The sequence below is a fragment of the Hypomesus nipponensis genome, chromosome 9, assembly GCF_054491055.1.
Source record: "Hypomesus nipponensis isolate SF chromosome 9, ASM5449105v1, whole genome shotgun sequence".
Lineage (NCBI taxonomy): Eukaryota > Metazoa > Chordata > Actinopteri > Osmeriformes > Osmeridae > Hypomesus > Hypomesus nipponensis.
This window is the reverse complement of record NC_140369.1, coordinates 6,529,753-6,665,168: the sequence shown is the minus strand read 5'-3', so window position 1 is coordinate 6,665,168 and position 135,416 is coordinate 6,529,753. Positions and strand designations below refer to the sequence as shown.

Genomic DNA, 135,416 nt, shown 5'->3' with positions numbered 1-135,416 from the left:
GGATTTATAGATTATTTTAACCAAGAGCTACTGAATCTTACTCGAACTTAGTCTCAGGTGTTGTGTGTCACACAGCATCTTACTAAACTACGAAAGAGAATTGATAATATATAGCTTATTCTTTAACTGGAGGGAACAATGAATATGAATTTGCTGAGCATAGCAAGTCACTCCACTGTATGCAAATCTAGTAATCTACGTTTCATCCTGTTTCTAAATCTTCGGTTTGATGCTGTGGAGGGAACTGGCAGATGCTTTTAGTTAGAACTGTCAAGTGGCTGTCAACAGTTCCAAGGGGATTCTTTGAATGCCAGGGTGTTATTTACAGAATCATAAAATGTAAGCATGAGAGAGGGAGTGGGAGAGAGAGAACTTTCAACAACACGCAAGGGTTTCCTAAACTCGAAGAGTCTTCAGTACTGCTTCATAAAAGTGAGATCAGTTGAGAGGAATGGATGGAAGCGCTTTATCTAGCCGATGGATGCAACCTATACCACCAGACGTGTTCCTAGAAATGAAACACTGACAGGGAAATGGGTTTATTTTCTCTGAAAAAATTGTTTGCTTTCCTCTCCAGAAAATAAACGATAAACTGTGAGCTGAGCAATAAAGGACTATTTAATATCTAGGTGAGGATTTTTGTATGTTTAAAACCGCAGGTGTGTGGCAGACTACAGTTCGTAGCTCATCTGTCAGATAAGATCAAAACAGCTTTCAGTCACCATATGTATGGAAATCCCTTGACCACAGATTAGATTACACATCCCACTGATCTTGTGTTCCAGTGTAGGAGATGGCAGATATGGGCTCCGGAATAAGTCATGGCTATTGATTCAGAACAGATAGGATTATAGAGGAGGGGTATTTTTTTCTGGTGTTGTAAAATAGTGTTTATTGCTTCTTGAATGTGGTCTTCTGTGTTTGTGTAAGGTGTGCTTGCGTGTGCACGCTCATGTGTGCGCATTACTATTGTTTACTATCTCCATGGATCCCCTTACAGGGGCGTGCTCTGGTTGAAGGAGATCTAAAGCAAACATCTAGCCCTAGTCCCAGTCAAGCCCTCCAGGTGCTCTCAAGAGAAGAAACAAACAACTTACATTTCATGTAAAAGGTAGGCTGAGTTCAGTATGTTCTTTCAGTGGTCATCTACGCTTTACTGTCTTCTCTGTTTGGACTTGTGTTTAGGACATGTATGTTTTGGAGTGGGCGCAGTAGAACCTTATGAACTATTCATAGTGTCACAGCTCTTCCCGCACATACAGTCTCCTCTGGCACTATTCAATCTGGGACAGACTGCTGAGTGAGTGGCGTCATGTACTGCTGTAGCTTGTTATGGAACCTGTCCAGGTAAAGTGATTAGCCCAAGGTTGGTGCAGTTGAGAGGATCCTAGTATCCACCATGGACTCCAGTCCTCTGGTTGCCCTCTGCACTCACTGCCTACACAGTTTATAACCCATCTGAGGCCAATACCAGGCATTTAAACAGTACCAGTTACAACCTGAGAGAAATCCCCTTCCTCGGTTGGCTTTAAAAGCACCTCAGTATGCAGTGTACAGGCTACAAAGCTTTGACGTTGCCCCCCTGCCCCTCCTTGGCAGGGCTAAGAGAGAAACCGCTGAATAATACATTACAGAAAAGTGTGTTTCCTTCAGTTAACCTAGCGAGCTGTGGAGACTGCCTCTTCACAGTAATCAGGGCATGGTTAATGCCAGGAGTGGTTGGTGTCTTCTCACACTGTGAGGGTGAGGCGGACGTAACAGTGTGACATATGAGTAATGTGCACTAAGCACTGTAGGAGGGTCTGCATGAGATCTCTGGCTGTACAGGACATAAAAGGTGTAGTCATGTTTTGCCTCATATTTGTCACAGCTGTAGTTTTAGAGCCTGACTAGACTAAAGTTCCAGTCTCTCTGTTTCACAAGTATTATCCCAACATCCCCGAAAATGTCAGGGCATTGCGGTGAACACAGTAGTTGGTTCTCACACACAGTTCCAGACCTTCCCACACAGATTAGAGCAGTGACCTCAGTCCTTCTAGCACCTGGGGCTGGACCACGTCCATTCCCATCACCTCCAACCTTCAAATCTATCTGTACAATTAAAAAACACTGTGGTCAAAAGAGTACCATTGGCAATGCGAGCACAATGAGCTGTATTTACACAACTGAAAGTACATCCTATTTTATTAAATGAGTGCATGTCTAATGTGAAGATGTTTTCCTTTTGATGCTACTTCTACCCATGTGGATGTCCACTCATTAATATGACATACTGTAAGTTTTGGACTTGACTTCTGATCAGATCCCAAAGCTGTAATATTCCCAGGGGTCTTTCATGATAGCTTTGAACGTAGAGTTGAGGATTAGCTTCTGGCTGACTGTAGTTGTAGTATACCCACACAAACAATATAAACCTTTAGATGTGTCTGTGTGTGTGTGCATGCTTGTGTGTTTGTGTGTGTACGTGTGCGTGTGCAAGCTTCAGTGTATGTGTGTCTGTGAGAGAGGTTCTGTCAAATGTCCCATCTTTATATAAATGCACTGTAATTTCAGTCTTTTTCATTATTTATCTTTACATTTCTTTCTTCAATCTTTCATGATTTCTCTTTCTCACTTCCACCGTTTTCTACCTCCAGCAGTCCAACCAGTCTGTCTTCTTCTCTCTATGTGAGTATCATACCATCCATCCAGTCTGTCTTCTTCTCTCTATGTATCATACCATCCATCCAGTCTGTCTTCTTCTCTCTATGTGAGTATCATACCATCCAACCAGTCTGTCTTCTTCTCTCTATGTGAGTATCATACCATCCAACCAGTCTGTCTTCTTCTCTCTATGTGAGTATCATACCATCCAACCAGTCTGTCTTCTTCTCTCTATGTGAGTATCATACCATCCAACCAGTCTGTCTTCTTCTCTCTATGTGAGTATCATACCATCCAACCAGTCTGTCTTCTTCTCTCTATGTGAGTATCATACCATCCAACCAGTCTGTCTTCTTCTCTCTATGTGAGTATCATACCATCCAACCAGTCTGTCTTCTTCTCTCTATGTGAGTATCATACCATCCAACCAGTCTGTCTTCTTCTCTCTATGTGAGTATCATACCATCCAACCAGTCTGTCTTCTTCTCTCTATGTGAGTATCATACCATCCAACCAGTCTGTCTTCTTCTCTCTATGTGAGTATCATACCATCCAACCAGTCTGTCTTCTTCTCTCTATGTGAGTATCATACCATCCAACCAGTCTGTCTTCTTCTCTCTATGTGAGTATCATACCATCCAACCAGTCTGTCTTCTTCTCTCTATGTGAGTATCATACCATCCAACCAGTCTGTCTTCTTCTCTCTATGTGAGTATCATACCATCCAACCAGTCTGTCTTCTTCTCTCTATGTGAGTATCATACCATCCAACCAGTCTGTCTTCTTCTCTCTATGTGAGTATCATACCATCCAACCAGTCTGTCTTCTTCTCTCTATGTGAGTATCATACCATCCAACCAGTCTGTCTTCTTCTCTCTATGTGAGTATCATACCATCCAACCAGTCTGTCTTCTTCTCTCTATGTGAGTATCATACCATGCCAGGGATGTTTTGCACACTCCTATTAGGAAGTGTATGAAGGTCACAGTTCCACCCAGGACAAAACAAAGATAACCAGACAGTTAGGCAGGTCTTGCTGTTCTTGTTCTCCTGCTCATAAAGCAACAATTCACTCTGTAACTGAAACAGTGACACATTTGTAAAAGTGGGATTCTCTAAACAAATGATAAAAATGACATTGAAGGTAGACTCCGAATGTGACTGAATGTATCCAAGATTAAAGAAAACCAAAAGTGGGTTCAGTGAATAGCCTTTGAAAAAGAGTAGCCAAGAGTACACAATACCATGTAGAGTGAAAATAAGTCATTCTTAACATGGCTCAGTGAAGAGTAGTTCTCCTTAGAGAGGAAAGGCCTTGGGACTCAAAGCACTCTTCAGAGCATTGAGTCTGGCCTGGTACCGGTGTAAAGCCTTTTCTCTGATGATAAATGGTGAGCACTTGTGGAGAGCCAACTGTGCAATAGCTCGCAGGATATTGAAATCCCTCAGCGGGAGACAGAAGTTAGACTCTTTAATGTATAAAAGGGGGTAGAATTAATCATCTGTCTCCGAATCTGATTTAACATTTAGAGTTGCCTGCATGAGAGGAACATTAAAGTGAAGTCAGTGTACACAGTTTGTGTTTGAGAATGGGGGTGTTAAGGTCTGGTAAGCCTATAGGTTACTATAGTTACTGCCTGGTGCTGAATTGGTGTGAGAACATGTACACAGCAGAATCTATTAGGAAATTGACTTTTTCCTTATTTTTTAGAATTAAATGTTCTAATGTAAAGCGTAGTATTCTTAGCTAAACTAGATTTTGTGTGACTGAAAATTACCTATTGTACATTTAAGTGCTATGGTCTCTTGTCAAACCACTTGTTTCATACTTAAATGGGCCTATGATAATATTGTGTAATATGATATTATAGTTAAAAGTGGTATTGATATATTGGATCAACATGATAAGTGTGATACTGCAAATATGATGTGCAGCTGTAATACCGTCTGAATTGCGATAGGGTGCAGCTGGCTTGTGAAGCACGATCCTTCATTCATTAGTGAGACGTTGTAATGGGATAGGACCACGAGCGCTCTCTTTGCTTGAGGAAAGTCGTGCGCTACTGTTAGGATCTCTTTACCAATGTACGCGGACAGAACCCTCTTCAAGTGACCTTCGTGCGTTTGTTCTCTGTTGTTGCATTACTGTACTGGAACTCGTCTGACATGTTCACTCGTAGTACCAAGAGAAGGGAATCCAGCAGATCGGTGAGTGGTGCAAGTTTGGGTTTTTTTTATACTAAGTTGGTCTTTAAAAACGTAAAGTTTTTTTCTCTCAAATTAATTTGCACGATCGGTCTTCTTTTAGACTGTTTTTAGTCGGTGTCTGCATTGCACCGCTGCTTCGGGCACTAAGCTAGAGTCTGTTACATCTTCTCGGTTAATACAGGGCATACCGATATAATTTAAAAGCTCGGTGAACAACATAGCGTCCTCTCTACATGTAATGTAGAGAAGACTTTCATTTGCCACTTAATTTTTATGTCCAATGTTTTGCTGAAGGCAACGCTTATGCTCAATGTAATATTTAACAACTCATTGAAATAGAAACTACTGTCACTATTGACCGTTGATATTAGCCTACTGTTATATTATGCCTATGATCATGCTTAATATGCTTAATCTAATGCTTTTTATTCTAAAACCCAGACTACCTCTGATGTATTCATTTGTTAGTAGTAAAGTGCCACTACATTTTATGACAATTTCTTGTCAAACAGTGTGCAAAACTATCATAACATGTCTCCTTCACCAGCTGATCCACCTGGATGAGCCAGAGAGAGGCCAGGCCTGCAACACCTGTGGAGACCAGTGTCCTGGCTTCACGCTGCACAAATGGAGGTACCTTGTTGTCTTCCTCACTTCCTGTCCCTATCACACTCACCTTGGGCATCAAGACTTCCTGGTTCCGCTGGTCCAAAATGTTTGATATCCACATCAAGGTCTAGATGTTGGCCTGATGGTTTGTTGCTTTGTAGCATTTCTCGAAGTCCTCTGGAACACCTGGGGGCATAGCCAAGGCCCACTGTGTGTGTAAGGTACCTAGACCCTCTAACGGCAGGGAGGAGTGCACCTGTGAGCCTGCCTGAGGCCATCGTATGGCTCTGTCAGAAAGCAGTTGAATAGGCTCAGCCATGCGGCCTGAAGTTTGGGAAAGCCCTGTCCAGGTTCTGCGCGTCCTAAGATAACAGTTTACTTTGTGAGAGCCATTTATGCATCAGGAATGATTTAAACAGTCACTCCACACTCTCTCACTTTCAGTTTGTCTTGAATAAATAGACAAATTATAGAGTTGTCTGTACTGTGATATATAGTGCACAGGAGTGCTGTTGTACTGCTGTGTGCTTGTCTTTCTCTCAGGTTATATATTAAATTGAGCATATGGTTTCTATTTATGTTACAAAAGGTTAGGCTCTAGTGTGTGCGAACACGCTCCTGCAAGATATACAGTACTTCATCCTCCGTAACATATCAGAAATCTACCATTGGTTATGAGTCCGGATCCTCAAGCATTATGTCTTTGCACTCATTTTATGATTGTGGTCTGTTTCAATAAAGATAGCTCTGAATTTTTTTTTTTTTTTAAGTTCTCTAAATTATTATTATTTAAAAATGTTATGTTTTCTGAATCACTAACTTTTTGTGAGAAAAACACTGTGGAGCTCTCTGCTGAATGTCAACAATTTGAGCAGACCCAATAAAGACCAAGCGAGTTTGTCTGTAGAGACATCTATGATAAAAGGGGGAGGGCCTGAAAGCCAGGGATCTTCTACCACTGTTAACCATTACGGGGCAACAGCCAACTTAGGAATGTGCCTTTAATTGCTCGTCTTTGCAGTGCAACAATAAAAAGTCAACCTTTTGCCAACCAACTAACCGAAGGGCTTTTTTACAGACTTGGATACCACTGCTCTGTGTGGAGAGCCAGGGGCACTTTATGGCTGCAAATATCTCTAAACGTCATTGTTCATGGAGAGAGCACTTTTAAACTCCCCAAACTCCCTCTTTTTACGAATGTCTCTCAGCCAGAAAAGCATGTTTTCATGCCGATTGATGCAGATAGGGTTGTTAGGTTGTTTTATTTGGAATGTAAACTTTAGCTGACCCTTCTGTTGGAGATTAGAGAGACATCGAGGGCATTATTGGATATCAACTGCACCATTTATCGTTAGAAAATGGCAGTTACTAAAAGTCAACACTGTGTGTTGGTCTGAGTGTGTGTGGGCTAGTTGTTTGAAATATCTATGTTCATGTTTAGCTTGTTTGTTGTCACAAGGAAACCAATTCTGGTCTAAATTATTTTCTCTGTATCAGGTGAAAATCTATTAAATTAGTGCCAGTTTTAAGCTGAAGTCAGCTAAAGTCAGACATGTAGTTCATTCAAGCTGCACAGCCCTTTACCGACATGCACTGTTTCAGCCTGGAGTGATGCCAACAAGAGCAGGCCTGGCCTGTTAAGTACTGGGGTGAACTCTCACAAAATAAATAAATTACAGCCAAAGGCACTGGGCTAAGCACAGAGACCCATATCCCCTACCATTCCCTACACTTTTAACATCTGTATGTCTTGGAATTCACTGAAATATTCATGTTTGTTTCGAAATATTCACGATGCAGGAGATACAGTACGAGGAATTGGCGAGGGGGGGGGGGCTGCTTTTTCTTCTTGTCCTCTTCTGCCACGCTTCTATAGAAAGAGGCTTCCGCCACGCCGGTGTCCTGGGGCTTCATGGCTGTTGTTACACAGGGGCTTCACTGTGTGTGCTGGCTGCTCTCCTCCAGGTCCAACAGAGGCCTCAGTCAAGTACCACTCAGCTGTATCCATCAGGCCATAAGCTTATTTACATTTAGTCATTTAACAGACGCTCCTTACCAGAGTGACTTACAGCTTATATTCCACATACTGTACAGCACTGTGGCAGAATGTGCTCCTTTACATTAGAATGAGACGTGTGTGTATATATATATATATATTCTGCATATATATTTGGATGAGTTTGACTCTTATATGGAGCAGATATTAAAATAGTCGGACCATGTTAGTTTATAATGAACTGACTGGGGAAAGTCCTTAAGCGTCCAGTCCTTGGAAGGCGTGGCTAATGTGTGTCTCCAGACAGTTGTGTGTGTCAGAGAGCCTGAGTAACTGTAAGCTGAGTTGGCTGCTTTTGGGCAGGTTAGGGATAGAAGAAGACAACAGGAGTGGATTTAGCTTTCACAACGCACTGACTTGAATTATTAATGCTTGCCGTTGGCTTGATTGATTTTCTTTGTGCTAATGAGACTCATTACCAAGCTTATTAACATGAGCTGTGTGTAATAGCACGATATCTGATCAGCCTGATCGTGTGACCCACTTACTATATCCAGCTACCTTTACCAACTCACCTTTCAACACACGCTGCCAAGAGATGGTGTGTATGCCGCTGTCAATGCTAATGATGGTTAAATGGTCCTACTTGTTAATGTGGGGGGCAAGTTGCAGATTAATTTGACTATGTTGATGTTTTATTCTTGAAGATTTTCTAATTTGCACTTGCTTAATTTCTTCCTGGATGAGGAAGGTTATGGGTGCTATTCGTGGTGCAGCCTGGGTCTGTACAAAGCATGCTGTTGTATTCACCAGGACCTAAACTGAAACCCAAGTTGGGTAAAAGCCATAGAGAGAAGGAAGAGGAGGGGGTTGCAGAGGGAGGGGGTGTGTTGGTTCGAGTTGAGTTCTAACCTGCTCTTATGAAGCAACCCTCTGACGTCTGTCCTCACAGTAACCTGATCTGATCTGCATAACACAGACGGGCCCTGCTATTCAGCATGTTAACAAGCCGCCCAGTCAAATAAAACTGTCAGGGTGGCTAGGCATATGAATGGCCCTCCAGAAAGCCTCCTTCTGAGCTGAGCTCTGAAGAGGCCTCTGCGCTCTGTGATTGAGGGGCTGGGGGAGAGGGAGACATCGAGCCTGGTAGCCATGACACACAATAGGCCCAGTAGATTTACTACTGTGCCTCTGTCTGTGTTGGTGTGGAGATCTGTATTGGCATGGAGATGCCAACCTTGTGTGCAAGCTGTGGAGGGGTTTACTGGTAATGGGACTACATCACTATCTCCTCCACTCTCCTCCCAGTGCCCCCTTTGAAGTGAAAAGCAGCAACATCTGTGCCACATGGCAACACTTATTTGGGTCAGGAGGCAAATTACATGTTGTTGGGCATTTTTATCGCATAAATGGAATGTTGTCTCTGTCATGTGAGGGGGATGCAATCTTTAGAAGCAGTGTTTTGGCAGGATCTAGGAATGTTTTGATAAATGCCCGATGAGCAGTTTTAACACAAACCCAGTGAACTATCCCACCTTGATATAAATCATGGTTTGACCTTTGAGATCCTCTGACATGTTTTGGGAGCATGCCCTCTTTCATTCTCATTTTCCCCTCTCTCTCTGCCTCCCCCCCCCCCCCCCCCCCATCTTCCCCCTCTCTTTTTCTCCAGAGGCTTCTTTGAAACAGAATGGTGAATTTCTCATTGGCAGAGTAGATATATTTGTAATCATAGATTAGGGATGGTGATCAGGGAAGCATTTACGGGGGGCTTGTGTATGCAGCCTGCGGGGACACTGGGGTTCCAGGGGACTCCTGGTAAATTCCAATGTGGTGAAACATTAAAAGTCATAGGGCATGACAGCTGACTCTCTCTGACCTCCATGATGCACAGAGGTCATGATGGAATGACAATGGTTGAATGGAAACAGCCCCTTTGCTTGCTCCTTTGTTGTTCAGCTGCTTGCAATTCATACGGCATTGTGGTAAGAAAACAGTCTATTGAGAAACCCACTCTGTCTTGATTCATATTGTGTCCCTTAAAACATGTCGACTATTCATTGAAAAATAACCATGTAAACAGACAATATAGCAGCCTTTCTTAGATAACTTTAGTTGGTTGTTATTTATTTTACGCTTCTGAGATGCCCTGCTCCAGTCTGATCCTGATAACAGTGTATCATGCTGAGTTGTTTTATGAGCTGTGTGTGTTTGTACACTGTATCAGGAGAGGAAATGAGCTCTAACACCTGGATCCCACCCAGCTTGTCATTACCCTGGTATGAAACCTCTGTAGCAGATGCTTAACAGTGCTTGAAGAGATGAAATATCTGTGTGTGTGTGGGGGATTGTTTTGCATGCGTGCATGTACACCTTTACATGTGTGGTCTTTCAAGCTAATGATTAAATGAGTAGCGGATGTGAGCAGGGAAGATGTCTACAAGGTGCTAACGGCTTACCGTCATTGCCAAGTTACATGAAGGTGGTCTAGTTCTGCGTTCATGTTAAAAGGAGTGAAACAGTTAAGGCCACTATATCATAGTCCTGAGACAGTGTAACAGTACAGGTCCTCACTATTCTCATTAGGATAAGACTCTGTATATCTGACTGTCTGCTTCACTCAGTGGGTGTTCTGTGTTTAAGGCGTTGGCTGCCAAAAAGCCACATGATAAGGTGACGAGGGAAATATGGTAGATGCAGAGAGACTCCCCCGTGATCACCTGCTTAGTCACATGTTCTCTTCACTGTCCAGAAGGCGATGATGATGATGACTGCACCCTCAGTATGACCATGACTTGAGATGTGAGAAAATGTTGTCCATGCTGGTTTCAGATGGTGCTCTGCAGGTGGAAAATGTACTCTTTGTATTTGTCCTTAAGAGAGTCTTTTTTCTCAGCTTCCTGTAGGAATGGTGAAACACACCAGATTGACCACAAGGAGGCAAACACACCTCACACAGTGGACTAGAGAGCACTCATACACAAACACCTCAGTTAGAACACTTACTACAGTTCTGGCTTTTAAGAAGCTCCAATTGAAAACGATTAATTAACGAGAGAGGGTACTATTTCTGGGGAAATTGTGAGGTGTGCTTGTGTCCGTTGCAGCTGGGCATTTATATTTTTTTACTCTATCACCTCCATCCCTATTAAAACTAATATCAAACATCCAAACATTTGTACAAAGACAAATTGTCATGGGTGGTGGTACGCTACATTTAAAGGAACTGTTACGAACAAATCCAATGATTCAAAATGCAATCAATCATTAGAAAGGGTGGGGGATGGGATATTTTACCTTTCAAACTGCTTGAAAATGCTTTCACGGTTTCAGCTCCCAGAAAAATAAAGCTTCCACAATACAATACCCGTGATTAGCCGATTAATATTTTTTTGTCCGTAGATGTACAGTGAACAAAACGTATTCTAAATACTGTCAGGCTAGTTGTAGTAGATAGCCGCCTACTTGATTTATCAAACGCTGATGAAGTATTAGCAAACTATTTAGTAGCTAGTTTAAGGCCTATGTGTGGCTACTACTAGCTGGTAGCTACATCCGGTGCTTTGAAGAACTTAATCTAAAGAGCTACTGAATAGCACATCAGAGAATGCTTAATGTACCATTTTGCTCACCTGGAGAAGCCGGCTGTGCTGTAAATTGCTCTTAGCTTCAGACCTGACCCACGGACCGGTAAGTAATGTGAGCTAACTTGACTAGCTCTACTCCTGTGTGGGATTGCTAGAGCTAACCAGTAACAAGGGCAAACATATAGGGTATTGATATCACAGCCTTGAAACATAGCTAAAAAGCAACATTTAAATGAAGCCTAAACCGATACAAGCAACGCAATCGTTATCAGGACAAACGTTTTAACACCAAGAATGTATATGTACTGCAAAACATAGTTAGGGTTAGGGTGGAACAATAAATAATAAATACATGTACATATGAAAGAGGAAATCGTACCTTGCCAGGGTCAAACACAGCTCTGATATGAAGCCTCTACGTTGGACAGCTGATTCTGGAACTGCATGGTCATCCTGAGCCAGTCAGACTGCTGTTATGTGGCTCCGGGGTTTGAGCCAGGCTTGAGACTGGCTTAACGCTGATTCACATCTATACTCCTAGAGACTGTTATCAAGGTCATCATGAACAGGTGCATAAGCAGTGCAGCCATCGGACAGGAGCAGATAGGCATCAGAAAAGACCTCTGTGTCTCCAAGGCTGACTGAGATGCAGCCTGGCCGGACCATGAGAGGGATTGTCTCTAGAATGAAATACATGGCCAATCACTTTACTGGTTTACCATCAATATCCTGTTATATCTCCACGTAATTAGAGACATTAATTACGTTGTGGGAGGTTTAAACTGCAGGGAATTAATTTATGATTAAATGTCTGTTTCCCTGTGTGCCACTTTTCACGGTTGGGTGCTGGCGTGGTCTAGCTGGTCAAACCGTGGCTTCTGGTGGGAGTGTGAGAGAAGCTTTTACCGTAGGAATGAAGTTCAACCAGAGTTGACGGAAAGGAGGGAGAGAGGGAGGTGGAGAAACAGGGATGGATGTAGGGCAAGTTAATCCCATGGCTAAAGACGTACATGTTCATGTATTTTCCTTCCGAATGAGGGGAGACAAATGTCTTGTGATGATTTTGGTTTTAACGGTTATTTGTAAAGCACGTTTATTTATTTAAAAAGACAGAAATCCACAGAGCTCTCACCTCCTTGGTACCACATCTAAACTGTAATTGAAATCCAGAAAAAGTCTGTCCAACTGGTAAATGAACCATACATGACAGGCCAACTTTTGTGGTTCGATTAACTGCCCACAAACGTTTAGATTTTCATCATGTTCTCTGCAATGCTCTTCCATTGATGTAAATGGAGATCTGTACTCCTGTCTCCCACTAGGTTAGTTCTAGCAGGGCTAATTCATCCTGAGTCTCCCCCAGTGCTGACTCCTGGCCTAATGGTGGCTTAGCAGCAGCGTCTGCCTTTGAACTGTCAACAGGAACAAAAGGGGGGAGTCTCGTAGCCCTGAGCTTCACAGTGACTTAACATTCACCGCCTCCTACATCCTACCATTCCCACCCACCCACACGCGTTAATTCGGCACGCACATTTAATTCACGTCACTTTGCATGTTCCCTCTTTTATACTCCCAACATGCAGGTTGACGCTTGGAATGTTGAGTTATGACAGTAGCTAGGCTGATATTATAGCCTAGGCTTTATTCAACACAGCCCCACACTTAATTTCCATCCTTCCTTTCCCTATACACAAAGGCACACACGATTCAAACATCTAACCACCCCTTCATCCATCCTCTCCTCCCTCTCTCCCTCATCCACAGCTAGCTTTCTTTACTCATCAATCAATCCACCCCTCCTTTGCCCACTCAGCCTCTTACCTCCACTTTCATTTATCCAACCCAGCCTCCCCTCAACCCGTCCTCCCTTCATCCCTCTCACCAATCCCTCCGTCTCTATATCCTTCTTTCCTGCCCTCCCCTCTGGTTCAGGGTGCTCAGACAGGCAGGGTATTGCAGTGGGAGGTGAGCTGGAGCTGTACAGCGTTTCAAAGACCCCTTTGATACTGTCCTCCTCCTTCTCCTTCTCTCTTTCCCCTCCCTGGCCACCTGTCCCAATCTGCGAAAAGGTAACAAGCTATGTTAACAGTGAACGCATCAGAGCACTGAATAAATGCAGTCTGGTGGATTGGAAGATGCTTTGAGTAGTGGAAGTGTTTTGGAATGTGTTGAAGAATGTATCCCTATGGGTAGGTAAACGAAATAGTACTTTTTTATTTCAAGATTAAATCACACCTCACGTGACAAAACTGTAGGTCGCTGGTTTTGTACGTTTTTTGGGAAAGGTTTAGCTATGTGCTCCATAGTTACCAGCAGAGGTCAGTATTATGACAGACTGGTTGTTAGAACTTACCACTATATTCATTGCCACCCTTACAGTCAACAACATGTTATTTTCCAGTGGTAGTATATGTATATTCATTGCCATTTTGACTCTTTTAGTAGTTTCTTGATCCATTCATAAAACCAAACTACAGTAAATCGGTGATTTAGGCAGTGAGATGAAAGAGAGACAAGCCTTGTCAGGTATGTTTTCCCTTTTAACTGTGACATCACCATTACCTGGCACGGCAATTATATCGATGTCTGTTTTACGTCAAAAGACCTTTAGAAACTCCCTCTGGAACCAGGGACCATTAGTTAAACCACTAAAGACCATCTCAATGATACTGCAGTGTTAATGTACCCGATTAGTTATTGATTTAACTTTCTGATTACCGGTTTCCCTAAATAGCATGTTAAGCTGAGGGAATTGACTTGCCTCTCAAAAGATGATTGAACAGACACAACTTTTATTGAATCAAGCCTGTACTACAGCGAGACTTGTTCTTCTAGAATCTACAATTTGAAAGTTGCTCTTGATTAAATTGTAACTATTGGGTTTGTAAGCCACCATACCTTGTGGTGTGATTGTGTCTGTCTATGTGCGGTGGTTGATTACTGATGTAGCAAGGCTGCACTCTCTCTTCTCGGCTCTGTGTTCAGCCGTCATCTGAGGAGTGGGCGACATGTTATTTTAGTCTAGCTCACATCCACTCCTTAGATGAGTCAAAGCACACAGCTGAATCCATCAGGCTGTGTTGGCCGTGATGCTGTTACACGTCTACGCTTTCAGTTGCACGAAGACAACCTATTTTTGCCTTGTCATCCTTCAACTTTTCAAGTTCATCTTGCTTTGTGTTTCTCATGATGACCTAGTTGTGTGGGTGTGTGTGTGTGCGTGCGTGCAGCCAGAAGCTGCTGAAGACTTCTGTACTGTATTTCATGGATGAAGAATGTGTTGGCTGCCCTTTAGGGCTCGGCTGCCTATCAATCCATCTGAATGCAGAGGGCAGGAAGTGGGCTCCAATAGGAGCACTGAGGCACCGCCCACTTCCTGCGATCAAAGATGGAGCACAGCATGGCACCTAGAGACCATAATATCTCCACAATCAGGCCAGCGCACAATATTATTTTACAGTACCTGCAATGTTTAGTGCAATTATTGAGGGTTTCATGGGATGTGTGTGTGTGTGAACTGTGTGTGAGCATGTGTGTGTTTGTGTTAGCAAGTCATAGAAGGAAAGAGAAAAAGGAAGTTTCAGGAGTCTTTTCAAAGTAGACCACAACTGTGGTTCTTTTTAAAGGCTCCCCAATATCAGGCTTAATCCATCATATCTCATATTAAACATTCCAATCTTTGGGGAAACTTGTTGCACAAGATAAATTCTGCTCTAAGTTTTGCTCTAAATTGCACATCTTATTTGAATGCTCAACAATGTGCTCAGCACCCACCCCCCCACCTCTTTCTCTCTCTCCCCCTTTCTCTCTCTTTTATTGCGTGTTCTGTGTCTATCCTACATTCTCTCTCTCACACACACAACACACACACATACACACAAACTCTTGTCTTTTCAAGTCTATTTGTGTAATTTGACTGGTTGCCAAGACGATGGATCTGACTAGTCTGCTGGTGCCTTGACAACAGGGCCAGGCTAACAGAACTATTATCAGGGTGACAATGGTCAGAGAGCAAACAGGAAGGATGGATTGAACTCTACCAGATTGAGGTGATCTAAGGCCCACAGGCTGAGATGGAAGGAAAGAATAGCAGTAATGTTGTTCATTGACTTGGCTCCAGGCTACAGAGGCTTGTTTTGTCCCCAAAGTTAGTAAGAAAATGTTGTTGTGCCAATTCTTGTACAAGTTGTGAGCAGTGCTGGATGATTACTAGATCATAGTTTTGCAGGTCCCATCAGTGGCAGAACCAGTACACGCTTCAATACTCACATGGTTATCTGTACGGTTATGTGTACACGGTAGTTGGTTGGCATATTACAAGTCTTGGCCTTTTCTGGATTTGTTTGAAAACACATGGATATTCGTGTTTGAGGTCATGAGTGCATTGCAATTTACAAATAGGTTTTCCTTTCAATTGGTTGACGTCAGTGCCCCCTTGTAAACATGAAAGATATGTTGAGCTCTTAGAATCAAAGCCAGACCCTGTGTTATCAGTGTATGATACCCTGGTATTTATGGAAATGCACATCCTGCATTTGGTCTGTGGTTTCCATTGCCCTAGACTGCATGAACTTCAATTTTCAAAAGGTTTGGGAGCTGGTGTCTCGTGAAATAAGAGAACTTTGTAACTCATGAGTAGGCCTGCTTTCATTTTAAGGCCATCAAAATATTTATTTTTCAACTGATACCCTTGTAATTTGAGTATTGAAAGTACTGATATCACTTATTTTCAAAGATGAAAGTATTTAAATTTGCTTTGACTATTTTAGACAACCAACACTGAGTCTCCATCTGCCTATTGCATCATAAGTTTGCACTGTTAGGTTAGTAGTGACAGGAGAAATGTGGTTAGAGTGAATGTTTTCAAAAACACAACTGGTCACTGGGATCTCACTTTGTAATGACACATTAGACACTTGGGAGAAAAAGACTGTTAGAACAGTGTCATCCCTCTCAAATTTGCACCTTTTTGATGATGTGATGTCTTTAATGTGACGTAACACATTCCGTGCATTTGGCAGCTTTGTAGAAAACCAACAATCTGACAACTGTCAGTTTGGCTCTGTGTTGCTAACATCTCTGTAGAGACTTGCACTGCGGGGATTTTGCTGGCTTGGCCATGATGCTGTACAGACATAATGAGGGCGATAACATTATTTAAGTGAGAGCTTGTGTATAAAACCTATACTAGGAAACAGAACAGCACTAATCCATGGAATCAGAAGGCTGTTGTGTTTGTGTCAGAGGTCAGCTTTTAACTGACAAATCCCCTTTTATTTCTCCAAGTAATCCTTTGCTCAGGGGTTTCCCCACGTCGATTTCCACAAACGACATCTTAGACCAAGCTGAACCCTGGCCTCTTTGTTAGGCCATATTCCCTTTATGATCCAGATCATTATTCCTGCCTGTTGGAAGCAGCCTAGCTTGTTTATGCTGCAGGTCATCAGTCAGTGGTACAGTTTCCTGGACATTCCTTCATAGTGAGGCCAACCTGGCCTCAGTTAAACCCTTCTGTAAAAATAAGACAGACTACCATAACATAGGAAACTAAGCACACACATATAGGAGCACACATCTCCACGGGCTAAAGTGCTTATTCAACGCCAAGATCAAAGTCTCAAATATTTATCAGTCGAGTTTGGGGTCTAATTTGTTTCTCGTTTGATTTTAATGAGAGCCGGCCTGATCTGGGCGTACTTGTTTATTTATTTCTAGGCTCTTCCTTGTCATCAAGCTCCTTCAATGTCTTTGACGACTAAACCAAATGGAAATATAATGAATTCTGCATTTAAGTTTTGGTGGGGGAATGTAAACTAGTTTGATAAAGAGAGTGATGCGTACAGCACTGAACTTTAAGGATAGTTGGATGATCTACAGTATGGATAATCCTACATCATGTCCTGTTGGTGAACATCGCTCATTAACAGTGCCTTAGCCTTGGCAGGCCCCGGCAAGGAGTTTATGGTGCATTTCACTGCACAGCTGCTTTGGATCTGCTGCCATGTTTGTTTGCTTGTCCCCTAATGTGTTTTCCTAGCGAGGGAGTTTTCATCTTCTCCCCCAGTCAGCTGAGGAGGGTCCAGATGCGAGTCCCTCATACGGACCAGTACCCCCCTCCCTCCCCTCCTCCTCCACCACCTCCTCCTCCTCCTCCACCACCTCCTCTTCCTCCACCTCCTCTTCCTCCTCCACCACCTCCTTCACCACCTTCTCCTCCTCCTCCACCACCTCCTCCTCCTCCACCACCTCCTCTTCCTCCTCCACCACCTCCTTCACCACCTTCTCCTCTTTCTCCACCACCTCCTCTTCCTCCTCCACCTCCACCACCTCCTCTTCCTCCACCACCTCCTCTTCCTCCTCCACCTCCTCCTCCTCCACCACCTCCACCACCTCCTCTTCCTCCACCACCTCCTCTTCCTCCTCCACCTCCACCACCTCCACCACCTCCTCTTCCTCCTCCACCTCCTCCTCCTCCACCACCTCCACCACCTCCTCTTCCTCCTCCACCTCCTCCTCCTCCACCACCTCCTCTTCCTCCTCCACCTCCTCCTCCTCCACCACCTCCTCTTCCTCCTCCACCTCCTCCTCCTCCTCCTCCTCCACCACCTCCTCTTCCTCCTCCACCTCCTCCTCCTCCACCACCAGTATGATCCAGATCAGGTCTTGTCTCTTGACTGAGGGGACATTATGGACAGCTAAAATTAGTCATATCATATAGTATTTGTATTGTTGTTAAAATTGTTCTTAGGAGTTTTAGGTGACCATGGTCACTAGGAATTTGCAAATACGGGGTCATGTCCTTGATCTAATAAAAGTGACACAGTATGGTGTGATGTGAATGTAAGGGTAATTTCTGGTTTGTTGGAAAAACGGTGAGTGCGTTGTATATGATCACGTATTCAATTTATGTGATGTTCTATGCTAGGCACAGAGTGAGATCAAATGCCAGCTCTTTGTCCCCTTCACAGGTGTTGTTCGGTGATGTGTGAGGGAGCAGGTGCTAGATGCCTAATCCCCCTCATCCTGTAAACGAGGAAACACACGCGTGTCTGTGTTTATGAAAGGTATAGCATGCACACGTGCCGACTCGTGCCATCCAGTGTACGAGTCAAGTTTGATAGCTTGACACTCGATCCAAAGGGGACTCTCTATCGGGTGGCGTCTGGTGATATCCTGTCCTCTGGTCTTGTCTATTGCAGTATGATGGATGGTTGAGGGAGCTCCAGCCTGCAGCCCAGGGGGGCGACGTGTCTCTGTTGTTTCTAAGCTGCTCTGTGTCTTGACAAGCACACTGACCCTCCCAGTCTCTCCATCCTGACCTCTTATTATCAAATCTGACAGAAATCCATCTCAATCAGCTGATGGCCGAGACTGATCCACACAAACACATGCACAGAGTCAACATCCTTCACCCCATGCCCCCTCCCTCTCTTTCTCTCTCTCTCTCTTTCTCTCTCTCTCTCTTTTTCTTGCTCTTTCTCTCATGCGCTCTCTCTCATGTGCTTTATCTCATGCGCTCTCTGTCATGCACTCTCTCTCTCTCTCTCTCTCTCTCTCTCTCTCTCAGTATCTCAGTTAATTCAGTATGCTTTATTGGCATGACAGTTCGGGTTGAGCAATTCTGCCAAAGCAATCTATATTGAATGGACATTTTAACATATATATCATAACATTTAACAAGGAGTCGAACTATAATAATATGGCAAAATATAACAGTAGCATAGTAAGTTGGGGACTGTAGAAAAGTAACAGATGAATGCATGTTAAGATACAGAAAGGTTTTAACAGTCATACAAGGTAGATTCACTGTCCCTCAGGTTGTGACATTGAGATACATATCTGGCGGCAAGACTTGCAGTAGGCTCATCGCCCAGAAATATCCTCAATTTCTCGTTTATATCAAGTTCTGTGTAGTTTTCAATTAACTGGTTACATTTTATACTTTTATACTTGTAACATTTAAGTAGGAAATGTTTTTCTGTTTCAATTTCCCCTGATGTACAGTTATTCTGAACTCTCTCTCTCTCTGTCTCTGTTTCGCTCTCTCTCTCATGCTCTCCCCCCCCTCCTCTCTCCCTCCTTCTCTCTCTCTCTCTTTCTCTCTCTCTCTTTCTCATGCTCTTTCTCTCTCTCTGTCTCTCTCTCATGCTCTCTCGCTCTTTCATGCTTTGTCTCTAGGTAGTAGTCCTGTATGTTCTGAATAGATGCTCTGAAGGAAGCTTCTAGCTGAGTACAACATCTACCTTCTGCCCTGTTTGAATTGTAAATGCTCAAACTCGGGCAAGCTGCTCACCTTTACAATGAATTATGAATTATTATTGAGTACAAGGGGAATGTTTGATGTGAGGAAAGGCAAGCAGGCAGGAATGACAAACTCTGGTGTCGTCATTGTGTCTACTAAGACAATATCTTAAGGATCAAAGTTAGTCAATCAAAATGGATTTGAATGTGTGTGTGTGTGTCTGTGTATCAAACTCACTGGATTAGCTGCAGGGGAAAGCCATGCATATATTAGCCCAGAGGCAATGGCCTGTGTCGGGTGATTAATGACGTGAGACAATTGAGTGGAGAGTGAACGGGCCTTGTGGCCAAGCACAATAAAGACCTCCTCCTCCTCCACTGCCAAACAGACCCCAGCAGACAGCAGGACAGGCAAGATCATCATGGACTCACACACACACTCTGTCATCTGATCTGGGCCTGTTTAGCCAGTAGGTTACCTGGGAGGAAATGGAAGGTTCCAATAATAAAAAAACTACAGACATGCACCCACATTCAGAAATACTCATTGTGATTCTCATACTCATAAATAATGCATCATAATAGTAATATGCATGAGTTTCTCAGGGGTACCAATTGGCAGGAAAGTGAGAATAAATGGTTTAAAGCTGTTACTGATTAAACAGCAGGGTCGTGTGAGTGTGGGCTTGGCTAAGACCTTACCTCGTCTGTCTGAAAAAGGGTTCGTGAGCTGGCTAAGAAACTACCTAGTACGGTTCTATGCCATTCTACTTATTTAAAATAAATCAAGTTTTTTAACTATGACAAACCCTTAAGGGTTTACACACAGTCATACTACATTGTCTAGATTTATCCTGATAGTATTCATCTCAATACTATCAATCAATATTTCTTCATCTGATGGTTCATTTATCTCTGCCTTTTTGCCAGTATATTGATTGAGCAGGTTTATCCTGATAAAGGTCATCTGGTCAGCTGTAAGTGTTCAATGTTGTGTTGGGCCAGGCATCCTCTGAAGTCAGTGGAAGTGTGTCTGATAGCTGTGTGCTCAGCTCCCTGGCAGTGCTGGCTCTCTGGAGCTCCTTCTCTGGCCAGCCCCGGATCCACTGCGTGAGACCCAATGTCAGTGTGTCAGGGTGAAATTAGCCGGCTATTTTCAGATACCCCAGCGTTTTCCCCTTTACACACTTCTCTTCTGAAATGTGTTTTTCTTCTCTTATTTTCCCCTCCACCCTCCCAGAAGTGTTAATACTCTCCAGTTGAGCGAGGGCCAAATACTATATTTGTAATCTCCATCAAAAGCTGCAAATAGAATTATTTTCTGAAATCGCTGTGTGTGATTAACAAGGATTTGGTTTCAAAATGAGAGGTTTTACAGTTGTAGAGATCAGGATTGGCAGGCAGCAATGGTTTCATATTATATGTAACAGCATTATTTGTAAGCCGCCTTTGCTGGTAATTTGTTAGCAAACCAAGTCATGGGTATTGGAGGAAAAAGTTCTAATAATTAGGGATCTTATGACATAAGAATCCATGATGAGGGTGTTAAATAAAGGAGTGTTCAGACAGCATGTCTCCTGGTGTCTATCGCTCTTCAGATGGTGCCACATCCAGAAACACACACACCCAACACACACACACTCTCTTGTAGTTCAATAATGCATGAGTGATTTTCTGATTGTTTGGCTGGAGTGGGGTTGTGTTAACTGAAACTGGATTGTGACAAAGTTTTCTCTAATCCTTTGTCTGCCATCTGTTGTTTGACCTACTCCTGATCAACAGAGAGTAGACGAACCAGCAATGAGTGTGTATGTGTGTGTGTGAGTTTGATTGTCAGTCAGCTGGACTCAGACTAAGGGTGAGGTGTCATTAGTAAGCCCCTGTGCAGGTCTTGTTTTGGGTTAATAGGGTCAAGCGCTAGTCAAAGGTCCACATGTGGAACCTATTTTGGGGGAGAGGTTGTGGTGGCGTGGGGGGGATGGGGGGCTAGGGGGCTGGCTGTCCACTCCGCAGATTGGGCATCCGTCAAGATCAGGTTTCACTCGCATACAGGGCCGGGGCTGGGTCAATTCCATTTCAATTCAGGAAGTTAATTGAAATTCAATCCATGCATTGAAATTCCATGTTGGATAATGATCATTATCAAGTCGTTCTTTGTATTGCGTTTGGTGCACTGAATTGTGTTACAATCAACTTAAATCCAATACAGGATATATTGGGCATGAGATCTCAACAGTTTACATTCATAGTCCTCTCAACATCCTTCAATTTGACCTAGTTGCAAGACCATTTCAGTTTCAACCACATCTTCTGTACAATCTGATTTTCTATATATATACTTTTCTGTCCCTGAAAGTCTAAACAGCCACTAATCAATCAAAGAAGCCAGCCATTAGGCTACTGGAAGATACCATCCCTACAATTACAGTCTGGGCTATAGTAAGAATATTCATTTGGCCAGAAGGGATCTGACTGTTTAGTCACAGTAATCACCCCCCCCAGTCTGATCTGTGCCTAATGTGTCCTATTCAACTCTTCTCCATCTGCAGAGAATGTGTCTGACTTGGATGGGAAAACATGAAGCAAATTACTATAAATAGGTGCCCTGGAGTTTTCAAAAGTGGAATAGCTTGACTTTTTTTGCCTTAGCTGAGCAGATGACAGTTCTGTTTTTCAGAGATACAGTGCAGCAGTTCGAGCTGCAGTTTGTTGGGGTCTCAGTGGGGTTGTGGAGGTGATATGTCTTCAGTGTGGAGTTCGGTGTGGCCTCTGTCAAGCTGAAGGAGCTGTGTGTGGTAAATAACCACACACAGCGGTAAATAACTCGGAGTTGCTGCTCTTGCGCCTCGTCAGCACATTTCACATTTACAGTTAACAGTGATAAATGACTACAAGCAAATGATGATAAATACTGATAAATGAGTACAAACACAGAAAGCCTTACTTTAAAAGTGTGCTTTTAGCAGTCCTGACCCCCTCCCTTACAGAGATGGTCATGATGCCAGAGGCCCAGCTCCTTTCCCCCAAGTGTCCATGGAGGACAGCAGAGTTGGATGCCCCTCAGGTACCTCTACTCACTGGTCCTGCTAGCTAGCTTTACAGCTTCTCCTGCCCTTTTTCTACCTTCAGCACTGTTCCAATCCCAATGTCTGTGAAGCATTGAAACCCTGCTCTGCTCAACAGACCGGACTACTTTGTGATTTGTGTTGCATCTAATGTATTCCCCATATGGTGTACACACACACTGCCAGAGAAGTAGCATATGCCAACAGGGCTGCAAGCTAGCGAGTAAAACCCCCTCACATTCGTACACATTCACCTTCCAAGAGCCTAATATGAAATGATCTCCACCACATGGGCCCTGTATTTGCCCTAAGTCGGTCGATCTGAGTGTTACAGACTGGCTGTTCTTCTTCTCTAGTCTTAATCTGCTCTATTTGATTTAATGACCCGCATGGGATTCATCTGCCGTTTCCCTCTCTGAGTGAATACCCTGCAAGGGTTCCCCTCATCTTGGAACCCAAAGCTGCCTGACGTCTCTGTGAAGTTCATGTGAGGAAAGGGAAGCTGGTTGGGTGCAAGGCAGATGGGGGGCTTGATGGTCTGTCAGCACACTTTATGCCAAGCTGAGTGTGTTGGCGTTATTAAACGCCACCTTTGATTAAACCACCTCAGAGGAGCAATGGTGTGTATGTCTACTAGCCGTCCGCATGGGTGGGCTTTGAAGTGAGAGAAATGGACCCTGACTGAAAGCACAAGGGAGGAGAATGTAAATCATTGTTGAATGACTGAAACAGTACAGTTTGGGAAATTTCACCACTCTTTCCAGGGAGCAGCTTTCCACAAGAGAAAGAAAGTTAGTAGAGAATTTAAGGTATGATTGTCTGACCTGGTTTCTCTGTAGTTTAAATAGGCTGCTTGCAGCCTGGGTCTGTCTCTACAGGGGGCATCTTTAGAGATGACCTGTTGCACCATCACCCAAAGCAGATCTCTGTAGACTAATGCTTTGAAGTTGGACCCTACAGTCCTTCTGTTTATTACTACCCCAGTCTCTGTTTTTCCAACTCCGTCTCTCTCTTTTTCTCTCTCATTTGCATCGTCATGTTCCTAACCTTTGTAGTGCAAAAAAAAAAACAAGCTTTCCCTTTTTTTTTTTAATGAGGTGGAGATGTAAGATTTCATGCATTTTATGGATTAATTTGGGCCATCTGTGAATTTTAATTATTTATTGTTTCTACTTTTAGTTTAATCCCAAAAAGAACACTTTATACACAATATAGATTGACGTTATTACCTGAAAACCATGCACCAACTACTAGGGCACTCTCAAAATCTCTCGCTATGACAATTTACATAAAATGAAGTATACAATTAAAGAAGACCCTGAAAACCTCTTCGATGTTGTTTTTTTAATTGTTTTTTTTTTTTACTGCTGTTTATTTTGTCTATCATATCACCAGAACAATAAGGACCTGCATGTGTCTGGCAAGACAGAAAAATAAGAAATGCATGATGTCTATGACTACCATAGGGCCTAAATTACCACAGCCCTTGCTGCCTGGTACTCAGTAATGCAGTCCAGGTTGGGCCTGCTGGTCTCAGTGATACAGTCCAGGTTGGGCCTGCTGGTCTCAGTGATACAGTCCAGGTTGGGCCTGCTGGTCTCAGTGATACAGTCCAGGTTGGGCCTGCTGGTCTCAGTGATACAGTCCATGTTGGGCCTGCTGGTCTCAGGGATGGTGGCTGAGAGGTCCAGCCCAGACTAATCCTGACAAAATGAACAAAAGACACGCTTGTGTTAGCTATCACTAGTTGGCTAACTAGCCATTAATTGTAGTGAATGAAAACGTTGTGATGGTAAGAGTCTCTAGTTTCTATCTCAGAGGAAGCCATTCATCCCCACTACTTAACTATTCAGTTATGGAAGCTCAAGCCAAGATGTTCCAACACTGTCCTCAACACACAAACTAACCCACATTTCACAACCGCAACAATGACAAAAACATGAAAACAATATTGTTAACACACTATTAAAACATTTTTTTCCAAAAAGTCCTTGCATCACCAGCGTGGAACTAGCAAGAAACAACAGAGCGATTGCTCTGTGTATGACAGACATAACTTAAACAGACTCTAATTGGCCAGTGTGGCGTGGTAGACCACATATGGAATGTTTTGTCAAGGATCTTTATGTAGTCCTATTTTTGAATTTTGAATGTACTGATCAAACCGTACTTTGAAAGCATTCATTGCAGTTGATTTAGCTCCCAAGTCTGGCAGACCCAAGAGTTGGCAGCAGCCATCTCCCATTCTAAAATAGACTTTTTACATTTACATTATAGTACATTTAATTCAATAATATTACAATTATTATTGCCATTATTTAAACTACAGTTTTATAATAATTAATGGTGACATTGGGTCACTACGTCCCTCTATGCCTTGCCACCCTACAACTACCCCTTTTCCACGCCAGGTGGAAATGTCTAGATCCGCCCTTGACTTCAAGGCATTTTCATTATCCATTGTCAAACCATACGAAACTGTATAGTCAATTGTTCCTATTAAATGCCTATTAAATAGTGGGGCAGGGTATTCATGTGTTTAGTCAATCATGTTTGTTTACACTGGTTTCTGGTTATTTCTTAATTAAAAAGTGTTTCAGTACAATAAGCACCGTGCTACAGTAAACTGACCTTTCCAAAGGATCGCTCTGAGAATTCCTATTTTCCACATCTCCAACTTTCATCAGCATCAGGTCAGTAGAAGTTGCACTTTTTCTCTCTCTCTGTTTCTGGCGCCATAGTAGCCATCAGGGAAGGAGATTCATAGAATCTATAAACCCTATTTGAGGCTTGGACATGGATGGGACATCAGGACAGGGAGAGAGACATTGTCAGAAAGAGAAATACTGTGAGAAAGTTAGTGTAGTGAGATGTCCTTGAAATACACGGTACAGTGGTAAATACTGTACAACATTTTGGCTTGATAAGAGAATTAATAATCAGCTTGTTGATTGCTGTTTACAAATACATCCCATGGCAACTAGAGGGAGTTTCACTCCTTCAGCCTGTCAAACCAGACTTATCCATGCATTCACTTCCTTCAAGCTAAAGTCTTCGATGTCGATTTATGACATTCTGCCATTTTAGTCAGCTCTTTCTTCTGTGACTGACAAGTAGAGGTCCGCACCAACAGATTATAATGCGCTCACCTGACAACCGCTTATTATGCTACGTTCTATTTATACACTTGAAAATGTAAGCATGACTGAAAAACATTTCAGTGGCAAAGGGATTGAGTTCACTGCAAATTGCTTTCGTTATTGTTTTCATGTGAAGTCTAATGGGGGGTTGAGTTTGGGTTGGGGGTGACATGGATGGTGGGAAAGAAAGGTGATTGTTGGATTGTGAACAAAGTAGTGGGGGGGATACAGTAAGTTGGTCAAATTAATGACTGCACTCTTGTTTTTTATGAAATCAAAATCTCCTGGGGTTTTGTGTGTGTATGAGAGTGAGGGTACTGGTGTGAGAGAGAGAGTGTGTGTGTGTGTGTGTCTTTGTGTGTATGTGTGTGAGGGTACTGGTGTGAGAGAGAGTGCGTGTGTGTGTGTGTGTCTTTGTGTGTGTGTGTGTGTGTGTGTGTGTATGAGAGTGAGGGTACTGGTGTGAGAGAGAGAGTGTGTGTGTGTGTGTGTGTGTCTTTGTGTGTATGTGTGTGTGTGTATATGAGAGTGAGGGTACTGGTGTGAGAGAGAGAGTGTGTGTGTGTGTGTGTCTTTGTGTGTGTGTGTGTGTGTGTGTATGAGAGCGAGGGTACTGGTGTGAGACAGTGTTAGTGTGTGTGTGTGTGTGTGTTAACAAGAGTGTTTGAGGTCGTGTGACATTCTCTTCACAGACAAAGGCTGTCTGTGAACTGTTTCTTTTCCCTCTCCTTCTTCTGCCTCAAAGAATAGAGGGAAGACTGTCTCACTTTTCTGTCGCTCGCCCTGCTCGCTCCACTACTGTTTGTCCTTTCTTCCTCTTCCTCTCTCCTTCTGAACACTTTTTGGCTTTCTTGTACGGAGGTTGATATATGACATCTGTTTGTGTGGAATTGGATTCGCGACGTCCCAAGTGGCACATGGAAAAGCATCTCCGGTATATTCTTGTACATTGTGCATCTGGATGGAAGGACTGGGGGATGGAGGGGTGGGTGAGAGGCAGTGAGATTGGAGAAAGGAATTGAGCCTTTGAGGGGGATAAAAATCGCTCATGTGGAACTGGGAGAGGAGTCGAGGCTGGCAACATGAAGTTTACACGTTGCTGTCAGGTAGCTTATTGTCCTGTCTCCTTCCTTGTGATCATGACCAGCTCTCTCCATCTTCATTTGTAGGACACTTTAAAACTCTTGCTTCCTGTCCAGTTAATGCTCACCAATTGACCCACAGGTTTATGACAGCAGCTCTCTGTCATGGGTCCTGTGGTGTCTCTTGTCAAGTATTCTACTCTGGTGTAACATACTCTACCGGCTTCATTCATTTTCAGCCTTAAATACTTTTGGTCCCTCATCCTACCCTCTTCTTTACAAGCACTGCATTATTCATAGAGAAAAAGAGTATCATAATAAATGAAATATTCATGAGCCTATGCACAACCTCCCCCTAAGGAATGAACCATTTTGCAATGTCTGATTAGTTTAGTGGCTAGGATCAATGATGTGTGTGTGTGTGTGTGTATTAAACAGATGACCCAAAAATGAAAAACTGTGGGGGGGGGGGGGGAGATGGGATTGAGGTGGAGAAGAGACGCCACACATACAGAGTGAGGATGACAGGGGGAAGACGCAGGGAGCAGCCTGGACGGACAGAGGGGCGAGCGAAGCAGAGGAGAACAGAGAACAGAGGGAACGGACACAGCGGCCGTCAAGCAGAGGGATCGTCTGGAGCCTGTCAATAGATGCAATATCTACTGATTGATTGTGTCACTGTATCACACCGAGAAAAGGTCCCTAGTGACTGAGGGTGGGGGTCTTTGTGGGCGGGGGCAGGGGGGACCTCAGCTGTCGTTGGGCTGTGGCCACGCGGCAGTTTGGATCCACTCCAGCAAGCTTGAATGGGAGGCCACGGATACAACATCAGACAGTCGGTGTGAATCTGTAATAAAAATGTGGAATTTGTAATTTGTTGCTCCCTGACCATTTTGCCTTGGCTTTGTTTGGGCTTTTCTAGTGAAGGGGGCTGGGGGCGACTGCTTTGTAATGAGAGCGGGGGAGTGCATGTGTTGTCTATCATGTGGGATGAGGTCTGGACAGTTTTGTTTGGCTGAACTCAGATGTGCTTACTGGTGAGCAGGAAAAGTATTCAGCTTGTTTACAGCCCCAGGATCTCATAGGACAACAAGACACATTGTTAGGCTCTTCGCGGCTTGGAGTGCAACCACAGCTCATAACAAACCACACACACACATTCACACACTTTCACACACACACTCACATACATACACATCAACATACACAACCAAAAACCAAGCAAATGTGTCTTGGGCAATCACTTTTGAAATGTTCTGGTCTTGATTCTATCATGGAAGTGCTTATGTTCCTTTTCCTACTGCATGCTGACGTGGGACCTCTCAGATGTTCTGAGCCTTTTATCATGGTTCCCTCAGGGAAGGTTCCAAAGGTGTTGCTCAGGACTACCCCACAGAGATGAGACACAAACAGTCCATTCCTGCTCACCACCCCTAATACAGCACACATACACACATCAACCCCACACGCAGATAAACCAAACAGACTAACCAGAGTTCAGCCAGGTCACAGCCCAATCTGTGTTCCTGGTTTGGGAGGGGTCGATGACTGTGAGGATCGTTTCACCTCAGTGTGGTGGGAGCTGTGTGTGAACCTTGTCAGGGAGTTGGTCTCTCTCTCAGCCCCATAATAAAGGATGTTGCAATGATGAAGCACAGCATGGACATCAAGTAAATCTACTGCAGATGGACTGTGTCTGTAATCACACACTCGTGTGTGTGTGTGTGTGTGTGTGTGTGTGTGTGTGCGTGTGTGTGTGTGTGTGGATGTGCACTTATGCATGTGTGATTCAGCTGCGATGGGGTACATTCTGTGGTCGGCTTGACTCCCGCTGAAGAGGTCTTCCAGATGGGCTCTGATGCAATGCGCTGCCGGGAACCTGACTCACTTCGACAGTCTCACCCTCTCTCCGTCTCATCCTATCATCCTCCTACCTTGTCATCCTCCCATTCTCTTAACTGTCTCATCCTCTCACCTTACAATTGTCTCATTCTCTTTCTTCTGCTAATCAATTCCAATTATTTTACTCTCAGCCTCACTTTCAGTGTTATTGTCTGTCCTTTGAACCTTTTCGGTGTCTCCTTCTCACACACGTTAACCCTCTGGAGGCCTCGCTTCTCCCTCCTTACCTCTCCTGGGTGATCTCCCTGCTCTAGCTAAGGCTTTGATAGAGACTGTAATGCCAAAAGCTGGATTTCATGTGTAACCCTTCCCTTGACAGACAAGGTCTCCAAGGGGTTGGACGTAGGGCACAGATGGCCACGAAAGGGGAATGACATCTGTAGCAATGACATGAGCCCTTGCTCTGATCCCAATCCCCTGTTTGTGGCCATTTTCAGTCTAACGGCTGAATTGTCAGAGCCTTCTAATAAAACATGCGGGGTCTCGAGAAGCCGAGGACTCTGGGAGAGGCGTGCCACGAAACTCACTAAGGACATGAATCCCTCGAGTGCTCCTCATAAACGCAACCAAAAGTGGAAACTGTAGTTCATCAGTCTTGTTGGTTCTCCGATTTCAAATCATACCGATCTCTGCATGTTCTTTCCCTGCATGATTTGTGATCTGTCTTACGTCTTGTAGCTTCTCACACTTGGTACAAACCAAACCCATTCCACTGAAACTCAAGTTTGTGTGCTGTTTAACCTTGACGTCTCCTCATCTGACTTGTGTGTGTGTGTGTGTGTGACGTGTATGTGCTATACTGCTTCCAGCACCATGGAGACCACATACCCTGCCAGAGGGCGCTTGGCCAGCGTAGGAGAGGAGGGGAGCACTGTCTTGCCTCTCTCTCCATCTCTGTCTTGGCTGAAGGTCAGTTTCTGGTCCTGGGCACGCCTCTGCTCTCCAGAGGGAAAGAGGAGACATGGTAATAAGTTGGTCTGCTGACATCGCTTGCCCATAATAATCCTATGATTAGGCTGTATGTGTGGTTACCCCCTGATCTAGACTCCTGTCCCCATTCTTGGCTTTGTAGGAGTTCCACAATGAAGTTTTGGGGTTCTTGTAATGTTACATTGTCAAGTAAAATGTCACCTCCATGATAAAATCTCTGACTTATGCTTGTCTCTCAACCTTTTCTTCCCTCTTTCTCTGTGGTATATATGCCAACTACCCATCTTGGTAAAAGCTTTGGATTGTGAATTTAAAGAATATCGCCAGCTCAACAGAAGCTTTTTGATCATGATGGCTCTATTAAGTGTGTAAGATGTCAGAGCCCATTTTCAGCATGATACACAATGCACCTCAGACGGATGAAATGACCGTAATAGCAGCAGTCCTCCTTACGTGCCACAGTCTTTCTTTCTTCCTCGCTCGTTCCTCAGCATGACTACCTAGTGGAAATTGATTCAGATGGGTAGGCATGGCAACTAAGCCTTTCTGTACCCTTTTCTTCCTCACCCTCAATTACAATTGCCAGCCCTCTTTACTTTAGAACACAAAGACCAGATCAAAGACAGTAGGAGAGGCAGGATTGAACATCCATGACAGGCAATATGGAGAGCTCGCAGGTGTATGGAGAAGAAGCTAATCTTCTGGAATTCTCTCAATGTCTGTCTGTCTCTTCTCCCTTCTCTCCTTTTCCCACTGTCTGTTCTACCTCTCTTCCTCACGTCTCTCGCTGTCTCCTCTGTTGTCCCAGGGTTCCCTCTCTCAGTGGGACTGTGGGATTGATTGATCACATAATGTAGTCCTGAAGAAAGAGGGGGTGGGAGTGCTCATGTTAAACTCCCTCCGTGGACTGGGATAAAAGTTTGGAAGGGTGGAGGTGGAGGAAGGAAGGAAGGAAGGAGTCTTCACTCAATTGCAGCTCTCATGAATTCATATTTCTAAAAAGTGCAACACTTAACCATACAATAAGAGTAGTAATACTAGTACATGGAATTTTAGAACAACAAATCTCAGCTTGAGTGTAGACATACTTCTGGCATTAGATAGCCCCCTGTACCATGTATTGATAATGATTTTGCCATGTGGTCTCCATAGTAGCAGAAATAGACTCATGAGACATTCTTGAGGGTGAACATGGCTCCATGCCTGGTCCTGCGCTCATGGATTCATGTTAAGAGGCATGCAGACAACTTGGGAATGATTTGAGCTGCCAAAGCTGGCATTGTTTTCCATGTGTGTGTACAGTATGCATACAGCATGTGTGTGTGTGTGTGTGTATTGTTGTGCACATGTGTTCCTGGACTTGATGGCTTAATGTTTACGAACAACACACAGGCTCACCTTTGTCAGGGACTGTATCTACTGTCTCTGGTCCACTACTCAGCTCCAAACTGATTTATGGGAGTGAGTCTAGCCTGCTACCATCTCTGGAACAGTAGGTGTACAGTGCAGTGCTGCTGTGGAGAGGATCAGGTTTTACCCACAACACCACAGTGGCCAGGTCCCGAAACCCCACTCTGACTGCTCTGTGATAGATTACTCCTGCCTGTTTTCACACGCTCTCCTTGATCTTCTGTTACTGTATTTATGTGACACGTGATTGACAGAATGGGAGGAGGCTTGATGAGGATGGCGGACGTTTCTGGAATAGGATGGTGTAGGTTCGGCATCTAGAGGCCCATAGCGAGGTCACACCCGATCTAGAGTGATTTAAGATGTCCCCCTCTCTCTGCAGGTAAATCAGTTACTAACAGAGTTGGTTCTGTAGGAAGTGTTCTTCCAGATGTTTTCATACAGTACAGTACTGTGGGGAGATGGACTGAAGTTCAAAGAGGAAGATTCCTTGACGGTCCTTGAGGTTTTTGCCTCTGCAGTCATGCTCAACATTAAACTTCCTTTTGCCTCATAGATTGAACTTGGCTGTGGGTAGCAGGAAACCAAACCGTTACAAATCTAGCATAAATGTACATTTTCAAAGCATCACATTTTGGCAAAAACGGTAAAAGCCAAGCTGAACTTCAGAACACTCTGGAAAAATGTGTTATCAAGTTTGGCTATAGCCATCGTGTCTAGACCTCTAATAGTTCTAATCACGGTTTGCTTGCTAAACTTTGATTGGCTACAGCTCAGGACTCCCTACCGTTCATGTAGATGGGGTGGGTCAAATGGTGGTAGGGATATTTCGGTTTAGGATACTGCTCACTCAGCTCCCAGCTTGGTGATCACCCCTGATAGCTTTGCTCTGCTTAACTACCAGCCCTCTCTCTCTCTCTCTCTCTCTCTCTCTCTGTCTCTCTCTCTCTCTCTCTCTCTCTCTCTGTCTCTCTCTCTGTCTCTCTGTCTCTCTCTCTCTCTGTCTCTCTCTCACTTGCTCGCTCCACAAAATCCCCTCACTTGGCCGAGCAGTTGCAGAGTAGAGAGACCTCAGGCTCTGTCTCAGCAACACTATCATCTACATGTCACTCTCTCTCCCTCCTCGCCAGCTCTTCAGAGAGAAGGAAACAGACCTTTTCAATTAGGAAGAGGCTGTGTTCGCCTTGGGCTGCCGTTTAGAGCCTGTTCCTCTATCCCAGATCAGTGGTGAGTAACTTTTACATACTCTTTCAGCAGTGGATCCTAATTCTTTTTCCTTTTCCAAGCACTTACAGACAGACAGACCACTGTTGTTGGCCCAAAGTGTGTTGTTGGCGCAGGTTAATGAATTTGGTTTGTAACACGTATACAGATATCTGTCTGGTTATGACATTTTGGAAGATTTTACAGTGCATGGTTATGCATGCACGAACCTCAATCTGAATAGTGTCATTTATTTTGGTCAGTGCTCCTTTGTAGATCAACCAAGTGGGGTATCGGAGTGATTGGTTTAATCTTCGAGACATAGAGACTAAGATGACAGAGACAGAAGAGCGAGGAAGAAAGGAGGATGAATGAAACGCATTGTAAAAAATAAGAACACGTAGAAGAGGGGGAGCCTAAGAGGGGGAGATAAAGAGAGAGAGATATGGAGGAGGGGGTATTGCTGGGCTGTCTCCTGTCATCTCAGCTGTTGTGATTTAAGTAGCCTGACAGCACACAAATCTCCCTGCATCTCACAGCTGTGTGACATGCCTGCCTCTTTATTTTTAACTCGACCACTTATATTGGGCTCCGGTAAGGGACGGGAGGGGCAGGCTGTCTATTGTCTCCCAGCTATGTGAAGAGCTGTGTGTGTTAAGGACTTCTTACACCATCTTGTACAGTAAATATCCTTTACAGGAAATATCAAGGGAGGCCAGGTATTTTTCCTTACAGCCGGTGTTGTGTGCTATACCTCAAATCATGTCAGATATGACAAGTTAAAGTACAGTTTATATCTATGAGATACAGAGCTGGCTCTGCAGCCCTTTATTGTCCGTGCGAGTGGGTCCATAAATCGTGAAGAGCATTCCACATGGACGTGCCGTTCTCTGTGTTTATGGCACCCTCGTGTTAGAGGGTGGCACTGACCTAGTAGGGGAAAGAATACAGTGAGACACACAACAGGCCCTCCCCGACACACCCAGCTCTTCCTGTCCCTCCAGTTCCTTCCTGTCCCCCCGGGCCACAGCGCCTGCACCTGGACTATCACACTGTCCACCCACAGCTAACGCTTCCCCCCCCCAAAATAACCACGGTGTCGACAGATTTTGGAGGGAGTTGTTTTTGCACAGTGGAACTGAAATCTTGGCTTAGGAACGTCCCCCCAACGGTAGAACTGTTTTGGACATCGAAAGAGCAGTGAGATGAGGATTTTGGAACAGTGTGGCTCTGGTCTAACCCCGCTCTCCAGTTCCACAGAGCTGTTGATTAAACAGAGCCAAAGCAGAGTGCCTCCCTCCTAATTCCACTCAGGGGGGAGGATAGTAAATGACGGATTTGTTCAACTCAGATAAAGTGATGGAGGAGAGAGGGAGGGTGAAAGAGAAAGTGAAGGATGGATGAGGTGTGCAGAGTGGATCTGTTGATGCTCCCTCTGGCTGATTGCCCATTGATCTGGGGGGTGGGGGGGGGGGGTGCAAGGCCCGAGTGGGTCCCCCCCCTCATCACTGACTCTGTCAAGCCTGTTTCCTGCTTTTATGTTGCAAAGCAATCAATGCCCAGGAACTGGCTGGCAGCAAGTGCCAAGGGTTTTGATGAGTCTGATCGATTTTAATCTCTAATTGCGTTTCATCTCAGAGCTTCCTCAAATGGTTTTTATCGCACCAGTTATTCCAATATGTATCTTGTCAGACCGCTATTATTGTCCCAGAAATTGTGTTCAAGAAATGTATGTTGCTTTCCCTTCCTAAACACTTGTGTGTCACTTTCTACTGACAGGAGTCACTACATGGAAATGTCACTCTCTAGTGAGCCCATGTCAAACCAATGCCTCCCCCATGATGTCATACCAGATAGTTGTAGCTTGGTGAAGATAATGGAGCTCGAGGCGTCAGCCAGCCTGCTAGCTCATATCAAACACCATATATCAAGGAGTTGTTTCAGTGAAGGGCATGAAAGAGATTGGAAAGAGGAATAGCCTTGTAGAACGACTGAAATGAAAAATGTCCAACACGTTTTAATTAGTGTCTATTGTGTACTCAAGGCAGTCATTATAAGATAGCTTGACTGTTAGCATAACACGCACGCACACACACACACACCCACACACACCCTGTCCCCCTTGAGATTGCGGGAGAGGTAAAAACAAACCAGCCTGCCACTCACCAGCTCCTAAGCCTGCCCCCTGATAATACAGTCCTGGGGTATGACTGCACTCAGGCCCTGTCCGTCAAACACGAGGGCCTGCTACCTCTGTGCCAGAGGGAGAGGGAGAGGGAGAAGAGACAGGAGGGCAAAGGGGAGCGAATGAGCCAGAGCTGAGGACAAAAAATAAGGGAAAATAAATGAGAATCTGTGAAACTAATGGGGGAGAGGGGAGGGAGACCACAAAGCATGCCAGCAGAAGCAGCCGTCAGTGTTCCTCTCAGCTCAGGGCCATGTCATCTCACTGTCAGTCAGTGAGCAGAGCTGCATTCCTCCCAGCCCTCGTCCCTCCAGCCACAGATCACTGTACCCTCTCATTTACACACTGTTTACCCGCTACCACAGATTAGGTTTCATATGATTCGACACATTATCATAAAATCTTATGGAAATCACGTCAAACTGTGACAGGACAATAGCTTTCTCTGTGACCAATGACTTGTTGTTATGTAGTTGATGGCAGTTACGTAAACATGTTGTTTTTCAAAATCTCAAAATGGCAGCAAACAACTCTTTTGAGGGCGGCACAGTGAACAAGTTATTGTTAGCGACGTGTTGGGCTCCAAACTGAACCAAAATGAACTTGAATGCCCTCATGCACTTTTACCTTGTTTTCTGAACTTTTGTGCTGACCAAAGTGAAAAGTCGGAATGTGCCTGTGTTGTCTTGGTGGTGATCATGTCATTCAGTGTGACTCATTGACGTCCTTGATAGCAGACTGCAGGAGATAAACACTCACTCAGGCGCACTTCGAGGACTGATAAGTCATCAGACAGATTCCTCTCCTGTCTACATTGTTGTAAAAAGTTGGCAAAGTGTCTCAGCCTAGTTTGGCTGAGAAAGGATCTTCTTCTGTCCTTACGAACCTTCATTAGACGTGAAAAGATGTATTTTAGTTTAATTGGTGGGAGAGCAGCCTTCGATGTCTCTGGTAGGGTTAATTAGAGCATAGGCTACACAACTGAGCCATGCCATCAGCATTAGCGCTGGGCTAATTGGGTTTTACTACCCACCATGATTTTCCGTCATGTTTACTCAGGAAGAGTGTGCCTTGTGGCCAGGCGCACCACTTCTCCATTCACTCATGAGTTTACTCTGGAAAGTTTCACTATGGAAAATTTGGTTTAATGGATTCTATGATCTTGCTTAAAAGACCAGGCCTGTATCCCTTCAAGAATGGTATTTTTAGCTCCATAACAGGGGTAGGAAGTGATGTTCTGACCCTCTTCGTAAAAAAAAAATAATAATAATAAAAAAAAAAAAACTGGATAAGGCAGATTTATTAAAGGAATGGTGGTTCAGTTGAGTGTCAGGATATCCACACTCACCACCATCAGGGCACTCGTAAAGGCTGCTAAGTGGAAGCAGCTCTTTACACTCCCAGAATCCAGCGTCTCTTTCCAGGTTTGTCCCAGACACGTCTGGCTGACAGGGACGTCCTCGTGGTCCTCCATCAGTCACATGGAGTCAGGCTGTGTCGGCATAGTGCCCCCCAGCACATGAGTCCAGGGTCATGTGTTAATGCTGCTGTGTCAAATGTCATGTGGTCAGGTCACGGTGTGCTGTCCCAGAGGCACGACTGCTCTCTGCTATAGGCTGGCCTGGCCTGTTCTACGGATGGATGGGGGGGGGGGGGGGGGGCCACGAGGACTATATAACTGTCAGTTTGATCAGTGTCACGGATAGGTAGTCATTCCTACCGTGTTACACACATGATGGGGTTCTCTCACAGAACATAAACTGGCAATTTTCTGTCTTTTGGAACACCAGGACCTCCATTGTGTGTTCATTGTGAGTTATTGCTTCATTAAATGTTTTAGCCATGTATGCCGAGGAACGGCCATTACTGTGTGTTGCAATCACCAGCCAAGCTGGGGCTGTTCTGGAGGCATGGTCTGAAGGCATGGTCTGGAGGCGTGGTCTGGAGGCATGGTCTGGAGGCATGGTCTGGAGGCATGGTCTGAAGGCATGGTCTGGAGGCGTGGTCTGGAGGCATGGTCTGGTCTCATGCCAGGAAGCATAGGGAGGGAGTCCTGCATAAAGGTCAGGAAGGGACCACGTGACCTGCATCTCTTCTCGCCATCTAATCCATCCGTGTGAAACATTGCAGATGCATTTTTTCCCACAGAGGACCAACAATCGGTTTCAAGCACCAGACTGTCATTAAAGGCAAGATGGCCCTGCTCTGTGGCTCCAGGGGGAGATCTGTGTGGCATTCTGCTCTGCCGCCGGGGAACATGGGAGTTTTCCTTTAGCAGCACCCCTGCCCCAGACTGGTTAGAACGCATTCTTTCATCCCCTGTTTATAATGTCAAGCCATCTTTTAATACATGGGAAGAGGGAGGAGGATGGCAGTAAACACTGTAATTACCCTGCTGCCATCCATATGTGCCAGCAGGTAGAGGCCTCACCCTGCTGGTGGGCCCTCCTGATGCATCCATGACGTCAGAGAGAGGCCGTCTTTTAGACTGGAGCCTGCACGTATCCAGGAGCCCCTTTCGCGCCGGCTGTTAAGGGCTGCAATGTGGCGTGTGACTGGACTGCGATGACGTGAGAGACAGGAGACTCAGGGTTCAACAGCAGGGCACCAGGGCACCTGCCACGACACCCCTAAGGCATGCGAGCCAGCCTTGCCTGCTTACTGCTGTCTCCCTCTGCTGTGCTCAAAGACCAGACACACACAGTAACAAGCACACACACATACGTATATTCACACACGCACACCTCCATACATACACACATACACACCAGTGCCTCCCCAGATCTCTCATTTGGCACGCAAACTCAGAGAGGGCAAGGTGGATGAAGCGCAGCAGGCACGCACTGGCAAGGAGGGCAGGAGGAACAGTGGGGGGCCGGCCTGGGGGGGCTTGGGGGCCGAGTCTGCCACACCGGTGATCGATCGATTAAAAGCACAACTGATAGAGAGGTGGCCCGAGCCGACAGGCAAAACCCAACCAGGGAGGCTGTAACTGAGTGAGCCAGGAGGCGCAGGTTAGAGGGGGAGCGAGTGCACAGAGATGAACAGATGCACAGTGAGGGAGAAAGGATTAGTATGAGGAGAGACAGCAAGAGACAAGGTTATGACAGAGAGAGAGAGAGAGTTGAGGAGCGCTGCCAAGCTGTCCCTACGGTGATGATGAATGAGGCCATAATGAATCTGCGCTCGTCTGCCTCTGGCTGGAGAAAACCGCAGCCTTGGCAGAGGGAAGGCCTCGCTCCATCACGCCATGGAACAGAACACACACACACACAACACTCGTCTGCAGGATGCCTGTCCAAGATTCTCCTCCGAGAAGGGTGGATGTGTATCAGCGGGCCTTTGTTCACCCTGACAGTCATGGGACAGAAGAGAGGGGGGTTTTCCTGAGGAGAACACATGTAGATTCTGGCGTGGATTAAACCAGTCACAGCCCACTGTGGCCGTCTCTGTCACTCCAATACTGACATGTCATCCTGTTAGTCGTCGTCGCATACAAACAGTGCATCTGCCGTGTGCGAGACACGCTGAAAATGTCATTTTTCGATGTCTCAGACACCACATCAACCAGTGCAAACGTGTTGCTACTCTGTGTGAAAGGAGGGAAGAGAGGAGGGAGAGAAAGTATGTCACTTCACTCGAGGAAGTTGCATGAGAGGAAGGTCTTGTTGGACTGTGAAAGTCAAGTCAAATAGTTGGCTCTGTATTAGAAAGTAAAGCATCAGAACTTCACAGAGAGCAGCCAAAGCAAACCTTTGCTCCCCACCTGAGCTGTGGGTGTTTCACCAGGGAAAGTGTGGCCATTAGCAGCCAGCCCCAGAAATAGACCTCTCCTGTGAATTCCATACTCATGTGTCAATCAGCATGTTCTGGACTGGCACCAGTAAGTAGGTGGTTGTAGGGAAGTGTGTGTGTGTGTGTGTGTGTGTGTGTTGAGACGACAGCAGGGCCAGTATGTGAGGATAAGAAGGTGTTATCCCGACCCATGTCAAGAAGCAAACCGAGCATGGATGTGTTCTGATGAAAAGCTACTCTGTGTGTGTTGGTGTGAGTGTGTGTGTGTGTGTGTTAGTGTGTGTTAGTGACTGTGTACATGTGAGCCTGCATGAGTGTGTGTGCACCGCATATGTCACAGCTTGTGATCTGTCATTCAGCCTGTACGTGTGACGTGATTGACATAAAGCCTCTCTGGAGGGGAATGATGATTGGCCGGCCCTCCCCTTGGTTCCTGTATCTCGGCCCCTGACAGGCTGATGAATTGCGTTCTTATTGCCGAGAGGGCTAGGGATACCTTGTTGTCAGAGAAGCTATTAGTATTGTATGAGGGGCCAGAGTGTGGAGGGAGCAGAGCTTCAGGTTTGTCTTAAACTGAGTCCGTGTGTGGGCTGAGCTTTGCTCTACTGCAGCTTCCTCATCCGTCCCAGCGGTCAAAGGGAAACTTTACTAGAAAGTAGGACAGGGTGATTGTGTCCCTGCTTGTGTGAGTGCAACATGTGTGTAGGTAGAACAGTTTCTTTCCATCTGCTACTGGGCTCTTCAACAAGGCCAAGGACTCTCATTGACATTCATTCACTTATTTAACTATTATAAGTCCATCTAATGGCAATTACAGTATGCATAAGCCACCTTCTCAGTATCCGATTGCACTATGTTGACAACTCGCGCTCCTCATTGTTATTTTTATTTTTATATACATTTATTTAATATTTAAATTGTTGTATTCTTAGATTGTTTAGTTCTTAGAAATAGTTCAACTTTCGTACTATCACTTAATTTAAGATTCGTATATGTTTAGTGTTTTGCACCTCCCTGCCACAGTAAATTCTGTGTTTGTTTAACATACATGGCGAATAAACCTGATCCTGATTCTGTAAAGTGCTATATTTTTGTTAGGGGGTATAATATACAAGTGGGTTTTGTACAAGGGCACCTTACTTACTTATGTGTGTGTACGTGTGTGTGTGTATATATGTGCAGTGTGCAAGTGTCCCACATACAGCGGTAAGTAGTGTTGAGGGTTGGCCCAGGCAGTGCCGCATTCCCACAGCGTGGTACTGATGTGAGGACCATATGGAGCAGCGTGCAGCCCCATACCCACTCACGGATGTCCAGCTGGCTGCAAGTCAGGCCCTTCCTCACCCTGGCACCTCATCAAGTCCCCTGCCGCCCACCCTCCATGCCCCCTCCCCCCCCCCCCCCCACCCCACCCCACCCCTCAGGCATGCGTGCAGGGGGGGGGAACGATGAAACAAGGACCCGCTCGTCACGGTAACCTACCTTGACGCGCGCACGAATCTCTCACGATTCCACGTGTCCCTTCACATGCAAGAGGTGCAAGCCTACTGGTTATTTACGCGATGCGATGCTATCTGCTGTCTGTGTGGCAGTATATGCAAAATCGATTAAATGTTTCTCTGTCCATAGAGTAGAGCTGTAAGAGTTACTGACATAACGTGAGTTGCTCAATCCAGTTGGGTTTGAGTGATGTTCTGTTGGGACATGTTTATTTGACTTCAGTGATACTAAGAGGGGACTGGACCCCATACCCTCCCTGCATAGCGAAGGCCAGCCCAGACAGAACTGTGCCACAGACAGCCTTATCAGTACAGGGGTGATGAGGGTTGGGGTTGTAGTGATGATGGGAGTGTGTGTACTTTGGCTCCCTGCACAGCTTAGCAACATGCAGACAAGCTCGAGCTCAAGTCTCCTTCCAACAACGCCATCTCTCCAAGAAATCAGCCTGCATACTTTTCACTCTCTCTCACTTTCTCTTTCTCTCTCTCTTTCTCTCTATCTCTCTCTGTCTCTCTATCTCTCTCTGTCTCTCTCTATCCTTCTCTCTTTTTCTCTCTATCTCTCGCTCTTTCTTCAGCGCTCTGTCATTTCCAGACAGTGTATCAGCATTCTCGCTCACTCTTTCACGTTCTCACTTAACTCCTCTTGTTCTCTCCTTTTCTCTCCCGTCCTTCTCTCTCCACCTCCTCCGGAGGGGAATGTAGCAGAGCTGGGAGGGATTTCCAGCAAGCTGTGATCCATGTCTCCTCCTAATTGTTTTCCCAAATCTAGACTGGGTTGGTTTAGGACTGAGCATTGGAATGCAGCACTTTGTTTCCAATCACATACAGTAGACATACACACACACATACACACACACACACACACACATACTGCACACACACACATACTGCACACACACCTCTGTGTCCCCAGCATGGCTCTTGCACTGCACATAATACCATATGGCTGTGTGCGGGTTTGGCTACAGTATGATCGTTATTAGAGGAAGGCAGACGAGAGGAAGAGAAGCGAAGGAGAGCTGGAGTTGCGATGTGAACCGATGCGAGATCGACAGACTGGGTCTGGGGAGCTAGGAGAGAGTCAACCTGACGGGGGAGAAACCCCGGTGGGTGCACTGTAAAGGTCAGTGTGTGTGTGTGTGTGTCTGTGTGTGTGTGGGGGTGTGTGAGTGTGTAAAGCTCTGGTGGGAGTCTAATTATAATGTGTGTTAGCTCACCCTCCCAACCTTTCCTCAACTCGCCACACACTCACAACACACCCTGTGCCCTCCCGTCTGACCTTGTCAGCATACAGCCAGTACTGTATATACATACTGTATACACACTGTATACACACTGTGTCCATCCATATTAACCATGTAACGCTGGAAAATAATTCTCTGACATTCATAACTGGCAGGATCTTTCACCAAAACCAGCCAGGGTATTAAAAGACTATTAATTATGTGAAAAGTGCTAGTGCTGTTGTTTTTGTGTGTGTGTGTGTGTCTAGTTTTTAGCCTTGCCTGCCCCTGTGGTATTGTTTTGCAGGGCTTGCTAAGCATTTATGAGCTCATTAAGGCGGCCCGGGTGTGTGTGGCTGGTGATAAGGGCCGTCTCCGGCCCCACTCTGAACGTTCCACGCTCCAGTGAGGCTCCAGATCCACACAGACCTGCACCCTGGCTCGGCCTAATTGGAGGCTCTGGATCTGGGGGGGTGGGTGGGAGGGTGGGAGGGTGGGTGGGTGGTGAGCGGGAGAATTCTGATGACTTTCAGAACAACGTGTGTGTGATGGCCGTGGTGTGTTTGTGTGGTAGTGGTTTAGTTTGCCATGTGCGTAACCCGGGCAGTCTAGCTTATCTCTGACCCCTATCCTCCCACCACACAGGGTAGGCCTCGCTGTTAAGTATCCTGCTGTGTCCTTGGAGGTGGGAGGGGGGGAGGTGCAGCACAGACCATCAGACCACCCCTAAACGTTCCCACAATCAAGAGTCCCCATGGAACATTGACTAGTGCTCTCTGTATATAGTGCTGTTGTACTCGTCCTGCAGGGACTCGTGCTAAAAGCAAAAGGACCCAGACCTGTTCCTCGTGCTTCAGTTCCATTCCGAAGGTCCTCCACTTGGTGCAGATCCGTCACAGAGACATGTGGTGGTGACACAGACGTGTGAGACTGGCCGCTGCCTTCATCATCAGCCTCAGGAAAGGAGCCCAACTGTTTGCTCTGGGTCAATGTTAGTGTGAGTGGTGAAAGTTTGCTTTTCCTCTGTCTGCCCCCTCCTCCCCCCCCCCCCCCCCGATCCTATGGAAACCATTGCCACAACGAATTCCCCCCTCCCAAATACCCAAACCCTAAACCCTGTGGTGTCTGTCTGTGTCTGCGTCATAAAACAGCACATAAAGAGAGGCCCTGCTTTGATGCCGGACAATGACCTCCAACTTGTTGCTCTCTGAAAGAGCCGCTCCACCATTGTGACTCACAAAACACCCAGCAGGAGACTCTTCCTGGAGGCTTAGTGTGTGTGTGTGTGTGTGTGTGTGTGTGTGTGTGTGTGTGTGTGTGTGTGTGTGTGTGTGTGTGTGTGTGTGTGTGTGTGTGTGTCCGTGTGTGTGTGTGCGCGTTTCTACAGAGAACTGGTGTCTGTCTCTGACTGCGTGTGTGTGTGTGTGTATGGGGGTTGCCTGAGGCCGGGGATAGGGCTTGGTTTTTGGAGCTGGTTATTTAAAGTTCCTTCCTGCCTGAGCTCTGATGTCATCAGAGCAGACCTCACCCCCCACACAGCGCTGCATGCAGCTGAGAAGGTCCCGCCCACAAACACGCAGAGAAAATGGGAAACAGATTGAGCCTATTAATTAATCGCCAGTTTAGATGCTCTGGTCTTGCCTTGACCGCATTACCACGCTCCCCCCTGCAGTTACACATGCATACAGGCACACACTCTGTTTCTCTCTGCTCTCTCTGCATCTCTCTCTCTGTCTCTGTCTTTCTTTCTCTGCCTGTCTCTCTCTGTCTGTTTTATGTATGAACACAGCAGAGAAATCGAACACATTTGGAACAAACAAGGCACGTTGCTTGAACCTCCCCAGAGACTGGAGATGGAACACAGCTTAGCGTGTTTGGCAACACGTCAATATCCACTCATCACTTTTCATTTAGCTTCTACATTACATTACATTACATTTAGTCATTTAGCAGACGCTCTTATCCAGAGCCACTTACAGTAAGTACAGGGACATTCCCCCCGAGGCAAGTAGGGTGAAATGCCTTGCCCAAGGACACAACGTCATTTGGCACAGCGGGGAATTGATCCGGCAACCCTCTGATTACGAGCCCGACTCCCTCACCGCTCAGCCATCTGACTCCCAGCTTCTCAGACATTTCTTCCCCAGGAATAAACAGCTTCCATTTGTGACCCATTAGATGTCAGGGCTGTGTGTGCAGCGTGTTGATGTGAGGTGGGGGGTTGGTCCGCTCTAATGAAACAAACAAAGATGAAAACACGTTAACCTGATGCCTTCGATGCTGCGATGTCCAAGCCTTTGTCAAGTCTTGTAATCATCTGCTCCATTCACACTCTGAGACCCATTTGGGCATGCAGACTCCCCCGCGCACACGCACACACACACCTCCCCAGTAGGCATCCCGCCTAACCTAAATCTGTCACATTCCACATAGAACAAACATGCAACAACACTGGTCTGTTTTCAGATGGGGTTAGACAACCAGGTATAGCTTTTCTTGTGGAAAAAAAAAACTAAACAACAAAAATCTCTAGTCATTCAAACACGTTGGTTCTTTGAATGACTTGTCTTTGATTTTAAATGCATCTGGTACAGGCAGTAGGATTGGGGACTCACTCATTAACCACCTTATGTACGCAGATGATCTGGTCATCTTTAGCCCATATAGTGCTGGTCTACAACAGCTTCTGAGAGTATGCACACAGTATGGTGATGATTTTGACATAAAATACAACGCAAAAAAGAGTAAGATCATGATTGTCAGAAGCAGAGGAGACAGACAGTCAACCTTCCCTGACTTCTATCTGTCTGGCACTGCACTTAGTGTGTGCAGTGAAATTACATACTTGGGCCATATTATGTCTAATGACCTGTCGGATGACAAAGATATCTATAGGCAGCGTCGGAAGCTGTATGCACAAGCGAACATGCTCTGCCGTAAGTTTAGTATGTGCTCTGTACCTGTGAAAATCTCACTCTTTAGAGCGTATTGTACGCCGCTGTATACTGCCCACCTGTGGTGTCGTTATAAACAAGGCAGCATTAGAAAGCTTACAGTGGCCTATAATGATAGCATGAGGCTACTGCTGAGAGCTCCAAGAAGCTCCAGTGCAAGCCAAATGTTTGTAAGTGTTGGGGTCCCTACCTGCTCTGCTGTGTTACGTGGCCTGATGTATGGATTTATGTGTAGGGCATCTGAGTCTGAAAATAACCTAATTGCAGTTTTGGCCAACCCTCTATGCAGTTCGGTCAGATTTTCTTCCAGACTGTGGAACCATTGGCGATCATGTCTGTATGCTTGGCACTGAATATTGTGAAAGGCTGTGTATTTTTTACTCTGTGTTTGTGTATTTGTTTATGTTGTTTGTATTGATATGGATCCCCCTGGGTCTGAAATAAAGAATTATATATATTTCCTGGTGTTGGATGTAAATGTGATGCGATATGAAACAATTCAGACACAGTTCAGTTAAATTTAAGATTCCTATATGTTTATTGTATGCACCTTCCTGCCAAAGTAAATTCCTTGTCTGTGCAAATTTTCATAGCGAATAAATCCCATTCTGATTCAGACACGATTCAAGCGAGAACCCACCGCCTGCTGTTTCACACCAACGACTTGAGCGACTGTGGTCGTCGTGACCGTCTCTGTCCCCGTCGCTGTCACACAGATGTCCTATCCTGTGGCTACTGATTGGAGGACAGACAGGACACGGCAATGAGTCACGTCAGCTCTGTGTTAATGTCATCTGCAGGCAATTAGCCATCCTTGTCAGTGATCCACAGGCCAACGATGAAGGGATTGAGGGATGAAGCTATGCCTAATGACCCTCTCCCAACCATCCATCTAGCCAGCTCTACATCCTACCAGCCTGTTTCATTACAGGCACGATGGGCTCCTTATCATAATCTGCCCATTTGATTCTTTTTTTCCTGACCTATTTGCTTGGCTGTTACCATACATTTGGGGTGATTTAGAGCCCAGGGCAGCCCTGCGGAGTCAGTCGGCCGCCTTCTGCGGAGGTGGAGGGTGAGAGAGGCTGCTCTCAAGGACACAGCAGAAATACCTCACCTTGATGCGCGTGCCAGATGAGCTGGTCCCATCCCGTCACGCCCACTTCTCAACTTGCTGGCTGCCTACAGTCTCCCTCCTCTCGGCCCACAACTAAGGCCTTCTTATGTACTTCCTTGGTGGGAGACGATGTCATTTACCATAGATTCTTCGATGCTGAGAGCAGCAAACCTGCTCAAAAGCTAGCCTTTGTGTAAGAGCCGTTTTACTACGCCCCCCCCCCCCCCACCCCCCACAGACACACCACCAGACACACACACATACCACCAGACACATACACACACACCACCAGACACACACACACCACCAGACACACACACACACACACCATGGCCTACTCTCCCTCTTCATTCACACTCTGGGGTTAGTGTGTGTGACTGGCAGAGCTGAGGTCTGGCTGCTGCTGGGGCCTGGTTGTGTCTGGCTGACCGCACCCACCCCAGATGTGGAGCGCTGGAGCTCAGAGGCCAGCAAGTGGCTGCTGGGCCACACGAGCTGCTGCTCAGGCTACAGCAGGAACACATGGGACATGATGTCTACCACAGGAGCGGTGACACAAAAGATGGACCGCTTCCAAGACGAATGCTCTGATTAAGACGCTCCGTCACCCCATCCCTCCTCGGTCTCCCTTGCTTTGGTCGGTTATTCCTCAGCACAGTAGCAGGCTTTACAATCAAGGGGGATGGCAGGAAAGCGAGAGGTTAACTAGGTCTAGGACTTGGCTGAGACCGTTCCAGTTAAAGTACTGCATGTTCAGTTCAGGACAGTTAGTCACCGTACGCTGGTCCACTCCGTGGGTCTGAGTGGCGCTCCCCCAAGTTGAAGTGCTGTGTTTGTGGGCCGACACAGGATCTCTACAGTTTACCCAGCCCGCTGGCCAGGGGGGTGCTGAATTTCACCCCTGCACTCTAAAACAGTCATTTGCAGCTGAGAATGTTCGGAGTGTGAAGGAGCTTGTTGGAGGAGCTCCTCTACGCTGGTTTTTAGTCAGTCCTTTTTGTTCTCCATTTCTCTCTTGGGTTTGTTCTTCCCTTCCCTCCCTCTATTCATCTTTGTGACACTTTTTAATATTCTCTTTCTTTCTCTCTTTTCCAATCTCTTTGTCTAGTGAGAACATCCAGTACTTTGCTTGCAAAAACCCAGCTAGAATAAAACTTGCATATGTACGCCAAACACATCCCAGATGCTAGAGTTCATGTGTTGTTCATGCGTTTCTCTGCCTAACCGTGCTGTGTCTTCACAAACCACTCTCTCTCCTACTCCATCTTCAGTTCGATTATAGTTTTTGTCCACTTCGCGTGACTGACTGAGAAAGCTGGACTGATTGTCCAGGAAAATGAAAACAACTCCCCAGATCTAAGAAGCCCTCTCATACTGCGTTTGTAAGGGTCATCAATACGACTTTGTGTGTGATGAAACCGTGTTGATCGGCTAGCACGGTCTGGCCTTCAGGGATCACAGAGGAAACAGGCATGGTCAGACCCAGCTGCTGAATGCTAGAACGTTGTGATCAAAAGCCACAACAATGGCGGGTAGGCAGCCCGTCAGGGCAGTGATCAGAGGCAGCACAGCCTCTGAGGCAGCACAGCCTCAGAGGCAGCACAGCCTCAGAGGCAGCACAGCCTCAGAGGCAGCACAGCCTCTCAGTAGGCTGTATTGACTGAGGACAGCTGATGTACCGATGGCCACGGCACCACTGCACCAGATGATGATGATGATGGCTGCAAGCCCATCTGAGATGCTTGAGTTCTTGTATGATGAGAATACGCTGTTTTTGATCAGCAGCAATCTCACAGGTCTTTATATAAAACACTGATATGCCGAATATGTAGGACAGAAAAGCAGTGGGGGAAAAAAAAGTTATTCAATCCAAAGGAAGATCTGTTTCACATACTAGCTTTTTCTCTTTCTCTCCATCTTCCCTGCCTCCATTGTTAGATTTCTTTATTTTCTTCCCCTTCTCCATTTCTCACCCTCTGTCTTTCTCCTTCCACCTCTGCATTCCTTCGCCCCCCTGCTCGCTCTGCCAGCTGAGGGTGTGTTGTCTCTGACCTCCATCTCCTCCTTCAGGGTGGCTGGGCAAGCTGAGGGGGATTCGAGTGGACGCCAGCGCCAGTCTTCTGGCAGCCAGTGCCGTGGCACGCACATTCTCTCTGCCCAGATCATAACAACAGGCTCCACTCTGCCCACTGGTACACTGGCCTAGATACCAGAGCGAGAGTGGGCAGGCAACCGATCACGATTCCAATTCCTCTCAGTGAAATTGATACAATTTGACATGGGGGATATATTCGAGCTATAATGGATTGACAAGGGATTTTTCCTATTAGAATGCCGTAGCAAATTTCAATCCAAGAAGGGTTTGGATCTGTTTTTGGAATGAATTAGACTGACACTGATACACTGACTTACACTGTTATACTGGGATCATTCCACTCAGAGGACATGGGTCATACTGCATACCTGGCAGTCAATGTTTAGTCATGGTGTTTGATAATGAAATATTTGGCTTTCTGTTCCTTTTTTTTGGGGGGGGGGGGGTGTCTCACTCTAACTTGGTGGATGTGTTTGAATTGTCTGTGTGAAGGACTGCTGCAAGCCACAGATGCAGTGCATAGCAACGGAGAAAAGAGGGCTAATGCTCTGTGATTACCCTTTACTTCTGCAAGTGAGAGGGTTCAACATTTTTCGCATGAATAAACAGCAAGTCTCTAAGTCAACGGGCCTTTTAGGGGGGACTCTCAAATGGATTGGAATCTTCTGAAGGAAAGTGGGGGCTCTGATTATGTGTTTGACTCGACACTTAACAGACCCCGACGGCTTTACTGTTGCTATGCACTTTTGCCGTGATGGATTAGCATACAAAATGTCCGATGTCTAGCAGATTTGATCCATTGGCATAACTTTGTTCTGTCTGACTGCTCATGCCAGGATGAATTAAACATAATCAGAATGAATGCTGTTTATAACTTCTGACGTGTGATGCCATTTCCAAACTAACCACTCTTAGACGGAGAGGGGTCGGAAATGGCAACGGTTTGCTGCTGAATTACAGCCCATTGGTCCTTCAGAAAATGTCAGTGGAGGTACATTTGGGCTACTTCTGAACATTCACCCCGTCAAGTAGTCCTGCATATGGACAGATATATATGTCTCTTATGTTATCTAGAAGTACTACACTCTTACTTGGTTGGTCTTCTGTTTCAGTGACTGTTGGTTGAAAACAGTGGGTTCATTGATGATTTTATGCCTCCCCACCTACCCCAGACACTGTTACCAGTCCAGTCCCAAATTCACCATTCCCCCCCCCCCCTCTCTCCCTCTTTACAAGCAATGCTAAGAATAATCTCCATACATAATCAGTATCATTGTGTTTGTAGGGACTCTGGATCCGACCAATGGCTACTAACTGTGTCGCGATGAATGAGGCTCTTCCATATGTGGGTCAGAGAAGCCAGCCTTGTGTCTAGATCTCCAGGAGGGCGAGAGGGTGTTTCTCCTGTCCATGCCTACTCGGGGCAGCCCTGGCTGGGCTACACAGAGCCTCGTCTGTGCCTGGAGAACCAAAGGAACTCTGGGAGCCCGCGGGGAAGATAAACGTGCTGTGAAAAGCGTGCGAAGAGCGTGGAGGGGTGTGAAAGGAGGCAAGACACAGGATTTCTTCAGAGGAGGCAAATGTTCACCCCCTGGTTTCTCCGACAGACATAGAAATACTAACAAACAGGCATAGACACATTCACATACACAGTGTGGTTCACAGTTCAAATAAACAGAGGCGAATGGCAGGCTGGTCTAGTATAAACAGCCGTGGGCCTGGGTCATTTAGTTCCTCTCGTGGTGTTGCTCTCTCAGTGATTACTAATGGCCCACAGTCTCTACATAAGAAGAACGAAGAGGAAAAAACGGCAGCAAAACTGTGGAGCAAAACCCATTTAAATGTAGGAATAGTGAGCATTTGTTTTCAGTGTTACTACCTGGTGCAATGCAAACCCGCTGAAATACCTAAGACTTGAATAAATTTTTCTGTGTGTGAGTTACACTATAGAACAGGAAAAGGGAAGGTATAGGCTTTAATACTAGGCTCAGTAGAGTGTGCATGTGTGTGTGCGCGCTTGCATGCATGCGTGCCTGATGACAGTTCACAGGTTGGATGAGTCACTAGTCTTTCAGCCAGTAATCTCTCTTCTGTCCTTGTGGTGCCAATACCCTCAGTCCCATCTCCGCCCACAGTCAATGCAGTTCATTGATACTGAAACCAATAGCTCTCTCAAGCCCAGAGTAATGGCAGTTTGTCAACAATCCATAATAGCCCCAGACTCTGTGGAAGAAATCGCTGTGGCTATATCGACTGTGTGTGTGTGTGTGTGTGCGCGTGCCTTATGCTCATAATTGATCCCTGTTTGTTGGAAGAAATTAAGTAATAAGGTAGAGTTGAGGAGCCTGAGGCATGTATTGCCTGAGCGCAAGACAGACAGTTGTTGGAGGTGAACGAATGGATGCTTGCATCACTTCAGGTTTGGTTGAGATGAAATGCTATTGATTGGATGATAGACCCCCCCTCTAAGGAGCTCAACATTCTAATAAGCCAGCCCTCATGTTTTTTTTCTCGGCTACTCTTATCGTACTATGTCATCAACTTGTCTTCTATTCAACAAACTCCTAAATCCGATTTTTAATCCCGGTTGTATGTGTATGTCCTTTTTTCACTGTAATTGTTTGCGTAATGCGATATAATTGTTCCTTGTCGTACAAAGCAAATAAAAGGGATTCTTCTTTTGTCCCACTGTATAATCCAATCAGTTCATTTTAGAGTAGCCTGCAGTGCTCCAACCTGCTTCCCACAGTGAGATAGATATCTAAATGAAACAATTTAGGCTGAATTTTGAGGTGAAAGGGGACAAATGGGCTTGTGATTAGGGCGGCTAGTTCCTCCACACGATCAATCCTGATTGCTTTGGCATTAAATAGATAAGACAGACTTCATATGAATACTGAGATGCAATATGGTCTGTTATATGATTTACTATCCTCTGATAACAGAATGGATCTTCCCCTGCAGTAAGGGGTTTGTTGCTTGTATCAGACTGAAAAAAATGTGATTCAATTTTGGGGTTGTGTTTGCTGTTGTAAATCTTAGAGGTATTTCGATATACAGCCAAAAGTAATATTCCACCTCAGATAAATGAAAGTGTGTCCTGGCCTTCTCTCTCACCCCTCTCTCTCTCTCTCTCTCTCTCTCTCTCTCTCTCTCTCTCTCTCTCTCTCTCTCTCTCTCTCTCTCTCCCCCCCCTCTCTCTCTCCCCCCTCTTTCTCTCTCTCTCTCCCCTCTCTCTCTCTCTCTCTCTCCCTCTCTCCCTCTCTCTCTCTCTCACTCTCTCTCTCTCTCTCTCTCTCTCTCTCTCTCTCTCTCTCTCCTGTAACAGGAAACTACAGCAGTTCATCCTGGGCTCAGATCCACACCCTGCCTGACTTTCTATGCTGATTCATTTGCCAGACATTTGTGTGTGTGTGTGTGTGTGTGTGTGTGTCCATGATATGGGTGCAAAAGGAAGAATGATGTGCCCTTCTCCGGACCCACTTTACATGATAGCTTCTTGGAAGGCAGACACTTGAATCCCTATTGGTTCCCTTTGAAGGTATCGTTTGAAGTTGCTCAAATGAGCTCATTTATATTTCCATTGCATTTTAACAAATATAATCAGCATGACTGACAGGTTTTGAAATGTTATCCTTATTTAGTTGTTTGCCCCCCCCCCCAAAACAAACACGCTGGCTGATGTAGCGGAGGAGAAGTGGAATCTGGGAAGATATTCTGCTGGAGGGTTAGAATTGTGTTGATAACAAATTGCAGATCAAACTAAGCTCTCTGTCCACACAAGCATTGTGCTGTGACCTCTGGCTCTTCCTGAACTTGAATGGACAGAAGACCCTTAGACCTGGCTCTTTTTGACAGATCCCTCTCTCTCTCTTTCCAGCAGTCTTCCCATCTCACCCAAACTAAATATTTAAGCATGGCATACTTGAGCGTGGAGTTTATTTAACTAAAAGTTTGGGCTTAAACCATTACAAGAGTGCTCTGGAGAAAGTGGAGCTCCCCCCATGTCACTGGCTTCAGCAGGAGGGGTTGATCACTCCCAACATGTTGACTGTGCAGGGGGCTCCAGACCAAGAGGAAGCAAGGATTCAAGTTCCTAGTTTTTTGGGGTCATTTGTAACAAGCACAGGTACATGTACATTATAATGAACTGGTAACTGCTCCTCTCAACACTTTTCTAGCGGCCTGTCTCAACCTTGAAAAAAAAGCCTTATTTCTATGTGTGATTTTCTTTCGCAGAAGTTCTAAATTTCGAGCAAATCGGGTTTGTAGTTTCCACTCTCTTTTTACATCCAGGGCATATTTTCCAAGATGGATTTTCAACGTGTCGTTGAACGTGTTTTTTTGTCTACGATCTATCGTTCCTCACCTGGTAACGCTCATGTTCTTTTAATGCTCCAGAAAAGTAGGGTCACCTACCATAATGGCTTATTGTGTTGTCCTGCGTATTCTGACAGAATGAGCTAATATCATGTATCAAGCTGCAGTGTTGTTTCCCTGCTGTGGCCAGGCTAATGAGGATTCTAATATCCATTATTAATGGAACATCTGGTCACTCCGGATGGCAGCCGTGGCGACTGCAGGTAGAGGGCTGCTGCATGCGTTTCTGACAGGCTGTGGAAAGTTCTAGAGTGAAACTCCCACTCACCACAGCTGCCTAATCATTCTCAGTGGGAGAGATCCGGCCCTTGGAGCTGCAGAGGTACTGACACACAGTGGAGGTCATGAGGACTCTGGATCATTAGAAATATAAATAAATGTTTCATGTTGTGTCAGTGGTATGCTATAGTGTTTCTGAGTCATTGAGGTACGTATGAACAGTTGGGTCATGAAAGCCAGGATATATAACTGACGGGAAATAGTAATAATACTGTCACAACTGCCATTTCATATATTTCATTGTCACGTGTTCGCCATTCCACAATTCCCCATATTGTACATTTACTACAGCATAACCTCTTCACTTCCTCTAAAAGCTCCTCCCATCTGCTCCACAGGCCAATGTGACCCAGTTATGTTTTGAATCAGAATCCACCTATAGAGCTGGGAATGCTCGCGCAGAAACAGCCCTGTGCAGCGCAGGTTCCCAAACGTGCTCTGTAGCCCCAGAGACCCTCTGTCCAAGGTAGAGAAGGATGGTCTGATGGATGGTTGGTTGGTAGGAAGGGAGGGGGGGGGGGGGGGGGAGCCTCTCCACTGAAGAGCCCTTGAAGAAGTGTGCCAGAAGGGGCTGAAATAACCCCCCCCCCCCCCCCTCGAGTCATTTCACAAGGTCAGTCTCAGAGGCTCGGCCCGGGCCCTCCCTGCAGGGGGAGTCCTCTCTGTGGCCTAATGGCTTCCACAGCCTCCTGGACGCCTCCACACCCCAGAGACTGACTGACTGACTGACTGACTGACGGACAGAGAGAGGAGGGAAGGACTGGTTGACAAATCCAAAGCTGATTCAAAATGTTGCCAAAATGGCTTTTCGGTTCTTTCCTCCCTTTTTCTCTTCGATGCCTAATACAATGTCACCACTCGGCCCGTGTGAAATTAATCCATTTAAGGTTCAACATGGAGTGTGTAATAGACACTTATCTGCTCTGGGAACACTGTTACAGAAGGGCTGTTGAGTATCCTCTGCCCCAGTCTCGCCACTCTCTAAATCCAGTTTATGGACAAAGCATATGGGATTGGCTGATAGAAGAGAATTGTGAGGTGGTGTGGCAGAGATTTTTGGAATTACTCCAACCCCCACAATCCCCCCCACTCCCCCCCCTCCCCCTCACTCCCCCTACCCTAAGTTGGCAGAGAGGTTGTGAGAGAGGAAGTTAGTCCCAACTACTTTTTGGTGCAAACCTTGTCCTGCTTCCAAAGAGGAATGTGGTTGATTATTTCATCGAAGAGTCACACCAGAAAATTCTCTTTCTCTCATTTCTCTGTCTCTCCTCTCTTTCAATAATTATTTCTTTCTCTCTTTCTTTCTCCTTCTCTCTCTTCCTCTATTTCTTTCTCTCTCCTCTCTCTGTTGGATGTCAGCTGTTGGGGTGAGTCCCAGCTGCCTGGGTGTTGACTCAGAATGATAGCCATCAGCATTTGCCACATGAAAGGAGATGAGAGGGTGGCGTTCTCGTGACAAAAAGTGACATTGAAGATTATTTTGGGTTGTTGGATCAGCTCCATGTTTGAATAGTAGACCACAGTGACAACATTCAGCATTTTTACAGAAATAAGTTTCCCCTTTTATAAATTCCTTCCTTCCTTTGTAGGTCTTGCCAAATATTGTTGTATGATAAGATCCTTTCAAGAACTATAACTTGCTAGTTCTTTCCCCCAGGGCAACAAGTATACACTATCACTCATCCTGTGTTTTTATAGGTACAAAAGCCTCGATATGCTCTAGCATGCTTTGAAACGGAGGGAGCCTGTTTATCTCCCTGTCTAAAATTACCAAGACAAGGCTCTCCATCCCTTCAGCCGAGTCAGTGCTATCTGTGGCATGTTCCCCGACCCCGCCATGCTTTTATAGGGGGCTCAGGAAGGCATTTAAAGCAGCCTGCTGCAGGTTGGAGACCAGTTTATTGGGGAAAGGTCCCAACTTATCTGTGGCAGCAACAGACCCGGGACCGGTCCACCCGCTCTGTGGCTGGAGGGAGCTGAGACGCTGTCACTTAGGGCTCCCTGTAAAAGCCTGTGGATAGGCCTTAAGTACAGGCTGAGAGGTAATTGATACTCTTGTGTTTGTAAAGGGGTAGGGATTATGCGTGCTGGTGTGTGGGTCTGGGCCATACCAAACCGACGAGAGGTGCTTGGCCACGTGTGAGAGGGAGATTGAGGCTAGAAACAAATAACAGAGATCTGAAGTACCGGAGGCCAACTCTGGGACGCCTAAGCAGAACGGAGAGGAGAGAGATCTTAGCTTTGACCTCAAACTGAGATGTTGTTCATAGCCATGGGCTGTTTTCAATCGCTTCAAAGCTTATGTGCTTTCCTGTTGTAGTGTTTATCTGCATAGAAGGCTTTGAGGAAATATAAACACAAACTTTGATTTGATTCCAAACCCACTCCCTTTCATTTTCCTCTTACATTTTATTTATCCTCATCCATAGATGGTAACTCTGCTGTTTGGCCATGTTTGGCTATTACTTTTACTCTTTCAATGCAAGCAGCACTAGACAAACACAAATTAGCAGAGCAGCAACAGTCCAAGCAGACAGATTCCAGAACATGATTGGTCAGTATTACTGGCTTATAGCCATGCAAGTGTTTGACTGATTAAGTGAAACTAAAATAGCCAAGATGGAGGTAATCTGTTAGAGACCCATGGTTCTGTCACTCGTGCAGGTAGCTTGATTCCATGACTCCACAATTAAGACATTAATATCAACCAACCAGATCCCTAACAGTGTAAAAACATTCTCAGAGCATGTGTTTTGGTTCCTCTACCCAAGTTAAAATAAGGATGTGGTGGAAGTGAAAAGCCTCAAAAGAAAAGCAATACAAATGACCTCACCACAACCTTTTAAGATATTACACCTGTTAGAGCACTGTAGCTATGTTGGTCTACAGTGGTGTTATTAGATTTGCCTATTTAAAGTTATACCACTTTACGAGTGCATAAACGTGCACTTGTAGTGCATAAAGGACATGGTTTTATGACGTTCCTTATCCCATTCCACAATACTATTCTATAGGCCCACTGTGCCTTTTTCTTGGTCTGTAAGCCTGTTGTCCATTATCTTGCTAATGCCAGTATGTTAAGCATCGCCCTTATGTTCGCCGTGGCTCTCCCTTTCCCCAGGACAGTATCCCGCGGCTCTTCTGTTCAGTCGTCCCTTCTCTCTGTCTCCCTTTCTCTCAGGCTTTCTGTTTCCTCTTAGCGGATTGCCCAGGGGCAGTTGATTCAGGAAAGTGTTTTAATTTACATGCAAATGATTCCAAAACACAAGCCATTCGCGTCGCTAATTATACAACTGTTTAGGCCGGTGACTTGCTGACATCACGCGTGGTCATTAGTATTCGGAGTGGGGGGCGGTGCAAGGGGGGCAGTGTGAGCAGAAGAGAAGCACCTCCGCTATTCAGTCATTGGCGAGCGAGACTCTCTGCCTAGCGCTCCGTGCGGTTACGCACCGAAGGAGTCCCCATGGATCACCATTCTATTTACTAGCTCGTGGACGCCAGCCTCTAAAGCGGATTCATTCGTTTGGATAGTACTGTTTGGAGCTTTCGTTTCGAAGCGTTGAAAAGAAAGAATTGTATGCTTGCGCCAAGAGTTGGATTTTCTCAATTCAAAGGTTCCGGTCGTTTACATCCGAGGAGTGGAGTTTAGGGTAGCGGAGGGGACATTATATAGGGAAACAGTTTGCGACGTCGCCACCAGAGAGTGAGGTAGAGTGGGGTGTTTCGTGGCAAGACTGAGGTGGAGGAACTGTGTAAAGTGTGCAATGAGGAAAGACAGTTTTGAAACTATCAGCACTGAGAGCAGGGGTCTGGACTCCCTCCCTTCTACTTTTTAAGAAGGTAAGCATACATCGCACCTTTTGCTCACTAGCCAAGCTGTGTTTGCACAGCTGAGCAGGATAGCGTCTAAATGTCTGTCTACGTAGCCTTTTCAGAATTAGTAGTTAAATTAAATTATTGATGTCTAATCTTCCCCCCCCCCATCTTACATAGACCACGCTCAATGAAACAATCCTCAAATATTACCCATGTGACAACTCTAAAATATTTTAGTATCACTATTATAAGGATTTAATCATCTCCGAAAAGCTTTTTAATTTTGTTCTCACAAAGTTTGAGTTTACCGTTTAATGTGCTGCGTTTCAGCATAGCCCTCTCTAGACTGCAACAATCTTGGGCTCTGTCTCAGTTCGTCATCGAAGCGAGCAAAAGCTACTGGACGTTTTTTATCTCCTTTCTCTCCGTGGCGCAGCGGTCAAACCGGCCTGCACTTTTCAGTCGGATTATAGTCTTTGTTGTGTGCCTCTGTTCTGTCCGGCTACGGGATTGATTGAGTCAGTGTAGGTCACTTTGGATTAGCATATGAACGGACTGATTGAGGAATAATGAATAATGTGAGTTCAGCAGCTGGCCCCGAGGGTCGATCACTGACGAAGAAGTCGTTCTCAAAATAGTCATTTTACGTCTCTGACAGTAGACTTACATAGGAATTCGCAGATAGTTATAAACCAAGGTCAAAAAGATTGCTGTCTTTATATTTTTCCAGTCAGTTGTTGTGTTGACTGGGATTCAGATTTTGTTTATCAAAATAATTTCCTTTCAGATTGACGAATGTTGGAACAAATGCATTATCCCAGTAAAATTATGATAACAATAGGCTACACGGGTGGTTTGCTCCGTGGTTGCAGGTCAGTTTCTCACTATTATAGTTAAGTTTCCTTGGGTACAACCGATGTCTTGATAGGCAAAAAGAACCTGTCTCCTTGGTGTTATTTAACTACATCGCTCTTACGTTTATGAAACAAATCAACACTTATAAATAAGTAACATGATCTGCGTGAAGCAGTCAGTGCTGCGTAGCATCTACTTCAGTTAGAGGTTACAGAAATCTCATGTCTTCATTTACATTTAGTCATTTAGCAGACGCTCTTATCCAGAGCGACTTACAGTAAGTACAGGGACATTCCCCCGAGGCAAGTAGGGTGAAGTGCCTTGCCCAAGGACACAACGTCATTTTGCACGGCGGAGAATCGAACTTTCTGATTACTAGCCCGACTCCCTTACCGCTCAGCCATCTGACTCCCATTTCCTGGACTTCTCACACTAGACTTTTATGCAAGACAGAGCGTGAAGATGTGTTTCTCAATCAGAGAGGAAAATGTATATTGGTCTCATCCACAAAGGGCATACTGTATAGCTGTGTTAAGTTTCAAGTTGGTGTTTGTACTTGTGTGTGTTATATGTAGTTGTGTGTGTAGGGTTATCTACAGGTGCCTGTGTGTTGCAGGAGAGAGGGGTAGACCAGTGATGCATTACAGCAGATGGTCACAAACCCAATCTGAATCAAGGGTAACATATTGGAACGAGTTGTCTGTGAGTGCTAGAAGATGTGTTTGTTGAATTCAATTCTTGTCAGAAAAACTTCCAGTCCAATTTAACTTTGTTTAAACCGTCACATATCTGCCCCAAGTCAATGTACACACAGTAGGGAGACAAAATCACTTTAAAAATTCAAAAACAGCTTCATTCAATACAAGGAAAAACATGTATGAAAACGTTCATCTATCTGAACAAAGGGTAGTCAAAATGTTTTTTTTTGTTTGTTTTAAAAAAAAGTCTGTCCTCCTTTTTCCCTGTACTTCCAAAGAAAACAAGTAAGAAAGAAGAGACTTGGCCAGTGCATGCACCCAGCTGTTGTCAGTCCTCTCCTGTCCTCTGTAGAGCTACCATTTAAAAATCGACCGGCGGACCAGGATGATGCCATGGAAAAGCTGCAGTGGTTCTGGGAGTGAATGGGGGTTGAGGTTTCTTATGAATACCACATCCAGCTCATCAAGGCCAGCCCTGTGTCATTGGGAGCAGATTTTTAGAATAGCAGAGAATAGAAAAGGTTCTGTCGATGTGGCCTAAAGCTGTGCTCTGAACAGCTCTGAAGTGAAGCCCAGCTGTGTGAACTCAACCCATTTCAACGTTTTCTCGTATCCTTAGAAGAACTGTCTCAGTTTTTGCATGTGGTAAACAATGGATGCCACGCACAACCAGAGCATGCCAAACCTGCCAGGATTCAAGTCTGACGTCTTAGTTGTATTGGTTGAAATGTCACTTTTTAACTGGGGCTGTATGGTTGATGGATGTCCTATCAGACTGTGGCTATCTAAACACCACCGTTACCAAGGTAATTGGCAGGAGTGGCACAGGGATAATTAACCCGGTGTGGTAAATGATTGTCTGCTTGGAGCACAGTCACAGGGATTACTGTCCAAATATACCCCCCCCTCACCCCCACCCCACTCGAGGAGGCTTCCTCCTCACATCAACCAATGAAAAGCCTGCTGTTATGACCCCCAGGGGAGGGAAGGCCAGTCCGGTTTAGGGAGGAAAACAGTTGACTTCATTCTCTTCTCTTAACCCTGGGGCTTCTTTACGAGGCGTTTGTGATGTACTTGACTTGTATTACCAGAGCCCTCAATCCCTCCTAATTGAAATCATGCAGATGACATGGGGGAACTTGGGCTAGGGTTTCAGTAGGAGAGCCCAGTCTTGTGCTGCATGCTGTAAATCATGAGATCTGGAGGGAAACACAGGCATATCTCTGCCAGTCCTGATGTAGTGAGGCAAGATGTTTCTGTGGTGAAACATTGGCAGACACAGCCATACATCCATAATGAGAGACCGAGGTGGAGAACAAATGGGAGAGGGAGAGAGTGGATCCGGGGAGAGCTGTGGTGATAGAGTAGGAAAGACGGCGGCTCCCCAGACCTCAAGCTCTTGCCCTCTTGCCGTCAAACGACCGAGATTGTGAAAGAGGTGCCAAGTTTTTCTGTCCTCTGCACAGGAATGCAGTGTAAAATGCTGTCCAGTTGGGCTGATGTGCTCCAGCAAGCTATTTTTAAATCCCTATCTTTAAGCCTGCTCACTGTCAGGCAGAATCATCCAGTAACCTGAATGAAAAAGAGTGGGAGATGTGTGTATGTGTGCCTGTTCGTTACTTGTTTACGAGGCCTGTTACCATATTCCCCCTGAACAGCTTTCCTGCTCTAATGCAGCATGTTGAGTTGTGTGAGAGAAAGAAACCAGAGAAAGAGAGCAGGTGTCATCTGCTTAATCACACATGCATTAGTAATGATGGAGATGTGCTGTGTTGTAATGAGGAGAGTCGTGGAATAGCCCCAGGCAGTGGAGACGTAGCACTGGGAGGGGTTGTTAAGACCCCCCCCTCCCCCCCTCCCCTGCCAAGGCCTTGTCAGAAGGTTGATGACTTAGTCTGCAGGAACTGGCTCTCTGCACCCCTTAACACTCCATCAATATTCATCATGCAATATCTTGACGTTTCAGTATTCATGCAGTCTGTTGGCAAGCTTGTACCTTCCAGGAATGCGAGGTTGATTGTCCTTGCTCAAGGGTACTGCAGTTGCAGTTTGCCTAATGTCCGACAGAGCGATGGTGCTCATTCTGGCAGCACTGGTCTGTCCGTCAGTCACCGAGCAAATCACAAAGAGGGGACTGAAAGAAGAAAAACTAGTTTCATGGGCATATCATTGCATACTTTTTTGAAGGATACACAGTAGATGTTGTACCTACATAATTGCACAGTAAGCTTTGTAAAAGGCTCCAGGCCAGCTCCATCGAGGAGGCCCTGTCAGACAGACCATCAGTCAGCCTGTCCGAAGCCTCTCCACTTTGCTACCTGACAGGCATCTGTCTGTGGGGCTAATGGGATTGGCTCCTTGTTTGGGTTGCCTGTGGGCTTGGAGAGGTTAATTGGATGTGACTTACTGGCCACCTGGTGTTCCCCTGGGTATTGGGCCAGGCAATTTGAAGGACATCAAAGTTATATATACTAGTGGCTTTGTTGTGCTGGTTTGATTACAACACATCAAGTCATATAGTGTGTTTAGTTTGTGTGTTCCTTTGCCCTTTGTGTGTGTTCCTTTGCTGTCTTTGTCTTCTATGTGCCTTCATGTTGTGGAGAACATTTTTATACATGTGCACTACCAGGGAAGTTACTCAAACTCTCAATCTCTGCTCCATGAGTAGACACAGATACTGTCCTTTTATGACTGGGTGACTCCTCTTGATTGAAGAGTCGAGGGTTATCCTCTCATAGCATCTGCAAGCGTTTGAAGCTAGCCTTGTAAAGGCTGAGGGTGATGTGTGTATTTACTGTACTGCTTTCCATCAATGTCAATAGCTTGGGGCGAATCATTTCCCTAACCTGTTTGTCATTATGGTCTCTCTCCAATTGCCAAGAGGACCGCGAGGGATAGAGTGTCTCTGAGACTCGACTCTCATAGTGAGAGCCACAGCAGGAAGCCTTGACATGTGAACTTCAACCTTTGAACTGTGGAGGGAGTTTAAATGTCAAATCTTCCTCCTCCTGGCTGTAGAACGCCTCACAACAAAGACAAGTAGATATCAGAATGTGGCTCCTCTACTTATGCCATTAAGAAAGTCAAAATTCCAGGTCCGGATTCATCAGTCGTACTCTTCGTCACGACAACCTTCAGAGGCCCTTTCTCCAGTCGTCCTTCACATCTGTCTTCTCTCTGCGCGTCTTGCAGGAAGATCTGTGTCCATTGTAAGTGTCGTCGCGAGGAGCATGTTGTGACGGCCATGCCTCTGGAGATGGAGAAGACGGTCACCAAGCTGATGTACGACTTCCAGAGGAACTCCACCTCTGACGATGACTCCGGCTGTGCCCTGGAGGAGTATGCCTGGGTGCCTCCCGGGTTGAAACCTGAACAGGTACCGGCCCCTCTCGCCCACACACACAAGCCCGTTCACCAAACACACACGAGCACGTTCACCAAACACACACGAGAACGTTCACCAAACACACACGAGCACGCTCACTTGTTACGGGTGAGGTCACGTGGAAAGGAGAATAGTCCCAGTCGTTGAATTACTTTCTCATTCATTCTGCTTGCAAAATGTTTACTGAATCATTCATTCCTTTTTACTGGCCCTATGAAGCTGAGCTCTACACAAACGCATCAAATGGGCCGTGCTCTTTTACCATAACCATTTATAAGACTCAAGTGGACTGTAGGTGTGCATATGTGAGCGGGTTCTTTGTTGGACTGTGAAGCTTTTTATAGACGGGAGTTTCATTTTCTTGATGAACTGACAGCAAGCCTTATTGCCTGGGCAATGAGGTGGTCAATACACTGTTAGCCTGGACCCGTTTTGGGTTGCCCCCAAGCTGAGCACAGCTATTTGTCATTCCCCAAGGGTCACATGTGACCTCCAGTCAATTACCATTCCGTCTGCAAGGCAGCGCTGCACATGCCTGGTGGGCTGGGGAGGAGTCGAGGCTGCCAAAGGGATTGTGTATTGGATAGCAAAAGCTGAAACCTTTCACCTACATACATGCACAGGAGTTTATATTTCAACTCAGTTTCCTAAATTACATGCCTTTTGAGAATTGTATTTTTAGTTATCTGTTTTTAATTCTCATTTTCGCGTAACGAAATGATCTCCTCCCAACCGGGGCCGCTAGTTTGTGGAGCCGGTATGTTGTTTGACCTCTGAGAGGGGCGGAAGGCGTCCCATTGAGGGGCTTTCCATCACCCAGCCCTGTGCCGCCACAGAGAGAGAGGGTGAATACTAGATAATCTCCTGGATCTGAGCAGTGGGTTTAGATTTCTCCACAGGGACCGCGTCTCACTGCTCTGTGCAGACCAGCCTTCTATTCACTCTCTACTGGTGTCAAGTCACCATGTTGTAACTTTAGATGTTTCGCCTAAGCCTGTTGACGGTATTCAATCCGATATGGTTTCCAGATTTCGGGGGTAAGTCGTATATAGGCGTATATGAGAGCTCTGGCTGTATGTGAGGCTGTACAAACCACACCAAACTCAGCAAAATGTTTGCATACTGAATTATAGACTTCACATTACATATGATTCGTTCCATTCATCGTTGCTCGTTCCTGAAACACAGATTTTTATCAAAGGAAGATCTGAGGTTGTTTGACTTGTCTGTCTTATCCGGCCGTCACTGAGTGGGCTGGAGACATTTTGGGCTCAGTCTCAGGACGCTCCAGCCAATCCACACCCTCTCTGGATGTAAGACCTAATAAAATGTCAGGAAGTTGCCAGGAAACCATGCGTAGAAGCCAAATATGTTCCTAAGCAGCCGTTGCTGATGTATCTCTGTTGCTGCTGGAGCCTGATGTTCCACCTTCTGCCACAGGAGACGGCTCCTCTACATGCCAGGAACCTCATAAAGCTTTGAGATTTCTTGGCCAAGAACTAGTAGACCTATTCCACCCTCACTTCAGGTTGCATTTCATCTAGTGTGCACAGTGACTGTATAGGCAACCATGGCTCCCCTGTCTTATCCTGACATAGTTAAAATGAAGATTTTTTTTAACCTGGCATGTCCTACTCTTCCATGTTGCTAATAGTGTGTTTCTGGAGTGTGGTATGTCCAATAAACACTTTAGCTTGTTGGTACAGTTTGTCAGGACTGGTTACTGGGGAAAGTCTTGTGTTTGTCAGGCCTGCCAGTGAGCAGAGATGAAAACCAGCTGTGAAGGGGTTCCTACCCCTGTCACTGTCCCACTCCAACACAAAGCCTTACAATTTCCAGAGCCTGTAAAACATGTCTCTCTGCAGATCTGTCTGTTTGGTGTGCTTTTTGATTACAGTTATTATCATACCTGTTCATCCTGATGGGGGTTGGTTTGTGTGTGTCTGTGTGTGTGTTTGTGTGTATCTTTCTTTCTGTGTGTGTGTGTGTCTCCGGATTTATCAGTTCTTGACCATGGTTGACTTGTCATAAAGTATGCAGGGCTCCCAAAGCGACTTTATTCCTCATCTTTGGCCAACACCAGTGAAGCCAACAGGAAACCCAGCCATCGCTCAGAGGAAGCACATCCCACCATGAACAAGCTAATCATTTGATTTCTAAATACCACAGACAATAACCAGATGTCTCAGATAGGAAGCATACTGCAAACCTTATTTTACTTAAGGTACCAGAACCCATCAACCTGGCAATTACGATGTAGCCGATGGGCCGGAAATCTATTTGTCTCTCCAGTCAGCACATGCTGAGGCATTTCTTTGTTACTTTAGTGTATCCATGTTGTCTGTGTGCCATGCGGAGTGTACCACACCCTAAGACAATATCCAATGATTTGATTGGCTATTGAAATAAGCCGGTCTTTGGCCTCTTGGTCAGCAGATAGGCTCGATAGGTCGAGCCGAGGTCACTGTGACGTATCCATCAAAGTACCGTGAGATTGATCCGAGAACTGCCGGCTGTGTAGCCGAGTGCATTTTCTTAAGAGCAACTGCACGGGTTCTAATGACGACACAGCTATTTCAGGATTGGCCAGACTCACATACGACAACTTTGACGCGTGTTTGTATTCTGACACCTTCCGTTTCGCCAATGCTCAAATCCGGACCAAACCGTACAACTAAATATTTGCATTTTATTGACAGACTGTGATAGCCTACTACTGTTGAAGAAAGTGTTTTAGTCTGCCTCTTCACTAACGGAAAGACTAAGTGTGTTAAGTTTTGGTTGTATTATCAATCTGCAGATTGGAGAGAGAGTTTAACAGCCCAATACATAAAATGACAAATTTTAAGTGCACTGGTTCGTGCAAGTTCTAATGCGAAAACAATAACATTTGTCAGTGATAAAGTAAGAAAACAGCGCTTGATCGGCCATGACTGACGTCAACGCAGCAAACCACGAGAAGCTGCAGTGTCCAGCTTCATGGAGCCGTTTTTAACTCCTCCCCGGGGAAGAGTTTCATGCAGCCGATGTCGAACACCTAGTGATTGTCTCTCTCTCTCTTTCTCATCTTGCTCTACTCTGTTATTGCCTCCCTCCCTCATGACCCCCCCCAACCCCCCACCCCTTCCCAGCTCTGTAGCAGTCTGTTGTCTGCACAGTCCCTCCTAAATCTTCAAGCCTTCATAGTTCTGGCCTCCCTCGTCCTTTGTGAGCGCTGGCCCTCTTATAAATATCACCCCAATGACATTCATCGTTGGCTGCCATTGCGTGAGGACTGTAGAATGTCATTTCAAATAGCGGTAGTGACATGAATCCTCTAGCCAACACACATGTTTAATTACTGTATCTGCATGTGTGTGTGTGTGTGTGTGATGGGAAGGAGTTAATGCATCCATGTCAACATGCTGGGAGGGAGAGAGGGTGAGAGAAGCCAGGCTCCATTAAGTCTAAATCGGACGGCCCATAAATCAAAGTGATTGTAAATGTGTGTGTTGTGTGTGTGTGTGTGTGTGTGTGTGTGTGTGTGTGGGGGGGGGGGGGGGGGGGGGGGGGGTGGTAGGAGAGTTGCAGACATACATTGCCATCCCCTACATCAACTATGTTCTGTGTGTGACTGTTTGGATGAGTTAGTTCTAAGCTTGTGTCCTCTATACTCTTGTACTAACCCCTCTCCATCTCCCCTTCAGGTGCATCAGTACTACAGCTCCCTGCCTGAGGACAAGGTGCCCTATGTGAACAGTCCAGGAGAGAAGCACCGCATCAAGCAGCTGCTCCACCAGCTGCCCCCCCACGACAATGAGGTGAGCCCCCCTCCCCCTCCAGGGGACCCCAGGCCCCTCATAGATAAGGGGCCACAGATAGGGGAGGTGGAGGTTACAGAAGGGACCAGTCTCTCCATCGTCTGGATGTGTTTACAGGCTAGTCTGTAGGAACGCAAACACTGCTGGTGGTCATGTGTTGTAATGTGTGTGTGTGTGTGTGTGTGTGTGTGTGTTCAGGTGCGTTACTGTAACACTCTGGATGATGAGGAGAAGAGGGAGCTCAAGCTCTTCAGTAACCAGCGCAAACGGGAGAATCTGGGCCGGGGCAACGTGAGACCCTTCCCTGTGACGATGACTGGAGCCATCTGTGAACAGGTACAGACACCCTCAAGCTTTCCCAGCTTTGCAGGGTGAGAAAGGAACACATACACACCACACACCACACACACACCACAGACACACACACACACGGCGCAGGCTGTTTCTGTCCTGCTGCTTTGCCAGGCCGGATGACACGCTGGCATTAACATCAGTGTTTGTCCTCCTTCTTGGTTCTAAATTTTATCCTAACTTATTTAATACGCCACACAGGCTCCTGCATCATCTCCTTAACGTACAAGTCAATCCTTTCTTCTTATTGCTATGTTTTGAGACATTCACATTGAAACTGACTTTTTTCCAGTAAAAATTTAATATTAGATGTGAACACTTGGTCTATCCTTCTGAAAAAATATTCTCTGAAAGTGTACCCCAAGACCAAGTGTTCTATCAAAGATTCATCACCTTGCGGATGTTCTCTTGGCCTGGTGTGATCGTATTATACAGTGTGGTAGTGTTTACACAGTTCCACACTCCTCAACCCCCCCAGCCACTGATTTACTGGAGCCCTGAGAGGCCCTGACCACCAGCACTATGTCTGTGTCGCTTGTGTGTGTACCTGCTTTATGTTCTATGTTTCTCATTCGCTCAGCACATAGCTCATCAAATACACACGCACGTACAACACACACACAAACACACACTGCAGCGTGTGAAGGAGCAGATTGTTCTCAGAGTGTGTATTGATTTAATCCCATCCCCCCACTGACCTCCATGCATCCATGGGGCTGTTAGATAACCTGATTGTAACTCTCTCGCCCCCTCTCCCTTTCTCACCCCTCCCACCCCTTTCAATCCCCCCTTCACTTCTTGACCTCTTCCTCTCTGTCATTCCGTCCTTCATCCTCTCTCCTCCACCTCTCGCCATCTTCCACTCCCCTTCCTCCCTGCCTGTCTCTATACTGTCTGACCCCCCCTCCCCCATCCACCTCTCTCTCTGTCTCCATCTTTCCCCCTCCCTCTCTTAACCCCTCCCTATCTCCTCCCCCTCTCTCTCTCTGCTGCCCTGCTCTCCTGTCAGTGTGGAGGACAGATCAATGGCGGGGACATTGCGGTGTTTGCGTCGCGGGCAGGTCACGGTGTGTGCTGGCACCCGGGCTGCTTCGTGTGCAGCATGTGTGACGAGCTGCTCGTGGATCTCATCTACTTCTACCAGGAGGGCAAGATCTACTGTGGCAGACACCACGCAGAGAGGCTCAAACCTCGCTGTACGGCCTGCGACGAGGTACGCGCTTCACACACACACACACACACACACACACACACAGGCCCAGCTAGAGTCACCTGTGGTTAACTCCCAGCTTAGCTAAATACAGTGGCTAAAACATGGGAATAATTAAAAGGAAGCCATGCAGAATTCATCGACCCACCCCATCAACACATGAACATTGATGACAGGCAGGATGAGGTAATACAGTAGTCGTATTATGGGAGAGTGGGGAGAGGTGAAGCAGGGAATACCAGCTACCTGGCCCTGGAGCCTTTGTCCTGTCAGTTCTTGTAATTGGCTTGGAGCAAAGAGGGGGGTGGAACTTTCCAAGAATACTCGCCTTGATAAATGATACCTTCCTCATCCCTCACTCCTCTTATCCCCCCTCTCCCCCCCTCCTTCTTTCTAGATCATCTTTGCGGATGAGTGCACCGAGGCAGAAGGACGCCATTGGCACATGAAGCACTTCTGCTGTTTCGAGTGCGAGACGGTCTTGGGCGGCCAGCGTTACATCATGAAGGAGGGCCGGCCATACTGCTGCTCCTGTTTCGAGTCCCTCTACGCTGAGTACTGCGACTCCTGCGGGGAGCACATCGGTAGGCCCCCGCCAGCACGCCATCCATCACCGCCACAGCAGACGGCGAAGAGAACGCCAGCGCCACGCGCTAGCGTCGACACGCGCACATACAAGATGAATGAGGGGCTGGTTTCAGCTGCAAGACCAGAGTAGCACTGGGAGAGAGTGGTGGAATGACCTGGTTTAAGATCAAAGTTAGACGGGAGAGGAGAGTCTGCAGATGACCTGGTTTTGCTTCAGCGTTTCAGCATGGCATGATGTGATGTCACAGAGGTAGCCTAGCGTTAAGACACCCGTGGCCAAGGACAGGCTGAAACATGGCCTCCATGGAACCAGCCATAAAACCCAACACACAGCACAAACCCACCCTTAAACTTAATCCGAAAATACTTTCACGTGTACTGTATTTTATTCTAAAATGAACTTCACACGTATTATACCGTCTCCAATGTGGATGTAAACGGTGGAAACTGAACACGTGGTCACATTGAGCCAGGTCTGTGTGAGAGGTGGAGCCGAGTGTGTCAGCCCTGGGTGGAGCCAGCAGCACATTCTCCTCTGGCCCCGTGCCACCATGAAGCCTTCCTGTCAGACCCACGCTGGCCCCTCTTTGTCAGGATCCCCAGCTGGGATCTGGCACGGCCCCTCGCTACAAATTTGCTCTGTAATTATTTCTCAGACAGGATACAGAAAGTATTTGGGTGAAACTGATTATAATTTGAAACCATCAGAAAACATGTTGAAACCAGATGGTAACCATTAGCGACGGGCCCTTTTCTTCCAGCAACTCTAAACATACTTAGAATGCAATGTGTTTATATAACACTAGGCATTCCAGTTAATGAGTTTGCCTCTAAACTCAAGATGTAAGTGTCGTAGCCTACGGGTTTGTTCACCTCTCTCTCGTCAAGGAAAGGCTATTAACTGGAAATGGCTATTAATGAAGAAAATCCAGTTTTATAATTATTGCATGCTGCCAGACAAGCAACACTGCAAACAGGAAGTGAATGGACCTCTCATTTAGACCAGATTTGGTAGCTACTGTTGTACTGACCCACATGTCCTCCCTCCTACAGGCATTGACCAGGGTCAGATGACGTATGACGGCCAGCACTGGCACGCCACCGAGGGCTGCTTCTGCTGCGCCCGCTGTAAGCGCTCTCTACTGGGGCGGCCCTTCCTGCCCAAGCAGGGCCAGATCTTCTGCTCGCGCTCCTGCAGCCTGGGGGAGGAGCCCAACGGCTCGGACTCCTCCGACTCCGCCTTCCAGAGCGCCCGCTCCACCAGGGAGTCCCGTCGGAGTTCGAAGGCTGGGAAGGCGGGAGGAGGACACGGCAGGTTCTCTGGAGAGGTGGATCCTCTCTCCCTGCAGATGGACCTGCTCAGTCTGTCCAGCCAGACGCCCAGCCTGACCCGCGAGCCTCCCTCCTGGCACAACCAGATCCAGGGGGGGGAGGGCCGACAGGACACCACCGCCAACCCCACCCCGCTCCAGCTGCTCAGCCAATGTAACATCCGGACTGCATATAACTCCGCCTCCTCCGGCCAGGGCAGCCAACAAGACCAAAGGGCCAAGGAGAGAGGCGTCACCAAGAGACCACCTATCTCCGCCCTGAAGGGCCAGTCTCTGAACGAGAACTGGTTTCACCAAGGTCCAGAGGACTATTACCAGGCCAAGCTGAAACCCCAGCAGAGCTTCAGTGAGGCGCCCCGCAGCGCACAGCAGCATAACGGCTTCTCCGACAAGCGCTCCATCAGTCTGCACGGGTTCCAGAGGGAGAGGGAGGTGGTGCCTCCGCAGTTGGGGCGGAGCAGGAACCCGATCAACGCACTTAGCTTCACGGAGCAGCTCACCCCTCTGGAGCAGACACCCCGTGGCTCCATGGAGTCCCTGGCCCTGTCCAACGCCACAGGTACCTGCACTAGGCCACACGCACCCTCCCCGGGACAGGACAGAGCAGGGCAGGGCAAGCAAAGATCCCTTCTGGTCCTGGGGTCGTCTTTTAGCCCAGCGTGTTCATGCATAAGTGCAAACTGCACGTGGACTTTTCACTTTGCTGTGCTAAATGCGAGGCCTTCCGTGATTGATTCACTCTAATACCTACCTTATTTTCTTTCTTTGTCCCTCTTTGTCTCTCTCTCCCCCTCTCTCTCTCCAGGAAACTCTGCAGATGGAGGAGGCCGACGCCAGGAGCACCTCTCTCGTTTTTCCATGCCCGACCTGAGCAAAGACTCTGGCATGAACGTGTCGGAGAAGAGCAACATGGGCACGCTCAACTCCTCCGTCCATTTCCGCAGCTCCGAGTCCCTGCGTAGTCTGACCTCCGGCCAGCCCTACCTGGAGATGGAGCCCCCTATGCCCCCCAGTACCCCCTGCAGTACTGCGAGTCCCCTGGCAGGGGCGTGGGCCGCCTGCCCCCGGGATTCACCTACCAGGAGGAGGACCGGGTCAGTCTGGTGAGCAGCGCCAACGCCGCCCGCCTCCCTCCCATCAGCGAGCGGACACGCAGACGAGGAGGGGGGGGTGTGGCCACGGACGTGGACGCCCCCGAGGACACGCCCCAGCGCCGACGACATCACCACCACCACCGCTCGCGGAGGTCCAGACGCTCACGCTCGGAGAACGCCCTCCACCTGGCGGCGGAGCGCAGGGAGAGACCCCAGGAGAGACCCCAGCTGCGTTTCCGCGAGGACTACGACCAGTTCCCCCCTCCCAGGGGCTCCAGGGAGCCGTTCGGGGGCGGAGGGAGGCGGTACCAGCCCCAGCAGTTCAGGCCGTGCCCTCGCACGACCTCCGACCTCACCCTGCAGAACCCGGTGGCCAACCGGCGCCTGGGGCCCTACTCCTGGGACGACTACGACGACGAGGACGAGTGGTGCTCCACCTGCTCGTCTTCTTCAGAGTCGGAGGACGAGGGCTACTTCCTGGGTGAGCCCATCCCCAGGCCGGTGCAGCTGCGCTACCTCAGCAGCCAGGAGCTCATCCACAAGTATGCCTCCACTGGAGTGGGGGGCCCTCGCCAGCTCAGTGGCCGAGGGGGGCAGCTCCACACCCGCAAACGCAGGAAAAGCAAAAACTGCATTATTTCTTAACACCGGCCCCTTCTGCCTGAATGTGGACCAGTTAACACCCGGGTACGCACTCAAGGTGTGTTTTCAGAACCGAACACAGCCACCTTGTTGAGTGTTTAGTGTTGTGCGGTTAACCGTGTGTGATGATGCAGTTGGGTAAACAGTTGGAGGCGCAAATGTTTCGCATGTTTATTCCCTTAATATTTCGGATGTGTGTTCATGCTATTTCTCGGGTCCTCGCACATGTGCTTTTTAATAAACCATCATGTTATTCCCAGCAGCAGTTATGATAATGCCATGTCCACGCAGCTACAGTCAGTAAGGTACAGACAGTCTAGTTATGGTCCAGCTTTTTTCATGCAATGTGATTTGAAGAGACAGTAAATCCGTTTATGATGTGTACATAGGTAAGTGAATAGATAAATTCTCTTAAGTTAAGTTATGTAAATAGTATTGTAAATGAGGTCCCACATATTTTTATATTTTGTATGGATAGAATCATTTATGTATTAAATATCTATAATGTAGAAATAGACAAATGCATGCATGCTTATTTGATGATCTGGTTCTGCGTTGGAATAAAGGAGTATATGTGAGTGCCAAGTGCTGTTTCTTTCAGGAGAGCCTGGTGTTTGTTAACCACACTGAACAGTCACCTCTACCTTCTGCTCTGTGTGAGTGAAACTGTTCACCTGGCACATCCCAATCCCAATATGAAGCATTGATAGTGACTATGTGATGATAATGTGTACTTGGCTGCCGTAATGTGTTAGCAGTGAGATTTTTATTATTATTCTAAACCCAGAGTAAGATATGTATTTGCTGATGAAGGTCTAGGGATTAACACTTGAATTAGATGCTGGCAAATTAGTAAATATACTAATTCATATTCATTCTGATGAAACTACTATTGCCCCTGTGGTCATTTAATTCTCAGGAAGTAAGACTTCCTCATATTAGCTATCTTACATTTACATTAATCTAGCACATCATTTCATACCCAAAGTGTTTGGATTCACACTTATTCCACTTGTTTCGTAGACCTTTAGCACTGGACAAGAGACACAGGTTGAGCCACACTCTAAATTGGATTCCCTCTTAGGTCCATGTGGTCAACGGATTATTGTAGGACCACATCCCTTAATCTGTGAACGTACACACATGCACGCACACACACACACACACACCTCTGCTCCACTTTTGAAACCTAGGTACTTAGTCTCAGTCTCTTGATTAAAGGCGATGGGGCACTAATGCTGTTGACATGATGGCCACATTAGCGGCTTTAAAGGAGCCTTCGCTGGCAGACATTATGCCCCAGCCTCTCTATATACTTTGCGGTGGACAAATAACTTTGAGGGAGGGATTTGTCATTTTATCTGCTGTGTTATGACCAAAAAAAAAAACAGCTGCACAAACATGTGAGACTCATTAGGGCTGTCCTCTGATGACTTGGATTCTGCTGTAATCTAGCTTCCTCCTGCCCTGAGAGCCCCTGTGATGTTCCCCCAGCTGACGTGTGGACCGTCACTGCATCGTTCCCAAAGTAATAAACCTTTGGGAACAGAGGAATCATAAAAACATCTCTATTGTCGATTATAAAGAGGTTATTGATCTAAACACATGGTTCCCTCTCTTAGGGGCAGCTGAAACTCATTTGAATCTCATCAGAGCAGAATCTTACCTAATCAACCCAGCCCATATATATTTCTTCATTCCCTCGTTCCTGTAGGGCCCCAGCATGAGGACAGCGAGGGAGACCCAGAGCTGTTAGAGGCTTGGCTATGGGGTTCTGTGGCTTCTCCATGTATTTAATTAAAGCAGAGCTGAAGATGGAGATACAGCTAGCGCTGTTACTGATTGTGGCCATATGCCTTCTGGGTAGTGCCATAGAGGGGCATCATAAGGGATAATCCCTGAGTCGTGTTGATTCAGGATAGTGACAGCGGTCAACTCTGTGGACAGACTCTCATTGATGAGACACACGTGTCCTGTCCCCTCTGGGAACGCGGCCCACCCAAAGGGGACGCTGGGTGGACTTGTGGGCTGCACCAGAGTAGGAGGAGACAGACGTCTCCAGACAATTCAATATATACGCTCTAGCCTGGAACAATGCTCATCATGGGCTGCTATGGAAACTGGAAATCCAACATTTGTATGAAGCTTGTTTAAAAAAAAGCTGAACTGTTCCAGTTTAAAGAGACAAGAAAAGTGAAGTGTGTTTCTAGTAGGTAGCCTGTATAGTTTGCAAAATAGCCCAATTGAAGGTTTATCTTTGTTTCTTGTAATGAAAACCTCAAACGGAGGTATGTCTGTGAAATCTTGTGACTGGCAGCCTTTCATGGCTCATTGACGACAGGAGCAGGACTCGGATGATTCCAAATGAGTTGCTTTTTAAAGAACGTCTTCAGAATGTGGCAGCCAATTAACCAATGTTCCTTACATTCCATTGGCCCAGGCATGCAAAGGCTTCCAGGGTCATGTGACTGTGCTATACTTGGCAGCATGGGATCTGCCTTAGACAGAACCCTGAAAGAGTCTGAGGTTTGCGTGTCGTAAGTGTAGCTGTGTCTGAGGAGCAGGATCGCTCTGTCTGTTGGCTGATGGTCATGTGTTTCTTACATTTAGTCATTTAGCAGACTTACTTACAGTAAGTACAGGGACATTACCCCCGAGGTTAGTAGGGTGAAGGGCCTTGCCCAAGGACACAACGTCATTTGGCACAGCCAGGAATCGAACCAGCAACCTTCTCATTACTAGCCCGATTCCCTAACCGCTCAGCCATCTGACTCCTTAGTTTCTTGAGAACAGCAATCCATGTTAGTTTGAAGGTGTGTCAACATTAGACATCCAAGTTGTCTGTTTCTTAGGGTTTTGAATGGCCAAATATGTCAGCCACTGTGTCATATTGATGGTTAGATGTTTGTAAAAGGTTTTATCTAGACACGGAATGTTGGTGTGATGGTCACTTTAATTCCAGGCTATGTTCTTGCCAATGGCTGTAAGCTGACAAAATGTTTGTGTTTGTTTGTATATTCTCTCATCTCGCTGCTGTGCATCTTTTAGCATGTCAGTTGTTGTCTATTTGAAGTCAAAATGAAGCTGGAACAGTTGTTTTGGAAGTCTCTGACAGACATAATTACCAGTCCTTAAGAGATAAAGGGCTCCAAATTACAGCTCAGCTCAGAGCAAACTAAAATAGCCCAATTCAATTATTTACAACTGAAGAATGTTGGTGTGTTATCTCCCCCCCCCACACACACACACACACAGTGCTCACAGACACACACAGCCCTCACACACACATACACACACACACACGGTGCTCACAGACACACACAGCCCTCACACACACATACACACACACACATAGTCCAGTTCCAGTGAATAGAAGATGCGTGACAGGAATGGCCAAGCCTTCACTGGTGCCTCCTACTATCTTATCATGTGTTCCCAATTACTATGGTAAGAATGCATACACTCTCACACAACAATTAAAGTAGCATTTGACCTTTGCCACAATCTCTACAATGTGGACATGGATGGAAATGGGATGTTTATCTATTAAATATTAAACCCATCCACTTTTCAACCAGATAATTGGTATTGTTTAGATATTGATTTTGGTATTGTAGTAGTAATTGTGTGCTAGCCCACTCTTGAGTATAGTCGTGGCCATAAGTTTTGGCAATGACAAATGTTGTGTTTAGCAAAGTTTGCTGGTTCAGTATTTGAGGAAAATGTTTTCACATGTTTTTATAGAATACTGGAATGCAATAAGGCACATTTCATATTTTTTAAAGCTTTTTTTTCAATATATGCAAATAGTCCCCTCTTTTACAGCAGTCAATCTGCTCTTAAAATCCAATCAGAATGACAGAGTGATTTCACCTGGCTAGAACTAGTTCACACTTTCCCCTGTGCTGATGATATGACTTACTGAAATTATGCTAGTATTTTATGCCAAGGCCCAGCAAGCTTTGCAAACACAAAATGTATGTCGCTCACAATACTTTTGGCCACGGCTGTATTTTCCCATATTCGGATCTGGCCATGAGGGTATAATTGGTGTCCATGACCTATAATCCTCTTTATAAACATATAGGAACAAGAGGGCAGAGGTGGATTTCTCGACCGATGACCTCCCAGAATCCTTCTTGGTAAATATTGCGTCGACTCATCCAGTCTTGCCTGAGTGCCTCTGGCCGTTCTGAAGCCCACTCCTCTCCTGAGGGTATGCTGTTAATACTGTGTGACAGTAACCCCTCTGTTTGGTATTAACTCCATCTGCTAGCCCCTCTACTGCACTCACACTGGGACTCCTGCACCCTCTCAAACCACCACTCACTGCTGGAACAGTCTGGAAGCACGAGAACCAAAACCGAGATGTATGTGGCAACAGTCAAACGTGTTCGTCAACACGTTTGAGTGTAAGCTAAAGGTTTAACTGTTAATGCAACTTTAGCCGTATGGCTGTGCCCCTGAACAATCCGTCACCCTGATTAGCTTGAGGCTGCTTTTTTATGGTTTAGGTTCATGATGTACTTGCTGATATGACACATTCAACATTCTGCCATGGGGGCTGTGCCAGTTTTTGGCTGGTTAATCCGCAGATCAAACGACTTGGGGGCAACTCATCATAATGGGGAGTGGCATGCTGGGTACCTTTATTCCTTGGTGCCAGAGGGGTCCGTCTGGTTCATGATGTCACGTCCCCGGCCCCCCGGCAGTGACTCATTAACGAGCTTAGGTCCCATCTGTGTGCCACCTGCACTAAATCACCATAACTACATTGCTTCTCTCTCTCTCTCTCTCTCTCTCTCTCTCTCTCTCTCTCTCTCTCTCTCTCTCTCTCTCTCTCTCTCTCTCTCTCTCTCTCTCCTTCTCTATCTTTCTAACCCTCCCTCTCCCCTCTTTCCACCTCTCTCTCTCTCTCTCTCTCTCTCTCTCTCTCTCTCTCTCTCTCTCTCTCTCTCTCTCTCTCTCTCTTCTCTATCTTTCTAACCCTCCCCCTCCCCTCTTTCCACCTCTCTCTCCCTCTTTCTCTCTCTCACTCTCTCTCTCTCTCTCTCTCTCACTCTCTCTCTCTTCTCTCTCTCTGTCTCTCTCTCCTTCTCTATCTTTCTAACCCTCCCCTTCTTTCTTTCCCCCTCTTTCTCCCTCCTTCTCTCTCCTTCTCTCTCTCTCTCTCTCTCTCTCTCTCCCCATCTCTTTCCCTACATTTCTCAAACCTATCGTGATGAATGGGCCTCTTTAGCCTTCAGCTGTAAATGAGCCAGAGATAGTCTATGATCTTCTTGTTTCAGGGTGTATTTTCCTCTGAGCTCCCGCAGACTGGTGCTCGCTCTAATCAGTGGTTCATAGCAGATGCTGTGGTTGAAACCATGACCAACCTAGAGACCATGACTATGACCATCGCAGAAAACTGAAAACACACACAGCACAGGACAGTGTAAACACAAGCCCCATACATGCAATACATCGACTTTACTACATTTATAAACAACTACCCTTGGTGTTATCCCCCTCATTTTTTCCAGAATGACCTTCAGCTTTGGGTATGCCTTTCTAGAATGATCTACAGTGACCCTCTAAATCCTCCACATCCAGTAGATTATCCCCCACTTAGCAAAAGCACCTTTTCAACAAAAGAAAATCTCAACTAAGTGGCCCTGGGTTTTGAATCCTATGGACACGTCGACCCCCCTGTCCTTGACACTGCATTAACCCGGAGCGATTCTGTGACCTTTCAGTAACTACGTTACAATTAGCACATCTCCATTGAGTCTGATTTCATTAATGCTCACATTGCCCTCCTCTGTTGTTTCCAACTGGGATTGTGTGTTTTCTGGAGTGCATCCAGTGTTCCCAGGCAGGAAGTGAAACGGTTGAAAGCAGGGACCTGGCCCACTTCTCACCTGAGTCCCAGAGGAGCTCCGACTGCAGCAGGCTTCCTCGCTCTGCAGAGGCTCTGGTCTTAGCAAAGGCTAAAGAAAACCGAAAATACCACCAGGTGTTATAAAACTGCTTTCAAGCTATGCCCCTGATTACTCTCTCAGAGTAATTGTGTCTGTTACACCTCTTAAGTCAACTATAGCAAGAAGGTCAACAGGAAGGTCAACAGGAAGGTCAACAGGAAAGCATGGACAAAAGCAACTCAATGAGGATTCATAGTAGGTTTCTTTGTTTTATTCTGATAAAATACTACCAACAAAATCTTATTCCACTATCATATGACAAATAGAAAACATGGACTACATACGATATAGGCCAGTGCTATTGTGTGTCACAAGAACAGATCCTCTTGCCTTGTCACCCTGCGTCAAGTGGGCCCACTGTCTTGTTGTTCTAACTATGCAGATTGACTGCGCCATCTGTTGATATTTTTGTGTCATTACAACCCTTTTGGAGCACTTAAAAGTGTGCGGTAGTAGTAGTGTGGTTATTTTTGATTGAATTAATTTCTGTCAAAAATGACAAACAGCTGTCACTTTGCACAACAAAACAAATTCTTATGTCTTCTTCTAATTAGGAAGATATCTTTTATTGACTAGCGACAGTATGGCTCTAATGTTGTCCTGATCACGTCCCCACCTCAGCAGCTGTCCTTCCCATTGAAGAGTACCACATGAAGAAGCACGGAAATCTCAGTGGCTGAAATCACAGTGACCGACCAGCCAAATCTTTGAGGCGGAGCCGTTATCCGTTACTATGGTTGCTCTAATTAATCCTCTGGTTAATCCCCACCAGAGATAACGAGGTACAGCGGGACGCCAACACAGCATCTCTCCCCGGCCAAGATAACGTCAATCAGTGAGCATCCTGGAGTGGGAGCAGTGCGGCTTCCGTGTTTAAGGGCTAATGAAGAGCTCCAGTCCTGGGGCAGCTGGTGGCCAGTGATAAGGGGGGTGAGAGCCCTCGAAGAGCCACATGATTATAGAAGTCTAGGGAGCCGGTGTAGAAGCTATGGGAAGCTGATTGGCTGGTCTGAAGGCTTCATACTATTGGGGTTATTGGAGGAGTGTCTCAGAGAGAAGCACAGGGAACTGGGAGTGTGGAGATTCATTGAGCAATGGTGGGAAAGTTATATATTTTTTTCCAATGGATGTGATCTTTGAAAAGGAAAACACATCAGGCAAATAATTCCTATAAACTGCAAAGCCATGCTGTGTTATGTAAACAGTACCTATGAAGAGGAAATGAGATCCAGTACATCGTACAAGTATATTCTTTAATTTATAGTATGGTAGTAGATGCATGTGACATCTATGATGTACTTCTCATTAGCTCTTTTTTTGGTCACACTCAACCTATCATAAAGAGCCCTGAATAGCAGCTAAAACATGGGCCTCGTTCACCAAATGTTCTTACGGACAAATTTGTTCTCAAACCCCACTTACGCAGTTTTCTCGAAGATTCTGGCATTCGCCAATGTTTTCTTATTTGGGATTTGTTCTTAGGTAAGAACAGAATTTACGCACCTCCAAGAGCACTCTTACGCACTATTGAGAGCTGACATGTTTGCACAAAATAAGTAGTTATACCTTTTTTGTCAGTTCGAATTTTAAATTGAATATACCTCTCCTTTATAATTTTCCAACTAATAATTTTCATAATTTTACACCTTTTTTTGTTTGTTTAATAAATACACACTACACTTACACTTCTGCTCATTTGTAATGCACTTGGAATTTCCATTGTGTATGAATTGTGCTTGGCCTATATAAATACAGTATTTTACAATCGCTATGAAAGTTTTTTCAATATCTTTAACAAGTTTCCTAAACTCTTAACACAGTGAGCACAACATCCGTCTGTGTAGGCTGTACAATTAACACATTTCTTGTTGCTTTGACACAAAATGCATAGAGTAAACACAAATTTCAAACGCTTGAACTTCTTTTACACACAAGCTCAACCAAGACCAAAACAATCGATTTTTACTGCCCAATTTAGCAATGCTTTCACACTGTCAGCAAAACAGATAACATCATGTTCAAAAAATTAATGATTGGCTAAAGTCAAAGTAAACAGCTGTTTATATTGTGAATTGAAACCGAAATATATCCCCTGTATTTTATTCTATTGCTACTGAGAAACAGCTGAAGTTATGCAAATACTGTAAATCACAGCTGATTCCCAACTAGGAAACACTCAGGTGTTGAGGTTCTTTCAATTGCATGACCATATGGTATAGACAGTAAAGAGAACCTTTGGGTTGATCTGGTGTGGGGAAAAAAACAATATAGAGCAACAAAAGAAAGTAAGAATACAGTAATGCCTGCACAAGGGAGAGGCAGACAAGTACCAGGACAAGGGAGAGGAGTGGGACAAGGGAGAGGGAGAGGAGTTAGAATGTGTGGTTGCGCTCAGAGATGGGCCAAAGCTCGGGTAATACTGTAAATGGAAGCTATATTGCATATTTCTTGTCCTGTTGCAAATGAAGCCTTTACTGCAGCAATTATGCTATGTCTTTTTTTTTCAATACAGTAACTGTACATTCTATAAAGCTGCTCTGAGATGGGTCATTCAAAAAACTGTAAACTAGCCTTGCTTTGCCTTCCATTCAAATCAATTATGTTAACGGGGAACTTTGCCATCAAATAATAAGTGACTTATCACCGTATTTATAGACCCAAAGTCGACTTATTCCGTACACCAGGACTACACCACACAATGGCGTATATTGCTGCTGCAAAATGTTGCAGATCGTTCCCTGAGGAGGAATCACATCTTCCTTGACCATACCGATTTATTTGCAGAGAGCGACAAGTAGGCTACCTTTTGGAACGCTTTAGGCTACCAAGAGCAGTCTTCATGGATATTTTTAACAGTCAAAAAAACAGTCCGTTTTTTTGCTAAAGAATTCAGATTTAAGTTAAACCATTAATTTTTTTACTTCATCAGTTCTGCGCACTTCTCCAGATACAGCGTTCACTGCATGAGTAATTGCATACCATGCATCGGTTTTATTTACTGATTTGTATCCACAGCCGACACTATTACGTAAATATGATGTGTCGTTTGTTGCTAACTTCTTGCAGCTGAACCTCCACTTCAGAATTATTATTACGTTTTTCTGTCTTTTGTCGAGGCTTCCACCGTCTTTACCACGTCGTTTTGACATTTCTCTGAGTGTGCACACTTCCCTGCCATATCATGCCCTTTCATGGGAATTAACGGGGCGTTTGCCTATTCTAAATAGGGGCAACGGGGCACGAGCTTTCAACTTACGAAATATCGGGATTCATCATTCTAAGAACACACCTGCGAACAATTCTGCTGTTTAAGAACGCTTCATTAATCACACGTAGATTTTTCTTAAGAACTTTCTTAATAACAAATTTAAGAAATAACTTAGGAAGATATTGGTGAATTGTTCCCTTCTTCCAGCAGTTCTTCAATCTCTGACACCTCATAATCTGGTCTCTATGGCTTTATCATCACAGGGGGGTTTCCCACACAAGTGAATGTTCTGGAACTCCTCCTTGATCTCCAGCAGGGTTCTGCCTTTGGTCTCCGGGAGGATGAAGAAGATGTAGGTGCTGGCTAGCAGACACATGCAGGAGAAGAGCAGGAAGCAGAAGGACTGGAGCTCCACCTGCAGACACGAGGACACAGGTCAAATCAAATGTATTTGTATAGCCCTTTTTACATGCAAGCATGTCACAGAGGGCTTCACATACGCCCATAGAACTGCCCCTCAACCAACCTAAACCCTCAAGGAAGACAAGGAAAAACTTCCAACATGAGAAAAAATTGAAGAAACCTTGGCAGGAGCAATTCAGAGAGGGAACCCCTCCTCCAGAGACGGTTGGTAAGAGAGAGGAGCAGAACACAGGCTAAACATAGTCATACAGTGCCAAAGGTGTGAAAGACCAAGGACTCACACTGCAGCGTAGGCAGGAAGCGCATCTCACCTCCTGTCATTAAGCTCCTGCTCTATTGTTCCATTCAGAGCCAAGACACTTATCAGTTAAACCTCAATTCCTGTGATGTCTAAATTAGAGCTCACATGAACAGCTAGTTCATTCAGACGTGACCAGAGTTTTAAGTGGATGACTTACAAGGAGAAAGGGAAAGGCCAGGCCCAAGATAGCGAAGCCTAGCCAGCGCTGGATACCTACGAAGACAAACGCTGCTGGCCGGCATGACTGGATGAAAAGCTCATGGGTGAGAGAGGGCAACACTCCAGCTGTAGAAAGACCAAGGAGGAACACTAGTCAGATCAACAACCACAGCCTTGGATGTGTATTATTGTAACTATGATACCATAGAGGGTAGCATTCTGTCCAAATCCAATCCATAGCCATACTACATGTACTGTATTGTAGACATACCTGGTCCTCCACTATAGAAGATTATGAAGAGGAATATCAAGCCAACAGTGCTGTATGGAATCCAGTAGCTGTGGTCCTGGAAGCAGATACAAAACTCAAGTACATAAGGTCCTGGAAGCAGATACAAAACTCAAGTACATAAGGTCCTGGAAGCAGATACAAAACTCAAGTACATAAGGTCCTGGAAGCAGATACAAAACTCAAGTACATAAGGTCCTGGAAGCAGATACAAAACTCAAGTACATAAGGTCCGGGAAGCAGACACATAACAAGATAACTGAACATAAAGGGCCACACTTTAACGGTGACATTTGTGTCTGTGGCTCCTGCTGCTTACAGATATAACCTATGTCACATTATTTTAGTATCAAAGTGAGGTAAGGCCCTCCAAACACCCCCAAGTGCACACACACACACACACACACACACACACACACACTAGCTCCCTTCCGCCACAGAGCTCAGAGGTCACCTTGAGGTTGAGCGTGGCGGTGATTAATACCATGATGGCCGACATGGCTCCAAAGCCCCCCCAGAGCAGCGGCCTCCTCCCCACACTCTCGATCAGCAGGCCCTGGGTGACAGGGAGACACACAGAGAGCTGTGGCTGCCCTCTCACAGGGGAGGGAACCAGAACCCTGCCACAACTTTCCCCATCCATCTAACGCTGTGGTGCGAAGACAGCGGAGACAGCAGAGCTAAGAGGTCTCCGTGATGATTTATCGTCGGGAAGCCCAAGAGAGGCCGTGGCCTCTTAGTGACAGAGTCCACCTGTAGGGGAGCCGTTGCTGCTGTATTTAGGGGACGATCTCAGCCGTTACAGTCCTGTTAGCGATAACATCTCTTTCGGTTGCTAGGGAAGGGTGAAATACCTCCTCTGCAGGTGTGATTGTGGTGTTCATGTGTAAGCGGTGCATTTCCTCAGGACTCACACATGTGATGGAGGTGAGTACCTCAGCCGCTCCCACACCCAGCGTCACATAGCGGACCTTATCCTGGGGAATACCAGCGTTCAGAAAGATGTCATAGGAGAACACACTGATCTGAGAGGAGAGAGAGAAAGCGAGAGAGAGAGATAGAGAGAGAGAGAGAGAGAGAGAGAGAGAGAGAGAGAGAGAGAGAGAGAGTACATTTAGTTCCTCGGATTGTAAGGTAGAGCAGCGTAGATAATGCCAGCCTGCTCCAGAGGTAATGTAAGGGTAGAGTTTAGCATCCTTACAGCCGAGAGACCACTAAACTGGATGCAGCCATAGATCACCATCATGGTGAGCAGCTGCCAGCGTACACTCCTGTCTCTCAGCAGCTCCAACAGGCTCTTGGAGTGAACCCCCCTAATGGCAGTCTGCTCCATCACCATCTCTTGAATCTCCAGCTTGTAATCACCTCCGCCCCACAGACTCTGAAGCGCTGGGGGACACACAATCATTTCAGATATAAATGATCATCCAGCACGGCTCATAGTGACTGTGTTTTGTTTGGCAATACTTTAGGGGACTTAAATTGTTAATGTCAACTCAGATATTCTCCTACATTCAGTATAATTACGGTTTGTATACATTTGCATAGCACTCAGTGTTCCATTGTTTCAGTTATTGCAGTTGTTGCACTGTCCAAAGGCCCTTTGGACAGTAGATTTCAGCATGAATGACTGTGCGGAAATATCCCAACCTTCTTTGCATGCCTCTGTGTCTCCCTTCTCTATTAATGAGTATCTGGGGGCCTCAGGAAAGAAGGGCAGGATGACCAGCTGAACAACGGAGAAACATGTTGGGACACACAGGAGGATGTTCCACAAGTCCTCACGGCCAAGAATCTCCCTGAGAAAACACAATACCCACTGTCAAGTCTATTCAACAAATCAATAGATATCTGTTAACATATTGTGTATTACATAACACTACATTGATTGGTTGACGACAAGCACAACGGAAAGTCAAATGATCTTTATACTGTACCTTAGACCAACAACTTGTCCTGCAAGTTTACCCATAGATACAAAGGTAGCTGAGGTTAAAATGACTAAACCTCTGATCCTTTTGGGGGAACTCTCTCCCAAGTAAATGACATGGAGGTTTCCTCCTAAACCTGAGTTTGACACACACAAGTAACACTGACAGCCTGACATCTATGTGATTTTGTTGTAATAACAGATGATGATACAACTTTCGATTCAGGCTATATTAAGTCGTCAATGTTAGACCTACCTGCTGTGAATCCATACAGGAATCGTGCCACTAGGACCATCTCAAAGGAATTTGCTTCCTTGCTTGTAAACATGATCACTGAAGCAACAATGCTTATTACATTGTTGTAAATCGTCGCTCTCTTTCTGTAGATAAAACCAAGTTGTACATGGGCAACATAATATTTTTCTCCCGGTATACATTCAGTTAGATGGTCAATTCATTCATTACATATTGTCTGTCCCAGAGGCTGGTCTCTTTTGTGTTGAAAAATGGGCCAATTACCTCCCAAATGCCTCAGCCACACTTCGAACACTCACAGAGCCAAACAGCCCCCCTACAGCATAGATGGACACAACAGCTGACCAGATGAGGGTGACTGTCTGTGAAGCGGCAGGCTCCTCATATCTCCCAGACCAACTGCTATTGATGAAGCGTTGGATATACTGAAAACACATACAAGGTCAAAACAAGTATTGTTTCCTTCAAGCAGAGATGGGAATTAGCAAAGTATTTATGCACTTAAGAAGATTTTTCTGGTATCAGTATTTTACTATTTATTTTTCTGACAACTTTTCACTTTCACTCCTTAAATGTTTTTTACACAAATATCTGTACTTTTTTACTTCTTACATTTTCAAACCAGGCTTGTTACTTTAGTTTAAATCTGTATTTGGTGGCATGATCCATATGATTTCTTGTCATTTCAACACTGTTGTTACACTGTCATTCTGCATAAATTGTGTAAATGTTGTATGTAACTAATAAAAAAATGTATAACACCTCAAGTGACTTTTGTGCATGGACAAGCAAAACGCAAATGTACTTGTCCAAATGACAAGTGCCTCAAAAAGTTCATGTCAAGCCCTGTTTACACTGTTGTTACACTGTTGTCACATTGTGATTACACTGTTGTTACATTGTTGCACAGTAGTTGCACACAAGTATATGTCACAGCCTATACTTATTTACTTTAACTTGAGTGAAAGGGTGTAGTCAGTACTTTTACCAGTCTTTTTAAACATGAGTATCTGTACTTCTACTTGAGTGAAGGATGTGTGTACTTTTGCAATCTCTGCCTACAAGTTTGTGCCAGAGCCTGCCAAGGTACCACAGCAGTTGTGTGAAGTGTAACAAGATGGGGATAGTCATGAACCTTGAACAAACGGTGCGTTCGCCATCTGTGCCCTGTCAAGTAATCTAACAGCAGGTTAGCTTCTCACTCATCCTACTATTTTAGAAAGTATTGACACAATCCTTTAAATTCATGAGTGGATGGACCAGGACTACATCCCTCTTCCATTTATTCTCAACAACTAGTAGATTATACTGAATGAAGAAATGTTTATCTTACTGGTGAGGGTGAACTGAGGACGGTGACATGAAATCCGTTTTGAAAGGATCCTCCAATCCCCAGAACTATGATGAACAACCAAGCATTCCCATGGGTCTGGAAGGTAGGACAAGAGAGGTGTGTGCTTCTCTGTCAAAATGTACTCATACCTTTATCACAATTTACCACATCAAAATGTTACACCACTAGACATTGTACTATAATTCTATAGAGTATAATGCTTTTGGGTATGATCATTTCTCACATCATAACAGATTAAAATGTTGCTGAGTCATGGGCCTCCCATTACAAGGGTATTGCTGGCCAATTGCACGAATCTATTGTAGATCATATTTTAAATTACGTCAATACAACAAAATATTATCTAAACGTCTTTTTCTTAATACTTGTTTTATAAATGCCTTGATCGTTCTGCCTATGATAAAAACTCAGATTATTCTTGGGTTGCCTAATGTATTATTATGTATTATTTTTTACAATCAACATCGCCTTACATAATGAATACTGTTGCAATAAAATGTAATTAAAAGTTTGATTACCAGTTGACTCAGAAAACCCTCCATTATGTCTCACTTGTGAAGTCCATTCAACACTCATGTACCCATGTTCTCATGTACATCCATTCAGCCCTGTTAGATATTGTAAGTGTATGATTAATCTTTTACTTCTTCAAGGGAAGGAAGAGGAACTATAACATCAAGCAGTCAGAGAGACAGTCTCATTGGTCATGTGTTTAGTATTGTTTTAAATCCAATATGTAACATTTGTTCGGTAAAAAACCCCACAAAATCACGTTTGTCCATATTTTATTATATATATAAATTTATTTGTGATTTTTTTTTATTTTGTACATTTTGTACTTGTAGTTCATTTATTGAAAATGCAGTCACATCTTCATCCAGCAGACGGCAGTAAATACATAACTGGATACCCGGCTCTAAATATGTCTTTGTCTTTCTTCCTCTCTGGTTGTCGGTCTGGCGGAAGTAGCAAGTTCAGTGTTTTCTGTAGTCATCGTCAGCTGGCTAGTAGACGATAGCATTTTGACTTATTTCTTAACAAAACATTTGTGTTTTGATTCTCTTTTATACTTGCAAAAATGCCGTTAGAGAATCTGGAAGAAGAAGGTTTGCCTAAGAACCCTGATCTTAGGATAGCACAGCTGAAATTTTTGCTCACGATGGATGGTCACCGACAAGATGCTAAAGTGAAGACGGAGCTCATGGACTCCATAAAAGAGAACAGTAAGTGGTCAATCAAAAAATATCTAATGTTATTTAAAATTAAATATTTTACAAACCACTGGATATCTTGTAATTTGCTAGCTTTGAGTAAAGCCTTGAACCCCGTTGTTGACAGTTGCCAACTAACAGTGGGGCTAGCCTAAGCTAGCCCAGCTAGCACGCTAGGTAGCAAGCTAAAATGTTTAGCATGGGAAACAGCGCTTCTTGGCTACGTAGCTAGCAATATTCATAGCAAAATGACTTGGCATGTTGTGATGATGGTGTTCTCTTGTTTTAGACATGGCTCCTTACTACGAGGGCCTGTGCAAGGACCTGAAGTGGCAGCTTGACACAGATTTGCAGAGCAAGATGAAGAAGGCCAACGAGGAAGAGCTTAAACGCCTGGATGATGTGCTTGAAGATGCGGAGAAAAACCTGGGCGAGAGTGAAATCCGAGATGCTATGATGGCCAAAGCAGAATACCTCATTAGAATTGGGGATAAGGTGCTTTAGATTTTTAAATGACTTAAAATGTAACCATGTAATCAGCCTGACCTTTTGTCACCAGGTGTTTTGTCATTAACTGCAATGTGTGTTATGTCTTGGGTCTTTGATCAGGAGGGTGCACTCACTGCCTTCAGGAAGACCTATGAAAAGACTGTTGCCTTGGGCCATCGGCTAGACATTGTGTTCTACCTTCTGAGGATTGGACTCTTCTACATGGACAGTGACCTCATCACACGCAATACTGAGAAAGCCAAAAGGTAGTGTTAAACGACAAATTGTACCAAACACTTGTATTTCCTTATGACAAGCAACCAATCAACAGTCACACCACAGTTTTGAATGTTTACAGTTCCCCCTGTGTTTCTGTCTCTGCAGCCTTATCGAAGAAGGGGGCGACTGGGACAGGAGGAACCGTCTGAAGGTGTACCAGGGCCTGTACTGTGTAGCCATCAGGGACTTCAAACAGGCAGCTGAGCTCTTCCTGGACACGGTGTCCACCTTCACCTCCTATGAGCTCATGGACTACAAGACCTTCGTCACATACACAGTCTACGTCTGCATGATCGCCCTCAAGAGGCCTGACCTCCGTGAGAAGGTGGGTGATGGATAGGGCCTCGCTGCTACTCGTGGTGGTGTTAAGACAACCTGGATGTGTTCAGGTTAGGGCTGGGCGATATATAAAAAATATCTTGATATTTTCAAAAGTTTTACGATATTCAATATATATCTTGATATGTTGGCTTTTGCATTTAAATAAATAAATAAAAACATGATTTTGTTTTGCCCCCATAAGAAAACAACAAACAATTTAAGCATTTGCCATAACATGGTACTTGCAACTTGACAAAATGGACCTCACATGGAACAATTCATGCTGAGGTTCTTATGTGACAGGACCAAGAGAGAGCAAAAGATGCAATGTGCAAATGCAATTTTCAGTTTGTGCACGGTGTGTGTGTGTGTGTGTGAACACAGAGGAGCCAGACAGTGATCTTAAAACAAGGACCAGCAAAACATAAATGTTTTTACATCGTCGTTATTGCGAGATTATCACTAATATTCGATAAATCGCCCAACAATAATTCAGGTGTGTTATATTTCAACTACTCTGCAATATGGAGACTGACAATGTGCTCCCCTTCACCCCCCCCCCCCCACAGGTGATTAAGGGAGCTGAGATCCTGGAGGTGCTTCACAGTCTGCCTGCAGTTCGTCAGTACCTCTTCTCTCTGTACGAGTGCCGTTACTCTGTCTTCTTCCAGTCACTGGGTAAATGACACTTTCAGATCAATATTCCGATCCGGCACCACTTCTGTTAATCCCATCTTAAAGTTGTCGTATCCCTCAGGAGTTAAATGGGTGATATTTCCTTTTTTTTTTGCCCTTGTGCAGCAACGGTGGAGCAGGAGATGAAGAAGGACTGGCTGTTCGCCCCCCACTACCGTTACTACGTGAGGGAGATGCGGATCCACGCCTACAGCCAGCTGCTGGAGTCTTACCGCTCCCTCACCCTGGGCTATATGGCCGAGGCTTTCGGAGTCAGCACAGAGTTCATCGACCAGTGAGTCACGGCTGGAACATCTCTGGCACATTTGTATTAGGCTTATCCTAAGACTACGCTTTTTAAAGTAAAATATTGCAGTTGACTAATATTACAATTGTTGTGGTTTTTGTCTCTCAGGGAACTCTCTCGATTTATAGCTGCTGGACGCCTCCATTGCAAAATAGACAAAGTGAACGAGATAGTGGAAACCAACAGGTAAATATGTTGTTTTGCATGATTTATTAAGTTGGGAGTGCAGTTTCCAAATGCTGGATTGACAAGTATCAGAGCTCATTGGTATAATATTCCTGTGTTTTCCAGACCTGATAGTAAGAACTGGCAGTATCAGAGCTCATTGGTATAATATTCCTGTGTTTTCCAGACCTGATAGTAAGAACTGGCAGTATCAGAGCTCATTGGTATATATTCCTGTGTTTTCCAGACCTGATAGTAAGAACTGGCAGTATCAGAGCTCATTGGTATATATTCCTGTGTTTTCCAGACCTGATAGTAAGAACTGGCAGTATCAGAGCTCATTGGTATATATTCCTGTGTTTTCCAGACCTGATAGTAAGAACTGGCAGTATCAGAGCTCATTGGTATATATTCCTGTGTTTTCCAGACCTGATAGTAAGAACTGGCAGTATCAGAGCTCATTGGTATATATTCCTGTGTTTTCCAGACCTGATAGTAAGAACTGGCAGTATCAGAGCTCATTGGTATAATATTCCTGTGTTTTCCAGACCTGATAGTAAGAACTGGCAGTATCAGGAGACCATCAAGAAAGGGGACCTGCTGCTGAACAGAGTTCAGAAGCTGTCCAGAGTCATCAACATGTAGCACGGCCCATGTAGGAGTCGGCTGACGTCACGTGGGAGGAACACATGGGGTTTTCTGTTGTACCAGTGTCCACACCAATAGTTTGTCTGAAAAAGTGACCCTTATATTGTGTATATAATAAAAAAATCTTTTCGGTGACCCAGTTTTGTTGAAGACTGAGCACACTACTGGAAGTGATATCTGAATCTTGTTCAATCATCTGTGTGGTCGTGGGTAGATCTGTGTTCATAAGGACCACTGTCTGATTTTTAATCATGTAGCTGAAGTGTAATGCAATCCCATGGGAGATTAAATACAGGGTTCCTACAGGTTTCAGTAAGTCAAATTTAAGACAATTTTAAGACTAGAAAGATTGAAATTTAAGACCTACACGACACATTACCCCAAACAAAATCAAAGAAATTCTGAAAAAAAAACAGTTTCAATGAATTCAGCCACTGAAAATGTATCATTTATTGAATTTACAGATCAAGCAATCACATTAGTAATTTAACGGGGGGACTCCGTGGTGTAGTGGGTTGAGACCTAGGGCCTACACCACAGTGACCTGCAGTGTAGTGCCAAACACATCCGTGGGCCCAGATCTCTGTAACCCCAGCACACTCCCGACTGTCCTGATCCCCTGTCCCAACTGTCTTTCCAGGTACCCAACTGTCCCACCAGGAACGGCTCAACCAAGAGTCTAAAAAGAAATGCCAACAAACGTTTGTTAATCTCAGGAAGATTGTCTTTAGTTTGGTTAGAAACAGAGTGCGAATTATTCAATAATAGTTAGGAATGTCAGCTTCTTCTTCAGGGCGTTAAGTCATATTTACGATTACAGGTAAGAAGAACAATATATAAATGTATCAACCCCCTTGACCTGTTCTTTTGACCTTATTTGGGGGGGTCCAAGTCTTAAATAGGAGGGGTCAAAGGCCCCTGTGATTTGAACCCTGGACTCTAGAGCTCCGCTTTGTAGGCTATGACTCAATACTTCTTTGCTACTTTGTAATACATTTCTGCGGCCAACGTTTCTGGAAATGAACGAGGGTAAAACCTTTTTTAGACCTAACAATAAAAATGTAAGACCTCTGAAGAAAATCTGGCCCTTTTTAAGACGTTTTAAGACCTTAAATTTAATTTAAGGTATTTTAGATACTATACTTTAAGACCCCACGGGAACCCTGTAAATAACAAAATGCTTAATAGTAAATCCTGTAATTTTTTTGAAAATAGTACTATAGAAAAGAGGCCAAGACAGTTTACTTTTCATATAAATAGCAGTATAAATTATTTTTATTTACAGAAACCTGTTACAAAACAAATAGACTATACAATCTTTTTCTTTAAATATTAAGTAAATCTAACCTAACATGTTTTGTTCATGAATTACGTAGCAGCCAATACACAGAAGTCCAGCTGATCAAATTATTTTGATAATGTATACAAAAAAGGAAAATCATCTATACACGCTTTTACATAGAAGGAGTATATACTTGGGAATTTCCTCCCACAAGCAAGTTGTGTTCTCTCACTTTCACATTCCAAGTATATGGTGCTTGATGGATAATATATATAAAAAAAATCTTTGCAACGTTTCCATCACATGAAAACAAGGTCAAGAGTTGTCAGTGGAGTTCAAGGGTAAACAAAACTAAACCTGTGACCAACAAATTCTAGTAGACCTAGGAAGGTCAGCAAGCTCAGGACTGCCTAGAAATCTAGACTTCTCTCATCATGGAAAACTTTGATAAAAGAAAAAAAATAACACTGTGTTGCTTACCAGCTAGCTGACAGATTTGACCACATTTAGAGTTCATAGGCAGATTTGAAAAGCAAGCTCCTAAAACACTTTTAACATTCAAGTAAGGTAAAACTTAAACGACAAAGCTGTCCTTAAACAGTCAGTGAGAAACAAATTCAGGCACTTATTTTATTATTTTCTAAAAGCGGCAAACTAAGAATTTCTTTAAAAAGCTGTGATTCAAATTACAATGTTTGGCAACAATGAAGCAAGCAGTCACACTGTTTGAAGTGTTCCATCTTCCTTTCTTTAGTGATTGCTTTAGTCCCTTCAGCCTTCAAGGAAAATAAGTGTTTCAATTGTGAAATGTTTAAAATCGTCTTCAACAAAGTGAATGACCGACTCCATGGAAATTGGTTAGAGAACAACCTCTAGCCTCTAGGGCATAACAAGCTATGTGGGTCACAAAAAAAAATAAAAATCATGTTTCGATACAGAGGCAACTTAATAGTAAAAGCACAGGTGAGACCTTGAAAAATGTAAATAATGTCTTCTGTCAAACTCTCATGCCACAGAGACAACCCCTTCACCTTTATACAGGAGCTCAGTACATGATTCATGAGATGCTTCAATCTCTCGTTAAGAGACGTATTGCATTACAGACTTGGCAGTGAACCACTTCAAATTAACAAGTTTTTAAACTTGTCACCTAATTTACTAAATAAATAATAAGGATCTTAATTGTACCAAAAATTGAGTGTAAGAAAATTCCTGTGCAAAAATACATATTCCAATATGTACAATTCGAATAAAAAATATGTATTCTCAAATAAGGATACTTCAGTATTTGTTCAATACATAAGAAAAAGTTTAAAGTAAGATATAAAACACTTGTCTCCTCAGCTGTGTTTTCGGTCTGACATCAGTGGCGTAATAGAAATTGACTAGAGATACTATCGGTTAGAGATACTATCGGTTAGTAACCCAATCTGAAGCCATCTCCATGAATCTCGCACCAAAACACCACTTGCCTCCAGGAAAGACCAGCTCAGAAAGACAGGGTGCATGTGTGACCAGATTAAGACAGGAATCTGTCTGGCTGTCTGACCTGACAAGACTCAACCCCATACACTCAACAATCACACAACTATGAAGACACGTCAAACCTGGACAGCAATGACTGGTGTGATGTTACATCTTGTTCTACAGACCAGAAGCCCGGTCAATGGCCGTCAGACAAAAACTGAACGCAACCAGACAATGTAGTGTCATTAGATATCATGTGGTAGGGCACCTTGTTAGTGGTTACACTAAAGTCACTGAAATGGATGGCTGCCTTTGGCTAACATAAGGGGCAAGTAAGCACAACTTGGTTAAACTTCTTCAAACTAAGTAGTGGGTTTAGTGCTGTTCACAGTTGGGAGTAGGACTGTTGTGGCTCTTCAGAAATGAAAAGTTTCAGGAAAACACATATCCTTAAAAACTAGCTATTCCTCTTTGACTAAAGTTAAAAGAAATACATGTCAAGATTCAACATCCTTTTTCCACATTTGCATGCAAAACTGTCTGTCTGCCCCATGTCTACACACAATGGACTGGCTTCCTTATTTCTACAAATCATTTTTGTAGTTCAATTTTAGCTAAAAAAAAATGCTAATATCAAACAAAAAAAGTTAACACTTGCATAATTATTTGCGTCACAGACCAATTACTGGATCTGCTTCTGGCTACTCTACATAACCTCAGGTTACGTATTCACATGTTGCCATGATTCAGATTCAATAGAAAGGAATAACCGTGATTGTATTTGAAGTGTTGCAACTGACAGTTTCTACTCCTCCTGCCCTCTCCATCCAAGGCCTCTGAGATCAGGCGCTGGGGGTGTTAGTTAGAATTTCCAGTAGTCCAGCAGAATCTGACATCATACGCACTTGCGTACACACACACACACACACACACACACACACACACACACACACACGGAAGAGATTGGTGTGTTGGACCTCCAGTCACTCCCAGTCGTTCTTGTGCCAGCCCTTCTTCCTGAAACCCCGGAACACAGGCTTGAGGTCTGAGGGCCGACTGCTCCTTCCTCCTCCCCACAGGAAGGCGTCACACTACAACACTGACAGGGGGCTACGCTGCCCCAACGCCCCTCATAGCACCCTCACATGGCTTTGGGAGAAAATGTTCCACGATGACGTCACTGGGCTGTCCACATCATCTCCACCCTGAGGATCATGGGAAGCTGAGAGTAACGCAGATTTAGAAGGCCTCGTACAGTCTCCGCTTGCTGCTGCTTCCTGGCCCTGGCCTCAGCCCCGGCCTCCGCCTCAGCCCTGGTCCTGGCCTCAGCCCGAGGTTCCATACAGAGAACACAGCCACCGCTGTCAGGGACGGGCCTTAGGCTGGAGGAAGACACACAACAGGTCAAGGTGAGGAACTGTCAAATATGAACAACTGATGAAGCACAGTACAGCAATTAGCTTGCGGGAAATGACACAGCACAGGAAATGACACAGGTGTACAGCAAGCGTGAATACCCCCCCAATGTGCAGCACAGACACCAACCCACCTGATGAATGAGCGAGTTGTTGGGCAGCCCTGGGGCTCCAGGGATTGTGCGGCCGTGTTTGCCGTGGATGTTGTTTATGGCGGGAGACTTGGCCACCTTGGGCCTTCCTGGCCCCGCCCCACCGACTCCTCCCCCCATGCCCCCCGCTCTTCCTCCTCCTCCACTGTTGAGGGAGCTGGTCGCAGGAGAACCCTTACGCTTCTTTCCCTCAAGGCGTCCATCCGTGTGGTGGGCGTGGCTGAAGGCCGTGTGGTGATCTGATTGGTGGTGGACGAAGGGCCCCAACGAGAGCGTGGAGTCGCTGCTGTTCATGACCACGCTCATCCTCTTGATGGACTCGGCCGGGCTGCCGGAGGGGGGTCCCCGCGCCGAGGGTCCAGACGCCCCCGCCGACCCCCCCGAGGGCTCGGCCTTCAGGCTGAGGGAGTTGGTCCGCACGGTGGGCCCGCAGTTCAGCCCCACGCTGTGGACACCGCTGTGAGACGAGGAGGAGGAGGGGGGGGCGAGCGAGGCGTGGTGGTAGGTGCTACCTGAGCTTCCCGTGGTGGTGTTTGCACAGTTCTTCTTGAAGGACGAGGCGGCGTTGGGGGACGAGTCTTGGTTGTACGGGCTGTGAGATGAACTGAGAAGGGAGCTGTTCTTCCTCTTCTTCCCCGAGCTGAAGCCAGCGCCGCTGTTGGCCCCAGCGCTGCCCCCGCTGGTGGAGTTCGATATGGCAGGTGTGGAGGAGGCCGAGGAGGACTCCCTGGGCCTGAAAGACGACTTGCTGCCCGAGCGCGACTTCAGCGCCCGGCCCGGCGGGACAGAGGAGGAGTGGGCTGAAGGCATCTGCGGCGACGAAGACACTTGTCTGGCCTGCACGCTGCCGTAGGCCGGGTGCTCGCTCCCGCCCTGCGGGGAAGCTCGGGCGTTTAAGGTGGTCCCGTACGATAGCGCCAACTTGCCGTCATAGGACTGGGCGTAGGAAGGGGGTGGGGGGGCGACGGGGGGGCTGAGGAAGCCTGAGGGAGGGATGCTACCATGGGAGTTTGTGCTTGTCCTGTGGGCCGGCACAGACGAGGAGAAGGAGGAGGAGTTCTCCAAGGCCAAAGGGATTTTCCTACAGGAGAAACACATGACAGACAGACACGTTTATCCTCAGATACCCCACTGTAAAGACGGGAATACACAAAACACTGTAAAGCAAGTTAAGGAGTGTTCTGGAGGGAGGGACACAGCCGTACTTCCACATCTGAGAGTTGACATGCTTGTCCATCATGGCTGTGAGCGCACATCGCACGCGGTCCCAGCGCCGGTCGAAGGAGTAACAGCTTCTCCCAAACAGGTGGCTTCCAAAGGAGCAATACTGAGAGAGGAGGGAGGAGGGGGTTGGATCCAGATAGGGTGGTTATTTGTAAGGCTTTACAAACTCAACGCAGCCTGCATGCTGGGGGTTAAACTACACAGAGAACACAGGTCCATTTGTGTGTATAATCCACGTTTGCAGAGAACCGATTAATACACTGAATTAAAATCCCTGCACGGCTACTTGATTGTTTTAATCCCCAACAATCTCTCAAGCAAAAGTTTGAGGTTAGTATGCTACTAGCCTTCCTCTAAAATAAGAGCCCCCATGTTATAGCGGGCAATATTGGGTTTCATGCTACTGTAATTCTAAAACGTGATCTACTTTGTCAGATTCTGTTTGGACATGAACACAGAAAGTGACTTACAGAGGCAGGCCGAGGGTGATAACCTGAATAGTGACAGTCCAGTCTGTCTGATCCCTCCTCCCTCTCCTCGTTCTCCCCCTCATCGCTGGAGGGCCGCGACACCCCGTCGGTGGCTGGGGCGGGGTGGTGGGGTGACTCGTGGAACAGAGGGGGATCCCCCGGGCCACCCCCCCCTCCGTGAGAGATGCTGCTGTTCAATCTAGCAGGAGACAAACAGACACAGTCATTACCATACTGACGAGGACAGGACCACTGGCCGCCGTGGCATTTGGAGCATTCTTGTTGTGCAGTTCCGCTCGCAGGCTCACCGTGGAAGACCAGGATTGTGAGGTTTGGGTTTGCCGAGCGGGAGAGGCTTGGCGGCGTCGCTGGCACCGTTGCCGTGGGCCACTTGGTGGGTGTCGTGGGCAACGAGGCGGGAGGGGGAGGGGTGGGGCTCCCTGAGAGGGGGGGGCTGCTGGGGCTGGGGGTGCTGAAGTTCCCGCTCTCTGGCTTTGCTCTTGTGCTCGGCCAGTAGTGTGTCGAAGCGCTTCCTCCGGCCCAACACTGCCCTCCGCTGGCTTAAGGAATGTGTCTGCAGGGAAAGATGTAGGGAAAAGTTCAGGGAGAGTGAAATATAGTTTAACGAAGAACAGCTTTAGAGCTGAGCCAAAAACCAAAAAGATAAGTAAACCTCAGTACAGGCAGCGAACTCGGTACCTTGCATGTTAGAGATCTTGTGCATGGCTTCCGAGCAGTCATATCCAGAACCCCACAGTGGATGTCTGGATTGAACTCCCGTTCTGATGAAAAATGAGAGAAACCGTGGTTTAATTGTGGCATGACTACTAAGGAATCTTTTGGTAGCTCACGATTTGAATTGATTCCTGTGGTCACAATTCAATAAAAAATGTATTCAAGATTTTTCAGAGAAAAAAATAAATAATGAATATATATATATTTTGTTATACATAATAAATAAAAATTGATTAACATACATTTGTGAATCTATCTGAATCGCTAGCAGACTGAATTGCGATTCAAATGTGAATAGATTTTTCCCCCCCCACCCCTAGTGACTACTATTTGATGTTGCGTCAAAGAGTGCCACCGCAACCTTTAAGAGACGGGTCTCTACCTGACAGTCTCTTGTAGAGGTGACGTCTGCTACTGGCACTGTTGTCCTGCTTCTTCTCCAGACTGGGCACGGACAGGGAGAGGTGGCCCTTGCCGTTGGGGATCTGGCTAGGGGTCAGCTGGGGAGCCTTTGGTATGGAGGAGCAGTTAAGGCCTGGCTTGATGGGCGAGGAGGAGGAGCTCACAGTGGTGCTGGAGGAGGTGAAGGAGGAGGGCGGAGCCAGAGGGGCCTGTACAAGCTTGGCAGACGAGTCCACTTTCAAATGCATCTTCTCCACGGTGACTGCAGGGCTGTGAAAGAGATGGAACGAGAGACCAACGTTGGAGAGGGAGGAGTGAGGAGGGCACAGACGGCAGGGAGGAGTGAGGAGGGCACAGACGGCAGGGAGGAGGGCACAGACAGCAGGGAGGAGTGAGGAGGGCACAGACGGCAGGGAGGAGGGCACAGACGGCAGGGAGGAGTGAGGAGGGCAAAGACAGCAGGGTGGAGTGAGGAGGGCACAGACAGCAGGGAGGAGGGCACAGACGGCAGGGAGGAGTGAGGAGGGCACAGACAGCAGGGAGGAGTGAGGAGGGCACAGACAGCAGGGTGGAGTGAGGAGGGCACAGAGCAGGGTGGAGTGAGGAGGGCACAGACAGCAGGGAGGAGGGCACAGACGGCAGGGAAGAGTGAGGAGGGCACAGACAGCAGGGAGGAGTGAGGAGGGCACAGACGGCAGGGAGGAGTGAGGAGGGCACAGACAGCAGGGAGATGGGCACAGACGGCAGGGAGGAGTGAGGAGGGCACAGACAGCAGGGAGGAGTGAGGAGGGCACAGACAGCAGGGTGGAGTGAGGAGGGCACAGACAGCAGGGTGGAGTGAGGAGGGCACAGATGGCAGGGAGGAGTGAGGAGGGCACAGACAGCAGGGAGGACGGCACAGATGGCAGGGAGGAGTGAGGAGGGCACAGACGGCAGGGAGGAGTGAGGAGGGCACAGACGGCAGGGAGGAGGGCACAGACGGCAGGGAGGAGTGAGGAGGGCACAGACGGCAGGGAGGAGTGAGGAGGGCACAGACAGCAGGGAGGAGTGAGGAGGGCACAGACGGCAGGGAGGAGTGAGGAGGGCACAGACGGCAGGGAGGAGTGAGGAGGGCACAGACGGCAGGGTGGAGTGAGGAGGGCACAGACAGCAGGGAGGAGTGAGGAGGGCACAGACAGCAGGGAGGAGGGCACAGACGGCAGGGAGGAGTGAGGAGGGCACAGACAGCAGGGAGGAGTGAGGAGGGCACAGACAGCAGGGTGGAGTGAGGAGGGCACAGACAGCAGGGAGGAGGGCACAGACGGCAGGGAGGAGTGAGGAGGGCACAGACAGCAGGGAGGAGTGAGGAGGGCACAGACCGAAAGACAGGGGGTGATGGGAAAACATAAATCATATTTAGAATTCAAAGATTTCAGTTAAAATAACCTCATTTTAAATTAACAGGTTGGGCATCAAAATTGCCCAATCAGCTTTGGTATTCACCAAAGGCTGAATTTCAACACGCTTTGAGCGGCCGCAAATTGACTTGGCAAACACAACAAAGCGGGGCTCAGATAATTGTAGGATAGTGTCAGTAAACCTCAGAGGGAAGCCCACTTCTAAAGAGCAGCAGGAGAACACCCTACAAGGCAGAAGAACCCCCTCAGAGGATCAAACACAGTGTGTCGGCCTCTTATATGAATGAGATCCATCAAAAAGAAGTCTGTTAAGATCAAAATTCAACAAGACACCACATTACTGGGTTGAGCACGGTTCAGCAATGAGTGGTTTAAAATTTCTGTTGAATGTCAGTGGGGGTTTAATCCCGCTTCCAGGGTGAGACAGGGCAGGTCTCTGGCGATTGCCCTCTTACATTTTATCAGGCAGCACCCGGAATGGGGGGAAGTGGGGCCTGCGCTGGATGCCTGGCAGCTTGTCTTTGGCTGGTTTGAGGAGTTTGGAGTTGGAGACACTGGTCCCGCTGGAGGAGGTACGGCCCAGAACGCCCCCTGCCCCCGGCCCGCTCCCTGCCCCCGGCCCGCTCCCTGCCCCCGGCCCGCTGGCTCTGTTTCTGGGCAGGGCTGACAGGGAGAAGGCAGAGGACTGGGCTAAGGTTGAGGGAGGTTTGCTGGCCGAGCTGTGTCTTCTCTCTGGAAGGAGACAGGAGGAAACAAGAAATGAATATAGAAACAATCCGACTTGCACTGGTTTCATAGTCGCCTTTTGTCCGGCTCGAGGCCGTGTCACTTGAATTACTGAAATCCAAGGACTTGAGTCTGAAAATGAACAAAGTAGTGAAACTATATACTTCTTAATGACATACAAATGCAGTGAAAGCAACATTTCAAAAGGCAGCCAGCCAAAATAACCCAGTACATTATGATATATCTGATGTCTGCCAACCAACTGTGCCTGAAATAGCTCAAGTAACCCACAGGTCGGGTGCTTGACTTCCTGTCAGCAGCTACACTGTGGATTGATAAAAGCCAGAAGTGGCATCAGAGAAGAATAGAACAATAGAGAATAGACTTGTACTGAGAGGAAAGACCAAAATAGAAAAGATAAATACAGAACAGAAGGCTCAGAGCTTCTCTTAAATAAAATCTACATAGTGACTACTCTTCCTGCTTGGGATTGGGGCATCACGCAGCGTGTGACAGGTTGAACCACTGAGAGCCCACGCCAGGCCCCTCTGCCACGCCAGGCCCCACCAGAAAGGATAGGAACAGGGGGAAAGAAAAAATGAGCAAAGGAGACTAGCATAGAGGCTGTGTTGGTGTCTGTGTTGGAGGTGGTGTTGCTAGCTTGTAGCTACCTTCTGCTAGCCCTGTGCTTACTCTTCGCAGGTCTGGGATGCTGGCCAAGGCTCAGGCTCTGTGCGGAGCAACATTACCTCCTTGGTGAGCTGCACAAACAGCAACTGGGAGGGGAGGGGAGGGCCGGGCGCACGCAGCTGCCACTCCCAAACCCTGTTCCATCTCCCCATTCCCCCCACCACCCACAATCCCCCTCTCCTTCTCCCTGCTCCAGTAACGCGGCAACAGCCCCGGGCACTCTGCTCTACCTTGTCATTCAGACAGTGAGAACACGCCAGGCCATCTCTCTCTCTCTCCTTTTCTCTATCTCGCTTTCCAAAGCAAAGCTTCACACCCTAGGCATGTCTCTCTCTACCCAACCCATTCATGACACTCCTGCTCTCCCTCCCCCACCTCTTCCATCTCAGCAGCGGAACACCCCCAGGCCCTTACCTACCCCTCCCTCCCTCCGCCCCCCCCTCCCCCCATCCCTCCCCGCTTGGCTCAGCCCTGCTTAGTCGTTACTGCATGCCCCGCACGCACGCTCTCGGCAACCCCAGCATGACACTCCCACAATGCTTTGCCAAGAGCTGGAAAAGCTTGTCACAGAGGTCCTGGCAAAGAGATGAAGGGAAATGAACCCACTCGATGAGGAGATGGGGCGGTTAGGATGGGGAGTCTAGTTTCAATCAGTTTAATGAGCAGCAGGCTCTTAGTTAGGGGGAATCCCTGGCGACACGAGAGACAGACTGTGAATGTGTTTGGCAACACAATCTACATCGCAACGCATCTAATGCTTGGATGACAATTTCGCCAAAGGTTCTGAGCATTTACATCTACACGCATGGATATTTCTCATTCAACTTAAGAGTTGATTTGAAGTGAACTGAGGAATCTGTCAATTGTTCCCTAAGGGTCTGTTGACACACAGCCTGTTACAGAGTCTCACTGCACACAGCGCTGACCACACACACACACACACACACACACACATCTACATAGGCACGGATCGAAAAACAATCTTCTCAATGTAGTGTGTGTTCAGACAGACACAGAGTCACATAGCCCCAACACCCAGACGAACACAGCACCAACACCCAGACGAACACAGGTCCAACACCCAGAGGAACACAGCACCAACACCCAGAGGAACACAGCACCAACACCCAGAGGAACACAGCCCCAACACCCAGACGAACACAGGTCCAACACCTAGAGGAACACAGCCCCAACACCCAGACGAACACAGGTCCAACACCCAGAGGAACACAGCACCAACACCCAGACGAACACAGGTCCAACACCCAGAGGAACACAGCACCAACACCCAGAGGAACACAGGTCCAACACCCAGAGGAACACAGGTCCAACACCCAGAGGAACACAGCCCCAACACCCAGACGAACACAGGTCCAACACCTAGAGGAACACAGCCCCAACACCCAGACGAACACAGGTCCAACACCTAGAGGAACACAGCCCCAACACCCAGAGGAACACAGCACCAACACCCAGAGTCACACAGGTCCAACACCCAGAGGAACACAGCCTCAACACCCAGACGAACACAGGTCCAACACCCAGAGGAACACAGCCCCAACACCCAGAGGAACACAGGTCCAACACCCAGAGGAACACAGCCCCAACACCCAGAGGAACACAGGTCCAACACCCAGAGGAACACAGGTCCAACACCCAGAGGAACACAGCCCCAACACCCAGACGAACACAGGTCCAACACCCAGAGGAACACAGCACCAACACCCAGAGGAACACAGGTCCAACACCCAGAGGAACACAGGTCCAACACCCAGAGGAACACAGCCCCAACACCCAGACGAACACAGGTCCAACACCTAGAGGAACACAGCCCCAACACCCAGACGAACACAGGTCCAACACCTAGAGGAACACAGCCCCAACACCCAGAGGAACACAGCACCAACACCCAGAGTCACACAGGTCCAACACCCAGAGGAACACAGCCTCAACACCCAGACGAACACAGGTCCAACACCCAGAGGAACACAGGTCCAACACCCAGAGGAACACAGGTCCAACACCCAGAGTCACACAGGTCCAACACCCAGAGGAACACAGCCCCAACACCCAGAGGAACACAGGTCCAACACCCAGAGGAACACAGGTCCAACACCCAGAGTCACACAGGTCCAACACCCAGAGGAACACAGCCCCAACACCCAGAGGAACACAGGTCCAACACCCAGAGGAACACAGCACCAACACCCAGACGAACACAGGTCCAACACCCAGAGGAACACAGCACCAACACCCAGAGGAACACAGCACCAACACCCAGAGGAACACAGCCCCAACACCATGCAGTTGGGATTCTCAATGATAGAAGAGAGGGGTGAATCTAAGCTCCTGCTGGCAAATTGCTGCACATCTAACGGCTAGACCACGGTCTCCACACCGCCAACAGGAGAATAAGCAGGGGCTGAATGCTACATGACTTTGTTCAGGGAGCCCCTTTGGTGCCAGGCTGAGGCCTGACTCATTCACCCAGGGAACACGGGTGTCATTACTACTAAGTGTTGTTCTGTGGTTCACCAAACCGCTATTTATAACACTGTCCAGTTCATCAACAGCCTCTTTCTGGAGTAAATCTGACAGATCTTGTTCACAGGAGCCACTCTGCAGCAGGGACAGATTCACAGGCTGATTCACTGCTACTAACTGATACCACCTTGGGTGTGATCAGTTTGTTGCTGAACCGCTAACCACAAAGATGCTGTCACTCTTCAGTCATCTCCAGTGTTCCCTTCCACAGAAGACTGTTGAGTTCCCGTGTCTCCCCCTGGTGGACAGTACTGAGAACAGCTGCACTGGCAACATACTTATACATACTTCTAGTGAGAGAGATGGGTCTGACTACATGTTAAGGAACTCATAAGGAATAAAGTGTTCAATGGTTATTTTGGAAAAAACTGAACAGTTAGTAGAACATAATACGGCCTTCATAACCATATGGGTATTGCTTCTCTGATCCCTTCCTGAAAATGAATCATCATTCAAACCACTCATGCACTGAGGAGACAAACCGAACTGTGCAAAACACTCAACAGGGAGTGTGGATTGACAGAGCCCTGAACATTTGTAGCCACAACAACAAATCAAACTGAGAAGGAGAGTTCCTCCAAGTCCCTTCTCAACCTCCTGCCCCACAGTCTTCTGGCTGTCTGCCTGAGGAGGAGCAGTTAATGAAGAACTACTGTTGATCCCTGTGTTTCCAGAGAGACCAAGCTCAGTAGTCACTAGACTACTTTCAAAGAAATCCACAACAGCGATACCTTGATTCGGAAATCCATAATATATCACCTCTTCCCCACAGCTATCTGGTCGCAGATTCTTCCAAGAGTGTATCAAAGACATCTGGAAAACATGCTAAAACCCTACACGAGGCAGCATTTCTACATAGGCGTGGACCTCAGAGGAGCCCATGAAATATTAACAGGAGAATTGTAAACACAGCAGCAGGCAGGAGAAATCAAAGGGCCCGGTCGCTCTGCTCTCGTGTTACGGACGGGAGGGTGCAGAAGTGAAGAGGAGGGTGTGTGTGTTCAGAGACCCCAAGAGAGGGGTTGCTGTGTAAAAGCCAAAGTCATTGTGGGTGGCCTGTGTATAACAGGGCATGGTCGTGTGTGCTAAGGTGAGAGAGAGGGAAGGTGAGAGATCTTACCGTAATGTGCTTGGAAGGCCTGTGGTTTCACCACCTGACTGCAATGGCTGCACATGACCAGGTAGAAGTCATCCTGAGCAGGACACTGGCCAAATATGGGCATGTCTGTGAATTCAATGGGGAGAGAGAGCACAGAAAAGAGATTCAAATATGTTACGTTATATTCACAGGTATATAGCAATGCCTTTATTACTTCCTACAACTTCCCTGAAATATCCCATTTACCAAGATACCAATGCAAAACCTGGACAAACGAAGTACCCCAAAGTCTACCCCAGCATACAGCCCTACACGGTGATAGACCGAATTCAGGGAAAAGGGACACAACCCAGTGATAAGGACAAGGTGAGTGTAAGGTCAGAAGTCCAAAGGTTGAGCGTGCACACGCACACACCGTTGGTGATCTATTCCTTCTAGAAAGAATAGGGAAAAAGGGGAAACTGCACGCATGGATACATGCATCAAACCAGACACGTCCCTATATGACACCAACAGTTTAATTTGGAGAGCTGACCTTCTACACCAGCAGGGCAGCGGTCCCTAGAACAACCGTGCCACAGTGGAAATCACAGGAATGGCCCTGCAAGAGCCGGACGTGATCAAAACCTCCACCGCCACTAGCAGAATGACAACGAGCTAATTAAGGGGTATAATTAGGAGATCTCCCGAAGCGCTGTGAGGAGATGAGTGGAGGAGTACTCCTCACCCCCACCCCCCCCACCCCAACACACGCCGCTGTCGAGGACCCTCCAAACAGCACAGACACAGTCTGGCAGCTGGGACCATTAGAGCCCACACAAAGACTACCTGTGTGCTCTCTGCCAGGTCACTTCCAGACTTGTATGGGTGAATTAAAAGCCTGGACATACTTAACACAGGGTAAGTGTCTGGGGCCACTTTGACAAGTACCTGCTTTAACAGTGAGACGCTCGTTTTCAGGGCTGTTGGTTCAGACAGGAGGAGAACAAAAGCGACTTCCGTCAGAATGCACAAAGCTGCAAACCAGATTACTGAGCTCTGTTTTTCCAAAATACTCTGTTGTTCTTTGTACATCCTTACGATGATTCAAATGGTTGAAATACAAGAAGACTCCTTTCCGACTCTACAGCTGAACGTGACCACGGTGGATGTGACGTGTCTACTGGCCACCGTGTGGCTTTCTCTAGCCTCTTAGCTCAGTCCACCCTGATGAATCACCTCACCACTCTGCATTCAAAACACTGGCACTGCAGCTGAAACATGTTGACTTGAAAAGTGCCAGCCCTTTCTACGTCACCGTGTCAGCCCTTTCTCCGTCTACTTTCTCCACCTTCAAAAGTAGCGGGGGAGAGAATGTCGGGACAGAGAGACACTGAGAAACTAGTGACGAACGTAAAAAGTCAGAGAGACAGACATGGTAGGGAGACAGAAACTGTGGATGAGAGACTGTGGGTGAGGGTGAAAGAGAGTAGATGGGGGAGAGAAAAGGTGGGAGAGGGAGCGAGTGTGCAGGAAGAGGAGAGAGAGCTGGTGGGAGAGTGCGCGGTGGGGGGTAGAGTGTAGGAAGAGTAGGAAGAGAGAGATTGGGGTGCAGGTGGGGTGAGACAGTGAGTGCAAATGAAGGGGAGAAAGAGAGAGTATGCAGGTGGGGGGGGGGGGGAGAAGGTGGAGAGAGAGTATGCAGGTGAGTGGGGGGGGGGGGAGATTTGAGACAAAAGAAAGAGAAGGAGAAAAAGAGATTCAGTTAATTTCGCCATCCTTATCCATGGCAGTGATAAATGATGTAGGCACTGGGGCCTCTCCCAGCACACAAGCTGGCTGCACACACAGCACAGACACTGGGCACAACCTGAGCTGCTGGCACTACAGTTCCCGGGATCCTGCAGTCTTCTGAAAGTCCAAGAGGCTATATAAAAAGCAGAGAAACAAATCCGGAGGCGAACAGTTACGTTGACCGCCATGTCTAGTGTGTGTTTGTGAGTCTGTCATCGGAACGGCTGTTCCAACAGGGGAGAGATCTGGTGAGTCATGGCAGGACTAGTCATCCACCGGGTAAGCCATAAAACACGCTTTCTCCCTCCCCCTCACACACACTTACGCGTCAGATTGGCTGGTCTGAATGGCAATTTGCACAGAGACTAACAAGAATACCAAAAAAGTATTTCCACCACACCAGAGATTGTGGTAAGAAGTATAGCAAAGCAAAAGTAGAAACCAACACAACCAGCATCTATCTATACATGTCTCTCTCTCCTTTTAGAGAGCACAGCATTCTTAAATCCATCAACTCCAACAGGCTGTCGCCTAACCTTGGTCACACTCCATACCTGTTCTAAGGACTTATGTTTGTTATGCCAGGTTGCTTTGGGTTGTCTTGTCCCAAGAATTTCAGTGCACATTGTGACCTTGTGTTGTTCTGTGTATCTGACAATAAAATACATGAAAATAGCTCAGTGCTATTTCTTTGTTTCAAATATTTATATAAATAAGCAGGTCTGAAACCTCTGCAACTTTGTTATGGTGTCGTGCTTGTTCCAGTGTTCCTAAGGAGGACCGTGGAGGACTCAGTGCTGTGGAATGCTGCTGTGAAACAGCTCCATGCACAGCAGTTCCTCCTCTGGGATTCCATGTGGGTGGCACGTGCTACAGCAGATCCCAACACCTCTACATCAGCCGTCTTCATTCATCGGACTCCCTTCTCTAGTGGTCGGACATGTAAACACAGCATCCTCGACTGAAAGTCACTGTGGAGTGTTGTTGGAAGACATTATTAAGAACATTGAGGCATCTCTGGGGGTTGTTGCTAAGTGATTTATAGGTTATATCAAATCTGATGGCATTATTATATGACACAATCCCAATCAATTTGCCCCACAGGCAGAATGTTGACTGGACAGGTACTCCGTTTGGAAGAGGCTTTTGGGGGAGCAGTGTGTTGCAAGCGGTTTTTCTTTCTGAATTGTGCTATGTGGCTTTGGAGTGCACACAGGCCCCATTGTTTGCAATGCAAATGCAACGTCAGATAAGTGCAATGACAAGTAAGTTAGACATAACCCTTTTCTTTACATCAGGGAAAATGCTTATTCTTGTTAGAATCACGTGTTGGCAACATTCTAGATAGGACAACACTGGAGTGAGACAGAAATCACATGTTGAACCTCAAAGGCCTTTCATCCATTTCCTGTGTCCCCTCTGCAGCCTTCACAACATGTAGGGAAGATACCACAGAGGAAGATACCACAGAAGAAGATGCCACAGAGGAAGATACCACAGAGGAAGATGCCACAGAGGAAGATGCCACAGAGGAAGATACCACAGAGGAAGATACCACAGAGGAAGATGCCACAGAGGAAGATGCCACAGAGGAAGATGCCACAGAAGAAGATGCCACAGAGGAAGATACCACAGAGGAAGATACCACAGAGGAAGATACCACAGAGGAAGATACCACAGAGGAAGATACCACAGAGGAAGATACCACAGAGGAAGATACCACAGAGGAAGATACCACAGAGGAAGATACCACAGAGGAAGATACCACAGAGGAAGCTCATCCAGTGTGTTTTGAGGAGACAAATGGACTTCATTTGGAAGAGGCTGTTAGAGGCTGTTAAGATCTTAAGAGTCCTTGCTTTTCTGCCACGAGGGAAATACTGTTATTCAAAAGTACTTTTAAAATACCAACTTCTCATCTAAATATAGAGAATGCACTTTTGGAGAAATGTGGAGAAGACAGTTTTGTAATGTAAGGTTAACATTCTAGTTTAAAACGTGTATGATGAGTGACTCAGGAAAAGAATGAATCATGTTGGCTCCTCAAATTGTATGAATGAAGGACGTGTCTTTTAGTAGAATATACTGAACTGGTACAAAATGACTAAATTGATTTGAACATATTAGTGTCATCTTTGCCAACATTGTAACTGTTGTCACTAGAATAGATTCCACTCTCAATGGCAAACTAATGTTGATGGAAGTGACAGAAGTAAATGGATACAATATTTATTTGATTAAGAGCTAGCATTATGTTCTTCATCTCTACTGTATACACATCCAGTGCCTTCCTAAAGCAAACATGCAGATTTCCCAAAACTATAGACTTTAGAAATTATGTAATTTATTAAGCAGACTAGCATTGTAGTGATGCACTTGTCTTAAAAGGGAGAACAAGGTTTGGGCCGGTGCATGCGAAGTATGTGTGCATACCACCAGAACCAAAACACACCTTGGATTTGACTAGAGAGGGAAGTACTCACCGTCTCTGCACAACCGCATGGCTTCTCGATTTTTCCCGAACTCTTTAAAACTTTCCTCCGATTCAGCACCTAAAGGGAGTGATTGGACACAAATAAATAGTTGCACTTGCTTGCTCGTGCTGTTGCTACCAGTAGCGTTTCTTCCTATTCCTTAAACTGCACGCAATCGGCTGAAAAAGCTCGCGGTCATCGGGCATGTCTCGCTTCTACACACACATCCTTGGCGGGCAGTCACTCACCGTCGTTGCCGTGTAGTTTGGCAGCATCGACCCAGTTGCTCCAAGGCTGTCCCAACATTATTTCTGGACTAGGTAGGGATCTGCGCTCCGCAACAGTCGCCATTGCTGTGGAGCTTTCTCCCCGCTGGATCTGCTGCTGTTGCTGCTTCAGCTGCCTGGCCGCTCTGCGCTGCTCCCCCCTGACGTCATCATCGGCCCTTTCCGACATTTTTTCCGCTACAATGTAACAAAAAAGCAGTCGGCAGTTAAGGTGGTGTACGCGGAATTCCTTCATTGATTTTTAGGGACAAACGAATGTTTAACTCCCCGCAAAATCTGTAGTCGGTGGCAAGGCGGGAACGAACATTACTGTAGGCTACTGAAAGCATTCTTGTTTTTTCACAATTGTGGCAGAAACAGCGCCGTTCCCCTCTATGCATTTAGAGCAATCGCAGATATAAGTGATACAACTTTAAGGAGGAACCGCTAACTTATCCTTCTCCCTGAGCGTACGAGACATTCTTAAATAATATATTTTTAAGACGATATGGATTGATTGGAGGCAAAGGAATTTATACCTTTTACTGACTTTTTTTTGCTTTTGGGATTCCATATTTCATGGCGTCCTTGGCTTAGATTCTCAAAAAAAAAAGGTCTAAATACATTTGCATGTCCAATGATACCTTCAATATTACCCATCTATCCAAAAGGATACCATATTATTGTGCATCCGTTTAACTAAGCACCTCAAATCACATTTCTTACAACCTTTCCTGTCGTTTATGGATGAAATTCCTATGAGTATAATCATGTAATTGGGAAAATTTCTCAAAACGACATGTGGGAATAAAGTTGGCATCCCTTCATGGATGAAAGAATTCCATAACTTCTTTCCATATTCTCATTTTACCACTTACTCTTTCAAAATTATACTTGAAAACATATGAATTGTCTACAGTTGGCGTCTAGTTTCGAAAGTTATCTGGGTGTTTGTTGAAAACAGTCTGGTCACTTCTTTCATATCTCTCAGCATCATATACCTTAAAACCATGCAATTCCGCTGAAGCCATTGTGAAGTGTTTCGTAAAAATAAAATACTGTTCCATGGAAGCAAGTGACTGCATGATTAATTTAAGCATGCATTTGTGGTTAGAGAGATAGCAAGGTACATGCATGTCAGCCGGTGTAACCAAATCAGTTTTTATCTGCACATCCCTTTTGATGCTATGATATAACATGGCGGACGCTCGTCTGAGACTTGACCTGCATTCTAAGTGAAGACAAAAAAAGAAGGGGGATCTTCTTCTTCAAACACAGAGGATATGCACCTGGTGTTAATGGGCAGTAAGATGTAATGTCTGATGGAAAAGACTCACTAAAAAGCACTGATACAGTTTTTTGACAAATGCAGAACGTCTTATGTAAGGAAGCTGAAGTAGACCAGTGAAAGGGAAAAAAGTTTACAAATCCTCAATGTATATGTAATACAGAAGAAACTCTTTCAATAACTGGGCAGGGTGGACATGATTTTTGATGATCATGAGGATGTAGTGCAGCCGTGTTGGGTAGATGTAATTTTGGCGCCAGGCGGTAGGCCTAGTCTCTGCATGGTCTGCTGACAACTAATGACGAGGTCAGCCAGGAGGGAGGCGCTGAGTAATGAACAAAACTAAAACATACAAGGTAGTGACAAGAGGGTACACGTTTAAAGCTTATGGATAAAGGCCTGTGTCTGATATTCATTTCCACTGACAGCACTCTCCTTATGGTGAAAACGTTAACCTGACAGAGCTGCCTCTGCACTCAATTAAAGCTGATTTCTTCATCCCCTTGCCGACCTTGTTATTTTGGTTCTCGCTTGGTTTCAATCTTCCCAGTGCGACGTGTGGGTTCTACTTTAGAACTACCAGTAGCAACACCCCTCTAGGTGAACCAACAGCAGTTGTTTAGATTGACCAGGCTAGATAGAATCCACAAGTAATACAAATGTTAAAAAAGATGGTCTGTAGATTGGCTAACAAAGCTCATTCATAAAACATTCCTTGTTAATATCCTATTTCTAAACAACTAGATACATTATCACCCTTTCCTCTCGTACACAGCACGGCTCAAGCCCGACTGGGTTTTTTTTAAACACAGACTGAAAAGTCTTTAGAAATAATGTACAGGTAATGTATAGATAATGTATAATGATGGTGTGTAATGTCAATACACACCATCCCTTGCTCCACCATACCTTGTCAAATGTGAAAAGGGAACTCAATCTTCTCTCAATCAGTAGATCCTCATCCGTTTGCGTTATCACCGGCCGTTAATCTAGAAAGATCTGGGGGAGAAAACACATAACAGATATTCAGAGGGGAAAAAGCCTGTATTAAGTTGATTGTTTTCCTTCTTGTCTGATGGTGCACGCCTAATCACAGTTCAAGGAATTACAGCGTTGTCATTCTAGGAAACACTAGCTCCTAGACCTGCTGAGGGATCTGACTGACAAGCTCTTTGGTTTGGTTGGCAGCTCTCTGGCTGCACCAGTTAACACATGAGCAATTTACAGAGCTCCTCGCCACTGCACAGTAATCCAATCCAATCAGCAATATCCCTAGTTAACCACTCCAGAGCTATTCAGTTTGCAGCCCAATAATCCCTTTCAAAGATTACACCAAAAACAACAACAGCAATGATTCAATCTAGAAAAGATTATGATTACAATGATGACAAATTTTGGGGTGGTTGTTATGTAAGTAATGTGGACAAGTAGCTTATAAGGTTCAATATCCTTTACTATAGTCTTAAATTACATATTAAATATAGGTGGTATTATACATGCCAACATACAATCAAATGTTTAACCTTGTTTATTTTATTTAACCTTGTGTATTTTATTTAGGCCTACATCTGCGACACTTCATTATAGATGTAGGCCTACAGCCAGGACATTTGCTTCTTACAAGAATGTAGGGGAATGTCCTGTATAGGTGTTGGAATGAGGGAATAGACTAAACTTGAGACACTTGTCTATTGCCTATTCAGCAGTAAGCAGGCTGCATTTCTGATCAAAATATATTTTTTGGGAATGTCTCACTTCGAATTAATACAAGTGGGCATACTCACACATTGGCGTAGCCCAAGCCAACTGAAGAATAGCCCAAATCTGTGTGGATGCCACACCTCTAGGGTAGAAAGCTTAGATACTGTAGATCTTAGTTGGAGGTAGGACCAATGACTGGAATGCTGCCATTTTATGTCACAAAACTTAAACGTTAATCAATACAACTGGCTTCTGAACCGCAGCCTTTGTCAGCTACTACCATACAGTGGTTATCCCACCATTCTGCCCTTCAGTAAGGAACCTAATTTGTGCCAAGGGCACGATCCTGAGCCAAGAACTCCTCCAATGTGTGACAGTATGGAGCAATACAGGAGTGGAGCAGAAAATAAAAATACATTACAGACTGTGATTACTGATTAAATAGTCTAAAGTGGTAACCCAACTGGTGTTGGGTTGTAATGTATTATCTACAACAAATGTTGTAGATAATACATTATTATCGTATGCACCTTTCAGCTTGTCTTTTGTTTCAATACACTTTCATAAGTCATAAACTGGGTTTCAGAATTGTAAAACCCTACTCTTGTACGAGCACATCTTCTGTAGACTTGACCACCATTATACAACTTCTGGGCACAAAGGTGCACTCAAAATCATAGCTATTTTTCTTTGATTCAGCTGCTGGCTCTCCACGTGCATTCATCTTTTTAAACTTTGACACCAAGATGCACAAGTTCTTGAACTGCACTGGTCAGCCGGCCTGCTTACGTTACGGTAGCGAACCACATCAAAACTACACTAAGTAGGGAGACTTAAGATAGCAACAGTAGCTTAGCTAACTTAAGTGAACCGACATAATTGAAACGCACAATTTAACATTACACAACACGTTACAGTTTCGATCACACTCTAAAACATGTAAAAAATACAAAAATACACAATAAATAGTAAATACAGTTGTACGTGGGGTAGGGTATTCCTGTCTGGTGGTCTGTCACTCGAGGAGTGTCTAGCTCGGGTAGCTAGCTGCAATAGTTGGCTAACGCGTTAGCTATTGCTAGCCTTTTGCCTGCCATGTCTAGAAGCTGTCAAAGCATAGCTCAGCAGAAGTCATTAACACCCGCCATGTAAATATAAAATATCTGCTCTTACCAAGGTCCTGGTCGCTGGAGGTGCAAATGTGACTCCAGACAGAGACAAATCAGTTGAGTGAAGTGGATATCAAAGAACGAAGATCGTGAAAAATAACGAATGCAATGTTCACTGACTGTGGAGGTCTTCACCAGGTGCTTCCATGTCTGTTTACCAGACTGCATTCTGGGACCCAGACGTCACTTAACCAACACGCACGCACGTCGTTGCTTTTTTCCAGGACAACTGTGGGTTTTTGTATTGTAGTTACTAAATTGGACAGTTATGATTATTTAAAGGGGATGCTGTTCATCTTTTTGACGAAGACATGAGCAACCATAGTTCATGAGTTTCACGTTGTCAAATAGAGCTGTCAAATATGCCTGCTGACCAATCAGCGCTGTCCTTTTTAGAGGCGGGGCCAAGGATGTTCCACAGAGGAAGTAGGAAGATTCAGAATTGTGATTTTGCTTGTAGTTTGGGGGGCATTTCCGGTAATACCAATAAAGTTTTATTGAAAGAAACAAAGCGTCTGTCGACCACACGGTATTCTAATGGGGGCTGTTACAGACGGTAAGATTTGTGTTAATTAGTGTTTGTTGTAGCCAATCTACGTTTGTTTTTAACCCTATCTTTGTCGATACATATTTACACCTCTATCTAGCCAGCTATTTGAGGGGTGTCCACTCACAAATGTGTTGAACAGCTAACTAACCTTTTGCTAGCTACACATATGGTGCGTTCGATTAAACTGGACTTGTGCGATGGGTAGGTGCACCGCATAATTATAATAACAAAATGAATTGAGGTGCTGCATTTTATTTCTCCATGGGATCGGATGTAAGCATACAATTAACGTTCTGTTAACTTTTGCACAAATCGTATACGTGGTTTAACAGCTATCCTACATTTTGCATGCAAAATCTATCCGGTTTTCTTAGATGAAGTTATCCGGAAACGTCTTCTCATTGATGGAGACGGAGCTGGAGATGATCGGCGCATAAATGTACTCCTAAAGAGTTTCACGAAGTGGTGCCACTCATCTGGGTCACCGGAGGATGGGTACGTTTAGCTTAAAAAAAAAACTTTGACATAATTGAGCCACAATCCTCTGAGCTGTGTAACTAGAAGTGACTAGTCTAGGCCGCCTGCAATAAGATCAGTCTTATCTGACAATTGTAAGCTATACTCAGTACTCCATACCATGCTTTGTGTAAATAATATCTTAAGTTAAAGCGTCTGTAACTGCAGGTTTACACAATACCAGCGGATGTTGAGCACATTGGCACAGTGTGAATTCTCAATGGGTAAGACTTTGCTGGTTTATGACATGAACCTCCGAGAGATGGAAAACTATGAGAAAATCTACACAGACATAGGTAAGTTATCATGACTTAAGTCAATTTTCTATCAAAACATTTATTTGTTGAACTAACCTTATTCCAATTTTACCACAATTTTATAGAGGAAAATATCACATCTGCACATGAGAAAATATCAGAGTGCAAAAAAGAAATACTGAGAGCAAAGCGAATACGAAAGAATCGGCAAGGTGAGAGACTGTGCACTGCATCGGTGGACGTTTGTCAAACCTTTGTTGATTCAATTATTGGTGTTGCATTGTATGATTTGCAGCTTTGCACATTGTTCTGTGGTTATCTTTCAGAATATGATGCTCTGGCAAAGGTTATCCAGCAGCATCCAGATCGTCATGAAACGCTGAAGTGAGTGTAGGGTTGTAATGATTTTCCCAACTGAGATCTGATCACAACTGAATGTTTTTTTATGTTTTGATGCCTACATTAGCTTGAATACCAGTGTTATAATGTTCTAATGTTTTTTTATGTGACATTTTTCCTTTCACCACAGACAGTTGGAGGCCCTTGACAAAGAACTCCAGCAACTGTCCCACATAAAAGAGAATGTGGAGGACAAGGTGAGCTTTGTTTTGGACTTCACGCCTGTGCCGATTTAAGCCTTGCGCTATCAAAGTTAATGTCTGTCGTTGGCACCTTCCATCCTATTCATCAAAATGTTTTTGAGGAAAAGGCGTCTACTCATGCTTTTCAGATAAAACTGTGATCTTTCGTCATGTTTTCCCATCTGTCTCTTTCAGTTGGAGTTGAGGAAGAAGCAGTTCCACGTTCTCCTCAGTACCATCCAGGAACTGCAGCAGACACTGGAGAGTGAGTATGAACACAAATGACTGTACCACTTCTAACACCCTGGGATGACTACTCTGAGTGATGTAGTATTGATACAATCCCTGTTAAATATGTGTCTGTTTTCCATTTATAGATGACGAGAAATCGGAGAACTATGATATTCAGGAGTCGAGTCCCATGGAGAACGGGGATTGAAAGTGTTGTAATCATCAATGTAATGAATGAGTCATGTATTACTAGCATGTTACTCTATATGGTTTGCATTTGAAAGATATGAAACCGAATTTAATTGAGTTTCACATTTTTTATAACATGTATTTTTGATGAATAAAGTTTGTCACTTGAAGATATGTTACATTTATTCAGATGCTCTGTAGTTTTGTGAGTAGAAATGATGGGAAGCAAGCTTAGACTACAAAGGTATTGATTTATTTAATTGACCACTATATTATGGTGACTTCAAGCAGTGTTTTAAGTCAACTTTAAACTGTACTAACTGAAGTGATGTAGTTTGTATGTTCCTAACTAAACTAAATAAAAGAGGATACAAGCAGACTGATTCATAGCAGAATATAAAAAAAATATTTTAAATGAATTTTTGCATTGCCAGACGGGACATTAAAGAGTAAACCTCATGTCGTCCCTATCCCTTTGCTCACACACCTAGAACTCCACCAGGTAGCTGCGGGCCTGCATCAGACGCTTGAGGCGACTATGCAATGCCATCCTCTTGCTGCCAATATCAAAGTCTTCCTTCAGCAGTGTCTCCATGTTCTCCCTGTCCTGCAGAAGCTGCAGCATCTCCCTCTGCAGCTGAGAGGCTGACTCTTGGAGCATCAGGTAGCGGATCACCAGAGGGATCTGATCAGCCAGGCGCTGACTTGCAATCTGGTGAGGAGGTGTAGAGGAAAGGATCTTGATGACTGTACACTTGTAAATTCCTGGGCATTCCTTATCCTTTAACATAACTCTATATGCCATTTTTTTGTGGGGAAATATAGTGAGTGACTTGATAACCTTTCTGCAGACTGGTACTTACATGGTAGTAAGACTTCAGATGCAGTATCATCTCCTGCAGGGACGCCTTGTTGTCTAAACGGTCGCGAAAATGTGTACTGAAATTGTCTTTCTCCACCTCCACCTCCTCCTCCTTTCTTGCACTCAGGCTGTTGCTGTATGTGCTGTCCTGGGTGTAAATTATCAGCTCCATCTTGAACTGGGTCCTAATCATGGTCTCAGCTGTGGACTCCTTCTCCTGCTTGATGGCCTCAATCTTAGTCTGCAGAAAAACCATCAATAAGTGACAGTACAGTAAATGTATATAAAAATGTTCCATCTTGTAACTTGATCTTGTAACAGAGATGCTGACTGTACCTTTGCAGTTTTCAGAAGGTTTGGGAAGCCTGTGAAGTTGCTTTGAGCCAGCTGTATGAATTCCTTCCTCACAGCATCTACAGGAGTAAACATTAGGGGGCTTTATATATTCAAACATTTTTCACACGTTTGCCAAACAGGCTGTCTTACAGCTTCATATGACCTTTGCTTAGGAGCCTATAACTTAGTAGGCCTACACACTGACAGCACATATACTGCACCTGATATGTCCTTCAGCTTCTTGACTGCAGGGTCTTCCAGTTGTTTAATCTGGTCCTTCACCATCACCTCAAAGTTCTTGTAGTTTATGAACCCTGGAAGCTCTCTGCCTCGGTACTTCCGTTCATAGTCAGCCACCTCGTCTTCAATCTTTTCGTTAACTGAAATAGGGTCCAAACAAAGAATTGTATTACATTTAAAAATTAATCATTTGTGTAAATGCTCTCCCACCCAGACATCTACATTTTGAGATGTGTGTTTTGAGGAGCACGGCAAGCAGTTTAACTTACAGTCCAATCCTGAGCGGTCCAGGTGGGCCTTCCACTTCCCAAACTCGGTTCTGAGGGTGGAGAAGATGTTCAGACGGCCTCCACTGTTTAGCTCCTCACCAGTGGTCAGGTTGATGGCATTCTGAGTGAATGCTGTCACTTTCTAAAATCCAAAATGAAAAAAGAAAGAACAGTGGTTTTATTAACCCCTCAATTATGTGGTTAATGGTAGACTGTGAGCTTACTTACATCAATGAGGAAGTAGAGGCGTTCTGCTGCATCAGAGGGGGGGCCAGAGCCATACCTCTCCAGCTCCAGGTGGGTGTCTGCAAGCTTGGCTTCAATCTGCTGCTCCAGTCGGGGCAGGGATCTCTATAGAACACAGGACAAGGACATTTACATTCATACTGGAGGAGGAGCTCAGGAAAGTTTAAGATCCACAAACGGACTCTGTCAAGTTAAATGTTCAGAAAGGAAATTACCTCGATGTGGTGCACCAGTTCCAGGGTTAGTTTCTCTGCCAACTTAGGAATGGTGGCATGGCCTTCATTGTAAAGTGTGCTATAGCAGGAAGTGTTGAATAATTACAGACACAACATCAAAGGTGCAACATGACTTTCTGCCACACCTTGCCAAACAGGAAAAACAGTGGCTTTAAAAAGCATGAAGATGATATGGGCCAATAGAGGGCGCTCATCCAGAAATGTATGGCACAACAAATGCGAGTGGCACCAAACAATCACTGATCAGACTGTAATCTAATGATACATACTGTACCTTCTATCTGAGCACATTAGGGCTGAAACCAAAGCTAATTATCTATTAACCTTTTCATTCTTTTCTTGAAATATAAAAATGTGAAAGAAGCTGTTTGTAAGGTCATAGAGCTTTAAGTGACATCATCATAATTCTTAGTATATTACGTTTTAGCTATGGTACTGCATCTAATGAAAATTAAACCTCGGAAAACTAAAGTGTCTTTCAAAGCTGTCAGCTACAATAAAACTGATGAAAGTTATGGGACTGACCTAAGTTGGGCATGCTCCTTGAAGAAGGCCTTCTCTCTCTCTGTGGCCTCTGGCAGTGATACACGGTCCATAATTTCCTTCTGGCCTCGGCACTTGACGATCATGTAGCCCTTAGCCAAGGGAATCACCATGTTATGAACTATGTCCAGAACGGTCTCCTCCGTGCCTTTATCAACCAGGTCAGGCTTGGTAAGAATGCCTGTAGAATGGTGCACATATAACACACACATACACCGTCACAGCAATACATTGAATAAATATAAGTATGCACAGCTACTAATGACAGTTTACATAATCTATTCTATGGAATTTGTATCACTATACTTAATTTTTTTCATCCCTGTTAGCAGCTGTTATTAATAAAACCATAATGGGGAAACTACCACTAATGGGGAAATAATTTGCTTGTCATCATTTACCTAAGGTCCTTTCCCCTTCAGGGTCCACTTCCTGTGCCATCTTCAAAGCCTCTGTTGTAGCTATGTCAACATTGCATGGCACAACAACCAAGCTGATCGTTTCCTGCTTGGTGATGAACTTCCTTATCAGCCTGTTGATCTGAAAACATAAACCATACTAGTAGAGGCTTACCAGAATAACTTGCTTGTGTGTCAACATGTGATTCTGCTACCTGACTGAGTCAACTTTGTTCTAGGAAAACGTTTAAGAAACGTTTTGTCTTACCAGAATAACTTGATTGTGTGTTAACACGTGATTCTGCTACCTGATTGAGTCACCTCTGTTCTGGGAAACCCCTCCTTTCTAGAATCCCCTCGTACTTAACTGCCTGGGACAACCAAAAGAGATTGTCTTGCCAACATATTCAAGAAGTGGCATGTGCACCTGGTCCCCAATGTTTTCAGGCTGGCCCTTGACAGCTACCCTGGCAATGCCAGGCAGGTCTATAAGGGTGAGGTCTGGGACGTCAGGAGAGGCGATCTCCAGGCTGATGAGGTCTTCGCTGATGCCCACTCCCACCAGCTATCTCATCCTGGGCTGGAGGGGGACGCAAGTATAAAGAAAACAAGGATGAATAATACCAGGAAAAGTCCTGTGCACAGCCTGCTACAACTTTATATGGTGCTATTTTGTTTTTCATTCATATTTGTTATCCATTATAGCCAGTAAGAATAACTTCACCTTCCCGAATTCTCTTCTCCACCTCCGAGGGGTCATCTATCTCCAGCTCATGGTCCTGGTAGCTGATTTTCCCATGCCACTCTTCTCCCTCTCTCCTCCTTTTCATTTTCAGCTCAAGAGGACATCTGGTCACGATACCTTTGGGAAAAAGAACCAATTGAAAGAAGAGATGAACGTTAGTGTGTGTAAACTGTTTCCAGTAGTGCGGTATGAAATCATATACTGACACTGCCTCTCTGTCATTTTACTTCAAACACTCTGTCACTTTAACATATTCAGTTTTATTTTTTTCTATATAACTTTTTTTTATCATATTTTATAGCCCTAGTATTTTATTTTGTTGTACATTTTCACCATTTTTATTTTGTTCATTATGTTTAAATATTCACTGTATGCACCTGCCCACCAAAGTAAATTCTTTGTTTATGACCATTTACTTGGCGATTAAACACAATTCTGATTCTGACATCACCTGTGTGATTTATAGGCTATCTCTACATGTTTTCTATACAAGTTGTTCAGACACCTTACCACTTCCCCTTGGTAAAGCCACTCCGGACAGTGCCTCCAAGACTGAGCTCTTCCCCGAACTCTGGTCCCCAATCACGGCGATGGCTGGTAGTGCAAGGTCCTTCTCGACGCCCAGAGTGCGTAAAGAGTCGATAAGGTCGATGCAGGGACGCACCTTCTCCTCGTATTGTTCATTGAGCGTGTTCATAGTTATCTTTGTTTGATGATTTCGCTCAAGCCTGGGAAACCTATACGTTTTTAAACAAGGGTAATCAATTAACTATAGTAGTATTGTGTTGCTAGCCTATTAGTACGTTATGAAGGCTACTTACCCAAATTACCAATGCGGCTGCCGGTTAAGTCTAGAATGATGATGATGATGATTAGAAAGGATCAGTAAAGCTACACTCATGCACATCTCAGGCAAACCTTTGAAGAAATTCATCGTTCGACATTCTTATATGGGGAGAGGTTTACTGGGAAATCTAATCTCAAGGAAAACGAAACCAAATATGTAGGCCTAACTTACGTTTCCTTCTCCAGTACACAAGCAATGTGTTAACCACATAAATGCTCCATTGTGTCACCCTGTAATAGTTACAGTGGGGCAAAAAAGTATTTAGTCAGCCACCAATTGTGCAAGTTCTCCCACTTAAAAAGATGAGAGAGGCCTGTAATTTTCATCATAGGTATACCTCAACTATGAGAGACAAATCAGAAAAAAAATCCAGAAAATCCCATTGTAGGATTTTTAATGGCTAAAACCAAAGAGCTGTCAAAGGACACCAGGAACAAAATTGTAGCCCTGCACCAGGCTGGGAAAACTGACTCTGCGATAGGTAAGCAGCTTGGTGTGAAGAAATCAACTGTGGGAGTAATTATTAGAAAATGGAAGACATACAAGACCACTGATAGTCTCCCTCGATCTGGTGCTCCATGCAAGATCTCACCCCGTGGGGTCAAAATGATCACTAGAGCGGTGAACAAAAATCCCAGAACCACACGGGGGGACCTAGTGAATGACCTGCAGAGAGCTGGGACCAACGTAGCAAAGGCTACTATCAGTAACACACTACGCCGCCAGGAACTCAAATCCTGCAGTGCCAGACGTGTCCCCCTGCTTAAGCCAGTACATTCCCCGGCCCGTCTGAAGGTTGCTGGAGAGCATTTGGATGATCCAGAAGAGGATTGGGAGAATGTCATATGGTCAGATGAAACCAAAATATAGCTTTTTGGTAAAAACTCAACTTGTCGTGTTTGGAGGAAAAAGAATGCCTAGTTGCAGCCAAAGAACACCATACCTACTGTGAAGCATGGGGGTGGAAACATCATGCTTTGGGGCATGATGTTTCAGAACAGGACGACTGATCCGTGTAAAGGAAAGAATGAATGGGGCCATGTATCGTGAGATTTTGAGTGAAAACCTCCTTCCATCAGCAAGGGCATTGAAGATGAAATGTGGAGTCTTTCAGCATGACAATGATCCCAAACACACCGCCCGGGCAACGAAGGAGTGGCTTCGTAAGAAGCATTTCAAGGTCCTGGAGTGGCCCAGCCAGTCTTCAGATCTCAACCCCATAGAAAATCTGTGGAGGGAGTTGAAAGTCTGTGTTGCCCAGCGACAGCCCCAAAACATCACTGCTCTAGAGAATATCTGCATGGAGGAATGGGCCAAAATACCAGCAAGCGTGTGAAAAGCTTGTTAAGACTTACAGAAAATGTTTGACCTCTGTCATTCCCAACAAAGGGTATATAACAAAGTATTGAGATTAAATTGTTATTGACCAAATACTTATTTTCCATCATAATTTGCAAATAAATTCTTAAAAAATCCTCAGAATGTGATTTTCTGGATTTTTTTTTCTCTTTGTCTCTCATAGTTGAGGTATACCTATGATGACAATTACAGGCCTCTCTCATCTTTTTAAGTGGGAGAACTTGCACAACTGGTGGCTGACTAAATACTTTTTTGCCCCACTGTATAGTCCAGTCATTTTATGAAAAAAGGAAGGAGTTACAAATTACAACAGAAGCCAACTCGGATTTTGGATCCGCAACATGTCCTGAGTAAGGAAAAAACAAGCCCAGAAGAATCCCTTTTAGGGAAAGTTTAGAAAAAAGACTCATACATAGCCTATTCATATAGCCTACGCCTATTCATTCTTTTTCTCATGTAAATAGGGTAAAGATTTTTACCTAAAGATATCACCATGAAAATTACTGAGTTGATTACTTACATCAAGACAAACAAAACATGTATTACAAGTTTTTTTTATTGTTTGTTAACAAGGGCAAACGCTGCATGATCTAATTAGGTATGCATGAATACCACGACAGATTTAAACATTGGGTATAGCCAGGTGAAAATGTCTTGCTGAATCTTGTTGACATATAAGAGTAAAAGACTTAATGTTAAGGTCTGAAAGGAACCCATTTAGGATACCCACATACATTATTATGTAGTGTTTGCTCATGTTACCCCAATAGTTTTTTTAATTTATTGATACAGTTTTTGTTTGTCTAACAGTTATCAACTCAGTAATTTTCATAGTGATATATAAAGGTTACAAGTTTTAGCCTATTCACGAGAGAAAAAGAATGATGACTAGGCTATATTTGGGTCTTTTTCGAAACTTTCCCCTAATGGGATTCTTTGGGGCTTTTTTGCTTACTCAGGACATAGTGAGGATACAAAATCAGTTGAGTTTGCTTCCGTTGCAATTTGTCCTAGGTTGACCAGCATTTTGGCTTAAAATGACTATAAGGCCGTGTTTCTCAACTGGTGGGTCCCGACGCAAGCTGGTGTGGAGAGGGTAACAGACTAGTGCTTCGGCTCATTCAAAAGGTCAACCTTTTCTTTACTGAAGGTAGTTACCAAACGTACGATGGTGCACTTTTATTTTGAAATGTGCGTCTCGAACACAAATGCAAAGGCATTTCTCTCTTGGGCTAACAGACATCATGTATTGTTTTTTACATGTTACTGTAAGACAGGATTTGTCCCTTTAAATATTGTAACATCATCGAGGAACATAAAAAGAAAGCCAAAGCTACATTGACACTCATTTTAAAATGTAATCTCCAAATTGAGGTTATCTGAATATAGAATCGGATCAGACGTAGTGGTGGCTCCTTTGGGTGATTCTACAGTGCAGCTCTATGGATGTCTGTAAGCAGATCGGATGTGACAGTGAGACTGATGATGAAAAGCAGGAAATCTTCCACAGCGATCTTCTTCTCTCCATCTGCCTCCAACTCCCCAAAGATCTCCTTGTATTTTGGTTTAATCTCTTGACCCTGCAAGAAAAGTTTAGAGGTATTTAAGATTCAGCTAAGCTATTAGGCCACAGATATTAAACACACATTGAGTTTCAGTATTCCAAACCTTTATAAATGCCTCCAAAATACTTTGATACATTAAAAAACATATCAAATAATGACATCAAGTGATGGCCTAGCAGAAAACATCCCTCTCCTGTGACAGAGAGACGATGCTAACACAGTTCATTTCTCTTTACCAGTGGAGCAGACAAACTAACAGCCCACAAAAGACAAACCTGAGAAATATGCAGTACACACCTACCAACACAAGGGGACCCTCTTGTTCACTAGAAAGGGTTTACAAAAAAAAAAGAAAGACCAATATGATCCATATAAGTTTGCTCCTAGTCACAATAACCAGATTAAGGAAAAATGATAGTAACAATAACGAATGGTCAGAAAGTAATTGAGAAATCCTGTGGTCTGGCAGTGAAAAGGTGTAGTAGACCAGCATCAGGGTAGCCACAGCACGGCCACTGCAGTGAGTAAAGGCCTGTGATGGAATATCTGCATGTTAACCTGAGGTTAAAGCCTCAGGTTAAAGCCTCAGGTTAAAGCCTGAGGCTTTTTTCGACCCATTCATACGATCCATTTTCACGATCCATTCATAAATATAATGTGGGAGACCGCATGCTAGGGCAATGGGCCTGTTCTCTTACTAAGTCCAACGCAGTGTAAATATTACCCATTGGTGGTATATTTTCAAAATGTTCGTTTGAGACACATCTATGGTCGTACTTAACACACCGTTACAAGGAAATAAAGGGCAGCTAGGCCGACTTCTCAGTGTATGGGGCACATAGCATCAAAACGTCTACCTGACAGATGCTTACAGACCAGGGAATGGCTCCCATGTTACCATGGCAACCGTGCTGCTGTGTTTGTGGTTGGGTGGGTGGGGGGAGGGGGGCTGAGGGAGTGATAAGCTGTGCCTAGGACATTGGGTCATGGGGTCATGGGTCAGGGTAGAGCTTTACAGGATGACTTGGGTACCATGATGTAGTGTCTCAGGTGTAAATAGCCACTCACCACTGGTATTTGTGCTGATTTGCAACACGTTTTTCAACTTTATTCAAAATATCTTCCACACTCAATAATCATGGATAGTATGCAATACAATAACATTGCCATTATAATGTAACAGTGACACAATAGTGAGTACTTACATTACATTCAATCATTTTTATAATTTATTTACCTGGGTAATGCAAGCCACATGCTTTGGAGTTCAAGACACAGGGTTGCACCATTCATGAATATCAATGTTAACAGACATTGATCCATGACATTTTTACTTACATATACTTTCAAAAGTTGTACAAACCTGAATGATTGAATATACAGAGTTGGGAAGAGAGAAACCCCAGTATGAAGCATGTTCAGTGATGGGGACAGAGGAGACGTGATCTAACTCACCCAGGGAAGGAATCTAGCTTCCTTTGGCTCTTGTTCCTGGGCTCTTGTACTTCAATGCACTGTCAGGTTGTGTATGAAATTCATCTCACAGTAGCCTGAGCACGGCATAGAAAAACGATTTTCTGATTTAAAACTTAAGCAGCCATATGTAAACTGAGGACAGACCCTTTATATTTATTACACATTCATTCAACACAAACTGCCAACCAACAAAATGACAAGGATTTGGCTTCCCATGTGCTATTAAATGTTTCTTGAATTATTACTAAATGGGAATGCTCTGGTATCAAACTGGGTTGTTTGTAAAAAAAAAAAGAAGTTATTTTTAAAAGAAAATATATAAGGACAGAGTGGAATAAAAAACTTTCAATTAATAGATCAAATTCTGTCCATTTTGTTTCATTAGGAGGTTCACACACAGCACAACTTCATGCACTTAGTCAACACTATAAGAATACAAATGCAGACCGCATTTTGTCCTTACGAGTGAAACCAGTCTGAAACTTTATGAACAGATGGTAGCTTAGCACCAAACACAGAAACAAACAGAAACATAGCAGGCAAGCAATACAACATTACGTAAAACAGAATATGAATAAAACAGAACTGAGGACTATCATATGTCTATTCTTTTGTACAATACTCATCACGACTGCACCAGTTGAAGACTGCATCATTTAACTAATCACTTCCTTTGTCACCAGAAATTTGCTACCTATGACCTGCATGTTTGGACACACAAAGATAATCTTTTTCCACAAACATTACACCAACAATATAATATATTTGAAGGTCAAAGTGATTAACCCCTTGTCCCCTTTCCACTTCTTTTCACGTTAAAACCTCTATTATCTCTTTATTGAACTTGCCCTTACAGAAAGAAGTGGTGCCAATCAAAATGCACGGCTACATTTGATTGGAGTAGGAGGTGGGACCGCCCACCTGGCTGTATTCTGATGCCTGCTCCAAATCCCCCTGACCACTGTAGCTTCCTCCTGATTGGTCGAAGCTGCCTTGGTTATAGGACTGCTGGTTACAGGTCCCCGGCTGTTTCTCTGATGTTCCGCTAGGGTACCTCACTGCGCCCCCCTTGTGCCAGCCGGTCTCCTTGAAGACAAACCAGATGTTTCCTGCCCAAAGGACGAAGTTTAGGAAGCCAAAGACCTGGGTAAGAGGATATTGACAAAATATGATCATTAGATATTTCACAGGGTTTCCCGCAGAAAATGTGTTAGTTAAGGTGGTAGGGTGAGGTTTGCCTGGGGGAGGGGGATTCAAAGTTTTGACAACGTAGTTAAGGCGGTTGGCGTGTGTTGCTTACGCGGCTGCCTTAACTGCAAAGTGCTGCGGGAAACCCTGATCCAACAAGCGCTCTACATCTGAACCTGTCTAAACAATGTTTGGGGCCAAATTGCATCATTGCGAAAATGACCTTTTATCCTGCTCTTTCTTTATTAGAGCAGATGTGTGTGTGTGTGTGTGTGTGTGTTCATGTGTGCTGTTGTGTGTGTGGCTGAGCCTACCACTGAGGTGTTGAGGCCTGACCAGCGAGGGCCTTGCACTGAGCCACACTTGTTGGTCATGACCTTACAGGCAGACATGAGGTCCTGCACCTCCTCGGGGTCTGTGGCCACCTTCACGTCAGACAGCGCCTTGGCCCAGGCTGACGAGCTCACCAGCCACATGAAGGAGAACACCACCGTCACCACAAAGTCCTGGATGGGTTGGACAGAACACATGCAGACTGGGTGGTCTGAATGCTGATTGGATCAAAGTGGCCTGACATTTACTTAATTACATGACATTTTACATGAATTTCTCAGACACTTTCATCCAAAGTGACACATTTTGTATGTAATTGAAACAACAGCTTCTATGTAGCAGAGAGTAAAGGCCTTTCATGCTTACACACTGCCTCCGAAACTTTCGTTCGTCAAAACAAAGTTAGGATTTGGTTTGATTTTTGTGTTTTTCGCATCCATAGCCAGTATTTTTTGAGGTTTTTTTGACAATTCAGAGCCACCGAAATTTTAGGCTGACGATTACGAAAATACGTATACGAACATTTCGCACTCAGTGTGCAAAGACCTCAAGTGATTGCGAATAGTCCTTTCTAGAGTCTGTACTGCGTCCACTGGGAGATGATTGACACCAGAGAATGTTTATCTTAAGGTCAAAGGTGAAATACTGACAATGAGGGGGCCTCTGTTGTTCTCACGGTACTTGTTCTGGAAGAAGATGTAGACGACGGTGGCCATGAGGGAGTAGAGGAAGGCGAAAACCGCAATGGTGACAAAGAACTCTGCGGAGGAGGAGAAGTCTCCGATGAGGAAGAGGCGCTCCTGTCTCATCCCCTCACACAGGGGCGCCTCGAACCAGACCTGGTGTAACCTGCCAAAGGGGACAAGTGTCAAGTTACACACTGATGCAGACTCTCTCTCTCTCTCTCTCTCTCTCTCTCTCTCTCTCTCTCTTTCTGTCTCTGTCTCTCTCTCTCTTTCTTTCTTTCCAAATCCCACACACACACATACAACCTTGCCAATACCTTTCAATAGCAATGAATGTGTTCATTTAGCAAAGGAAAAGCAAGAACAAAACATCTAATTCGTTTTTTTTTAGCTAACCTAGCCTTTCTATCCACATGCAGATACACAGCTGAATTCGGTACTAATACAAAATATTATACAGAAACTGGGATCAAGAAGGGTTCTTTGCCTGTCAGACCTGAAAGGATAGCCAAAGTCAATGGCGATGCTGAGGTTGCTGTTGGTCCTCTCCATGCAGTCCACACTAACCCGCAGCTGCCCAGTGTAGCCACCACATGTTGCAAACGCAAAGATAGCAAAAAGCTGTGGAAGGACACAAAATAAGGAAACATGGCAAAATGTCTGATGTCTGTGAGTGAGGCACCTGAGTTTCTGTCTCTGACAGGAATACAGAGAGGATCTGAAATATTTTCTCAGTCAAATAATTGAGTGTGTGTAGTTTATGTACTGCTCAGAGTTAGTCTTGTAGCATCTGATGTGGTATATATGGTGGATGGACACACACAAACACATTTACATACTGTATAAGCAGACACACACTCACATACACACACACACCCACAGCAACGCAAACCTCTAAGCATGTCTTGAAAAGCCACATCTTCGAAGATTTACTTAATTTGAGTATGTAAATATCTACCCTTGTCCAGCTCAACAGACTCAACTCAACAGACTGGTACTCTGACCTTAAAAGTGTGAATGTGGATTAAAGTGGTTGAACACCAAACAGGCCTAGAGAGACTCTATTATGTTCTAACCATAGACAAGACAAGGCATAGTAAAAAGCTAATTACAGTCAACACTGCATGAACCATCTGATTATTTGGGCAGTTGGAGGAGGCGTTATTGTGATTGCTTAGGGCACAACAAACAGAGATTAGCCCACACACAATGGATTAATTTGCCCAGTTATTTCCTATCCATTACATTTCCGCAGTGACTGTTAAGTAAGCGTAAACATAAACACCAAGCTACTTGCTGTAATCCTGCCTGAAGTAGGATCAGTCTCTAATAAAACCACACAAGGAAGGACTTTTCAAAAACTGTTGTGTGGCACTTACAACAGAATGGTCTAACAGCCTTTCTGCCTGTTTCCCAGCCCGTTTCCCTGCTTGTCAGTCTAACTGCCTGCCTGCCTGCCTGCCTGCCTGCCTGCCTGCCTGCCTGCCTGCCTGCCTGCCTGCCTGCCTGCCTGCCTGTCTGTCTGTCTGTCTGTCTGCCTGTCGGTTTGTCTGTCTATCCATCTGACTGCAAGAATAGTCTGAGTTGACACCCACAGCCTCACCTACATTTAAGGAATGGAGAAAACAGAAACTCCAGTTTTGGCCTTGGTGGAATACTCAATAGCCTCATGCTGAAAGGTTAGGGCATTCACTGCTGCTCGCCTGTATAGGACATATCGAACGAATGGTTATGTGGAGACCGAGAGCAGAGGAGTAAGGTCTCAACACCGCTGAGAACTAGATTTTTTTTCTGAAAGAGAATTTATTTTTTTGCCTGTGACTTGGACATCAACGCTCATGTATTAAACGATAATGTGAGCACACACTTTGCTTCACCATAGACACTACTGCTGGTAGTGATGTAACCACAAAAGAAACCTGTGACACTTTTTGAAAACCCATCTGAACGCCAAGCGGGGGAGGTATGGAGACAGCAGGCAGTATATGGAGGTGCACTGACTCACTCTACCGTATAAAACACAGAACTGGAATTGCTACTTTTATTGAACCAGAATCCCAGAGGGATGGTTGCAGTCATCCACCCAAAGCACCAGTCAGTTGAGCCGGTGGCTAGATAGGGTGGCCGGTCTCCCAATGACTCAGACAGACATGTTCCTCTGGTGTCAGATGACCTCATCATCATGCTGACTCTGAATCATTCCTGGACATTATTATTCTGTTTCACCAGGAATACCTACAATACAGCCTCACACTGTCCTACAGGTGGCCGTAAAGACCCTAGACATGTCTGAGAAATGAAAACAACCTTCCTACACATACACAGGCATGCACTCACACATGCACGCGCCCAAGCACGTACGCACACAAGTGTCTGCAGGCCATAGCTCTATCCTCACAGACCGTGTTGACTACAATCTATCCATAGAGATCTAGAAATAATGATCATGCAGCTAGACCAGCTACAGGGCCAGACACACTTACAATCATAGTGATAGACACTGCTCATACCCACATACTCCAACACATCCCTACATCCACTGCCGGCAGGATATGAATGCTCGTTGGTAACAGAGGGATTTGGTTGCGCCATAATTGTTACTGCACCTACTTATTGTCATCACAAATTGTGTTCAAGGATGAGAAGTCATTTTAGCCAAGATATTCACAGATACATAAAAAGGGAGATGAGGGGGAAAGAGAGGAAGAGAAAAAGAAGAAGAAAAGACAACTTCACTCAGTTTGAGTTTTGAGTTTTCCTTCCTGAGCATATAAGTGATCGCTTTCAAATGTATCATACATCTGACCAACTTTAACAACGGCAATTCACTACACTGACTATCAATGATTAAGCAGAGAGCACTCGCAATTGTTCTTTTCAGCTTTACTGAAAAGCTGTCGTTGTGGTTATTTAGGCAATGCTTTCGAATCTTGACCACATTCAATACACTGCAGTATGTTCATTGAAAAAAAAGTGAACTCACCGGAGCAAATATAACCATACACATTTAAAAAAGAGAAAAAATAATCCAGTTTTGTTAGATAACACTGTTTCTGGTAGATCTCTCTCCCATCCTGATAATGAAGCCGAGGGAAGAAGATGCTCTCCAAAGCCTGAACAGCAGTTTGTGTGTGTGTGTGTGTTTGTGAGTCTTCCTCTCTGTCGCTCTCTACCTCCCAGTCTCCCTCTCCCCCACCCTCCTTCCCACAGTAAAACAAAGACCACAGAGAGGGAGACGTGCTTCTGAAAGGATTCTACGACAATGGACAAATTCAAGGATCATGTTCTTTGGCACACACATTCTCCACTTACCACTCGATAAGACAGTAAAATCATAATGGCACAGACGTGAGAATACACACACATATCTGCACATTCACATAAACTAAAACTGCTCTTCTCACACATATAATGCCCTTAACTATCTACAAATCTAGCTGAATGTACAGCCATATACCAGACTGCACCAGGTTATGGCAGAGCACACAACATGACATTGTTTACTAGCCTACTGAATCACAATCACTGAAAAATACCACAAACTGGTATTTTGAGAACTTACCTGTCGATGTGAACTGCACCAGACAACATTCGTCAGTGTTGGTTTGTCTGCTACTCTGAAGCTAACAACATTTCAATTATATGAACGAAATTAGATGAGTAAATGGCATTGTGAGACCGCTTTGGAAGGACATTGTCATCAGGCTATGAAATGTTGGATTTAACAAATCCACAAGGCCAACATGGAAACCGAATTCCTCCGAGCTGCTATTGGATAAGTTGTAATTATTTCTTCCACCCATACAAGCCTCTAAAATCTAGTCAGTGTCTAAGGCCAGAGACACACACCATGAGCCATAGGCAGCAAAGTTGATTAAGTGCTCCCAAGGTCCCAACTACACAAGTAAACTACTATTCCTGCTCTGACACTGTTTGAATATTCCAGTTGTCAAAGAGTAAGTTGTCAAATAAGCAATGAGATGTTTACAAGTTTCTTAGACAGAAACGTCGGTCCTATTGTTGTCCCATTGTAGAGGACTTCAGAAGACGGCCCAGTGTACAGTGTACAATGCTGGGTTTACATAAAAAAAAACTGAGAAAGTTCTAGTTGCAACTTATGTTGCCTCTTAAGCTGGAGATAATGGTGTGTTACTGATGCTACCTGAGAGTATCTGCAGAAGTCAGTGGATACGGACAAGCATTGCAGAGCTTGTAATATCGCAGAGCTCCCTACTTCCAAAGAGAGAATACAAACAAAGTTTTGCAACAGCAATGATCAACGAGCATTCCAAAGTAAAAACTCAGAGTTGATATCCCATTAAAACATATCATTTCATAACAACAAACACATAAAGGTGAAAGAATCGTGGCTTGAATGAGCCAGGCTGGTCCTTCCCCAGAGCAGTAATACACACACTCTCAAACACACTGTTAGTGCATCTCAAGATGTTGACAGGAAAACCTATGGCAGCTTTAATGAGACTTTTGAACAATGCCTCTGTGGTCTCCAGCACAGAGCCTTGTCCTCCCTCAAGGATGAGTTAGATAGACTCCAGACTCAGCTTTCATCGTCCTCCTTAATCAGGGTGGAGACATGCCCCCTGGAAGGTTTAGACAGGCCTCCGACCCACTGAAAAAACACTATCACATCGTGAGCGGCCACCTGGTGGGAGGACAGCCTGCCTGCAGGGCACCCTCACTAAGGAGACATGGGTCCAGGCAGATCTACCAGTGTGACTACACCAGGACCCATACGACACCCAGGATAATGGACAGTACTGTCAGTAGTATCTGCAGGAGAGATGTCCCATGTGGTGTGTGTGTGTGTGTGTGTATGTGTCGTGTGTGTTTCTCCTTATCAGTGTTTGTGAGACATTGAAAGCATAGCTCCCCCCCTCAGTTCCGCCTACACCTTGCCGTTCCTCTAAAACAGGATATCCTTTATTCGTTTGGTGGTTTAACACGGCTAGCCTACATCAAGGGCATCTGTTGCTCACTCCAGCTGACTGCAGGCAGCAGCTTCCTGGCTCCCCCAATGACAATGTGTCAGTTGTTCAGACATAGAGACTGGAAGGGTTGCTGTGCTGCACGTGGTTACTTGATGCTCTGGATTGAAAGACTCTGACATCTATCTACTACAAACCCACTCGGTACGGAGCCATATTCTAAGGAGACATCATTAATGTGCTTAGATGAAGGAGCGGTGTAGGAGGTGCGCTGAAACTTTTCAGTGTAAGCCAGAACTTCTAGATTATCCTCCTTAACCTCCTTAAATGGGGAGTCAGATGGCTGAAGGGTGAGGGAGTCGGGCTAGTGATCAGAAGGTTGCTGGATTGATTCCCCGCCGTGCAAAATGACGTTGTGTCCTTGGGCAAGGCCCTTTACCCTACTTGCCTCGGGGGAAATGTCCCTGTACTTACTGTAAGGCGCTCTGGATAAGAGCGTCTGCTAAATGTCTAAATGTTCAGCTCCAGTGGAGGCTGTTTCTATGGGAACACACACTAATGACTTGCACATATTTGAACATCAGGACAAAGTATTTTGCACCGTCATAAGTGTTTTGCGTGGTCACTGTCTCAAGATCTGGATGTCCCTCGCTGGTTGTCTGCCATGTTGCTGTTCTGAGTCCATAGTCTCAGTTGACGGAAGAGAAGAAAAAAAAACAGGTTATTGACACTTTACACTTTAAGACTGTGTGCTCAATTAATTTATCAAGCCCTTGCCACTGGCTTATTCACAACGAAAGCAAAAGTGCTGTAGAGCTCCCTTCCCAAGTGTAGTCCTTCTCTCTGTCTCTCAGCACACACACCATATTCTACCCTCCGTATTCATTCCCTCCAAGTCCATTTTCCATATAAAGCTCTTAGCCTCCAGGCTGCTCAAAACGCTGATAACCAAAATGAGAGCTGACACCTCGTTAGCTAGCTTCGGTCCAACATTACAGGCAGCTGGGCAGCTGGCTTGCCAACAGAAGGGGAGAATATGCTTTGGTTTCAATAACCCTCTACTCCTGAAGAGGCTAATTCAATATGGTTGACCATTAACAGATTATTCAGGCTGACCTCAGCCAGGGAACGTGTGCGTGAGCAGAAATGTGAACACACAGTCACACACGTGTACACTGCTTCTGTTATGTACATGTTCACCTTAATCATCTTCAGGGAACATGTAGGCCTACGGTACGTCAGAGTGAGCACTGCATGTCTGAGAGAAATAACCTTTCCCAATGTGTTCCTCACATGAGGTGGAATAAATGAACCTTATCTGAACAATTAGATATTGATCCCTCCATTTTAGCACCATCACACAGGTCTTACCCAGACAGAGCAATATGTCTGCTCTGCTTACAAAAAAATGGTTTCCAAGTAAATGTCACATTCTGGCGTACAATTCCCTAACATTAGTAATGAGATACCTTGTTTCCCTTGCTTCTGAGCGAACAGTTCTAAATTGAGGTATTTTCTTGCAGACCACCACAGACACTCTGAAACAGGGCTTCATATCAGTTTCAACTGGATGAAAGATACAGGACAAAGGAAGATCATTTCTATCCCAAAGATCGTTTTTCTCAACATCCATAAAAATCGCTCACATCACTGCTGTTGGTTCGTGTCCTCGCATTGACCGTTTTATAATGATAATAGAAAATCATACAGCTCTTCTCACCCCATTGAACAGGTTTTATCCCATTAAACTACACTCACTGCAGGGGCTCGTCTACGCAATGAGGTGAAACATTGATCATTTCCAAATCATTCAGAATTTCAGTCCATAAATGAGGGTACAACCCATCATGTAGTGCTTGCCCTAACTGGACATAATTTCTTATTTAAATCATTGTAACAATCCCTGAGACCAAAATATATTTTAAACATGATGTACTTGGTGTAGTGCTGAACTGACGTGAATGTGATGTGAAGTGACTGCTACATATACAATCCTGAAGCAAACTGAGGAAAAGGTTTTGGTTGAGAGACGTAAAATCATCAGAATAATCCTACACTTATTATCCTGTAAAATACTTATAGTGTATTATTGAATGTTACTCATTTACTGTTAAGTGACAAACAAGATAGGGGTTCGACGAACACAGTTGGTCTCTGCCACCTTGTGGTCAAATAAGCGAATGAAAGAATCAAGTGTGAGAAGATACTTCCTCACTGACACACACAGCAGCCTCTCAGAACGACTAGTGTAGCAATAATGGGTAGACTTACAGGCTGGTTCTGGCTAGGTAGCAGCAGTGTATAGCGGGTAGACTGACAGGCTGGTTCTGGCTGGGTAGCAGCAGTGTTGCCTATAATGGGTAGACTGACAGGCTGGTTCTATCGAGATAGCAGTAGTGTATAGTGGGTAGACTGACAGGCTGGTTCTATCTAGATAGCAGTAGCCTATAGTGGGTAGACTGACAGGCTGGTTCTATCTAGATAGCAGCAGTGTAGCCTATAATGGGTAGACTGACAGGCTGGTTCTATCTAGATAGCAGTAGTGTATAGTGGGTAGACTGACAGGCTGGTTCTATCTAGATAGCAGTAGTGTATAGTGGGTAGACTGACAGGCTGGTTCTATCTAGATAGCAGCAGTGTAGCCTATAATGGGTAGACTGACAGGCTGGTTCTATCTAGATAGCAGTAGTGTATAGTGGGTAGACTGACAGTCTGGTTCTATCTAGATAGCAGTAGTGTATAGTGGGTAGACTGACAGGCTGGTTCTATCTAGATAGCAGCAGTGTAGCCTATAATGGGTAGACTGACAGGCTGGTTCTATCTAGATAGCAGTAGTGTATAGTGGGTAGACTGACAGGCTGGTTCTGGCTGGGTAGCAGCAGTGTAGAGTGGGTAGACTGACAGGCTGGTTCTATCGAGATAGCAGCAGTGTATCAGAGCCAGTGGGTGGAGAGTGGTAATGGAGCTCTAATTGGTTCCTGGTTACACTACTGGCTGAGACTGCCTTATCTCATCTCCCCCAATAATGAACAAGTTGCTCACATCAATCCACCCCCTGCTTCTTGAAGGTTGTGTGCGTGTGTATGAGTGTTGTTCGTGCACGTGGGTTGTGTGTGTGTGCATGCATGTGTCTGTGTGACCATTTTCCTGAATCATAAGCATGTAACTGAAGAATCCCACTCGCATGGCATCAGTGTACAATTCATTCATATGACGTTAGCGACACTTAAACAAGACATAGCATTCTTCAAGACTCCTGTTTATCTTTTTCACAAACGTCGGACTATGGGAGAATATGTAGCGTGCGAGAGGATAAGTAACTATTAAAAACCCACTATGAGGCCTTCACCATCAGTCCTGTACGAGTCTAGCATTACCACTCCTCTTCCTTCTGTCTCTCTGTCAGCTCCGGCTCTCCTGGTCCTGGGCTCCATATGTCTGCTAGCTGATGTGGAATGTTCTGGCTGCTCCCTGGGGTGGTGTGACAACGGAGGAGGACAGGCTGTGTCGAGCACGGACATGTAGAATACTACGCAGCTAGAATGCTAGGCAGCTAGAATGCTAGGCAGCTAGAATGCTAGGCAGCTAGAATGCTAGGCAGCTAGAATGCTAGGTTGCTAGGCTGCTTGGCTGCTAAGTGAAGCTGAGGTAAAAAAAAAGGCATGAGAATGCTTAACAAGCCTGAGTCACAATCAAAGCAAGGATAAAACATATAAACTCTATTAAATCAGGTGCTACAGTAGGCTATACTGTATGCTTACAGTTTGCCAAGCACACATATAAAACATATCTGCTTTTAAGAGCTTTCAACTATTGCGATATTGCATTTGCAATTGAAATGACAGCAGTCACGTTGAACGGGATTTCTCAGAAGCAAACACAGACATGCACAGAGGCATTTAGTAAACAGGCTGATATGCAAATGAATTCACGTGCTTAGTCACATGCATCCAAAATCATATAATTCCACTCCTACTTTAACATGCACATACAGACATATACAGAGAGAGAGAGAGAGAGAGAGAGAGAGAGAGAGAGAGAGAGAGAGAGAGAGAGAGAGAGAGAGAGAGAGAGAGAGAGAGAGAGAGAGAGAGAGAGAGAGAGAGAGAGAGAGAGAGAGAAGGAAGAGAAAGCATCCTAACCCTTCATTATTATAAATCTCTCTCCATCCCCCCTCTCTCCTCTCTCCAACCCCCCTCTCTCCTCTCCCCCCTCCCCCTCTCCCTCTCTCCTCTCCCTCTCTCCATCCCCCCTCTCTCCTCTCCCCCTCTCCCTCTCTCCATCCCCCCTCTCTCCTCTCTCACCCTCTGTTTTTCTCTCCTCTCCCCCCCACTGTTTTGCCACCCTCTCCCGGTCCTCCTCTCTCTCCTGCAGCTGCCTCCTCTCCCTATGATTTGCGGAGGTTTAGCCCTCTGGTTTCTGGCGGAGGTCTTTGAACAGGCGAGCGTGGCATTGTGGAGGGGTGTGTGAGCTAAGCTCCACGCCCCTGAGTGTTTATCAGCCTCTCCCAGCTGGGCTCCTGGGGGCGGAGGGGGGAGAGGAGCAGGGACACAGGCTGGGCTGGAGGCATGGATATACTGTAGGCTGCAATGGAGCCTGGTTATGATACTGGGAGGACGGCTGGTCTGGAAGAGGTGTCTGCTGGAATGAAGTCTAGGGTGTGATGGGAGCAGGGAAAAACGTGCTGGAGGTCAGGAAAGAAGATGACAAATATCCAGAACTATGGTGCTCAAACTAGGGGCTGATTGATCTCATTGTAAGATGAGAAACAAGGGGTTGAATGCATCCATCATGCTTCAAGCTAAAAGAGTTCAATTATCCAGCCATTACAGCCATCTATGCCAGTGGGTCTGGCCATTTACACTATAAGAAACATGAGACTTGCAAAGAGAGATATCAGTAGATATCAAATGGTATATAAGAGAAGATAGAAAGCATAGATGGAAAAAGGAAGTTAAAAAAGACTGAGGGAAGGATGAAAGGCATCTCAGAGAGTCTCAGAACGAACGAGGAGTCAAGACAGAGCGAGAGCCGAGGAGTGGAGGAGAGAACGAAGCTGACGACTTCAGACGCCGCATTCATCCTCGGAGCTCCACGACAAGTTCAGAATGTCCTGCAATCAAAGCACTGATCGACGACACACTTACCGTTCGCCCAGGCAGCAAGGACTGGGCCACCTGCTCTATTCAACACATCACATCTCAGTGTGAAGAGACTGCGCTTTGAACAAATAAACCCCCCCCCCCCCTCCCCCTTTCCCTCCCCCAAATACCACCACTGCCTGTGAGAAATGTAGGACAGTTTTTATCAAGAGGCAGAGCATCAAGAACCTCCCTGCAGCTCATTAAATGGTTCTATCCACCATGATAATACCGAGCGTCAAATAAAGGCCCTGGAACCCCAGAGTGCTGGTAATGCGACTCAGACTATAAGCCCTCATGAGGTTGGATTCAGCGCTGATCAGGGACATACATCCCACTTCCCGCTCGCCTGCTCTCGACGCCCTCTTCAGCCACACGCTCCTGCTGAGTGAGGTACGTGACAGACGCGGCCTCTCCTCAGAATGTACAGTACACAACACAACGCTGCGCATGATCCATACAGCAGTGTTTTTATGCTGTGTGTGCTTCTGTGTGTGTGTGTGTGTGTGTGTGTGTGTTTGTGCAGGCCTGTTAGTGTGCACGTTTGTATGTGTGTATAGGGTAAAAATATCTCTCTCTTTACTCATGCAGAAGCAGTAGTCACAATCCACAGCCCCCCTCCCCACCCTTCTCACCACCACCACCACCACCACCACTTCCCCACTGTCCCTCCATCACTGTAACACGACTGAGGCTTACGCCAGCTGCATAAGTCTACAACAGCAGCAAAAAACGACATTAAAGTACCAGAATACTTTATATTGGTTTTCCATTGACTGGTGGGTGAATACACATTTGTGTATATTAAATGAAGGACTGTCTGTGATTACAATCGTTATGAGTAGTCTCTTAACCTGAAAAGGCGTTAAAACCGATTGCTGCACGATAAGTGTCTAAGTGACATAACTGGCACAACACGCTCATGTGAACACAGCCTCATCACGGCTTCGTGGTAACAACACTGCACAATCAGGAGCTCATTTAGTAGTAGCTGCCCAGCAATGCCTGGACTCTCTCCCCCTCTCTTTCTCTCTCTCCATGTAAGCTTGACTGACCAGCAGCAGGCAGAAAATCTCCATTTATTTTTGTAACAGTGTTTCTTCATGCTCTTCTTCTCCCTGTGGGGTTTCCATGGCTACTTGGTCAGGTGACCTAGCTGGAGTCCGTCCTTTGCCCTGCGGTGGCTGTCAGAGTGGTTATTCAGCCTTGGCCACCCAACGGGAATATATGATCCGACTGAGTTTGTGTGATTCTGCATGTGTGTTTATACGAACATGTGACTTGGCCTCTGCCACCCATCGTAACCACTATGAGTTGTGTGTGTGTGCGTTTATGTGCAGGAGAGTGTGCGTTTGGGTTTGAGAAGGGAAAGTATGTAGTAAGTAAGCATTGAGTATGTGTTTGAAAGAATAGTAGCCTAATTACGTTTGTGCATATGTCAGAAATTGCCAGTTTACCCTTGCACTCTTGCCTCAGGTTGCACAGGGTGAGTTGGGTTACAGCAGTCCGGGTGGGGGGGGGGGGGGGGGGGTCTGAGTCACCATGGAGACTTAGGTGTCTGGAGAGCTTGGGCCTGGTGGTTAGTCTGGCCAGATAAGAGCTCAGGTTTGCGTGGACATTGTCTAAAACAAGTTTAGAAGCCCTCTAATGCCTCTGGTTGGAGATGATTAAATTCAACATTTGCATGTGTGCCTCTGTGTGATCAACAATCTCAGACAGGACCCCTGAAGCCAAAAAAAAGCCATCTATAGTAGATGCCGTCCCAAGGGACGTCTAATCTCTTTTAACCAATCCTCCTGCTTTAAACAGCCGTGTAATTAACTGGAAGGCCATTTGCTTTCTGCTGCATTACCTCATAGCTATGAAGCTGTTTGGCCCCTCTCCCCCACTCTTCTCACCCCGGACATGGGAGAAGGGCTGAGGACTCTCCTGCAGTGAGTGGATTCTTGACATTTTGACCTTGAAGCTCTTGTTCTGTACAGAAGCGTGTTTGACATGCCACAGTTGGGTGAAATAATTGGCTTTTGTCATTCTCAAAAGCATTAGGTGTTCTCACGTAGGGCTTTGTGTTCATGCCACAGGAGACACAGACACATAACTCATAATTGGCA

At 45.5% G+C, this 135,416-nt stretch overlaps 8 protein-coding genes across 9 annotated transcripts; 3 read left to right on the top strand and 5 right to left on the bottom strand.

Annotated features, from left to right (window-relative positions):
• Positions 1–56,791: 56,791 nt before the first annotated feature.
• Positions 56,792–69,894, top strand: prickle2b (prickle homolog 2b). The gene is given in 9 exon segments (XM_084706023.1): positions 56,792–56,919; positions 60,108–60,291; positions 63,987–64,100; positions 64,299–64,436; positions 65,461–65,664; positions 66,059–66,245; positions 67,303–68,139; positions 68,386–68,580; positions 68,583–69,894. Coding segments are annotated over 8 exon segments (2,544 nt in total). The 5' UTR covers positions 56,792–56,919; positions 60,108–60,159; the 3' UTR covers positions 69,320–69,894.
• Positions 69,895–78,713: 8,819 nt separating this feature from the next.
• slc2a9l1 (solute carrier family 2 member 9, like 1) lies at positions 78,714–83,738 on the bottom strand. The gene is made up of 12 exons (XM_084705982.1): positions 83,715–83,738; positions 83,176–83,271; positions 82,107–82,267; positions 81,843–81,967; positions 81,594–81,723; positions 81,307–81,455; positions 80,858–81,045; positions 80,571–80,681; positions 80,111–80,212; positions 79,639–79,714; positions 79,366–79,493; positions 78,714–78,899 (listed from the first exon to the last, which is right to left on the bottom strand). The coding sequence occupies exons 1-12, from the start codon at positions 83,736–83,738 to the stop codon at positions 78,714–78,716; spliced, it is 1,476 nt and encodes a 491-aa protein (XP_084562108.1).
• A 382-nt stretch (positions 83,739–84,120) lies between these two features.
• On the top strand, positions 84,121–87,426 carry psmd6 (proteasome 26S subunit, non-ATPase 6). Of its 2 annotated transcripts, none has more exons than XM_084706011.1 (8): positions 84,121–84,419; positions 84,697–84,902; positions 85,017–85,162; positions 85,281–85,500; positions 86,066–86,174; positions 86,298–86,466; positions 86,587–86,664; positions 87,192–87,426. In XM_084706011.1, the coding sequence occupies exons 1-8, from the start codon at positions 84,275–84,277 to the stop codon at positions 87,286–87,288; spliced, it is 1,170 nt and encodes a 389-aa protein (XP_084562137.1). In that variant the 5' UTR covers positions 84,121–84,274; the 3' UTR covers positions 87,289–87,426. The 2 variants fall into 2 exon arrangements, with proteins under 2 accessions (XP_084562137.1, XP_084562138.1); XM_084706012.1 differs by lacking the exon at positions 87,192–87,426 and adding an exon at positions 86,770–86,919 and having other exon boundaries at positions 84,148–84,419.
• Positions 87,427–89,981: 2,555 nt separating this feature from the next.
• Positions 89,982–109,929, bottom strand: atxn7 (ataxin 7). The gene is made up of 13 exons (XM_084705235.1): positions 109,570–109,929; positions 107,605–107,694; positions 105,390–105,605; positions 105,151–105,219; positions 100,916–101,020; positions 96,291–96,567; positions 94,419–94,708; positions 94,001–94,083; positions 93,610–93,875; positions 93,302–93,500; positions 92,813–92,934; positions 91,590–92,688; positions 89,982–91,422 (listed from the first exon to the last, which is right to left on the bottom strand). The coding sequence occupies exons 3-13, from the start codon at positions 105,595–105,597 to the stop codon at positions 91,405–91,407; spliced, it is 2,736 nt and encodes a 911-aa protein (XP_084561361.1). The 5' UTR covers positions 105,598–105,605; positions 107,605–107,694; positions 109,570–109,929; the 3' UTR covers positions 89,982–91,404.
• A 61-nt stretch (positions 109,930–109,990) lies between these two features.
• On the top strand, positions 109,991–112,059 carry thoc7 (THO complex 7). The gene is made up of 8 exons (XM_084705237.1): positions 109,991–110,121; positions 110,490–110,610; positions 110,800–110,927; positions 111,014–111,100; positions 111,215–111,272; positions 111,418–111,484; positions 111,665–111,734; positions 111,847–112,059. The coding sequence occupies exons 1-8, from the start codon at positions 110,103–110,105 to the stop codon at positions 111,906–111,908; spliced, it is 612 nt and encodes a 203-aa protein (XP_084561363.1). The 5' UTR covers positions 109,991–110,102; the 3' UTR covers positions 111,909–112,059.
• A 129-nt stretch (positions 112,060–112,188) lies between these two features.
• On the bottom strand, positions 112,189–115,599 carry LOC146272553 (interferon-induced GTP-binding protein Mx3-like). Its single transcript, XM_084705236.1, has 10 exons — positions 115,447–115,599; positions 115,023–115,161; positions 114,604–114,802; positions 114,058–114,136; positions 113,825–113,947; positions 113,597–113,738; positions 113,309–113,467; positions 113,088–113,164; positions 112,753–112,992; positions 112,189–112,601 (listed from the first exon to the last, which is right to left on the bottom strand). Exons 2-10 carry the CDS (start codon positions 115,060–115,062, stop codon positions 112,377–112,379), a joined length of 1,284 nt encoding a protein of 427 aa, XP_084561362.1. The 5' UTR covers positions 115,063–115,161; positions 115,447–115,599; the 3' UTR covers positions 112,189–112,376.
• Positions 115,460–116,705, bottom strand: LOC146272552 (interferon-induced GTP-binding protein Mx-like). Its single transcript, XM_084705238.1, has 3 exons — positions 116,275–116,705; positions 115,744–115,881; positions 115,460–115,599 (listed from the first exon to the last, which is right to left on the bottom strand). The coding sequence occupies exons 1-3, from the start codon at positions 116,459–116,461 to the stop codon at positions 115,529–115,531; spliced, it is 396 nt and encodes a 131-aa protein (XP_084561364.1). The 5' UTR covers positions 116,462–116,705; the 3' UTR covers positions 115,460–115,528.
• Positions 116,706–120,661: 3,956 nt separating this feature from the next.
• synpra (synaptoporin a) lies at positions 120,662–131,807 on the bottom strand. Its single transcript, XM_084705118.1, has 5 exons — positions 131,500–131,807; positions 123,715–123,839; positions 123,183–123,381; positions 122,514–122,705; positions 120,662–122,154 (listed from the first exon to the last, which is right to left on the bottom strand). The coding sequence occupies exons 1-5, from the start codon at positions 131,683–131,685 to the stop codon at positions 121,897–121,899; spliced, it is 960 nt and encodes a 319-aa protein (XP_084561244.1). The 5' UTR covers positions 131,686–131,807; the 3' UTR covers positions 120,662–121,896.
• Positions 131,808–135,416: the final 3,609 nt, after the last annotated feature.

Coding starts and splice junctions, on each gene's coding strand:
- LOC146272552 (XM_084705238.1), bottom strand. CDS start 116,461: ATGAACACGCTCAATGAACAATACGAGGAGAAGGTGCGTCCCTGCATC. Junction 115,882..116,274: donor GGCTTTACCAAGGGGAAGTG/GTAAGGTGTCTG, acceptor TTTTTCCCAAAG/GTATCGTGACCAGATGTCCT. Junction 115,600..115,743: donor GGAGAAGAGAATTCGGGAAG/GTGAAGTTATTC, acceptor GTCCCCCTCCAG/CCCAGGATGAGATAGCTGGT.
- psmd6 (XM_084706011.1), top strand. CDS start 84,275: ATGCCGTTAGAGAATCTGGAAGAAGAAGGTTTGCCTAAGAACCCTGAT. Junction 85,163..85,280: donor AATACTGAGAAAGCCAAAAG/GTAGTGTTAAAC, acceptor CTGTCTCTGCAG/CCTTATCGAAGAAGGGGGCG. Junction 86,175..86,297: donor TGTCTTCTTCCAGTCACTGG/GTAAATGACACT, acceptor GCCCTTGTGCAG/CAACGGTGGAGCAGGAGATG.
- thoc7 (XM_084705237.1), top strand. Junction 111,101..111,214: donor AATACGAAAGAATCGGCAAG/GTGAGAGACTGT, acceptor GTTATCTTTCAG/AATATGATGCTCTGGCAAAG. Junction 111,273..111,417: donor GATCGTCATGAAACGCTGAA/GTGAGTGTAGGG, acceptor CTTTCACCACAG/ACAGTTGGAGGCCCTTGACA.
- slc2a9l1 (XM_084705982.1), bottom strand. CDS start 83,738: ATGGAGGGTTTTCTGAGTCAACTG. Junction 81,046..81,306: donor CACAGAGGCATGCAAAGAAG/GTTGGGATATTT, acceptor TGTGTCCCCCAG/CGCTTCAGAGTCTGTGGGGC. Junction 80,213..80,570: donor TACTCACCTCCATCACATGT/GTGAGTCCTGAG, acceptor CCTGTCACCCAG/GGCCTGCTGATCGAGAGTGT.
- atxn7 (XM_084705235.1), bottom strand. CDS start 105,597: ATGTCGGAAAGGGCCGATGATGACGTCAGGGGGGAGCAGCGCAGAGCG. Junction 94,709..96,290: donor CGGGTGCTGCCTGATAAAAT/GTAAGAGGGCAA, acceptor TCTCTTTCACAG/CCCTGCAGTCACCGTGGAGA. Junction 94,084..94,418: donor CCTCTACAAGAGACTGTCAG/GTAGAGACCCGT, acceptor ATTTTTCATCAG/AACGGGAGTTCAATCCAGAC.
- LOC146272553 (XM_084705236.1), bottom strand. CDS start 115,062: ATGGCACAGGAAGTGGACCCTGAAGGGGAAAGGACCTTAG. Junction 113,739..113,824: donor GCCTCTACTTCCTCATTGAT/GTAAGTAAGCTC, acceptor TTTGGATTTTAG/AAAGTGACAGCATTCACTCA. Junction 112,993..113,087: donor ACCTTCTGAAAACTGCAAAG/GTACAGTCAGCA, acceptor GTTTTTCTGCAG/ACTAAGATTGAGGCCATCAA.
- synpra (XM_084705118.1), bottom strand. CDS start 131,685: ATGTCCGTGCTCGACACAGCCTGTCCTCCTCCGTTGTCACACCACCCC. Junction 123,840..131,499: donor CTGATGGTGAAGGCCTCATA/GTGGGTTTTTAA, acceptor GTCCTTCCACAG/CTTTTTGCTATCTTTGCGTT. Junction 122,706..123,182: donor ACAACAGAGGCCCCCTCATT/GTCAGTATTTCA, acceptor CAACCCATCCAG/GACTTTGTGGTGACGGTGGT.